Source organism: Mobula birostris, chromosome 6, assembly GCF_030028105.1.
Source record: "Mobula birostris isolate sMobBir1 chromosome 6, sMobBir1.hap1, whole genome shotgun sequence".
Taxonomy (NCBI): domain Eukaryota; kingdom Metazoa; phylum Chordata; class Chondrichthyes; order Myliobatiformes; family Myliobatidae; genus Mobula; species Mobula birostris.
Genome location: NC_092375.1, coordinates 175,759,103 through 175,903,281, shown reverse-complemented (window position 1 = coordinate 175,903,281; position 144,179 = coordinate 175,759,103).

The window sequence follows — 144,179 nt, the reverse complement described above, 5'->3', positions numbered from 1 at the left end:
TACATTTTATGTATCTGAAGAAACCTTTGGTATTCTCTTTAATATTATTGGCTAGTTTACTTTTGTATTCCATCTTTACTTTCTTAATGACTTTTCTGGTAGCCTTCTGTTGGATTTTAAAAACTTCCCAATCCTCTAGCTTCCCACTAATCTTTGCTCTACTATATGCCTTCTCTTTGGCTTTTATGTTGGCTTTGACTTCTTTTGTTAGCCGTGGTTGTGTCATCTTTCCTTTAGAATAATTCTTCCTTTTTGGGATGACTATATCCTGTGCCTTCTAAATTGCTTCCAGAAATTCCAGCCACTGCTGCTCTGTTGTCCTCCCTGTCAGTGTTCCTTTCCTATTAATTTTGGCCAACTCTTCTCTCATGCTTCTGTAATCCCCTCTACTCCACTCTAATGGTGGTACATCTGACTTTAGCTTCTTCTTCTCAAATTTCAGGGAGAATTTGATCATATTATGATCACTAGTCCCTAAAGGTGCTTTTACCTTAAGCTCGCTAATCAACTCTGGTTCATTGCACAACACACAATACAGAATAGCCAATCCTCTAGTAGGGTCAACCATGAGCTGCTCTAAAAAGCTATCTCATAGGCACTTTAGAAATTCCCCCTCCTATAATCCAGCACCAGCTTGATTTTCCCAATGTACTTGAATATTGAAGTCCCCCATGACTATTGTAACTTTGCCCTTTTGCCATGCATTTTCTATCTCCCGTTGTAAAAGGAGGAGAAGATCGCGGCGCCACGGCAGCACACGCGGCCTCTCCGGTGAATGATATCTGTAATCTGTAAAGTAGGGGACCGTGCACAATTCTGATTTGATGGAGGCAGACGTGAGAGTTGGGAGGAACATTTGGAAAACTTCTGAAATGCCCGCTTCCTGCCGCTGCTACTGTGTGGTAACCGGAATCTCCGGAGCAGAAGGCCCCGAATCCTCGGCTTTGATTGTTTCAGCGGCCAGGGCTAGGTCGAAGGCCCTCGGGAGCCTGTATCGGAGGGGCTGGTTGGAGGCTCGAAGTTTTTGGACGGATGGACTCAGTGTCGGCTGTGGTCGGCTGCTTCCAAGGCATCGGCAAGTTGACGGTGCCTGGAGGTTTATGGCAGGGAGTTCCTCCCTTTTGCCGCCGCTATCGGGGACCTGAGAGTTGATCGGCTCAGGGACTTTGAGACTTCTTTTTACCGTGCCCATGGTTTGTTCTTCATCAAATTATGGTATTGCTTTGCACTGCTATAACTATATGTTATAATTATGTGGTTCTGTCAGTGTTAGTCTTTGGTTTGTCCTGTTTTCTATGATATCACTCCGGAAAAACATTGTATCATTTCTTAATGCATGTATGCATTTCTAAATGACAATAAAAGAGGATTGAGTATTCTCATAATCCAAAAAAATTGTAGGCAACATCCTTGGTGGTCTGTATAGAACTCTCATCTGGGTCTTTTTACCCTTCCAGTTCCTTAGCTCTATCCACAACTTCCAACCCTGTCAACTCTTTCTGATGATTTGATTTCAAGTTTTCCCAACAGAGCAACACCACCTCCCCTGCCTTCCTGCCTATCCTTTCGATAAAATATGTATCCTTGGACCTTAAGCTCCCAGCTATAATCTTTCAGCCATGATCCCGTGATGACTACAATATCAAACCTGCCAATCTGCAACTGTGCTGCAAGTTCATCTACCTTACTCTCTACACCGTGCTCATTCAGATACAACACCTTCAGTCCTGTATTCACCCTTTTTGATTTTGTCACACCATGCTCAACCTTTTGTTTCCTAACTTTGAGGTCTTACCAACATCTGCCTCCACAACCTCTCCACTAAATGTTCTGGCACTCTGGTTCCCATCCACCCTGCAAATTTAGTTTAAACCCCACTGTGCAGCATTAACAAACCCCTGTTAGACAGAGAGTAGATATTTAGGGAATTCGGGATGTGGAGCTTGTGCAGGAACGTAGTGCTTGAATAGCAAAATAGGCCAAATTTTCCTAATTACCACCTCATCAGGTTAATGTCAATCATTTGCAAAAATTTATAAAGTATTTTTGATATTGTAACCAAGAGGATGTTATTTATAAATAACCACCCGAAAATCCCATAAACAACAGGAATTCTGCAGATGCTGGAAATTCAAATGACACACATCAAAGTTTCTGGTAAACTCAGCAGGCCAGGCAGCATCTCTAGGAAGAGGTACAGTTGACGTTTCGGGCCGAGACCCTTTGTCAGGACTATGAGGGGTCATCTTTACAGTAGAGGAGGCCGTGGATAGACATGTCAGAATGGGAATGGGATGTGGAATTAAAATGTGTGGCCACTGGAAGATCCTGCTTTCTCTGGCGGACAGAGTGTAGGTGTTCAGCAAAGCGGTCTCCCAGTCTGCGTAGGGTCTCGCCAATATATAGAAGGCCACATCAGGAGCACCGGACGCAGTATATCTCCCCCTCCCCCTCCCACTTTCAAATCTCTTACTAACTCTTCCTTCAGTTAGTCCTGAAACACTAAGCTTCCCATGGCATTGACACTGGTACCGTCAGGATTATCAAATCATAAAACTCAAGGAATAACTTCAGGAATTCCTTTGGCTGTCTGTTAAGGAAAAAAACATTTGAGGCTGAACACCTGTACTTTGAGGAAAATCATTTTAAATTATCCACATATAAGCTAATTCATCAGATTTTTCCCAATACGTGCCTAGTGCTTGGTCTAGTTTTATTAGAGCTAATTTGTTTATCACCGATGAAGACATTGCCTGAATACTTAAACTATTCTTTAATACAGAATAAGACAATCGAAGTATATTAATTCAGAGAGGACTGCTATCAATCTAACGTTAGGCAAAATGAACAGGACAACAAAAGGACTAAGCGATTATCTGCCTTTCACATTGGATGTAATGATATCTCATTGAGTGAATTTTGAGTCGGTCTCTCAGTTTGGACTTAGTACCATTCAAAACCATGATCCCACCAAGATCTCCCTCTAAACAGACCAGCAAAGAACCTTATTTCCTTTTAAAATTAATGCAATGCCAGTTATCACACCCAGGGGAAACAGAAAGAAAACCGAAGAAATAGGCCGTAGGACTGTTATGCACCTTATTTTCAAAGAGGTTTTCCACAAGTGGCTCAAAGCTATTCAAACAGTAACAAGTAATCTTAATGAACACTTATTTGCTTTTCCTATGCTAATTTTCAGTTTTCAACAAAGTGTTAACTCATGGAAGAATATTACACAAAATAGTATGTTGTTTTGAATATTATATTTTGGAAAAAAGATGCAAGTAGGCATTTGGAGATAATATACAATATTGCCTTTGTACTCCTGTGAAACAGAAATAGATTTAAGACTTTTTGTTGTATAACGATAAGGCCCCATGTTTCCATGCAACCACTTTGCAAGTTTGAACAATCCTACAGCCTTACCAACTGCTGAGCAGATGATCCGCCACAGTCCCGCACAGCTAGGTTGCTATGGCAATCGCTCTTAATGAGCACTGTGAGCAGCCACCTGGCCAGAATGCTGTATGTGTAAATACATGGCTTTCCAGATCACTCTTGTCGCTCCAAAGCTTCTTTTAAGGAGCAGCACAACATGATTTTTTTCAAAAACACTCTTAGGGATTTTATTTATAAACCATCCGAAAGGTTACTGCACTTCTTAGTGCTCAAGTGATTATTTTTTTCTTGGTGGTCTTTATTCTTTCATCATTAATCTTTACCATACATAAGACGCAGGAGCAGAATTAGGCCATTCAGCCCATCAAGTCTGCTCTGCCATTCCACAATGGCTGATACATTATCCCTCTCAACCCCATTCTCCTGCCTTCTACCCGTAACCTTGATGCCCTTACAAGCTAAGAACTATCAACCTCTGCTTTAAATATACCTAATGACTTGGCCATACAGGGCAATGAATTACACAGATTCATCACCCTCTGGCTAAGAAAAATCCTCCTCGACTTTTTGCTGAATAGCTGTCCCTTTATTCTGAGGCTCTCTCCTCTGGTCTTAGACTCACCCACCACAGGAAACATCCTCTCCGATTCCACTCAATCTGGGCCTTTCAGTATTTGATAGGTTTCAATGAGATGCCCCCTCATTCTTCTAAACAAGCCCAAAGCCATCAAATGCGCCTCGTATATTAACCCTTTCATTGCCAGAATAATTCTTGTGAGCCTTCTCCGTACCTTCTCCAAAGCCAGCACATCTTTTCTTAGACAATGAGCCCCAAACTGCTCTCAGTACTCCCAATGCAGTCTGACCAATGCTTTTTAAAGCCTCAGCATTACATGAATCATTTAAATCCTAGTACTCTCACATTGCATTTGCCTTTCTTAACACCAAATCAACCTGCAAGTTAAACTTCAGGTAATCCTGCACAAGTACTTCCAATTCCTTTTACACCTCTGATATCCAATCTTTGTCTCCATTTAGAAAATAGTTTACTCCTTTATTCCTTCTACCAAGGGACATAACCACACACTTCTCTACACTATATTCCAACTGCCACTTTTCTTTGCCCATTCTGCTAATCTGTTTAAGTCCTTCTGCAGGTCCCCTGCTTCCTCAGCACTACCTGCCCCTCCACCTATCTCCATATTATCTGCAAACATGGCCACAAACCCTCCAATTCCATCATTCAAATCATTGACATATAATGTGAAAAGAAGTGGTTCCAAAACTGACCCTTGTGGACCCCCATTAGTCACTGACATCGTACCAGAAATGGCCCCACACTTGCCTCCTGCCAGTCAGCTAATCTTGCATCCATACTATTATTTTTCCTGTGATACCATGGGTTCCTATTTTCTAGACTCTGGAAGTAAAGGTAGGGTGTGTGTGTATGTCTCAGGGCAGGGAAGACATACCTGAATGACAAGATCATAACTAATTACATGCAAGAGAGGTGTAGGCTCTATTTTCACACATAAAGTATGTGTTTTTCCATGAACTTATACAATTTCATATTACTTGAGATTTTAGTGCTTTGTTGAGTTGTAATATTTTTCTGCTCATCAATGAAAATTCCAGAGTTACTACCCCATTTATGACAATATAGTATGCAATTGGTTGAGCTATGCCTACTGGAATGGTACCTTCTCAACTCAGGCAAAAGTTAACTTTTATAGTGAACATATGAAAAGATTTAATAATATTGTCATGAAGATTAGATGTGAATATATCCCCAGATAAGACATGAATAGGGTAAGATATGACATTCCCTTAATCATGCTGATTATATTTACATAATGACCTAGTTTAAGATGGTATATGGGGCGGGGGGCCATGATCATCGCATATTTATATCTCCTTTGAGAATAATCAATCACAGGCACAATATCAATATTACTATTGCTGAAATGTTTAATAAAGAGGGTGCATGCTTGTTCTGGATCTGTGCAAATGCTGAGCGTTGGTGAATATTTTGAAGTGTGCAGTATATATTGACGTACTCAACAGCTTGAGTCATTAATAACATCAGTAAATGCACGTGATCCTTGCAAGTATACATTATGGGACATCTTAACTGGCACATTATGAGATGGAAACCTTGGCAAAAGTACAGCAACAACTAATAACAGAATAAACTTCACAATGTCCTGTAATTGACGACTTGCTTAAAGTCTTCTGGCTAGTTAGTGATTTGCTCACTGTGGCCCAGCAATATAGGCACTGGGTCAAGCGGCTACTAGCATGTTAACCAAAATGCTTGTCATTCTCGTCCGATTACATTTTAGCTCGCTTGCAGTGGTTGGTGTGTATCCATTTAATTTTACCTTCTACTTCCACTGCTGAGTTGGTAATTAACAGCACTTGATAGGGATCTTCCTGCTGAGCCCCCAATGCAGCCTTTTGCAGTTTCTCATTCAATAGCCACTCACTACAAATCAGGGTGTGTCCTCCTTCTGTTGGATCACTCCAAGCGGCAGAAACCTGTTGAGAAACAGACTGCACAGCTTCAGTTAATTTCACATAACAGTTAACTGAACTGTCTACCATAATGTGTACGTCATCCTCTCTGAGATCAAGAGCTCCCACAGTGAAATAGGATGTCCTGTTACCACCTCGAAAGAACTTCATTTAGTTTTATTGTTTGGGTTGGCTATGATGCTACATAAGACCATAGGAAGAGCTGTAAGCCATGGTATACCTTCCTCGTGATCATTGTTACTTGACAGTTCATTCATTTGTTCGACTTGTTCTCATGACTCTGGGTGATGAGGACAATGAAAAGAGCATTCAATGTTCATCAGTTGACCTAATTCCTGACAAACACTACTAGTGAAATGTTTTCCTTGGTCAGAGTTGATGTGGCGTTGCAATCCCCAATGGGAATATATTCTTTGATCAGAGTTTTTGCTGTGAGAGTGGCTGTGGCTTTCCTTGCTGGAATGGTCTCACCCATCTTGAAATAGTGTCCACTATTATCAGTATATCAAAGCATCTTTGACACTTTGGAAAAGTGATGTAGTCCACTCATAATTGTTGACATGGACTAGGTAGGGCAGAAGCATTTAATTGTCATACCTCTTCTGTTGCTCCAGAAACACTTAGTTGTTCTTCATTAAGAGTCACAGATCACTTACTGACTTTCATCAGATCGTTGAATGGTTGAGCAATGATTGATGGATATGCCCCTAACTTGTGAACATATTGATTAAAATGGTTTTATTTTCAACCCTGTGCATCTTCACTTCTTTATTCTTTATTGGAGCAAACTGTGACATAACTGTCAATCTCATGGTTTCATCAATGACATCATAACTTGAGTTGCTAGGAACCCTGTAGGGACCATGTCATATCCATCCTGCAGTTCAGATGGTGGTGCTGTATCAGGAGACTATTCAATGTAGCCAGTAATTCCTTGGACTTCAGATGGTGTTGCTATCTTTAGAGTCTGTTTGACGTGGATTGTGTTTCCCAGGGTGGAATGCCAGCAGTAGAATCTCTAAAGCATTATTTGATCACCCACTCAAAGTTGTGGATATACTTTTTGATTTTGTTTCATTTTACTTTCCACCCCTGTACAATATACCAATTTTAGGTTTTCTTTTGCTCACTCAGTTAATGCAAAGATTTGCTCTCTAGACTTTTTACTGTCTCTATCCTGCAGTTTTTGTAGTTTATTGCAAGTTTCACATTTCATTCGACCAGTAAAAGTTTTTGCTCATCTTTGTAACTATTTCTATTGCTCACACATTTGATCAACCTGACCATGTGGTCTTATCTCTAAATCAGTACCAGTCATTTCGTTTCCCTCAGGCATTTTCTGGATCTTAATAAACTTAAGATTGTTGGTATATTTCACATGGACTTTTTCAATAATTCTATTAAAATGAGATGTTTTATTCAGGTAAGAGCTCTCAGTAGGTTCACAACTTTGGCCATTGTTTTGAACTGATCTTAATTCATACTTACTTGTTTTTCTTTGATCGCAATCGTGAAGTATTAATAGATTGCAACTGAAATTTTAAGTTTTCTCTATATTCCACATGTGCATATATTGTGCCACAATTTGTACGTATTTACCTAATTCAGCACTCTGCTAGCTTGCATGTATTTAACTTTTCTGATGCACTTTACAGGCTTCATAAATTTAATTTTTTTTTTATCCACACTCCTCAGCTTGCACTCACTTAATTTTGTTTTGGTAGTCTACTGGCTTGCATACGTAATCCGCAGTCTACTGGCTAGTGGGTTGTTCTACTGGCTTGGCTCTTTTCACAGATCTTTTTTTCCCCCCAAAAAGCAACATAATAGTTCCTCACTCTTAACTCCCATCTGATGATGAAGCCAGAATTAACGTTTCAAACAGAATAGAAATGTAATAGAGGAAAAGCTTGAATAAGAAGACTTACTCTGTATATCCAAAGACAGTTAATTTTCAGATAACAGAAATTAGTGGATTAAATTTTAAGCACATTTCTGATGAAACATGAATTATGATGTTATGAGTACAAAACATTATTTTATTCTATTCAAGATCTTTCACATTAATTTGAAATGAGAAAGACTTGCATATAATTTCCTTTTCTGATATTTTGGTCTTGTTTCTGAAAAGAAACCAATAAAATAGCAAGAATAAGTTGTTTCATTTTTTTTTCTCTGCCAATAATGATCTGTTATGGTCAGGAGACTTAAAAATTAAAATTGTTCTGCAGGCAATGAAATGGAAAAATAAATTCTTGCATGATGTATTGTCCTTTAACCAATTCATCCATTAAAGTGAGGTTCAGTTTTCTTCAGACATTCAATGAATACTCTTATAATTATTGGGATCATAAGGATATTCCTTATTAAATGTTGCTTACTGATCAGCACCAAGATACCGACAGAATGAGTGTGGGACTGCTGGAATATCTATGAAGCACCAGGAAAGTGAACTCTGCACATACTGTACATACGGAATAACAATTCCTGTTGGGTTCTCCCCATAGACTGTTTGTTGATCTGCTCAGGCAGAATGTTGCACAATGTATCAGTTATTAGGATTCTGACATTTATGCATTAACTTTAAGAGTAAGGATTTAAATTCTTAAGGTAATGAAGCACATCTAATAGTTGAAGGAAATGCTTCAATGGATAAATAAGTTCTGAGTGGAGAGGCAAGGTGGACAGTATAAAGAGGGGAATGGGAATGGTGAGAAAGGATTCTGAGACAAGAGGTGGCCTGAAAAGAGATGTAAGATGACAGATAGGTAGCGCCTGGTATGGGAGTGGAGCAGAGATGGAATTAGAAAACTGTGACGGGTAAAGGATAGATGGAAGCAGATAATGAGAGGGGGAAAGGATGGTGATTTTTACATTAGCATTGTCTCCCCTTGTCAGTCACGGTTGTACTATTTTGCCATTTGAGTATTTTTTTTTTGGTATACATCTATCCTGCACCTTCCTGGTTCGTCCCAGAAACTCGCACTCTGTTGACATCCCTGCCAGCATCTCCTTCCAATTTACTTTGGCCAACTCCTCTGTCATAGCACTGTAATTTCCTCTAATCCACTGAACTACAGCTACATAAATGCATGCTTTGAAGATTATAATGCATTTTCTGAGTTTTGTTTTCTCATCTCACTGCTGTCATCAAAAAGAAAGGACAGGAGCTTCAGGACTCACACCACCAGGTTCTGGAACGTTACTACGCCTCAACCAGCAGGTTCATGAACAAAAGGGATAACTTCACTCAACACTTACTTGCCCTGCCATTGAAACATTCCCACAACCTGTGGACTCACTTTCAAGGACTGTTCATCTCATGTTCTCAGTATTTATTGCTTAATTATTACTATAATTACTTTTTTTTGTACTTGCGCAGAGTATCGAACATAGTACGCTACAGCACAGGAACTGGCCTTCTGGCCCACAATGTTATACCAAACCAGCTTAAAAGCATCTCAAATACATCCAAACACTAATCCCTCTGACACACACCATGTCCATATCCAAATGTCTCTTAAAAGTCTCTAATATATTTGCCTCTGCCACCATACCAGGCAGCACATTTCAGGCGTCCACGACTCTGAGTAAAACAGGTACCCTTCACATACCCCTAAAGCCTACTCTGGGAAACAGATTCTCTCTGTCCACTCTGTCCATGCCTCTCATAATCTTTTAGACCTCTATCAGATCTCCCCTCACCTTCCGACACTCCAGAGAAAACCACCTAAGTTTATCCAGCCTCTGATGAGAGTACTTTCCCTGTAAACCAAGGAGCATCCTGGTAATCCTCTTCTGCACACTCTCCAAAGCCTCGACATCCTTCCTATAGTGGGGCAACCAGAATTGTACACAATACTCCAGACGTAGCCTAACCAGAATTTTATAAAGCTGCAATATAAACTCACCACTTTTGAACTCAATTCTTGACAAATAAAAGCAAGCATTCCATAAACCTTCTTACCCATTTTATCGACCTGTGCAGCCACTTCCAAGGAGCTATGAATTTGGATCACAAGATCTCTCTGCTCAGCAACACTCAAGGACCTTACCCTTAACAGTGTACAGTGCCGTCTCTTGCATTCGCTTTTCCAAGGTGCAAAACCTCACATTGATCTGGGTTAAACTCCATCTGCCATTTCTCAACCCGTATCTACAACTGACCTATATTGTACTACATTCTTTGCCAGCCTTCTACACTATCCATAACTCCACTAATCTTGGTATTATCTACAAATTTACTAACCTACCCATCTGAGTAACAGTTTCTTCCCCCAAGCCATTAGACTCCTCAATTCCCAGAGTCTAGTCTGACACCAACCTACACACACACACACACACACACACACACACACACACCTGCACCACTCCACTCCCTTTGCAATTTTTGTTCATTTCTTTCTCAATTCCTGCTAAAACATTGATTACATTGTTTACATTTACATCATTTATTATTATATTGTAATTTGTCCTTTACTGTGCCTATTGTCCTATTAATTATTGTACTGTCTTGCACTGTTCTGGACACATTATGTAGTCCCGTGTAGGCCTGAAGTCTAGTGTAGTTTTGTGTTGTTTCATGTAGCACCGTGATCCTGGAGGATCGTTGTTTCGTTCTTACTGTGTACTGTACCAGCAGTTATGATTGAAATGACAATAAAAGCGAATTGACTTGACTTGACTTGACTACATTTTTATCCAGGTCATTTATAGACATCACAAAGAGCAGAAGTCCAACCATGGATCCCTGTGGAACTCCACTAATTACAGAATAAGTTCCTTCAACCACTACCCTCCATCTTCTATGTGCATGCCAGTTCTGAATTCAAAGAACCAATTTGCCACTGCACAATGCATCTTAATCTTCTTCATTAGCTTTCCATGAGGGACTTTGTCAAATGCCTTATTAAAATCCATGTAGACAGCATCCACTGCCATAGCCTCATCGACTGTCTCGTCATCTTGTTAAAAAACTCAAGCAAGCCGGTAAGGCATGACCTACTATGCATAAAGGCATGCTGGCTCTCTCTAATTAAGCCATGAGTTTCCAAATACTCATATATCTTATCTGTAATAATTTTTCTTTTTTGTCTTTTGCACACGAGTTAAATGCCCAAGTTGGTGCAGTCTTTCATTGTTTTTATTATGGTTGTTATTCTATAATTTATTGAGTATGCCTGCAGGAAAATGAATCTCGGGGTTGTATGTAGTGATATATATGCACTTTGATAATACATTTACTTTGAATTTTATGAAAGGAAGAAATCTTTTGAAATGTTTAACACCTCCAATCACATGTAAGCTGAATATAGCTCCCAATACGAATGGTGAGAATGACCTTTGTATTAGTGAGCAACTATGTCAGGAAATAATCCATTTTCATCGTCATAGATGCCCATTATAATGGCACAGCTTACTATACAGTATGTGAAACATGCTATTTATTTTGGCTAGTTCAGAAAGCCCTTCAACATCATTACTTGATGGATAACATTTGAAAGCTCTAAACAATACTTACAATATAGTGGAATAAATGAATTAAACAATGCAAAAAGCTATATGTTTCTCCTTGGGCCAAATTGTCATAAAATCGGTCGTAGATGCCAGCTCTTCATGGTAATCAGCAGTACTAGTTTCTTTCCAGAAACTATTCTTGTGACTAAGTCATTGGCGGCATGGAAGAAGGGAGGAACAGGAAGCCTTAGTGCAAATGCAGCAAAAATCATCTTGGTGCTTATTTTCCTAATAAATAGAAATTATTTTTCTATTAATTGCTACTAACACCTAATTTCTTCAATATGAGATGCTTAGTTCCAATGTATTGGAAAAACTGCTGCGGCCTTTTTGCATGTCATTCAAATATTACCAGAAGTTTCATTTGCTGAGATGGTTATCAGTTTTTTTTTAATATTAAGAAGCTGGCACTGTTCTGTGTGTTATTTGATTTAACCTCCATTATCTGTCACATATGACTGCCTTTAACAGACTTGGATTTACTGTTGTGTTAATTTTTAATACTCTCTGAACTCCCTGTAGAATATCTGCATTTAATAATGGTTTTACTGTTCAACGCTTTCCTAGTGAGTGAATTACATTATTGTTGGATCCGCTATAAAATGGTGTTGATTGCATACTGATCTGTCGGTCAGGTAATTGTTAGCTTGTGCCTCCTCTCCCCACCCCACCCCCGCCGCTAGGATTTGAGTACATAATCTACCACTGAAAAAAATTTTATATCGTATGAGATGTCATCTTTGGGTAACAGAATAAACAAACACTTTGCTTGTCTGTTCAACCTACTCTTTCAATTCTATGTGCTTTATGCTCAGAGAAATATTGGGCTGGTCAAGATTGATCTGACCCATTCCCACACTATTCCCTAGGACACACCTGCTGAGTGGGAGCTGCTGGAGCTACCACCCCATGATTCTACTATTCCAAATTTCTCTCCACCATAAACATTTTAAAGCAGCTGAATGGATTACAATATGTTAAAAAGTGATTAATTACTGTTAAATTAAAAAGAAATTAGAAAGAAGATTTGGATAAAATTACATTTTCAGGGAAGGCTGTTAAGGGCTCATAAAACTAATGAGTTAGATACAAAGTACATTTAAGTGAAACAGATGATCAGATATACTAGCATCTGACCTTTACCTCAACTTGTACTGTTGTGTGCAGTACAGAATATGAAGCAAGCCCTTTGTCCCAGTGTGTCGTGCACACAGTGATGCCGGTCTAAACCAGTCTTCTCTGCTGCATATGGTCCATATCCCTCTACTCTCTGCCTGTTCAAGTGTTTGTATAAATGCCTCTTGAGTTTTGCTTTCTTATTTACTTTCACCAGCAGTGTGTTCCAGACACCCGTCAATGAGCAAGAGTCTGATGGACAATGTTGAACACCCACTCGCCTCCCACACTCTCCTCACTCATCTTCCCCAGTGCTTTAGTCGGCGGGTAGTGAAGTCGATCATGGGCTTCTTGGTCTCAAGACTGCGCCTTTCGCTTGAAGCCTCGTGGAACATTCTCGGAAACAGCAAAGCATCAGATCACTCAATCCTTAAAGCAAATTTGCTTGGTAAACATCTTCCACACCCTCTTCAAAGCCTCTACATTCTTGCTATCATGTGGAAACCAGAACTGCAACACAATATTCCAAATCCAGCCTAACTATAGTTTTAGCCAGCTGAAACATGAATTTCTAACTTATACACTCAATGCCCAGCAGAAGTGAAAGATAAGCTGAACAGTGGAAATGGGTGGTCAGCTGTTCCTTATAGAGCTATTGCTCATAGTACAGCTGGCATCACAGCTAAAATCCTCCAATTATTTGGGGAGGCATGGTGGTGTAGTGGCTATCTCTATGATTTACAGTACCAGCAACCTGGGTTCAATTGCCACCACTGCATGTAAGGAGATTATACATTCTTCCCATTACTGCATGGGTTTCCTCTATGCACCCTGGTTTCCTTCCACAGTCCAACGGCGCACCGGTTGGTCCCATGATTAGGCTAGGATTAAAACCAGGGGATTGTTGGGTGATGTGGCTTGAAGGGCTGAAGTGGTCCAGTTCTGGGCTGTATCTCAATAAGATCCATAAGAATGAGCAAAATTAGGCCATTTGGCCCATTGACTTTGCTCCACCATTTCATCATGGCTGATACGATTTTCCTTTCAGTCCCAATCTCCTGCCTTCTCCCCATATCCCTTTATACCCTGACCAATCAAGAATCTATCAGCCTCTGCCTTAAATATACATAAAGACCTGACCTCTACAGCTGCCTGTGGCAAATAATTCCACAGATTCACCACTCTTTGGCTAAAGAAATTCCTCCTCTTCTCCATTCTAGAAGGACACCCCTCTATTCTGAGGTTATGTCCTCTGGTCTTAGATTCTCCCACCATAGGGAACATCTTCTCCACATTCACTCTATCAAGGACTTTCACCATTCAATAGGTTTCGGTGAGGTCACCTTCATTCTTTTGAATTCTAGTGAATTCTCAAAGCCCAGAGTTATCAAATGCTCTTCATAAGATGAACCATTCAATCATGGAAACATTTTCATGAATCTTCTTTGAACCTTCTCCAGTTTCAGTACATTCTTTCAAAGATAAGGGGCGCAAAACTGCTCACAATATGTCAGGTGAGGTCTTACCACACCAGTGCTTTATAAAGTTTCAACATTCCATCCCTGCTTTCGTATTTTGGTTGCCTTGAAATGAATGATAGCCTTCCTCACCACAGATTCAACCTGCAACTTAACCTTTAGGCAATCCTGCACAAGGACTTGCAAGTCCCTTTCCACCTCAGTTTTTTTGTATTTTTTCACCGCTTAGAAAATAGTCAATACTTTCATTTCTTCTACCAAATTGGATGACCATACACGTTCCGACATTGTAGTCTATCTGCCATTTAAATTAATTAATTAATCAATCAATCAATTAATTAATTAATTAACACCAAATCGATTTACCTTTTTGATAAATTTGCTATTTGTTGACTTATTTGAATTCTGTTTTTAAATTGGATGGTAACTGTAGCCATACCTCAAGCCTACTTTATTGGAGGGAATGAATTTTGGAACATCCTGAGATCTTGACATTGTGCTATCACATATTCCTTGTAGTGTTCACTTGAGATAGATGTTTTCACTTTTGCATCTAAAGTGGAAATGGTGTGAACTTGGTAATGAAAAATAAAATCAGATTATTCTCCTAAATTGGCTTTACAAAAGTCTAAAACAATATAATCCTCAGTCAAATATTCTAGAAGCATTTTTTGTTAGATTGTTCAAAATCCATTAACTTAACCTTTGTTGTTCAATCCTTTACTTTGACTGCTTTCAGACCTTCAATTAATTCACCTTTTAAAAGGGGCACTTTTCTGTTGGCCTTCAGAGATCATTGTATCTGCATTTCAATATATTACCTTGGTTAGAAAAGCTTTCAATGTGTTTGTCCCTGTTGCTATGGTTTCCATGAAACTGTGCAAAGTGACTCTGTGTTCTCATGCATTTTCAGGTTTTGTGGTTCAAAAATATTTCTGTCGTATGCAAGTGCTGCAACATTAGTTAGATGTATTCTCTTGCAACACAGGACTGAAGGTGCTGTATATTGATTGCACATTTTTTTGAACATTCAACCATTTTAAAAAGTTCCTTCCTTTTAATTGAATGTTATCTCATATTGTTTTAAAGATTGGAAATTTAGAAAAAGGAACATCAAATTTATTGCTTTCCCCAGTATTACACCACCATTATTTTCAGAAATGTATTGATTTGATGTCTGCATGATATTTGAAACAGTCTGCAAACGTCTTGTACTGGCACACTATTCCAACACTTTTATATAGACAATAAAAATGCAGATTATGAACTGTAATTTGTATATATAAGAATTTTTAAAATATTTAAATTAATAAGATCCTTCATTTTTGTCGCATTTATCAATGGGGATTCAGTTAACTATTGGCATAACATATGTTCATCCAAGAGTTCTTGCAACCAAGTTTTCCACTGATATCTAACTTTTCAGTTATCCACCAGCCTCACATTCATGCATCTGAGCAAGACACTGAGAAATAGTTAAATATGATTTATCATTAAATTTAGATTACTTGGAAGGATAAATATCTGAGCATAATTTATGAATAATCAAAATCACAGAACTCTAATCAACTTTTGCATCCTTATAGCTTAATCTATCAAAATCATTTAAGTTATATTAGATTTGCTGTATGCAGTACTAAAAAAAAGCTCTTTACATGCCAATACCATTCATTGAGCAGATCTGCATTTACAGATAATTGTGGAATAAGATACTTTTCCTTCAGATCCATCTCAATGATACAGTTGGGCTTGGGAATGAGAGGCATCGAATGGACCTCTCTCTACTCATCACTGTTTGCTAAATATTTTGACACTACAACCAGATATTCTTTCAAGAACAAACCCATCTTTATAAGCCAGAAAAGGACAAGAATCCAGGAAATTTTGTTTTAAAACTTCTTGCTGACTATTTCTCTTGGTTTTAAATCTGCTTATAAGCTTTAGCTCATATCCCGCTCAGTTTACACATGCCACTCAAACTTTAGGGGAAAAGATGTGGAAACCTTTAAGATAATTTGAATCAGGCTTAACTTCCACTTCTGATAATTTGATGAGGACTGGTGTGTGTTTCCTTGATTTCCCCTTCCTGAAGTTCGGGTCAGTTCCTTGGCTGTTCGGACATTGAGTGCAAGGTTGCAACACAACTTAACCAGCTGATCTATCTCACTCCTGTACGCCTTCTTTTCACCATCAGAAATTCGGCCAACAATAATTATGTCATCAGCAAAGTTATGGATGGTGTTTGGTCTGTGCTTAACCACATTGTCATATGTAGAGAGGGAGCAGAGTAATGGGCTAAGTATGCATCCTTGGGTGCACCAGAGTCGATTGCCAGTGAGGATGAGGTGTTATTTCTGATATGCACAAACCGTGAACTCCCAGTGAGGAAGTCAAGGATCCAGTTGCAGAGGGAGATACAGAGACCCAGATGCTGGAGGCTATTGATTAGAACTGAGGGTAAGATGATGTTAAATGCTGAGCTGTAATTAATTAACAGCAGCTTGATGAAGGTATTAATATTGTCCAGGTGATCCGAGGACAAGTAGAGAGCACCCGCTGTGGACCTATTGTGATAATAGGCAAATGCAGAGGGTATTGAGGGTACTGTTCCTTCAAGGATTCCCATGACCTCCCTCCGCGCCCCCCCCCCCCGCATTGCCAAAACTCTTACAGCTGATCAGGAGAATCTCATAAAATTCACCCTTGTAAGATCAAATCATTTCCAAAGCTGAGGGAAAAAAATTAATATCATATAAAATAATGCAGGTGTTGTTAAAATGAAGGAACTGGAGAACATGATTAATGAAATTGTACTGCACAAAATCCAAATTATATTTAGGAAGTAGACACTTACAGGAATTCATTTTCAGTTCTATGATCCTTTCTAGTTATTGCATATCATTCTCATAATTCACCTTCACAAGAAAAGTGCTGATTCATAACAGGAGATGAGCACATTCTGAAAGTGCGGAAGACACACTTAGCACTTGTGAATGTGAAGAACAAACTTTGTCGACTGCAGGTGTTTTTCTTTGCTCTTTCTTCAGTTCTTTGAATTTTAAGGATTCTTTCAGATTAAATTATTCTTCATTCAATTCACTTTCAGAGGTGAATATAGGCCAATAAATAGGAAGCTGGCTTGATGGCTTAAGGTTGATCTTTACATTGTGTTATTTTCCAAGAAAAATTTATCCTTCTTCAGATTAGAAGTAAAAAACAAGATAAGGTTGAAACTTGGATACTAAGTCTGGTCCATATATTAAACAGCTTATCTAACTTACTTCAAAAAAAAGACGCAAAATATTATCTTGTAGAAATTGCCCAGAATTGTTACTTTGTTCAGGAGAGAGCACTAAGCTTCTGCTAGATACATTGAATCATCTGCCTAAAGGACCTTCACGTCTCCTTGTGGGCTACTATAGAAGTTGAACTACAGAAACTCATTAGCACGGTTCAAGAAAAGCAAAAAAAAAGATAAAGGAAAAGAACCAGAGCTACTCTGCTGGTGGAAAATAAGCCCTTTTGGATAAGTCATTATTAAAAATGTGGTTCTAGGTGCACAGTGATGATAAAGTAGCCATTGGATTCTCCAGTGCTCTTTGTTTACACTTCATAAGATCCACAAATCTAACTGCCCCAGGATGGCCATTGTTTCTGACTGCTCCTACTCCACCGAACTCCTGTCTGCAGACCTCAATTCCATTTTGTCCCGCTTGATTCAATCCTTCCCACCTACGTTCATCACACTTCACATGCCCTCCATCACTTTGACAACTTACAGTTCACTGGCCCTAACTCCCTTACTTTCACTATGGACAACCAGTCCCTATACACATCCATCCCCCGTGAGTAACATCTTAAGGCTTCCCAGTTCTTTCTGGGCAACAGACCTAGCTAGATCCTCCCTACCACAACCCTCCTCTATCTGGCAGAGCTGTTCTTACCCTTAACAATTTCTCTTTTGGCTCCTTCCACTTTCTCTAAACCAAAGACATAGCCATAGGCATTCGCATAGGCCCCAACTATGTCTGCATTTTCATCCATTATGTGGATCAATCCTTGTACATAGGCAATGCTCTTTAACTCGTTCTTCACTCATTGGTGTTGCCTCCTGCATCTATACTGAGTTCATTAATTTCATAAACTTTGCCTTCAGCTTCTACCCTGTCCTCAAATTTACTTGGTTCCTCTCTGATAACTCTTTCTCCTTTTTTGATTTCTCTGTCTCCATCTCCAGAGGCAGATTATCTATGGACATCTTTTGCAAACCATATGGCTCTCACAGTTATCTTGACTATACCTGTCTCCACCCTGTCCTCTCTATGTGACTCTCTTGTCCACTTGTCCTTCCTTTCAGATATCTTTCCTGGATCTTATCCCAGCAATCCTGACAAGGGCTACTCATGCCCTAAACTACCTGATGCAGTGTTTCACCTGTGAGTCTGCTGGGGTCGTTTATTATATCCCGTGCTCCTGGTGCAGCCTCTTCTACATCGTTGAGATCCAATGTAGATTGGGGGACTACTTCAATGAACAGCTTCGCTTTGTCCACCACAAAAGGTAGGATCTCCTGGTGGCCAACCCCATTCTAACTCAACTTTCCATTCCCACACTGTCATGTCTGTCCATGGCCTCTCTGGATAGTCTCCAACCTAATAGTATGAACATCGATCATACATACTTTTGGTAACCACTCCCCTCTTTTGTCCCACCTCTTTTATTCCTATTCTGGTCATCATCTCATCTCTTCTCTTCTCCTCACCCACCCTCAAGCCCTGCTAATCTCTTCCCTCCAGTCCCACATTTTTCCCTTTACTCCACTGTCCTCTCCTGTTGGAGTTCTTCTGCATTAGCCCCTTACCTCTTCCACCTATCACCTCCCAGCTTCTCATTTTCTCCCATACACCACCCTCCCATTGCCCCCACACCTGGTTTCACCTGTCACCTGCCAGCATGTGCTCCTACCCCTCCCATCACCATCTTATTCAGGCTTCTGACCCATTATTTTCCAGTCCTGATGAACGGTATTGGCCCAAAGCATTGACCGTTAATCCCACTCATCGATGCTGCCTGGCATGCTGAGTTCCTGCAGAATTGTTGTAATTAGAATCTCTTTTTAAATATTAACTTGGAAATAACTTTTGACTTAAGTCAGCCAGAAATCGGACTTTGTCATGCTGTTTCCTTCTGGACGAGTAGTGCTTCCTTATTTCTGCTTTGACTGTAAGACTTGAATAAACATTTTTTGTACAACTTGGGCCACTTGGCCAATTGAGTAACTTATGTTTTACATCTATGCAGAGAAGGCAGCGCATGACATATGCAACATTATTTAACACAGGGGTTCCAAACCTGGGGTCCACAGACCCCTTGTTTATGGTATTGGTCCATGGCATAAAAAAAAAGGTTGGGAACCAGGATTTAACACTGTCCATGCTAATCTGACCTATGTTGATCTGACAATTGCCACGAGTCTGCTACACATGCAAACCTTGGCGGAAAGAATCTTTATTCGTATTTCTAATTCGAACTAAAGTTTGTTGCTCAGGAAATTAGAAGTTGATGACTCTGTTGAGGAGAATGTTAGAATAGGTAAAGCACACTTGCCTGAATGTGATGCCTGCTGTGCTGAAAATCTCCTTTGCTTGGATAAAGGGGAAAGAAATGATTGTCCTGCTGATATTGAGCCTCTAGGGAGGAGTGTAGAGGAAAAGATATACCCCAGTCTACTGAGGGAGGAGATTACTGAGCATCTGGCAATCTTTGCATCATCAACGAAGACGGAGAGGTTCCGGAGGATTGGAGGGTTGCGGATGTTGTTCCCTTATTCAAGAAGAGGAGTAGAGTTAGCCCAGGAAATTATTGACCAGTGGCTCTTACTTCAGTCGTTGGTAAGTTGATGAAGAAGATCCTGAGAGGCAGGATTTATGAACATTTGGAGAGGCATAATATGATTAGGAATAGTCAGCATGACTTTGTCAAAGGCAGGTTGTGCCTTACAAGCCTGATTGAATTTTTTTGAGGATCTGACTAAACACATTGATGAAGGTAGAGCCGTAGATGTAGTGTATATAGATTTCAGCAAGGCATTTGAGAAGGTACCCCATGCAAGACTTATTGAGAAAGTAAGGAGGTATGGGATCCAAGGGCACATTGCTTTGTAGATCCAGAATTGGCTTGCCCACAAAAGTCAAAGAGTGGTTGTAGATGGGTCATATTCCTGCATGGAGGTTGGTGACCAGTGGTGTGCCTCAGGGACCTGTTCTGAGACCTCTACTCTTCGTGACTTTTATAAATGACCCAGATGAGGAAGTGGAGGGATGGGTTAGTAAATTTGCTGGTGACACAAAAGTTGGGGGTTTTGTGGGTAGTGTGGAGGGCTGTCAGAGGTTATAGCGGGTTATCAATAAGATGCAAAACTGGGCTGAGAAGTGGCATATGGAGTTCAACCCAGATAAGTGTGAGGTGATTCATTTTGGTAGGTCAAATATGATAGCAGAATATAGTGTTAATGGTAAGACTCTTGGCAGTGTGGAGGATCAGAAGGATTTTTGGGTCCGAGTCCATAGGACACTCAAAGCTGCTGCACAGGTTGACTCTGTGGTTAAGAAGGCGTACGGTGCATTGGCCTTCATCAACCATGGGATTGAGTTCAGGAGCTGAGAGGTAATGTTGCAGCTATATAGGACCCTGGTCAGACCCCACTTGGAGTACTGTGCTCATTTCTGGTCACCTCACTACAGGAAGGATAGAGAAACTATAGAATGGGTGCAGAGGAGATTTACAAGGATGTTCCCTCAACTGGGGAGCATGCCTTATGAGAATAGGTTGAGTGAACATGGCCTTTTCTCCTTGGAGCAACGGAGGATGAGAAGTGACCTGATAGAGGCGTATAAGTTGATGAGAGGCATCGATTGTGTGTTTAGTCAGAGGCTTTTTCCCAGGGCTGAAATGGCTAACATGAGAGGGTACAGTTTTAAGGTGCTTGGTAGTAGGTACAGAGGGGATGTCAAGCGTAAGTTCTTTTCTGCAGAGAGTGGTGAGTGTGTGGAATGGGCTGCCGGTGATGGTGGTGGAGGCAGATACAACAGGGTCTTTTTATGAGACTCCTGGATAGGTACATGGATCTTAGTAAAATAGAGGGCTATGGGTAACCCTAGGTAATTTCTAAACTAAGTACATGTTCAGCACAGCATTGTGGCCAAAGGGCCTGTATTGTACTGTAGGTTTTCTATGTTTCTATGTTTCTAAAAGGAGAGGTTGTAAAGTAAAGCTAAAACTGTTGGAGAGACATGGTAGGGGGAAAATGTCAGACAAGAAAGTCCATTTTTCCACATTATTACAAGTCATTTGCCCAGTTTCTGAGAAACAATGCCTGTGGGGGGGGGGGGGGGTAAGGGTAAATCTCTTATCCCTGGGCAAAGATGTAGAGAAATGCCTGAACTCTCTGCATCTCATCTGTACCAGTGATCCTGAATTTATGGCACCCATTTCTTGCCAGGCAATTTTCAGTACCATTTCCAAACTTCCAGCATGAGGAAACGAAGAGAAGCTCTCCAGTCAATTCACTTCCTGCTTGACTGTGTCGCAAGTGGGATTTGCACATGCGACCAGCTTCCACATACTGCAGTTGGTGTTAGGTTGCACACATGTAACATTAAGTGAACCATTAAATAATCAGTTGACTGCTACCACCTGGTTAGTACTACACACACTGTCACTAGTCCACTGAGGTTGCAGTATACTGCAAAACTCATAGTAGGAGGATAGCACGTTTTCTTCATTGGCACCTTGGAACCCCCACACCCCCATGTTACTCTCTTTACTCTTTCAGACTGAAACCACCTACAAGTTTGTCTCAAAGTGTAATCACAGAGCTATGGATTGTGGTGAACCCAAGCACAGAGTAAGGTCTCAGATTAACTCAGAATAAACAACACCACACAACAAAATCGAAAATCAAAATCAGCCACTAGCACGAGAAATGGAACTCTGACAACTGAACACTGAGCCTTCCACGTGAGGCCTTTAGGTATAGTTTTCCAAGAAGGAATGTGGCAGGCAATAATTGGCAGCCTGAGTTGTAAAGGGACACTGGCAACTAATCATGCTCCGGCGAACTAGATTACATAAAATTGGATGCCTGCCACTGTTCAGTTGGGATCATGACACAGAGTGCAGCAAAGTGCTGACCTGGAGATTCATCTGTGGTTCTCTTTATTGCTTGTTTAACAATCTTAGAAGTTCCAGCCTAATATACCTCTGGGAATATATTATTAGCTGTGAACATAGCAGTGGAGCAAGAATGTGTCTTCCTGTGACATCCACTCAAATGGAATTAGGGATAATTAATAAATTCTGGCCTGCACATTGTGACCACATTCAAGAAAAATTGTTGCAACAACTCAACTTCTGTGTAACAAACAAGATGCTGGAGGAAATTAGTGGGCCAAGCATCTGTAGCGGGAAATAGACAACTAATGTTGCTGGTCAAGACCCTTCATTTGGACTTCTAATTTCTGTGAAACCTTTCTTTTCTTGCTGAGCATCTTAAACCCAATATATCTTTGCAGATGCTGGAAATCTGGAGCAACACACACAAAATGCAGGAGGTAGCAGATCAGGCAGCATCTGTGGAGGAGAATAAACCGTCAACATTGCAAACAGAGACATTTCATCATGTCTCGGCCAAAAACATGAACTATTTATTTCCCTCAATTGATGCTGCCGGGCTTGCTGAGATCCTCAAGCATTTTGTGTATGTTACCAAATAATTTACTGCCTACATGACCACAATATCTGACAAAAATAAACTAAATCATCATCTAAAGCATATTTACTGACCCAGGCATAGACAAAATAATCCTTGATTAATCATTGTTGTGTTTATTATAAGTGTTTGTTTCCCATGCTTCTGTGCAGTGGTAGACCCCCAATAGTTGCTGCCAAGCTAATGGAAAACTTTTCTTCAGAGGAGACTGGTGATGTAGATGGCCTAGAATAATTCTGCGACAAGGCAACTTGAATTTAAACTGCACCCACTGACCCCTAATGTCAACAAGTGGTACTGGATGAGTGAAAAGCAGATTTATAAATTATTGGATGTGGCTGAGGTAAAGAACCTCCAGATTATGGAAGAAAAGTCATCCAGTGTAATCATCTGTAAAGGACTTTAGTTTACAAAATATCTGCTTGACACCCAGTATTGTATTTGGTTGCCAGAGCATAATACATTAATTGGTGAGAAGGTAGGAGTCTGGGTTTGAGAGGGATAATAAATCAGCCATGATTGAAAGCACAGCAGACTTGATGGGAAGGGGACACTAGCAAGGATGACAGCAGAACAACAGTAGATGGAGTTCCCGGGGGAAATTCAGAAGGTGAAAGATAGATACATCCCAAAGATGAAGAAGTACTCTGGCAGGGTGCCAGAGGACTGGAAAATTGCAAATGTTACTCCACTCTTTAAGAAAGAAGGAAGGCAGCATAAAGAAAGTTATAGACCAGTTAGCCTGATTTCAGTGGGGGAAGATGTTAGAGTCAATTAGAAACATAGAAACATAGAAAACCTACAGCACAATACAGGCCCTTCGGTCCACAAAGCTGTGCCGAACATGTCCTTACCTTAGAAATTACCTAGGGTTACCCATAGCCCTCTATTTTTGTAAGCTCCATGTACCTATCCAGGAGTCTCTTAAAAGACCTTATCATATCTGCCTCCACCACCAGCGCCTGCAGCCCATTCCATGCATTCACTGTGCTCTGCGTAAAAATCTTACCCCTGTCATCTCCTCTGTACCTACTTCCAAGCACCTTAAAACTGTACCCTCTCATGCCCGCCATTTCAGCCCTGGGAAAAAGCTTCTGACTATCCACACGATCAATGCCTCTCATGATCTTATACACCTCTATTAGGTCACCTCTCGTCCTCCGTCACTCCAAGGAGAACAGGCTGAGTTCACTCAACCTATTCTCATAAGGCATGCCTATCAATCCAGGGAACATCCTTGCACATCTCCTCTGCACCCTTTCTATGGTTTCGACATCCTTCCTATAGTAAGACGACCAGAACTGAAGGACAAGTTGATGGAGTACATGATGACACAGTACAAGATAGTACAGAGTCAGGATGGTTTCCTTCAGGGAAAATCCTGCCTGACGAACCCGTTGCAATTCTTTGAGGAGATTAGATAAAGGGGATGCAGTGGATGTTGTATATTTGGAACTTCAGAAGGTCTTTGACAAGGTGCCACACATGAGGCTGCTTACCAAGTTAAGAGCCCAGGGTATTACAGGAAAGTTACTAACGTGGTTAGAGCATTGGCTGATTGGTAGGAGGCAGTGAGTGGGAATAAAAGGATCCTTTTCTGGTTGGCTGCCAGTGACCAGTGGTGTCCCGCTGGGTTCAGTGTTGGGACCACTTCTTTTATGCTGTATATTAATGATTTAGGTGATGGAATAGATGGCTTTGTTGCCAAGTATGCAGATGATACAAAGATTGGTGGAGGTGCAGGTAGTGTTGAGAAAACAGGTAGGATGCAGAAGGACTTAGACAGATTAGGAGAATGGGTCAGATAGTGACAAATGAAATACAATGTTGGAAAATGTATGGTTATGCACTTTGATAGTAGAAATAAATGTTCCAATTATTTTCTAAATGAGGAGAAAATCCAGGAATCAGACATACAGAGGGACTTGGGAGTCCTTGTGCAGAATTCCATGAAGGTTTACTTGCAGGTTGAGCCGATGGTGAGGAAGACAAATGCCATGTTAGCATTCATTTCAAGAGGTCTAGGTTAAAGAGCAAGGATGTGATGCTGAGGCTTTATAAGGCACTGGTGAGGCCTCACCTTGAGTATTGTGAACAGTTTTGGGCCCCTCATCTTAGAAAGGATCTGCTGGCTTTGGAGAGTGTCCAGATGAGGTTTACAAGGTTGATTCAAGGAATGAAAGGGTTATCATACGAGGAATGCTTGATAGCTCTGGGTCTGTACTCACTGGAATTCAGAAGGATGGGGGGGAATCTCATGGAAGGCTTTCGAATGTTGAAAGGCCTAGACAGAGTAGATGTGGAAAGGATGTTTCCCATGGTGGGAGAATCTAGAACAAGAGAGCACAGCCTCAGGATAGAGGGGCACCCTTTCAAAACAGAGATGCAGAGACATTTCTTCAGCTAAAGGGTGGTGATTTGTGGAATTTGTTGCCACATGCAGCTGTGGAGGCCAGGTGGATGGTGTATTTAAGGCATAGATTGATAGGTTCTTGATTGGACATGACATCAAACGTTACGGGGAGAAGACTGGGAACTTAGATTGAGGAGGAGATTAAAAAAAAAGATCAGCCATGATTGAATGGCGGATCAGTCTCAATGGGCCAGATGGCCTAATTCTGCCCCTATGTCTTATGGTCTTATGGTCTAAGTATTCTAAAGGAAGGATGAGGAAGCTGTGACTGACAAGGGAAGTCAGTGACAGCATGAAAGCAAAAGAGAGGGAATATAATATAACAAACATTAGGGGTATGTTAGAGGATTTGGAAGCTTTTAAAAACCAAGGCAAATAAAACGCATTATGGAGAGAAAAGATGAAACATGAAGGGAAGCTACCCAATAATATGAAAGTGGATACCAAAAGTACTTCCATGTATAAACATAAAGGAGGGATATACAAAGAAAGTCAAAAGTGGGTATCAGATTGTCTGTCACATTAGCTTGATGGATTTTTTTTTGCATTCATAATTATCACTTACATGTAATATTAATTGTCTTTTCTAACTAAGGAATGCTAAGTCCAAAACATTGGTGGACTGATGAATAAGGAGTGAAAATTGAAGTGTCTAATTGATTTATAAGGGTATGCTGAACAGTGTGTTAATGAACACAATGTTGGAATGAAAGAAACCAGGCTGAGTTAATGGCATGAGAACAAAAGCTCAAAGAGTTTGTCTGTCTCTGTCTCACTATGCTTGTGGAACATGTATTTATTGGGATACCTTTCCCTGGATTCTTTGGACTTCATCTAGACCGGAAATCGTGATCGATGCCTGGAACTCAGGGGTGGTTTCATGAGTGAGTGGGAATTCAAAGTTCCCTCAACAACAGCGACAATCAGGTGGTGAATAAGAATAGTGAGCCCTGAAATTTTTGTGACTGACCATGCAGTATTTTGTGTGGTTTATTTCTGCTTTTTATTTTATGATAATAAATTAGGCTTAAGTAACATTGTTGCGCTAGTGCGCTCATTACCTCATTTCCTGGACACCCGAATTGCTTGGGTCAGATCAATCCAGCCTATTACAAGACTCAAAGGACCAAATGGATTAATTCTGTTCCTGTCTTTTGGGCTTATTGTCTTATTAAACTCAGAAGATATAGCACAGGATTTGAAGACCAGAAAAGCAATAAGCAGAGATGTTTAAGGGAATATGTTATAATGGTGTTCAAAATTATGTGACCTTTTGACAGAATAATTAAGGAGACTCTCTTCATTGGTAGGAAGTTTTTCCACAGCTGCAGTCATCCAGGAATACCAATAAAAGATCAGAAAGATGAATAATTTCACAAGGATGATGATCAGGTTAATAGAATGACTAACCATCCTCTTTAGGGTGGAAAATTTTAGGGAGATAAACTAGCAAATTCTGTTTTAATAAATATTCACCAATAAATATAGTTTACCAGAATTTTTGGTTCTCATATTTGAAAAAAGAGCCAGTGAATCTCAAGATAAAAGGCTTTTTGTCAGTACTTTCAGTTGCACTCTGTCTTTTTGTCTTTCCCCCTAGTTGTCAGTCTGTGGATTTGTATTGCCATGTGCCCCTGTCCCTGTCCCTGTCCCTGTCCCTGTCCCTGTCCCTGCTCTACTCCGGCCCCTGTATTGCTGAGTACTCTGTCTCCAATCTGTTTCTCATTATTACCTGTATTGCTGCCACCTGTGTCTCACTGTGCTCCACCTATCATCTGCCTCTTCGTATCTTGCTCAGTGTATTTCAGTCCTGTGTTTTCACCTGTTTATTACCTGATTGTGTCAGTGAATTTTCTTGTGCCTTTCCAGCATTAGTATCTGTACTCTGTCCATCTGAATATTGACTCTGTCTGTTGCTTGATTCTGGTTTTTGGATTTCTCTGGATGTTTTGATCTCTGCCTGAACTTTGATGCCGACTTTGTTTGCACCTCAGGATTTGTTACTCAATAATATCACTATGTGCACAGTACTGGGTCTGTGATTGGATCCCTGCTCCAGCGTCCTGACAGTAAAATCTGGCCAGAATGGATCCAGCAGACCCTGATCATCTGAGAGGCGCCCTGGAACAACAGGGAGTGATGCTGGGGAGACACCAGAGCCAGCTGGACTCTGTGTTCAGGGCAGTGGAGTCGCTTTCTGCCAATGTTGCCAATCTTGTGGCCCAGACTCAGTCACTCCAGCTGTTCCAGAGCACCCATTAACATTCTGCGACTGCATCGTCCACCCTGCCCTCTGTGCTCTCACTCACTCTGCCCGTCCAAGAGTCCCGTCTGCCTCCTCCAGAAAGGTACTCAGGTGAGCCTGGTATCTGCTGCTTTTTTCTTTCCTTGTGCACCCTCATTTTTGAATTACAACCAACAACATTTCTGACTGATCGAGCCAAGGTAGCCTACGTCATCACCCAACTGTCCGGTTGGGTGAGAGAATGGGGAACAGCCGTCTGGGAGGCAGGCTCCCCTTTCCGCAGTAGTTTTCAGTTATTTTTCTGAGGAGATGAGAAAAGTGTTTGATCGCTCCAAACATGGGAGAGAGGCTGCCTGTGAAATGCTGCACATGCACCAGGGGTGCAGATCTGTGTCAGATTATGCTATAGAGTTCCGGACCCTAGCCACCTCCGGCAGCTGGAACTCGGAGGCACAGTACGACACCTTCCTGAACGGCCTCTCTGAAGACATCAAAGATGAGCTGATCACCCAGGACCTTCCTGCCATCTTTGAAGCCCTGGTGGATTTGGCCATCAGTATTGATGTTCGCCTTCAGCAGTGCCACAGAGGGAGGAGTTCCAGAGGGTCCCTTGGGGAACTGGGTAAGTTCCAAGCTCCCCATCAGTCTATATTGCCCTGTAGTTTGCCCCTATCTACAATTCCCATTCCAGAGCCCGAGGCTATGCATGTTGACCGTACCTGCCTGACACCGACTGAAAGACAATGAGCACCCGCTCCTGTCTGTTCTGTGGCCAACCAGGCCATTTCATCTCCACCTGCCCAGTAAAAGTCGGTGCTCACCAGTAGGATGAGGAGAACTAGTGAGCATGACCACTGTCCTACCCTTCTTGATACCACTCATTTTCATACCTGCTTCTCTGGAGTGGGGCGTCCAACGGCAAGCGGTCTCTGTCTTGGTCGTTTCTGATGTGGAGGAGTGTTTTATCGATTCCAGCTTGGCTGCCCAGTGGGGATTACCCACGTCTGCTCTCCAGTCATCACTGATGGCCAACACCTTGAACGGTCAGAGATTGGCTAACATCACCCATGTCACGGCCCCAGTGAGTCTCAGTTTATCCGGGAACCATCATGAACAGTTAACTCTTTATGTTATTGACTCTCCTCGAGCTCCCATTGTCCTAGGCCATCCCTGGTTAGTCAGACACAACCCCCACATTGGCTGGCTCAGTCGCAAGATTGTAGGCTGGAGCCCATTCTGTCACTCCCACTGCCCCCGCCATGCTCAGATCCCCTTGTCTCCAAGCTCAGATCCCCCAGAGGAATTTCTAGACTTTAGTGCCATCTGACCTGAATACATGGACCTCAAGGCTGTGTTCAGCAAGTCCCGGGCCACTTCCCTGCCACCTCATCGTACATGTGATTGCGCCATTGACCTCTTGCCTGGCACATCTCCCCAGGGGGCTGCCTGTATTCCCTGTCCATACCTGAAACAGAAGCCATGAATAAGTACATTCAAGAGTCTCTGGCTGCAGGCATCACCTGGCCATCTTCCTCCCTTGCTGGTGCTGGTTTTTCCTTTGTTGAAAAGAAGGGTGGCTCCTTGCATCCATGCATTGAATACCAGGGACTGAATGAAGTCACTGTTAAGAACCGTTACCCTCTTCTGCTCATGAACTCGGCATTTGAACTACTACAAGGAGCCTCAGTTTTCACCAAGCTTGATCTCCGTAATGCCTACCATCTTGTCCGCATCCGGAAGGAGACGAGTGGAAGACGGCCTTCAACAACACCTCAGGCCATTACGAGTATCTGGTCATGCCATTTGGTCTCACCAATGCCCCCTCTGTCTTCAAAGCCCTGGTAAATGATGCTCTCAGGGATATGCTGAACCATTTTGTTTTTGTGTATCTCGATGACATTTTGATTTTTTTTTTCTAAGTCCCTTGCTGAACACACAGGTCACGTCCACAGAATTCTCCAGCGCCTTCTGGAGAACTAGCTCTTTGAGAAGGCTAAGAAATGTGAGTTTCATCACAATATAGTCTCCTACCTGGGGTATGTAATTTCAGCCAGTTCCATTCAGATGGACCAAAAGAAGGTCAAGGCGGTGGTCGAATGGCCCCAACCCTCATCTCATTGGGAGTTGCAACCCTTCTTGGGCTTCGCTAACTTCTATTGCCACTTCATCAGAAATTACAGTACATTGGCTGCACCACTCACTGCTGTTACCTCATCGGTTGTCAAATTCTCCAGGTCCCCTGCTGCTGAAAAAGCATTCTGACCCGGAGCAACATTTCACCTCTGCCCCCATCCTGATTCAACCCAACACCAACTGGCAGTTCATTGTGGAAGTCAATACGTCTGACTCTGGTGTAGAAGCTGTTCTCTCTCAGCGCTCGGCCAAGGATAAGAAGGTACACCCCTGCGCCGCCTTCTCTCACCGCCTCACTCCCACGGAGCGGAATTACGATGTCAGAAACTGAGAGCTGCTGGCTGTGAAGCTAGCTCTGGAGGAGGGGAGGCATTGGCTGGAGGGAGCAAAGGTGCCATTCTTAGTCTGGACTGATCACAAGAATCTGGAATATATCCGTACGGCCAAGCGTCTCAACTCCCGACAAGCTTGTTGGTCCCTGTTTTTCTCAAGATTCAGTTTTACTCTGTCCTTCCAACCTGGTTCCAAGAATGGAAAACTTGATGGTGTCTCCTGAAGATTTCCTTTCTCTGAGGCCCCTGAGGTACCCGATGTCATCCTCCCTGCTCATTGTCTTGTGGGTGCAGCACAATGGGATATTGAAGCAATGGTGCAAGCTGCTCAACAGAGCGAGACAGCCGCAGTCAATGCCCCACTAATTGTGTTTATATTCCCAGCTCTCTTCACTCACAGGTATTGCAGTGGGGTCATTCTTCCTGGTTATCCTGTCACCTTGGGACCAGGCCTTCAACAGTTGGCTGGTCTGGTGGTCCTCCATGGGAGATGACATCCACAACTCTGTCTCAGCCTGTTCAGTCTGTGCTCAAGGCAAGAACTCTAACCAGTCATCTGCTGGTCTGTTACAACCCTCGTCTATCCCCAAGAGACCCTGGTCCCACGTTTCCCTGGATTTTGTCACCGGTCTTCCCCCATCAAGCGGTAACACCGCCGTTCTCACAGTAGTTGATCGTTTCTGCAAGTCGTACCTTCATTCCTTTACCCAATTGAGGGTAATAACTGTTCCAGAATCTGGCGGTGTGAGTCCTCAGGCTCCTGACAGCATCAAGATGAGAAAACAAAACTCAGAAAATGCATTATAATCTTCAAAGCATGCATTTATGTAGCAGTAGTTCAGTGGATTAGAGGAAATTACAGTGCTATGAGAGAGGACTTGGCCAAAGTAAATTGGAAGGAGATGCTGGCAGGGATGTCAACAGAGTGAGAGTTTCTGGGAAAAACCAGGAAGGTGCAGGAGAGGGGTATTCCAGAAACAAAGAAATACTCAAATGGCAAAATAGTACAACCGTGACTGACAAGGGAAGACAATGCTAATGTAAAAGTCACCTCTCATCCTGAAAAAAATCTCAACTATGATTTTTTCCCTCCTTTTCCCCTCTCTATTGTTGTCTGCTTCCATCTATCCTTTACCAGTCACAATCTTCTAATTCCATCCCTGCTCCACTTCCCTACCCGGCACTACCTAACTGTCATCTTACATCTCTTTTCAGGCCACCTCTTGTCTCAGAAAACTTTCTCACCATTCCCATTCCCTTCTTTATACTGTCCACCTTGCCTCTCCACTCAGTAGTTATTTATCCATTAAAGCATTTCCTTCAACTATTAGATGTGCTTCATTACCTTAAGAATTTAAATCCTTACTCTTAAAGTTAATGCATAAATGTCAGAATCCTAATAACTGATACATTGTGCAACATTCTGCCTGAGCAGATCAACAAACAGTCTATGGGAGAACCCAACAGGAATTGTTATTCTGTATGTACGGTGTGTGCAGAGTTCACTTTCCTGGTGCTTCATAGATATTCCAGCAGTCCCACACTCATTCTGTCAGTATCTTGGTGCTGATCAGTAAGCAACATTTGGAAAGGAAATATCCTTATGATCCCAATAATTATAAGAGTATTCATTGAACGTCTGAAGAAAACTGAATCTCACCTTAATGGATGAATTGGTTAAAGAACAATACACCATGCAAGAATTTATTTTTCCATTTCATTGCCTGCCGAACAACTTTAATTTTTAAGTCTCCTGACCATATCAGATCATTAATGGCAGAGAAAAAAAATGAAACATCTTACTTTTGCTATTGGTTTCTTTTCAGAAATAAGACCACAATATCAGAAAAGGAAATTATATGCAAGTCTTTCTCACTTCAAATTAATGTGAAAGATCTTGAATAGAATAATGTTTTGTACTCATAATAACAACATCATTCATGTTTCATTAGAAATATGCTTAAAATTTAATCCACTAATTTCAGTTATCTGAAAATTAACTGTCTTTGGATATACAGAGTAAGTCTTCTTATTCAAGCTTTTCCTCTATTATATTTCTATTCTGTTTGAAACGCAAGTTTTTTTTGGCTGTGGTTCCATGGACAGTCAGTAACTTCCATTCCTGAGGATGGTTCGTAATGAAGTGAACGTCTTTGAGAAGTACGAACACCGATTTTCCTTCACAAATTGAAGAGCACTGAGACTGGTAATGATAGCCCGTTTGCCTTTTCAGAACCTGGGACACTGGTATACTTGCTAACTTGGCTGATAGATTGGCCAAGAATGCAACTCATTAAAATTATTTAACAAATCAAAATCTTTGACTGGGCCATTAGTTATGTTTGTATTTCTGATTCCTTCTATCCAGTCTTTTAGATCTGAGTACAGTGTAATATTGACCTGATATATGATGTGCGATGTGGGTCAGCAACTTTAAATTCCTAGGTGTCATTATTTCAGAGGATCTGCCCTGGGCCTAGCACGTAAGTGCAATTAAGAAGAAAGCACACAGTGTCTCTACTTCCTTGGGAGTTTGTGGAGATTTGTCATGACAGCTAAAACCTTAACAAACTTCTATAAATGTGTTGTGTAGAGAATTGATCGGCTGCAAGACAGTTCAAGGGCATCTAAATACCAATGACTTTGAACAGAAAATCCCACAACAATTAGAAGCCCAGTCCATCAAGGGTAAAGTCCTCCCCACCACTGAACGCATCTACACAAAGTGCTGTCATAGGAAAGCAGCATCCATCCACTGCGACCCCACCACCCAGGACGTACTCTCTTCTCGTTGCTGCCATCAGGAAGAAAGTACAGGAGCCTCATAACTCACACCACCAGGTTTAGGAATAACTATTACCTCTCAACCATCAGGCTCTTGAACCAAAGGGGATAACTGCACTCAACTTCACTTATCCCGTCTTTGAAATGTTCCCACAACCAATGGACTCACTTTCAAGGACTCTTCATCTCATGTTCTCAATATTTATTGCTTATTTATTTATTATTATTTATTTCTTTTTGTATTATCTTTTGCACCCTGGTTGAACGCCCGCGTTGGTGCAGTATTTCATTGATTCTATTATGCTTATTATTCTATTATGGATTTATTGAGAATGCAAGAAGGTGAATCTCAGTGTTGAGATATATATATACTTCGATAATACATTTATTTTGAACTTTGATACTTCTCCACCTGGAATAACACTGTCTTCTCTGTCTCCTCGTAGTACAAGTGTATAAAAATATCCAATCATTATATCTCCCCTACTCTTCAAAATAATGTCTATGAATCTTTTATATTCACAAGAGGGAAGACAGGTCTTTGTTAAAATATTCCATCCAAAATATTATTATCATTCCTTAATACTGTGCAATAAAGAATCTGTTGGAGGAACTCAGTGAATTGATGGCTTGTTGTCTCAGATCCCAAATCCCAACATGTCCAATCTATGCTGTTTTCACTCTTCAATATTGCACTTGAACAATACTGCACTTGAACCTTACTTGTAAGGTTTTGTGCACAATTCTCTGGATTGGATTTTTAACCTAAGAACCTTTGATCCAAGTACACAAGTATGACTGAGACACAGCTGATTGGCACCATAACAATACAATCAAGCAGTAACTTTCATATCTGTCAACTTTGTTGGAAGAAACCAGAAAGAAAATATACAAGAGGCTTCTGTAAGAACAAGGTCATGCCTTGTTACCATATCTACTATCAGGAAGGAGGTACAGTAGCCAGAAGGCACACACTCAACAATTCAGGAACAGCTTCTTCTCCTCTACCATCTGATTTCTAAATGGACATTAAACCCCTGGACACTCCCTCACTACTTTTTTATTTCTATTTATGCACTACCTATTTAACTCAACTATTTAAAATATACACTTACGGTAATTCACAATTGCTTCTATTATTATGTATTGCATTGTACTGCTTCTACAACAACACATGACATATGCCAGTGATATTAAGCCAGATTCTGATTGTGAAATAAAGTATGAAAGATATGCAATGGAACAGTTTTGGATAATTCCTTAAGCTGTTTCAGATGTCAGGCTTATAATTATTACAATATTTTCATTTGAATTTCTTTTTAGTTCTCACTTTATGGAATGATGTGTGAATAACGATCACAGATTATAAATTATAAATTGCGCAAATCTATATGTTAGACTTTAAGTGGTGATGGTGTAAGAAGTTTCTTCTTTTATGTTACTGCGTATGTTCATCAAAATGGATTCTTTGTTATGTTAATCTTTTATGTTACTGCGTATGTTCATTAAAATGGCTTCTTTGTTATGTTAAATGCTAAGTCTCTAGCTAGCAGTTTGCTTGGGTTATATTATTGGTAATAGAGCAAATGAACCAATGGGTTTCCATGTTATTCTGTTTTGGGGTGATATGCTGTCTTGTATGACTAGGAAACAGGGGTTTTGGCAGGGGGTTGGAGGAGAGACCAGGTGGACGACAGGTGCGCTGGGAGGGCTCTGCTTGATCACTTCTGGTGGTCCCGAGCTGCGAGTCGAAGAGGTCAAAGTGGATCGCAGGGGGAAGAAAGAAGGTCCCGAGCTCCAGCTGTGTGTTCGAAGAAATTGAACTTTGATAAGTCTGGTGCTTTTTTTTCATGCCCTTTTGTATTCTACCCCTATTAATCTCATAGTCCTAGTAAGATTTATAAAGTGTAATTTGTAAAACGTACATTGTGTGCTGGCTGATGATTGATGTTTGAAGCCGAATCAGGTGGTATTTGAACAGCAACTGACGTAAGCGGGAGACGAGGTTGAGCTGCGGACGGGGTTTCCCCTAGATAAATACGAGCCAATACAGCTCAGCGTTACAATGAATTACCAGACTCATACAGAGGAGGTATTAATGAGGGCCAGTGTATCAGTGATGAGAAAGTGGTAAATGCCATTAAGATCTTGGTTCACTGAAGGAAGGTCCCAAAGTCATTCATGTCTGATGCAATGGGTGTTCTGTGCTGAAGTACTATATCAACAGCCAGCATCATTCGAGACACCTCAAACTGTAAGCAAAATTGCCCAAATGCCCACTTGAGAGAGTTAATAGTAAACCAAAGCTGATGTGGTAGCTGCAGGTTTGAAGGAGAGAGGCTCCTCATAAAAATTAAATACGGTAGCCACTTCAGTAGTGGGAGGTTCAAGACTCAAGATTGTTTAATGTAGCTTCCTGTAAGGAAGATGAAAAATTGTTACTCCAGATCCAATACAGTGCAAACAAAAAACCTCAAAAGGTAATGAATAAAACAATAATATTAATAAACTCAAAATAAATATAACTACATAAGATAGTTAATATATAGATAGACTATAGTTCAGATGTAGGATCAGGATCATAGATATCATTGGATAGAAGACTTGAGAGGACAATAATCAATTTTTAAACTGGATTAAAGGGATTATAAACAATCTTTGAGAACTTGAGAACTTGGTCCTCATAGCACTGAGAAAGCTGGAGTATACTAATCTCATAGGTATGCTTAGTCCAGCAAGTATGATTATGGTGGCAACCAGTCCTTCACTAAGTCAAGCAAACAATGGGAGTCTTTGACATCACATATGAACACACTTCTCCCCTTCTTAAATGTGCTTCCAGCTCAGTCTCCTTAAAACAGTAGCAACCTGAATAACAATCAAAGGAGAGAAATAGAAGACAATGTTGATGACTGGAGACTTCAACACTGGCTTGGACCTAATCATCTGCTTGGGAGAAGTTGGTCTGGAGCTTTATCTCCCATCAGATTTTGGAAGGGCTCAAAAGCAACATAAATATCAAAAAAAGCTCTAAATCTTTTTCCACCAGTCCAATCTGGGATGTAGAATTGTAGATATTTTGTCTCTTCAATTTGGCATTCGTGTATCCACTAGTGGGTACAGTGCACCAAGATTGGATCAGCTTTACATATCTTCTGGGTCATATTATTATATGCTCCAGGGACCGAAAATTGCTGCATTTTTGTATCTTTTTGAATTATTAACCCTAGTAAGTTTTTCAGAACTTGGTTCTGAAAACTCTTTGCAGAACGCCTTCCATGTTAAAATCTACTTTTGCTTTTTTTTCCCCCTAGCAAGATCAGCTTATAATATGTAAGTTCCTCTGAGGCAACAGGCAAATTTTCTTATTTCAGCATTAAATCATTTACACAAAATCCTGGAAATTAACACCAATGATGTTATTGCCAAAAAGATGCTTAAGGTATTCATATCAGACTGTGCTTACCTCTAAATGAAGTTGTTAGTCTTACCTCTGTCGTGACATAACACTTTTAGCTAGCTGAGAACGTAACTTGGGCTGACACAGAAGCACTGTTGGATCTCCCATTTTGTGGGTGAGAGGTAAAAATAGGCACCATCTTCCCCTCAGATTGACATCAAAAAAGTGCTGTGATATAATATGTATGAAAGGAGAAACTTTACAGTGCCCTTGCCCAGATATATCAATGCTACTAACATAACTTGTAAAGTATCTCATTTTTGCTACCTGCTGGAGCTTGCTGCATACACACTGGCTGCTGCGTTCGTCTACATCACATTACTAAAAATCTTCATTAGCCACAAATCCTGAGGACGTGACATGTACTGCATAAATGCAAGTTTTTTTTTTAATTTCTGGTAACACTTGCATCTCCATTAAATTAGAAAGGAAAAAAAGAAGATTCTAACCAACCAAACATTTGTACAGTAACACTCAAATCATTTCAGGCAATGATTTGGCCTATGATCACAAACTAGAGCTCTTCATAATACCATAAGATATTGGAGTAGAATTAGTCCACTTTGCCCATCAAGTCTGCTCCAACATTTCATCATGGCAATCCATTTCTCTATCAGCCCAGTCTCCTGTCTTTTCCCCATAACCCCTCATATAACCATTTAATAATTACAGCACGGAAACAGGCCATCTTGGCCCTTCTAGTCCATACCGAATGCTTACTGTCACCTACTCCCATCTACCTGCACTCAGTCCATAACCCTCCATTCCTTTCCTGTCCATACACCTATCTAATTTTTTTTTTTAATGACAAAATTGAACCTGCCTCTGCCACTTCTGCTGGAAACTCATTCCACACAACTACCACTCTCTGAGTAAAGAAGTTCCTCCTCGTGTTATCCCTAAACTTTTGCCCCTTAACTCTCAACTCATGTCCTCTTGTTTGAATCTCCCCTACTCTCAATGGAAAAAGCCTACACACGTCAACTCTATCTATCTCCCTCATAATTTTAAATACCTTTATCCAGTCCCCCCTTAACCTTCTACGCTCCAAAGAATAAAGGCCCAACTTGTTCAACCTTTCTCTGTAACTTAGGTGATGAAACCCAGGTAACATTCTAGTAAATCTCCTCTGTACTCTCTCTATTTTGTTGACATCTTTCCTATAATTCGGTGACCAGAACTGTACACAATACTCCAAATTTGGCCTCGCCAATGCCTTGTACAATTTTAACATTACATCCCAACTCCTATACTCAATGCTCTGATTTGTAAAGACCAGCATACCAAAAGCTTTCTTCACCACCCTGTCCACATGAGATTCCACCTTCAGGGAACTATGCACCATTATTCCTAGATCCCTCTGTTCTACTGCATTCCTCAATGCCCTACCATTTACCATGTATGTCCTATTTTGATTAGTCCTACCAAAATGTAACACCTCATACTTATCAGCATTAAATTCCATCTGCCATCTTTCAGCTCACTCTCCTAACTGGCCCAAATCTGTCTGCAAGCTCATGCCCTGACTAACCAAGAATCTATCTACCACTACCTTAACGACACCAAATTGTAAAATGGTTGTCAGTGCTAACCATTTTACAGAGCTAGTAAGTTTTCTTTTAAAGTAAGTTAGACATCTAAAATTGTTAGAAAATTCTGGTCATGAGCAAAAATGTCTTTGCCTTAACGCACTTGCACTGGCAATCGAGTATATATTAAAGTAATAAATACTTCCTGAAAATATGGTCAAGCTTACATTTGGAAGAAAGATTCAACTTCTGTCTGTGATTTTTATTCATTTTGGTTTATAGTAATGTTTCTATGAAGGTTTGCAGTGTTGTGTATAGTGTAGAAGTTTGTCGTAGGTCAAAATGGGACATAGACAGGATGCAGAGCTGGGCTAGGAAGGTGCAGATGAATTCAGTCTGGAAATGTGTGACATGATCCAGGTCCAGGTTCATAGATCCCTCAAAGTTCATGTGTAAGCTGATAGGCTTGTTAAGAAAGTGTATGGTATGTTGGCCATCATTAATCTGGAGACTTGAGTTCAAAAGCCACGAGGTAATGTTGCAGCTTTATAAAACTCTGGTTAGACCTTTGTGTTCTGTTCTGGTTTCTTCGTTAGAGGAAGGATGTGGATTTAGAAAGGGTGCAGTGGAGATTTACAAAGATACTGCCTGGATTAGAGAGCATCTCTTCTGAGAATATGTTGAGCGAGCTAAGGATTTTCCCTTTGGGAGTAAAGGAGGATGACAGGTGACTTGATCAAGGTAAAGTATTATAAAATAATATAAAATCCGAATATCCGGTCCTGCCTCTCAGTTTTTTTGCACTACCTTACTTCCCATTTTTCTATTTTCTATTTATGATTTATAATTTAAATTTTTAATATTTACTAATTATAACTATTTTTAATATCTTTAATATTTAATATTTGTAATCCAGGGAGTGTGAAGCGCAGAATCAAATATCGCTGTGATGATTGTGCATTCTAGTACCAATTGTTTGGTGACAATAAAGTATGAAGTATAAAACATAGAGTGGATAGCCCGTGTCTTTTTCCCAAGGCGACAATGGCTAATAGCAGAAAACATGTTTTTATGATGAGTGAAGAAATGTTTAAGGGAAGACATCAGATGTAGGTTTTTTACATGGAGTGTTAAGTGCCTGGAACACACTGCAGGGGATGGTGATAGAGGCAGATATGTTAGGGACATTTAAAAGACTCCTAGATAGGCACATGATGTAAGGGTTACGGGCAATGTAGGAGGGAAGAGTTAGATTGATCTTGGAGTAGGTTAAAAAGTCAGCACAATATCACAGGTTGAAGGGTCTGTATTCACAGTAGTGCTTTATTGTCTATGTTTACCAAATATTCTGTAGTCATGTAAATTCAGTACACACAATATCCAAATTCACTGTGATCACTGGATATAGCAAAGGACACGAGAGCGGACAGCACTGCAACTGAAGAAGCAAAGACTTGCTCTCCAGCACCAGCCTCACCTTCAGCTAACACACACAAAATGCTGGTAGAACGCAGCAGGCCAGGCAGCATCCATAGGAAGAGGTACAGTCGACGTTTCAGGCCGAGACCCTTCGTCAGTAGAGCTACTAGGACTTGATGCTTCAATCCTTATGGTAAGTCGGCACTCTCGATGTTGGCAGTGGGCTTGGAGTGGTGACAAGGAGGGAGGGTAGGTTCGTCCTCGGGGTCATCAGGTGGGCACCCTCCTTCTTTGACGTTTCGTTTATAAGCCCACGATGTCTCCAGAGGGCTCAACGGTGCTACCTGGTGTCCCAGATACACCCCCCCCCTCAGTTCCATACCCTCCTATCTTCATCTTGCAGCCCAGTTGTTGTCTTTCCTTTTAAGGACTAACTGAAAGAAGAGATAGTAAGAGATTTGAAAGTGGGAGGGGGAGGGGGAGATCCGAAATGATAGGAGAAGACAGGAGGGGGAGAGATGAAGCTAAGAGCTGGCAGTACTTCTTCCTATAGATGCTGCCTGGCCTGCTGCATTCCACCAGCATTTTGTGTGTGTTGTTTGAATTTCTAGCATCTGCATCGTGCTCACCTTCAGCTGCTGTTTCAGCAGAGTTACATGACAATGTGGGACGTTACAAAGCTATGTTGTGAACAAAAAGCAGGAGAAATCCAATTCAGCTAGTTAATTCCCTGGATGCTCTCAAGCATCAGAAAATCGATAGAAGATTTGGTATCAATGCTATCAATATTCAGTGCATGAATAACATTTTGGGTTTCTCAGGAATACATGGATTCAGATCTTTTTATAGCCTTGGTCCCATCATGGACGGAGGGATGAATTCTGATTCTGAAGTGAGCGTGATGGCTCTGCTAATACCAAAGGGTCTTTTAAATCTGAAGTCAGTGAACATCAAGGGGAATTATGAAAATGGTTGGAGTTCTGCCTCATACAAAAGATTGTTAGTTGCATTTCATGGACGTCATAGCAGAAATATGATTTTTTTTTACCATGCCCATGGTCTGTTCTCTATCAAATTACGGCATTGCTTGCACTGTTGTAACTATATGTTATGATTATGTGGTTTTTGCCAGTTTTTCAGTCTTAGTCTGTCTTGGGTTTCTGTGATATCACACTGGAGGAACATTGTATCAGTTCCTAATGCATGCATTACTAAATGACAATAAAAGAGGACTGCGTGTCCTCATAATCTAAAAAAAAACTTACTCAGAGCAGTATCCTAGGCTCAGCCATCCTCACAATACTTCCCTAACTCATGATAGTAGTCTTGTTGAGGATGATTGTTTAGGTCTTGCTACACATACCTGTGGCCTTGTTGAGGAATCATCCTCAACAAGGCCACAGCCACGCGCAGCAAGTCCTAGACAATGTCCAGGTATGGGTTGAGAACTGCCATGCGGTGCCATGCAATGGCATTCTCCATTAAGTATGAAATTGTGTTGAATGTCAATACTGTTGTCAAGTCCCCACCATAGACAGAGCTTGTCATTGACCAGAAGCTAAGTTAGTCAGCCACATCAATACTTTGGCTGTGAAAGTAGGTCAGAGGCGGTTACCTTACCACTTAACTGGTTGGTGCTGCTTCAATAACGCTCATGAATCTTCTCAGCATCTAAAATAAAACAGTCAATTGATTTCACCACTCTTAATATTCTTTCCCCTACACCATGACTGCAGTAAATCAATAACGTGCCCTGCAGTTACTGGCTTACATTAATCTAACAATATCTAATAAACCTATGTTTTCTACTTGATGTTGTTTCTCTCCGCAGCCTTGCCGTTCCTTTCAGCCTTTGCCTGTTTTTTCTGAGGCCGAGTCCCTAGCTCAATGCTCAACCCAGCACAGATGGAAACGTGCTGGCGGCCGGCCAGATTTGAACTTCCTCAAAGTCCATTGTGGATGCTACTACACCACTGGCCGACCGTATATGATTTCTACTACCAGGAGATAAAAGGGATTCGAGTGCAAGGTAATATCAGCACGTGCACTTTCCTCTCCACTATCCCAACTGAGAAATGCATCACTGTTCCTTCATCATCAGACCCTGCATCATGAAAATTCCTTATCCTATAGCAAATGAATTCTTTCAGCAGAAGGTGTGGTATGACTCAGGAAGATAACTCACCACCAGTTGCTCAAAGAATTACGGATAGGAAATAAGTAACTTGTCAGTGAATTCCATGTTCTGTAAATTAATTTTTAAAATGTGCACATTTCATCAGCTGTGATGAGCTATTTGACAATTGCACTACTCTTTTCGTACTATTAAAAATGTAAGGGATGACTAGTAAGAAATAGACTGAGAGACTATTAGTGAGCAAAAGAATAATTACTATGATTTATTTTCACCTTCTGTTTTATTAAGGCATAGAACTGCAATATCTGAGTAAAACTGTATCCTCCCCCTGGAGAAGGTGTGAAATCCACTCCAACAATGACATAAGGCAAAGACCAGTGACAAGTAGTTTTTAGAGTCAAAAACTGTGACCATCTGTTTGGAGGAAATGGTCTGCCATCTGGTTGATTTGGAGCTGCAATGAGTAGACACAAAATAGAGATGTCTGACTTTACATAAATTCCTTTTGGTTACATAAGGTGAAAGCTATGTCTCAGTGGTGGAATCTGTGCCTCTGAGGCAGTTAGCTGACGGTTCACTTCCCATTCCACATATACAAGCACAAATTCTTGGTTGACACCCCAGTAAAACACAGAGGGAATGCTGCAATGTTGAAAATGCAATTTTTGGAATAAATATTACACCAGTATACTTAAGGGTGTCCTTAAAAAGTTCTTTTTTGCCATTTTGAAGAACAGAAGAGTTGTCTGCATGACAAAATTTAATCTTCAACCAATTTCATTTACAAAATATTCTCAAGATTATTGGATTGCAGATTTGGGAATTTGTTTGTCATATTTTCTTAGAAGGAGGCCATTCAAACCATATGCTAACCTCCATATAATCACATCAATTTAATTCTTTGACTTATTTCTCTCTAACCTAATTATTGTTTTTAATTATTTATTTATTGAGTGATATAGAGTGGGCCCTTCTGGCCCTTTGAGCCATGCCATCCCAGCAACGTCCAACAAACTCAATTAAGCCCCACAGGCTCTGGGACAGCTTTTTCCACCAGGCCACCAGACTGATTAATTCACACTGACACAATTGTGTTTCTAAGCTATATTGTTTGCTTTGTTGTATTTCTATAATATGTTGTATTACTATAATTTGCATATTGCATATTCGGATGGAAGCATAACTCCTCATGTATGTGACGGATGTAAGAAATGAAATCATTTCAATTCAAATCACAGGACCATTTACATTGATCAATTATCTTACCCGCTCGTCTTTGCACAGTGGGAGGAACTGGAGCACCTAGGGAAGATCCAAGCATTCCCTAGGGAGGACATACAGAGACAGTAAGAACGGAACCAGAACTGAATTCCAACTCTATAACACCTCGGGGTGTAATACCATTGTGCTAATTGCTACACTACCATGGCTATTAATTCCCAGAATTTACGTCACCATCTATACTAGGGTCATTGGCTAATAAACACACCAGGTTATTCCTGACACACAATGCACTCACAAGACATAGAGCTGAGAACATAGACCAATACAGCACATGAACTGGCCCTTCAGCCACAAGGTTGCACCAAACCAAATAACTTAGTAATCAAATGGCCAACTAAACTACTCCCTTATGCCCACACAATGTCCACATCCTTCCATTTTCCTCACGCTCATGTGCCTATCTAAACATCTCCAAAAGAACCCTAATGTATCTGCCTCTACCACCACACCAGGCAGCACATTCCAGGCAACCACCACTCTCTGTGTAAGAAAATTTGCCCCTCACATCTCTTCTGAATTACCCCCTCATCTTAAATGCACGTATGAGACAGTTGAACCCTGGGAAAAAGATACTGTCTGTCTACTCTGTCTTGTTGTTGAGTGCCGTCAGGTTGTCGACTCATGACGACCCTATGGATTGTGTAGTTGTCTGTAGGGTTTTCGTGGCAACATATGGAAGTAGATTGCCAGACCTTTCTTCCACACAGATACTGTTGCTGCCCAGGTTGAGACCAGGCCCTACTCTATCTGTGTGTCTCATAATCTTATAAACCTCTATCAGATCTCCCAACAGCCTCCGCTGCTCCAGAGAAAACAACCCGGTTGTCCAATCTCTTGGTATAGCGCAACCTCTCTAAACCAGGTTACATCCTAGTAAACCTCTTATGCACACTTTCCAAATCCTCACTATCCTTCCTATATTGGGGAAACTAGAAATGTATGCAGTACTCCAAGTGCAGCTTATCTAGAGTTTCATAAAGCAGCATCATAACTTCCAGACTTCTGAACTCAATGCCTTGACTAATAAAGCCAAGCAAGCAAATGCTTTCTTAACCCACCTTATCAACCTGTGTAGCCACTTCCATGGATCTATGAACTTGGACCCCAAGAACTCTTTGCTTATTATCACTTTTTGTCTTGCTCTTAAAACAGTGTAATGTCTCTTTACATTTGAGCTATTAAGGTGAAACACTTCATATTTGGCCATGTTAAACTCCATCTGCCATTTCTCCACCCTTATGTACAACTGATCTATATTCCACTGTGCTCTTTGCCAGTCATCTATGCTAGCCATAACAGCACCAATCTCTGTATCATGAGCTAGCTTACTAACCCACCCATCTATATTTTCATCCATGTCATTTATATACATCGCAAACAGCAGGGGATCCAGTACAGATACCTGAAGAACCCCACCAATCACAGATTCCAGTTAGAATCAGTCCTATCGACCACCACCCTCTGTCTCCTATGGGCAAGCCAGTTATGAATCCAAATGGCAAATTCACCATTTAATCTTAATCCTTTGGATGATCCCCCCATGAGAGAAATTGTCAATGCCTTACTAAAATCCATGTAGACAACATCGACAGCTCTACCTTCATCAATCCCCTGCATCACCTCATCAAAACACTCAATCAAGTTAGTAAAACATGACTTGCCCCACACAAAACTATGCTGGTTCTCCTTAATTAGGCCATGGTTTTCCAAATGCTCATAAATCCTATCCCTAAAGATTCTCTCCAGTAACTGACGTGAAACTTGTCGGCCTATAAATTTCAGGAAAATCCATGATTCCTTCTTGAAATAACGGAACAACATTAGCTACTCGCCAGTCCTCTGGGACCTCACCTGTGGCTGGGGAGGACACACAGATATTGGTCAAGGCCCCAAAATCTCTTCAGTTACCTTTTTCAGTAACCTGGGGTATATCCCTGGAGACCTATCCACCTATTCCTAAATGTTCTTTAGGAAACCCAGTACTATCTCCTCCTTTACTTCAAAATGCCCTAGCACAATGGTCCCCAACCACCGGGCCACGGATCTGTACTGGGCCACAAAGCATGTGCTACCGGGTTGCGAGGAAACGATATGATCTGGCGATATAGAACGATATGAGTCAGCTGCACCTTTTCTCATTCCCTATCACGCCCACTGTTGAACTTTAATGCCCGTGAGGTCATCAGTGACCCAAGATGTGAAAAGGAATGGGTCCCTGACCCATTTGTGAATGTTTCTGGTGAATCTTCCATGTCAGCGCTGGAAGAAGATCAACTCCTTGAGCTTACAAATGATGGTGGGCTGAAAAGTATATTTGACATAACATCTCTGCCAGCATTCTGGATCAAAGTCTAGGCTGAATATCCTGAGATAGCCACGAAAGCACTGAAAATGTTGCTTCCATTTCCAATATCATATCGCTGCAAAGCAGAGTTTTCTGCAATGAATGTAACGAAAACTAAATTGCGGAATAGACTGGTCATAAGGAGCCCCCTTTGAGTATCGCTGTCTCCCATCACCCCTCGATGGGACCGTCTCGTGCAGGAAAACAAGCCCAGGGCTCCCACTGGTTCAGCGATATTGGTGTGTTGCAATGATTTTATATGTTCATACGAGGAAAATATGCGCTTTGTGTTTAATATCCAAACGTTACTTAAAATATTATGATGCTATTGACTTATAAGTGACTTATAATTCAGTGGTCCCCAACCTCTGGGCTATGAAAAATGCAGCAGTATAGCAGTAGCCAGAAGGCACCCAGCACATCTTTAAGAAAAAAGCCATTGTGCCTCTGATCTGGGCCGACATTTATGTGCTGGGCAGCACCTAATCAATGAGCTTGTTTATTTCTTCTTTTTTCTTAAAGGTGTGCTGGGTGAGTTCCGGCCACCGCTGAACTGCTGCATTCGTCACAGCAATGTATCAGTCCGTCGCCCGGAGGTTGGGGACCACTGTAATAATTGACTTATCACCATATTCATGCGAGGAAAATATGTGCTGTGTAATTAATATTAAACTTGTTAGATAAATCCTTTTAGAAATGAATTTGAGTATATTAGCCACTTATAAATGACCTACAGTTGATTTATCACCTATATTCCGGTCGCGATCAACACCCTCCCACCCCCCCGCCCCCCCGGTCGGCCGGTCCGCTGTGCAAAAAAGGTTGGAGACTCCGGCCCTAGCATATTAATTCTCTTGGCACTGATCTCCCTAAACATCCTTCTCCTTCGTAAATACTGATGTAAAGTACTTATTAAGGGCCTCACCCATATTCTCCGCATCCAAGCGAATGTTTCCTCCTTTATCCTTGAGTAGTCCTACCCTCTCTCTACTTATCTTCTTGCTCTTGATGTATGTATGGAACGTCTCTGGATTCTCTTTAATCCTACTTGCCAAGGACTATTCATGGCCCCTCCTGGCTTTCCTAGTTCCTTTCTTGAGTTTTTTTCTGGCTTCTGTATAATCTTCAAGGTCCCCGTTTGATTCTAGCTTCCTAAGCTTTGCATACTTCTTCTTTCTCTTCTTGACTAAATTCATCTCCCTCGATATCCGTCACTCCTTTACTTTGCCATCCTTGTCCTTCCATCTCACTGTAACATACCTGTCCCTGACTCTGTGCAGTTGTTCCTTTAACACCCTCCGCATGTTAAATCTGGTATTGCTCAAAAACAGCTGTTTGCAATGAACTCTCCCTAGTTCCTACCTAATGTTCTTGTAATTTACCCTACTCCTATTTAATATTCTTCCACAAGGCTCATACTTGACTATAGCTAACTTAAAACTTAAGGAGTTGTGGTCACTATTCCTGAACTGCTCACCCACTGAAAGGTCAATCACGTGGCCAGGCTCATTATACCCAACACCAGATTCAGGATAACCCTTCTTCTTGTTGGACAATCTACCTAGTCTATCTAGGAAGAGCGTGTAAATGAGATTAGGGCCAAATCCAGGTTATTAAAGCTAAATGATACTAATTGCAACATCAGTAGGTGAAAAATTAACTGTAGCTTTTCCTACATTGTTGGAATGACTTCCAAATACATTTCTTTCACTGACATTTTTGAAAAGGTGGTCTGTAAATGCAAATTCTTCCTTTGTGATATAAATATTTTCTGGGTTGTGTATGATGATGATATTCTGAGCTTTATTTTTTTCTCTTGTTACAGTTATAAACATTTCCGTCTCCTTATTAGGCCTGCAAAAAACACCCATTGTTACTCGGATGACATTTCCTTTAGAGCACCTATTGTGAAATATGTTTGGTTTTGGTTTGAAGGAAAAAAGGAAAAATCCTGTAATACCTCTTCTCACTTTATCTTCTGTAAGAACTCTTCCCACTCTGTCTCTTGTAATATCTCTTCCCACTTGGTCTTCTGTAAGACCTTTTCCCACTCTTTCTCCTGTAAGACCCCTTCCCACTCTATCCTCTGTAAGACCTCTTCCCACCCTGTCTCTGTAAAAATGCTATTCCCTTTTCTCAGTTCCCAAGATGCGGCCTTCCTCTCTAAGACATCAGAGACATCCTCTTTCTTCAAAGAACAGGGGTTCTGTTCCTTCATTTTTGATGCTGCCCTCTCCCACATCTCCTCCATGTTCCGAATATCCATGCTCATACCACCTTCCCTTAACAATGATAAAGTTCCTCTTGTCCTTACCTACCACCCCATGAGCCTCTGCATCCAATGCATCATTCACTACAAATTTCACCTCTGAACATATCTTTAACTACCACCTTTCTGCTTTCCTCAAGGATCGCTCTTTCCATGATTCCTTTGTCCATTCATCCCTTCCAGAACCTATCATTGCAAGCAGGCTAAATGCTACCCCTGCCCATTCACCTTGCACATCAATGTCTCCTTCCGGTATGAAAACGTTTCCCTCCCCCTCCCTTCTTCTTCTAATTGCCACTCTGGTCTCTTACTTCTTCTCCCTAGCCTATCACATTCCCCCAGGTCCCCTCCTCCTTCCCTTTCTCCTGTGGTCCACTCTCCTTCATCTCCAGCCCTTTATCTTTCCAACCCACCTCTCTTCACCTATCTTCACCTATCACCTTCTAGCTACCCTCCTCCCCCCTGCCACCTACTTACTCTGGTGTCTTCTCCTTTCCTCTCCAGTCCTGAAGAAGGGTCTCAGCATGAAACATTAACTGTTTATTCACTTCCACAAATGCTGCCTGACCTGCTGAGTTCCTCCAGCATTTTGTGTGTGTTGCAAAGGAGAAACTGATTTGCAGGTTGCTGATGCTGTAAAGGATTACACTAACCACTATGCTACTGTGCTAGCCAAAGTGAGCAATTTCCTTTCAAGAGGAGTAATTACTATCCAACATATTGAAAGGAATACTCGAGGAAGCCAAAAAGCATAAATTAAAATCGCCAACATGACAGTGTTTCAGATTATCATAAAGCACACAACCAATTGCTAACTTCACTTCAGTATCATGTGCAATGAGGTTAGATGAGAGAGAACTCCACCAACATGCAGGCAGAGCTCTGTCTTATTTGATCTCCCGGATTGTCTCTTCCGCAGGTGTAAGGAGAGAGCTGTGCCTTCCACTTCTCAGTCATGTCCTGCTGTTTGTGCTCTCTCTTCACCCACAAGGAGAGAATGTCCTCAATAGAAGGTTGGAGAAGATATGTTGAAAAAGTTGAAATGGTTGAAAAAGGCTCAACAATGGAGATGTGAGGAGGTGCAAAGGAAAAAGGAATAGCCATATCTTCAGGATAAGATGATGTGAAGAGTAATGGGCTATGTGGAATGAGGTGACACAGTCAAATGAACATCAGGATGACAGTGAACATGCGAATGTGTTCATTAAGTTGCATGTGGCACAGAATCCAAGAGTAGGGGCCCACACTCCTACTGCTCACCAGAAACACTATCTTATATAATGGTGGTGAGCATCTCCCACTTAGCAGCAGGGACGGTTGCTATGTGTCCTGACAACTGCCAGAGTGGCTCATAGAAATAAGCCACCATACCAAAGAGCAGCCTTTATCAACTGTACTTCCACACATTTTCTGAACGACGAAGCTCCAATGAACTTATTGACATCATTTTTGCCTTTGCTCAACCTAACGGGTTGTTGCTGTATGAATAATGGATTCATGAACTGGTTTTGAATTGCTGCAGAAAATTTTTAAGTTTGCAACATAAATCCCTGACCCTCTTCAACCTGCTCCCATAACATCAGAAGGTTAAAATTCAGCCTGGGGATAGGGAAGTTACAAGGAGTTCAGACAAATGTTTAGCCATGATTTTACTGAATACAGAGCAGGATCCATGGTCTATGACCTGCTTTAGCTCCAAGTGTTCGAATAGGTTGTCCTGTTTATGCAGATGATAAATTACCATTCATCCATTAATTTTAGTAGCTGTATTAAACTAGTCACTGGAGCCTTGGCCTATCAAGAAGACACTTGGCTCCACTTCTCATTAATGCAGCTAATTGCCACAGGTCACCCAGCCAGTGCGATTCTGGTTGAAATCTTGCATGCTGCTTCCCTGAAACCTTCTGGCAGAATTATTTATAAACCAGCCATTTCTGCCATTGAGAGGTTACAGCTTCTTTTGCATAGGGTTGCGAAACAAGAGTACTAATTCGTTAATTTATAGACACTCTCACAGTTACTTATTTCCTTTCCGTGTGCAATGCTCCTGTGCTACATGGCCTCTACAACATAACTTTTATTCTTATAACATTGCTATTCTCAGTATGAACACGAGTTTCTTCCAGAACAGGGTATTGTACATGGGGAGAATAGAACATGGATAGGTGAGTAACAGAAAATAACATAGATAAATCGGTCAACATTGGATTTACACTCAGAAACTAATGGGGCGCCTCATGGTGGTGTTGAAGCCTCAATATATATCACAAACTTGAGAAAATCTACAGATGCTGGAAATCCAAAGCAACACATTAAAAGTGATGGAGGAACTCAGCAGGTCAGGCAACAGCAATGGAAAAGAGTAAACAGTTCACGTTAACAGTTCATGTTTCGGGCCGTGACCCTTCATCAGGACCTGAGTTCATCCAGCATTTTGTGTGTGTTTCTCAATATTTATAAATTGATATGAATGAAGGGGCTGAATTTACGGCATCATATTTGCTGATAATTCAAAAATAATTGGGTTAGCAGTTTCAAGATCAAGTTTGAGTTTAATTATCATTCAAACATATATGAATATAGTCAAGCGAATCAGCGTTCCTCTTGGTCCAAGGTGCAAAACACATTAAGACCATAAGACCTTAAGATGTAGGAGCAGAATTAGGCCATTTGCCTCATCGAGTCTACTCCTCCATTCAATCATGGCTGATACTTTTTCCTCTCCTCAGTCCCACTCCCCAGCCTTCTCCGCATAACCTTTAATGCCGTGTCCAAACAAGAACAGATCAAGCTCTACCTTAAATATGCCCAATGACCTGGCCTCCACAGCTGCCTGTGGTAATAAATTCCACAAATTCATCACCTTCTGGCTAAAGAAATTTCTCTGCATCTCTGTTATAAATGGATGGCCCTCTATTCTGAGGCTGTACCCTTTTGTCCTAGACTTCCCCACCATGGGAAACATCCTTTCCACATCTACTATGTCTAGGCCATTCAAAATTTGAAAGGTTTCAATGAGATCCCTCCTCATTCTTCTAAAGTCCAGCAAGTACAGACCCAGAGCTATCAAACATTCCTCGTATGATAACCCTTTCATTCCTGGAATCATCCTTGTGAACCTCCTGAAACCTCTCCAATGACAGCACACCTTCTTTTAAATGAGGAGCCCAAAACTGTTCACAATACTCAAGGTGAATCCTTACCAGTCTCTTATAAAGCTTCAGCATCACATCTTTGCTCTTGTATTCGAGGTCTCTTGAAATGAATACAACAGGAATTCTGCAGATGCTGGAAATTCAAGCAACACACATAAAAGTTGCTGGTGAACGCAGCAGGCCAGGCAGCATCTCTAGGAAGAGGTGCAGTCAACGTTTCAGGCCGAGACCCTTCGTCAGGACTAACTGAAGGAAGAATGAGTAAGGGATTTGAAAGTTGGAGGGGGAGGGGGAGATCCAAAATGATAGGAGAAGACAGGAGGGGGAGGGATGGAGCCAAGAGCTGGACAGGTGATAGGCAAAAGGGATACGAGAGGATCATGGGACAGGAGGTCCGGGAAGAAAGACAAGGAGGGGTGGGGGAGACCCAGAGGATGGGCAAGGGGTATATTCAGAGTTACTCTGTAACTTCCGCCACCTCTAACGGGATCCCACCACTAAGGACATCTTTCCCTCCCCGCCTCTCTCTGCATTCCGCAGCAATCGCTCCCTACGCGACTCCCTTGTCCATTCGTCCCCCCCCATCCCTCCCCACTGATCTCCCTCCTGGCACTTACCCATGTAAGCAGAACAAGTGCTACACATGCCCTTACACTTCCTCCCTTACCACCATTCAGGGCCCCAAACAGTCCTTCCAGGTGAGGCAACACTTCACCTGTGAGTCGGCTGGGGTGATATACTGCGTCCGGTGCTCCCGATGTGGCCTTTTATATATTCGCGAGACCCGACGCAGACTGGGAGACCGCTTTGCTGAACATCTATGCTCTGTCCTCCAGAGAAAGCAGGATCTCCCAGTGGCCACACATTTTAATTCCACATCCCATTCCCATTCTGACATGTCTATCCACGGCCTCCTCTACTGTAAAGATGAAGCCACACTCAGGTTGGAGGAACAACACCTTATATTCCATCTGGGTAGCCTCCAACCTGATGGCATGAACATCGACTTCTCTAACTTCCACTAATGCCCCACCTCCCCCTCGTACCCCATCTGTTACTTATTTTTATACACACATTCTTTCTCTCACTCTCCTTTTTCTCCCTCTGTCCCTCTGAATATACCCCTTGCCCATCCTCTGGGTCCGTCCCCCCCCTCCTTGTCTTTCTTCCCGGACCTCCTGTCCCATGATCCTCTCCTATCCCTTTTGCCAATCACCTGTCCAGCTCTTGGCTCTATCCCTCCCCCTCCTGTCTTCTCCTATCATTTTGGATCTCCCCCTCCCCCTCCAACTTTCAAATCCCTTACTCACTCTTCCTTCAGTTAGTCCTGACAAAGGGTCTGAAACGTCGACTGCACCTCTTCCTAGAGATGCTGCCTGGCCTGCTGCGTTCACCAGCAACTTTTACGTGTGTCTCTTGAAATGAATGTTAGCATTCATTTGAATTCAGAAGAATGAGAGGAGATCTTACGGAAGCATATAAAATTATAAAAGGGATAGATAAGATAGAGGCAAGAAAGTTGTTTCCACTGGTAGGTGAGACTAGAATTAGGGGACATAACCTCAAGATTCCGACAAGTAGATTTAGGATGGAGATGAGGAGGAACTGCTTTTCGCAGAGAGTAGTCAACCTGTGGTATTCTCTGCCCAATGAAGCAATGGAGGCTATCTCAGTAAATATATTTAAGACAGGGGTTTGGATAGATTTTTGCACAGTAGGGGAATTAAAGGTTTTGGAGAAAAGGTAGTAAGTGGAGATGAGTCCATGGCCAGATCAGCTATGGTCTTATTGAATGGTAGAGCAGACTCAATGGGCCAGATGGCCTACTGCTGTTCCTATTTTGTATGTTCTTATATTCATTGCATTTGCCATCCTCACCACCAACTCTACCTGCAAGTTAACCTTTAAGGTGTTCTGTACAAGGACTCCCAATTCCCTTTGTATCTCAGATTTTTGGATTTTCTCTCTGTTTAGAAAATAGTCTGCAAATTTATTTCTATTACCAAAGTGCATGACCCTGCATTTTGCAACTTTGTATTTCATTTGCCACTCTCTTGCCCATTCTCCTAATCTGTCTAAGTTCTTCTGCAGCCTACCTGTTTCCTCAACACTATCTGCCCCTCCACCAACCTCAGGTGCAAACTTGGTAACAAAGCTATCTATTCCATCATTCCAGCATAAAGAGAAGTGGTCCCAATACTAACCCCTGTGGAACACCACTAGTGACTAGCAGTCAATCAGAAAAGGATCCTTTTATTCCCACTCACTGCTTCTTACCAATCAGTCAATGCTCTAACCGTGCCAGTAACTTCCCTATAATACCATGGGCTTTTAACTTGGTAAGCAGCCTTATGTGTGGCACCTTGTCAAAGGCCTTCTTAAACTCCAAATATACAGCATCCACTGCATCCCCTTTATCAATCCGACTTGTAATCTCCTCAAAGAATTCCAACAGATTCATCAGGCAAGATTTTCCTTTAAGAGGACCGTGCTGACTTTGTCTTATATTGTCTTGTGTCACCAAGTATTCCATAACCTCAGTAATTGGTTGCAACATCTAGGGTGCAGTTTATCTGGCCCGGATGACTTATGTACCCTTAGGTCTTTCAGCTTTTTGAACACCTTCTTCCTTGTAATAGTAACTGCACTCACTTCTCTTCCCTCACGCCCTTCAACATTTGGCACACTGCTAGTGTCTTCCACAATGAAGACTGATGCAAAATACTCATTTAGTCCATCTGCTGTCTCCTAGGCCCCATTATTTTTTCTAAGGTATCATTTTCTAGTAGTCATGTAACCATTCTCATCGCTCTTATATTTTTTACATACTTGAAAAATCTTTTACTATCCACTTTGATATTGCCTGCTTGCTTGCTTTCATATTTCCTCTTTTCCCTCTTAATGATTATTTTAGTTGCTCTCTGTAGGGTTTTAAAAGCTTTCCAATCTTCTGTCTTCCCACTTTTACACGGATGTTGCCTGGATTGGGGAGCATGCCTTATGAGAACAGGTTGAGTGAACTCGGCCTTTTCTCCTTGGAGCGACGGAAGATGAGAGGTGACCTGATAGTGGTGTACAAGATAATGAGAGGCATTGATCATGTGGATAGTCAGAGACTTTTTCCCAGGGCTGAAATGGCTAGCATGAGAGGGCATAATTTTAAGGTGCTTGGGAGTAGGTACAGAGGAAATGTCAGGGGTAAGTTTTTTACGCAGAGAGTGGTGAGTGTGTGGAATGGGCTGCTGGCGGCAGTGGTGGAGGCAGAAACGATAGGGTCTTTTAAGGGACTCCTGGATGGATACATGGAGCTTGGAAAAATAGAGGGCTATGGGTAAGCCTAGGTAGTTCTAAGGTAAGGACAAGTTTGGCACAGCTTTCTGGGCTGAAAGGCCTATATTGTTCTGTAGGTTTTCTATGTTTCTATGTTTCTTCTATGTTTCTAATTTTTGCTTTACCATATGCCCTTTTTTTTTTGGCTTTTACGTTAGCTTTGAGCACCAACAGCGCAGATCATACTGCACATGACAGATTGCACAAATAGTACATAAGGTTATGTTTTCAGAAAAGCCTACAGTCAAAGATATATATATATAGCCCTGGTCCCTAAGTGTGACATGATTCTAGACTGATGGTAAGTTGCCCTGGTTATTCCACTGAATGAACTCAAGAGGGCAGCACCATGCGAACACTGGAGAGCAGCATCGAGCAAACACTGGAGAGCAGCACTAAGTAAACACTGTAGAGCAGCATTAAAAAGTTATGAGGGTGGCAGAAATCTATGAGGAAATTACAAAGATTCATCACAGGGATAAAGATAAGTCACTGTGCACGAACTTGGCAAAAGTAGGAAATGTGAGGCTCTTCGTTTTGAAAGTAAGAATGGGAAGTCAAACTGCCATTTAAAGGGAATAAAACCAGAAAATATCAACATGCAGTTACAGCAAGTAATTAATGAGTTAATGAATTGGGTGGCTATTCCTGCAAGGGATAGTTAATATTAAAGTAAGAAAGTTTTGGTACATCTTTACAGGGTTCATTTAAGGCCATGTGAACAATTTTAGTAAAAGATCCAGTTGCACTGGTGACAGTGCAGAGTAAGTTTGTTACATTAGTTTCTGGGATAAATGATTTGCAAAGGTTATGCAGGTAGGCCCTTTAAATGAGAGTTCAGAAGAATAGAAGTTAATCTAATTGAAATATTTTTAGGGGGATTGACTGGGCAAAAGATTTGGGGAAATTACCCTTATTTGAGTATTTTTCTAACCCAGTGAACATAGTTTCAGAGTAAATGGTTGTCCATTATGGATAAAAATTAAATAAGAATTTCATCTCTTAAAGTGTTGAGATTCTTTGGTATTCTCCTGCAGCAGAGGCAGAATTATTGCAAGTATTTGGTATTCACAGAAATTTAAGCAAGTGAAAGAAGGGTATTGTGAAGACAGGAAAATGGAATTAAGACCAATATTGGATCAGCTATGATACTGAATGGCAGAGATTGGTGGAGAGACTGATATACCTACTCCTATTCCTGCTTCATGTCTGTCTTTCTTTTGGTTTAGGATGGGAAGACACATATGAGCCGCCAGAGTTTAAAACCTGCTACTGCTGAACAATCTTCAGAGGCTGATTGGTCCAGCATTGTCCAATGTGCAACCTGAATTCAGAAAGTGAAAGTTCTTAGAGGCAGATTTTACTTAATTGATCACCCAATATTACAGTTGTTCACTTTAAATAATAAAAACACAGAAGAGGCAGAGGAACAAACAATTTGACAATGTTTTAGAGAAAAATATAATAGATTGAATTGACTTTATTTCTTACATCCTTCACATAGATGAGGATTAAAAATCTTTACATTATGTCACAGTCTAAATGCACAATGTACAATTTATAGTCATTTGCAATAAAGAGTATTACAGCAGTACAGTCAATATAGCATAGAAACATAATTGTATCAGCGTGAATTAATCAGTCTGATGGCCTGGTGGAAGAAGCTGTCCGGAGCCTGTTGGTCCTGGCTTTTATGCTGCGGTACCGTTCCTGGGTGGTAGAAGCTGGAACGGTTTGTTGTTGGGGTGACTCGGATCCCCAAGGATTATTTGGGCTGTTTTTATGCACCTGTCACTGTAGATGTCCTGAATAGTGGGAAGTTCACACCTACAGATGCACTGGTCTGTTCACACCACTCTCTGCAGAGTCCTGCGATTGAGGGAAGTACAGTTCCCATACCAGGCAGTGATGCAGCCAGTCAGGATGCTCTCAATTGCGCCCCGGTAGAAATTCCTTAGGGTTTTGGGACTTATGCCAAACTTCCTCAACTGTCTGAGGTGAAAGAGCCGCTGTTGTGCTTTTTTCACCACACATCTGGTGTGTACAGACCACGTGAGATCCTCGATGATGTTTATGCTGAGGAACCTAAAGCTGTTCACCCTCCCAGCCCCAGATCCATTGATGCCAACAGGGGTTAGCCTGCCTCCATTCCTCCTGTAGTCCACAACCAGCTCCTTTGTTTTTGCAACATTGAGGGAGAGGTTGTTCTCTTGACACCACAGTGTCAGGGTGATGACTTCCTCTCTGTGGGCTGCCTTGCTATTATTTGAGATGAGGCCAATCAATGTAGTATTGTCAGCAAATTTAATTTAGCAGGTTGGAGCTGTGGGTGGTGATACACACTAGGGAGTATACAGGGAGTAAAGGAAGAGGCTTAGGACACAGCCCTGAGGGGCTGCTGTGTTGAGAGTCGGAGGAGCAAAGGTGAGAGAGCCCACTGATACCACCGGCCGGCGATCTGACAGGAAGTCCAGGATCCAGCTGCACAAGGCAGTGTGAAGGCCGATGTCTCTGAGCTTTTTGTCAAGTCTGGATGGAATTATAGTGTTGAATGCTGTACTGTCAAGGATAGCTACTAAAAGGTAAAAAAATCCTTAAGTTCTGGTATTTTCTTGGTGTTTCTGTGTACTATTTTGTCATTACTTTGCAGTTAAATGCTCTAATCTTTGTCTTCAATAAAAGAAATACCTAGATTGTTTCCATAGCTGATTAGTCATATTGTTGTTGATAAATTAGAACTCATGATTCAGTATTAGAAAAGACTCCAGTTTATAGTAATGAGTCAGTGCCACAACATGAGTGATAAACCTGATCGTTACAATCATTTTTCACATTCGAGATCAACAGAAATGGATCAAGGACCATAATCAATAATTTAAAAATCCAAACAAAATGCTAACTGGATAAATGATGTTAAAAGTAAGGACAACTACAGATGTGTCTTTTTCCCGAGAGTGTTGATGGTTTGACAGTTTGCTTGAATCAAAAATGCCAGTTAATAAAGGTGAAAGGGAAAAACTGATTTTATCCAGAAATCCCCTCAGAAATGCTTCTGTCAATTAATTGATCATTTTGACAGAGAAACCATTTAACTGCATGAAACTGCACTAAATTCTAGATGGAACAGGCCCATAGGTCCTCACAACCAAAACACCATTCAGCAAAAATAAGAAATAATTGCTGAATCTGCTTGCTTTCAGCATATCTTTTACAAGGTGAAAACTTATAGAAGTTGATTGGTTTTATATTTCCAAATCAGATAGATTAATTGAAAGATTTAATTGTGTTGCTCCATTGCCTGATTTATATGTAGCTGGTTAATCGTGCTATTTTTTTTCTGTATTACATCATTGAAAAGCGTTTTCACATGAATACTGAAATAGAAAAATGGTGTTCAAAAAGGATGTCAGCGACTTTGCTGCTCCAGTTACCAAGCTGATTTGTACAAGTTATAATTATGAATTAAATCAAGAGCAGATAAAGATCTCAAATGCAGACATCTTTCACAATAGTTATGGCTTAGACCTGATGCAGATCTCCTGCAGGCTCCAGGGCTCTCAATTAAAAAACACAGAGGGAAACCTTTGCACTTTTCACCTTGTCTCACAGTGCCTAACATCAGCAGATTTAAATTCATAAGTCTGAACTGGCCATCTGTGTTCATAGGGAAATTAAACTAGTACCATTGAGCCAATATTCCCTATGAACTAAAATTAATGGCCTAAAGCATATGTGATCACTCCCTATACCCTGCCAAATTTTGAGTCATTTTTCTATCTCGGCTGGTGCATATTGGACGAAATTTTGCTGGTAAATGTCAACAGTTACTGGCCTAACTGCCAATTAAGTGTGGAACCTTATCATATGTGCATCCTAAAGCAGGAAATCCTGAAAATACTGATAAATTCCAGGCTGCGGATCTGTCAGTGTGTTGTGCTGTCTAGTGCCAGACCACAAGCTTGTTAGACATTCCAGAATTGTGGGGAATCATCTCTCAGGTTAGTCCTAGCATTGGAATCTTATCCATTAATTTCAATAAGGATTTTTACGTCCGTGAGGGGTAAAGGTAAGAATGCTGCCTGTAAGGAATTTGTAAGTTCTCCCCGTGACCACATGAGTTTCTTCCAGGTGCTCTAGTTTCCTTCCACAGCCCAAAAACTTACTGCTTCATAAGTTAATTGGTCATTGTAAATTATCCCATGATTAGCTTAGGATTCGATAGGTGGGTTGCTAGGCGCCGTGGCTCAAGGGGATTGAAGCGACTATTCTGCACAGTATCTCAATAAATAAATAAAGATTAATGATACTTTTTAACTTTTTTTGTGTTTTCAGTAAGGATGTTAATTATTTAAATATGTTTTGGGTGACATTTTCCAAACTTAATAGTTTTTTGAATACTGCTGACAGACCACAAAGCTGGTGGGTGTGACTGTGTTATCAGTCAGCAAATTTGTGGGCAGGACCTGGTCTGGTCCAGTCACATGACCTAATATATCATGTGACACTGCAGACTAAAGGGCCCAGCAGATAAATACATCTGGCTCCAAATCAAGTCAGTACAGTTTGGAAATTCAGGTGGTCAGTTTTATTCTGTAAATTTGGGTCAATTTCAGCGACTACTATTCTGAAGGTGAAAGCTGTCAAGGGTGATAGTGACTAGTGAAATAATAAGGCATAATTCACACACAACCAGTAACAGCAGACTGCCTTATGCTTGTATTATCTGTTCAGCCATATTGCATAGGAGGCCCAAAATTGCTACCTTCTAACACTACGTGGAATGGGCCTACCATTCTGGGAACTGAGCTGTTTGTGACAATCAGAAGGAATGATATCAAAGTTCAAAGTAAATTTTATTATCAAAGTACATGTATGTCACCATGTACAGCTCTGAGATTCATTTACTCAATAAATCTATGGAATAAAAACCATAACAGAATCTATTAAAGACCGCCCAACTAGGATATTCAACCAGAGTGCAGAAGATAATAAACTGTGCAAATACCAAAAGAAGAAATAATATTAATAAATAAATAAGCAATAAATATCAAGAACATGAGACGAAGAGTCCTTGAAAATGAGTCCATTGGTAGAGGGCACATTTCTGTGATGGGGCAAGAGAAATTGAGAAGTTAAACCCTTTGGTTCAAGTGACTGATGGTTGGGTGTTAGTAACTGCTCCTGAACCTGGTGGTGTGAGTCCTGAGGTTCTTGCACGTTCTTCCTGATGGCAGCAGCAAGAAGAGAGCATACCCTGGATGGTGGGGGTCCCTAATGACAGATGTTTTTTTCCTGCGACAGTAGATGTGCTCGATGGTTAGGAGGCTATACGTGATGGACTGGGCTGCATCCACTACTTTTCCCTATTCAAGGGGATTGATGTTTCCACACCAGGCTGTGATGCAATCAGTCAACATGCTCTCCATTACTCATTTATAGAAGTTAGCCAAAGTTTTAGCTGTCGTGCTGAATCTCCGCAAACTCCTTAGGAAGTAGAGGTGCTGCCATAATTGCAGTTATGTCCTGGGCCCAGGAAAGATCCTTCGAAATAATAACACCAAGAAATGTAAAGTTACTAACACTCTCCAGTTCTGATCTTCCATTGAGGACTGGCTCATGGACCTCTTGTTTCCTTCTCCTGAAGTCTATAATAATGTCACTACACAAATGAGCTGAGGATTATCTGGTTCTACCCTCTACTGTAGCTAGGTGATTTAAAATTAATTACTTAAATTCTATTATCGCAAAATGATGATGATGTCCATGGAATAATCAATGTTGTGAAAACACATCCAACTTTGTTATCCATACCAGTGAATAATATCTGCTGTCCTTGCCTACATTTGAATCCACATCTTTAATAACGTCCTTTGAAATAGCTAGCACTGGGTCTACAGACATTTTAGAAGATGACTTGCCATAAACTAGCTAATGGCTGCTAGGGATGGGCCTTAAATTCTGAAGCCACATCCCGTGGATGAATGAAACAAAGATTTTTGGTCCCTGCATTGGAAGACATGGCTGAAAAGCTTGAAAAAAGGGAGACACCACAAACACAAATTCAAAATTTTAGCATGTGTTATGTGTAAATGAATGATGCATGGACGCATGTTCAACTCTATAACTGTATTATCTAATCCAGTAGCACATGCACGAGCAACTCTATGTTTCGTCATGGTTCCTCACATTCCTTGCATTGCCATGATTAGATGAAGGAAAACATATAAACACCTATGCCTTACAAGCAGAAACTTTAATGATTTCTCAAAATTAGGAGCTTTGAATAATTTATCAAGTGCATTCAAGATCTGTGAATGGATTTCCAAATTTGTTATTTGAGCAAATGCGCCTGCAACTGCACCAAGCAGCTAGCAAACTGTAAAGTAGCTATTGGGTGAGAGGACTGTCCATTGATATTGTCATTCATTACTCTTGTTATATTATGATCTTCAATTACCTTGGGACTGAGCAAATGAATGCCATTGGGTCTGGAATCCTGTATGCATTTTTGAGCACTCAGTTTCAAAGTAAAATTTTGGAACCCAAAGGATTCACCAGAAGTACAAATTCACTAGAATGCTATCAGGACCCCAATAGTTCAAAGAAAAGTTACTTGGATCATGAAGATGATTTTGGGATCTTGGAAGAATTGATAGAGTAGCTGACCAGTAGGAAAGATTTAGACCCAGATATAGCTTTAAAACCAGTACTTAGCCATTCAGGAGATAAAGGAGGAAATGCAATCTCAAATTAATAATGATAACAGCGTAGAACTTGCTCTCATAAGATTCAGCATTTTAAATCAGAGATTAATGGCTAAAAGTATAAGGAAATATGGTGCCAAAGAATTATTATTGGATCAGCCATAGCCTCATTAAATGATGGAAGGGGTTAAATTTCTTTTCTCCTTTCCTCGCATCCTATCTTCCATCAGGTAACTTGTTGCTTCAATGGCTTATTTCCAAAATTGGTTCTGTGAGTAAATATTGAGATGAAATAGAGTGCAAAATTGGTTGATCCCATTTTCAGTGCAAGAAAAAAATGATGTTCAAGATTTTGTTAGTTTTCTGAAATGAAGTTGTACTTCAAGTTTCCATTTAAACCTATTTTTGTAACAACACACACAAACGGCTGGTGGAACTCAGCAGGCCAGGCAGCATCTACGGAAACGCACACGGTCGACGTTTCGCACCAAAACCCTTCGGCAGGACTGAAGCAAAACAGCTTAGGGGTAGATTTAAAAGGTGAGGGGGGGAAGGGAGAAAGAAACACAAAGTGATAGGTGAAACCAGAAGGGGGGGGTGGGATGAAATAGAGAGCTCGGAAGTTGATTGGTGGAATGGACAGAAGACCATGGTAGTATAAAATAGGAGGGGGAGGGACACCAGAAGGAGGTGATGGGCGGACAAAGAGATATAATTATAATGTCATCCATGGACCATTGAAATCCAGCTGCAGTTTAGAACATTCTTTTACATTAAAATTATTCCTTTGTATAATTAGGAGTTACAGACCTTTGCAGCTAGAAGTGTACATACAGTAGCACAACTTCTGTACTGAAAAAGTTTATGGGCCCATATTTACCGACAGTATAATGCAAAATCTATGCCTCCAGATAATTTCTTTTAATATACAATCCACTCACTGAAGTGACAAAATGCTGGTAAAAAGATATTTTTCAACCCATGATAAAACATTGCATTCTTAAGGCAAAATAATCAAATGCACAAATATTCCACTCAGGAGCTTTGCAAATCAAAATGCTTTCAATACAGCATCTATCACATTGTAATTAAATTTTATTAAGTTCTCAAATGGTGCCTGTTTATCATCTCATATGTGGTAAAAATACATTTTGCCATCATCATTGTCATCATCACGTGCCGTGTTGTATGACATGGACCATGATTGCTCTTGGCAAATGTTTCTACAGAAGTGGTTTGCCATTTCCTTCTTCTGGGCAGTGTCTTTACAATATGGGTGACCCCAGTCATTATCAATACTATTTACAGATTATTGGCCTGGCTTCAGTGGTCACATAACCAGGACTTGTTATCTGCACCAGCTGCTCATACAATTATCCACTACCTGCTTCTATAGCTTCACGTCACCCTGACTAAGCAGGTGCCAAACCTTGCCCAAGGGTGACCTGCAGGCTAGTGGAGGGAAGGAGTACCTTACACCTCCTTTGGTAGAGACATATCTCCATCCCGCCATCCATACATTTTGTCACTAAATGCGCCCATGGAGATCACCTGCCAGTCACTCCTCTCGTTATGGTCTTGTTAACTCAATAGGGGTAAATGTGTCATAATCCTTTCAGCAGTACTACTCTCATGCATGTGTTTAACACCAATGACCAAAGGACATCTTTTTTTTCCTTTTCAAGTTAAATCCATGTCTTCAACTTGACCGAGAAGAATTTTAGGGAAGTCTTGAAAGCCAAAGGTAAGTCACGGCTCCTTCCACAGATTTTTTTTTTCAGTTTATTCCTTGAATTGCTCCTCACTCATTTATTTCTAGAAGAAATCATTGACTTTTCCTGACTGGGGAGAGGGCTTTACCTGTGACAATGTTTCATGTAGATGTGCTGACTGGGGAAGAAGGCTTTACCTGTGACAATGTTTCATGTAGATGTGCTGACTGGGGGAGAGGTCTTTCAGTGACAATGTTTCATGTAGATGTGCTGACTGGGGGAGAGGGCTTTCAGTGACAATGTTTCATGTAGATGTGCTGACTGGGGAAGAAGGCTTTACCTGTGACAATGTTTCATGTAGATGTGCTGACTGGGGGAAGAGGTCTTTCAGTGACAATGTTTCATGTAGATGTGCTGACTGGGGGAGAGGGCTTTCAGTGACAATGTTTCATGTAGATGTGCTGATCGGAGGAGAGGGCTTGTGCTTTCCTCCCAGGCATGTGCATTCCTCCCAGACATTTGAATATCATAAAATCAATGACATCAATTATTTCAAACTGTTCAAAGTCTTTTAAACATACATTTTAAGACACTTTGCTGATTTCTTAAATATGTAAGCCAATATTGTTGGCACCCTCACAGGTTGGGTTGTGAGCAACCAGAGCAACAGACCATAGTGGTTGCTCAAAATTCCAAGAGAATAACTTTTAAAAGGGTTCCTACTGAGTAGGTGAAACAGTTTACAATTGATTAACAAAAATGATAATATGATGTATGTCACAAAAATAACATGTTGTATGACTATCAACATTCAAATTTCGCTTGAGATTATTCTAATCTTGCGCTTGCTTTTCATCAACTTGCCTGGAAAAACCTATTGAATGGTATAAAATTGACAACTGATCTAATAAAGCCACCAGGACAGTTCAGATACAAACTGCACCCATTAACAACATTCAAACACAGTCCTACATTTCATGTGATATATTATCATGGAGCGGTGGGTAGTGTTGAGGAAGGAAGGAGGCTGCAGAAGGTTTTAGACAGATTAGGAGAATGGGAAAAGAAGCTGCATATGGAATACAGTGTTACAAAGTGTATGGCCAGGCACTTTGTTAGAAGAAACAAAAGCATAGGTTATTTTCTGAATGGGGAGAAAATTCAGAAATCAGAGGAGCAAAGGAACCTGGGAGTCCTCAGGCAGGTTTCCCTACAGGTTAACGCCCAGGCTGAGTTGGTAGTAAGGAAGGAAAATACAAAGTTAGCATTCATTATGAGAGGACTATAGCTCAGCATTTAATACCATCATTCCCACAATCCTGATTGAGAAGTTGCAGAACCTGGGCCTCTGTACCTCCCTCTGTAATTGGATCCTCGACTTCTAACTGGAAGACCACAGTCTGTGAGGATTGGTGATAACATCTCCTCCTCGCTGACGATCAACACTGACACACCGCAGGGTGTGTGCTTAGCCCACTGCTCTACTCTCTTTATACACCCATGACTGTGTGACTAGGCATAGCTCAAATACTATCTATAAATTTGCTGATGATACAAACGTTATTGGTAGAATCTCAGATGGTGACTAGAGGGGGTACAGGAGTGAGATATGCCAAATACTGGAATGGTGTCGTAGAAGCAACCTGGCACTCAACGTCAGTAAGATGAAAGAGCTGATTGTGGACTTTAGGAAGGGTAAGATGAAGGAACACATACTAATCCTCATGGAGGGATCAGAAGTGGAGAGAGTGATCAGTTTCAAGTTCCTGGGTGTCAAGATTTCTGAGGACCTAACGTATTGATGCAGTTATAAAGAAGGCCAGACAGCAACTATACTTCATCAGGAGTTTGAAGAGATTTGGTATGTCAGCAAAAACACTCAAAAATTTCAATAGATGTACTCCTGGAGAGTATTCTGACAGGCTGTACCACTGTCTGGTATGGGGGGGGGGCTACTGCACAAGACCAAAAGAAGCTGCAGAGGGTTGTAAATTTACATTCACAACATGCTGGAGGAACTCAGGAGATCAGGCAGCATTCGTGGAAACGACCAATCAACATTTCGGGCCGAGACCCTTCATCAGGACTGAAGAGGGAGGGGGCAGGGGCCCTATAAAGAAGGTGGGGGGGAGGGTGGGAAGAAGAAGGCTGGTCCAGGTGAAAAACCAGTGAGGGGAAAGATGAAGGGGTGGGGGAGGGGAGGCAGGGAGGGGATAGGCAGGAAAGGTGAAGATGAAATAGGGGAAAGTACAATGGGTAGTAGAAGGAGGCGGAATCATGAGGGAGGTGATAGGCAGCTGGAGGAGGAGGCAGAGTGAAACTGGGATGGAGGAAGGGAGGGGGAGGGAATTACCAGAAGTTGGAGAATTCTATGTTCATACCAAGGGGCTGGAGACTATGCAGATGGTATATGAGGTGTCGCTCCTCCAACCTGAGTTTGGCCTCATCATGGCAGTAGAGGAGGCCATGTATGGACATATCCATAGCGTCCCAGTCAACCCCGATGCTTTTCAATTTGCCTACCGGAACAACAGGTCAACGGCAGATGCCATCTCTCTGGCCCTACATTCCTCTTTCGAACACCTGGAGAATAAAGACACATATGTAACGCTCCTTTTCATTGACTACAGCTCTGCCTTTAATACCATCATCCGAAATAAACTGACTCCTAAGCTCCAGAACCTGGGCCTTAGCAGTCATATCTGCAGCTGGATCTTCAACTTCCTCACAGACAGAACCCAGGCTGTAAAAATAGGGGACAAGCTCTCCTCTACAATCACTCTGAGCACTGGTGCCCCACAAGGCTGTGTACTCAGCCCCCTGCTATACTCACTGTACACCCATGATTGTGTAACCAAGTTTCCATCGAACTCAATATATAAGTTTGCTGATGACACAACAATTGTAGGCCGTATCTCGGGTAATGATGAGTTTGAGTACAAAGAGGAAATTGAGAACCTGGTGGCATGGTGCAAAGACAATAACCTATCCCTCAACATCAGCAAGACGAAGGAATTAGTTTGTGGAACAGGTCAAAAGCTTTAAGTTCCTCGGGGTCAATATCACAAATGACCTGACTTGGTCCAACCAAGCAGAGTCCACTGCCAAGAAGGCCCAATAGCGCCTTTACTTCCTGAGAAAGCTAAAGAAATTTGGCCTGTCCCCTAAAACCCACACTAATTTTTATAGATGCACCGTAGAAAGCATTCTTCTGGGGTGCATCACAACCTGGTATGGAAGTTGTCCTGTCCAAGACCGGAAGACGCTGCAAAAGATCGTGAACACAGCCCAGCACATCACACAAACCAATCTTCCGTCCTTGGACTCACTTTTCACCGCACGCTGTCGGAGCAGTGCTGCCAGGATAATCAAGGACACGACCCACCCAGCCAACATACTTTTTGTCCCTCTTCCCTCCAGGAGAAGGTTCAGGAGCTTGGAGACTTGTATGGCCAGATTTGGGAACAGCTTCTTTCCAACTGTGATAAGACTGCTGAACGGATCCTGACCCGGATCTGGGCCATACCCTCCAAATATCTGGACCTGCCTCTCGATTTTTTGCATTACCTTACTTTCCCTTTTCTATTTTCTATTTATGATTTATAATTTAAATTTTTAATATTTACTATCGATTTGTACTCCAGGGAGCGCGAAGCGCAGAATTAAATATCGCTGTGATGATTGTATGCTCTAGTATCAATTGTTTGGCGACAATAAAGTATAAAGTATATCCGAATGGGAATGTGAAGCAGAGCTGAAGTGGGTGGCAGGTTGTAAATCTAGTCGGCTCCATCTTGACTACTGACCTACAAAGTACCCAGGACATCTTCAAGGAGCAGTGTCTCAGAAAGGCAGCGTTCATTATTAAGGACCTCCAGCACACTGAGCATGTCCTTTTTTCACTGTTACCATCAGGTAGGAGGTACAGAAGCCTGAAGGCACACACTCAGTGAATCAGGAACAGTTTCTTCCCCTCTGCCATCCGATTCCTAAATGGACATTGAACCCTTGAACACTACCTCACTTTTTTAATGTATATTATTTGTGTTTTTGCTTGATTTTTAATCTATTCAATATACATATTCTGTAATTGATTTACTTATTTATTACTATTATTATTATTTTTCTTCTATATTATGTATTGCATTGAACTGCTGCTGTTGTTAACAAATTTCATGACACATGCCAGTAATAATAAACGTGATTCTGATTCTGATTGTGATAGGTTCTTGATTCTGTCCACCCCTGCTGAAATATACCCATGGGGTGGGGGGAGGTGGGGGATGTCACTGACCTTTGTGACACCTGCCTGCACAGAACACTGGAGAAGCACCTGTATTTGTCCTTGTTAGTCTGCAAACTAGTCGCTGGCCATTGAATGCAGAGTGGAGATTGAAACTCTGGCCTGTCATCTAATTCCCCCACATCCCTGTCCCTAAACCAATAACATAAATTGGGAAAAAATTGAAATAATATCCAAATAACAATATGACATTAATAAATTGAAAAGTGTGTTATGCATCAACATTAATTAAAATCAGGACTCAGATTATAGCCTTCAAAATTTAATAATGATGTAACTTATGTGAATAAAAAGTAATTAAAATGTTGTGTTTCAAAAAGAAATAATGAAGGAATAATTAGGTTTTCAAGAATGCCTACCATGTCCTCAAGGCATCTGAAAGTACTTACCAGGCAAACTAATTTGGAGAGTAGTCACTTCATAATGTCACATTGTGGTGAACAGTGATGTTCAGTATCTGCATCCAGATTCCATCAAAAAGGAGAAGCTTGCTTTTTTTTCAGAGTGGATATGAGGGGCCATAATTTTAAGGTGATTGGAAGAAAGTATAGGGGGTGTCAGAGGTAGGTTTTTACATAGAGAGTGTTGGGTGTGAGAAATGCCCTGTCAGGGGTGGTGGTAGAAACAGATACATTAGGGGCATTTAAAAGAAAAACAAGCACATCTTATTGTTATACAATTTGACTACTGGTAGTGACTGTCACTTCTTTTTCATGATATTATGATGGATGATGGAAAAGTGGAGAGCTATGTTGGAGGGAAGGGTTAAAATTGATCTTAGAGTAGGTTATAAGATCGGCACAACATCATGAGTCATAGGGCCTGTACTGTGCTATAGTGTTCGATGTTGTTAAGATTTAATATTGAGTATATTATTCAGTAGAATAGAGGAATCTAGGAATAATGGTGTATTGTGTACAGTTTTAGTCACCAAATTATAGGAAAGATGTCAACAAAATAGAAAGAGTACAGAGAAGATTTACTAGAATATCCCTTACTCACTCTTCCTTCAGTTAGTCCTGATGAAGGGTCTCAGCCTGAAACGTCGACTGCACCTCTTCTTAGAGATGCTGCCTGGCCTGCTGCGTTCACCAGCAACTTTTATGTGTGTTACTAGAATATTACTTGGGTTTCATCACCTAAGTTACAGAGAAAGGTTGAACAAGTTAGGTCTTTATTCTTTGGAACGTAGAAGGTTGAGGGGGGACTTGATAGAGGTATTTAAAATTATAAGGGGGATAGATAGAGTTGACGTGGATAGGCTTTTTCCATTGAGAGTAGGGGAGATTCAAACAAAAGGACATGAGTTGAGATTTAAAGGGCAAAAGTTTAGGGGTAACATGAGGGGGACCTTCTTTACTCAGAGAGTGGTAGCTGTGTGGAACGAGCTTCCAGCAGAAGTGGTTGAGGCAGGTTCGATGTTGTCATTTAAAGTTAAATTGGACAGCTATATAGACAGGAAAGGAATGGAGGGTTATGAGCTGAGTGCAGGTCTATGGGACTAGATGAGAGTAAGAGTTCAGCACGGACTAGAAGGGCCGAGATAGCCTGTTTTCATGCTGTAATTGTTATATGGTTAATAAGAAAAAGGTTACTTAGAATCCAGCAAAGGGTGTGCAAAGTGAAAATTAAAGCAGAAATGCTGCAAATGTTCATCTGTCCAGGCTGCATCTGTAGGAAATACATAGAGCCAATGTTTCAGGTTGGGGACCCTTCATCAGAGCTAGTATACAGAGCAGAATAAGTGTGAAACATTTATTGTGACAATGACCAACAGGAGCATTGTTGCACAAGACAGCAGGATGGGAGGGTGTGGATTACGGAATTTAGTTTGGGCAAATTAGCAGCGGCACAGGTAGAAGAATATAACAGGTGTGTAACAGGCTCATGGGGTGGAAGCGGAGGCAGCAACAGACACATCGCCATGTACATATTACCAAATGGTAAAGGATCTAATGCACTATCTTTGTGCATTTGTCAAAGAATATAAAACAAGAAGAGGACCAGAACTACTGAAGACTGCATTATGTTCCATTAGTGTTCGAGTTTGTGGAAGAGATCCAAACTTCAGCCAGCCTTGCATTCAAAAGTGCTTTTTTTTTAGATTAGATTATGAGGACATACAGTCCTCTTTTATTGTCATTTAGTAATGTATGTATTAAGAAATGATACAATGTTCCTCCAGTATGATATCACAGAAACATAAGACAGACCAAGACTGGAAAACTGACAAAAACCACATAATTGTAACATATAGTTACAACAGTGCGAGCAATACCATAATTTGATGAAGAACAGACCATGGGCACGGTAAAAAAAAGTCTCAAATTCTCTCGAAAGTCCCATCATCTCACATAGATGGTAGAAGGAAGAAAACTCTCCCTGCCATGAGCTTTCAGCGCCGCAAACTTGCCCATGCAGCATCCTGGAAGCACCCGACCACAGTCCGACTTTGAGCCTCCGACCAGCCCTCTGACACTGAACACCATCTCTGCCGAACGCTTCGACCCCAGCCCCAGCCGCCAGCAACAGGCAAAACCGATGATTTGTGGCCTTCCCCTCCGGAGATTCTCGATCGCACAGTAGCAGCGGTAGCAAACCGGGCATTTCAGAAGTTTCTCCAGATGTTCCTCCATGCTTCTCACGTCTGTCTCCAACAAATCAGAATTGTGCATGACATCCTACTTACAAGTACAATATAATTCACCAGAGAGGCCGTGCGTGCTGCGTCGCGCCGCCATCTTCTCCTCCCTCACATTAACTATGCTATTGGAGGGTCTAATTTCAAAACAATACCCATTAGTCATTGACTACTCAAATCCTGAAATTACTTTTAACCTATTTAGCCTATTAGTTCTTTCTATATTGTACTTTTCTACAATCTCACCTCTCAGCATTTTAAGTTCAAAAGGACAGCATGGGAGGCAGATTTTGGAAAGGTGCAAAAATAACAGGGTTGTTATCATGGGTGGCTTTAACTTCCCTAATATTGATTGGCACCTGATTAGTTCCAAGGGATTAGATAGGGCAGAGTTTGTTAAGTTGTGTTCCGGATGGATTCCTGTCACAGTATGTGGACAGGCTGACTGGGGGAAGACTAGATCTAGTACCAGGTAATGAACGGGGTCAGGTCACAGATCTCTCAGTGGGTGAGCATCTGGGGGACAGTGACCACCACTCCCTGGCTTTTAGCATTATCATGATGTTACGTACCCCGTGACTGGGTTGCCAAACCAGCAGAAATGGATCACTCAGTTGGAGTCTGGATTACTAGAACTAAGAAAGTTTTATTAAAGAAACAAGCAACACAGTACTCTAATCAAACGGATAATAAATGCAACAGTTCAGCAATGATAAACACACGTGTACACAGAATTAGGATAACAAGATCAATCAAGCTCTATCGTTGTCTAGGAGTAAATGACCAGTTTCAAAGTGACGCAAAGTTCAGTTCAATTGAATTCGTTCAGTTCGCAGTAATCACTGCCGTGGAAGATGGACAGTGTGGGGAGAAGGAGAGAGAGAGCAAAACGAATGAATATTCAAATGGCTTCCACACAGACCTTCGATATTCTTCGCAGTCAGCTTTCAGGCAAGCCCTTTGTGATGTCATTTGAGGTCACCGACCGTGACCCCTCCGTTTCCAGATACGATCGTTTCTCTGCGGTGAACCTGGCACCCAGGCAAGGGCGGACACACACCAGGTTCCCGCCGATCGTGCCTTTCCACCCTGTGCGTCTATGGCTTGGTCCCGCGACCAGCCATCCAAAACTTCCCACCGACTTGAGGGAGACGCACCGCTTCCAGGGTCTCGTTACCTCGGGGTGTCGTGTGTCTTGCCTTAGCGAACCTGTCCCTTTTTATCCCCCTGCTGGAGTATTGCCTGTCCATCACTTCAAACAGTTCAGGGTTCAAAGGGGGAGCCGATCTTGACAGCTCTCCTTCCGTTAAACTCTCCTGTCCCTTCATTAACATCTCCAAATGCTGCTCCATTGTTTTCCTTATCTCTCTTTCTCCTGAAGACAGCTGGCAGACCAACTGCTGATCCCACTGGTGCCAGCACAGGCCAGCTAACATCTTAATCTATGTGTATTCTCGTCACAATGGGAAAGGATAGAATCAGAGAAAACAGGAAAATTTTTCATTGGGGAAGGGCAAATTATGAGGTTATGAGGCTATAAGGCTAGAACTTGCAGGTGTGAATTGGGATGATGTTTTTGCAGGGAAGTGTACTATGGACGTGTGGTCGATGTTTAGAGATCTCTTGCAGAATGCAAGAAACCTGGATGTCGGGGTAGAAGGGTGGGTTGGCAAGTTTGCAGATGACACAAAGGTTGGTAGTGTTGTCGATAGTGTAGAGGATTGTCAAAGATTGTCAAAGATCATAGAAATATTTCGAGTGTTGAAAGGCATGGACAGAGTGGATGTGGCAAAGTTGTTTCCCATGATGGGGGAGTCCAGTACGAGAGGGCAGGACTTAAGGATTGAAGGGCGCCCAATCAGAACAGAAATGCGAAGAAATTTTTTTAGTCAGAGGGTGGTGAATCTATGGAATTTGTTGCCATGGGCAGCAGTGGAGGCCAAGTCATTGGGTGTATTTAAGGCAAAGATTGATAGGTATCTGAGTAGCCAGGGCATTAAAGGTTATGGTGAGAAGGCAGGGGAGGGGGACTAAATGGGAGAATGGATCAGCTCATGATAAAATGGCGGAGCAGACTCGATGGGCCGAATGGCCGACTTCTGCTCCTTTGTCTTGTGGTCTTGTGGATAAATTTGTCCCAGTGAGGAAGAAAAAGAATGGTAGAGTGAAGGAACCATGAGTGACAAGTGAGGTGGAAAATCTAGTCAGGTGGAAGAAGACAGCATACATGAGGTTTAGGAAGCAAGGATCAGATGGGTCTATTGAGGAATATAGGGAAGCAAGAAAGGAGCTTAAGAAGGTGCTGAGAAGAGCAAGAAGGGGGCATGAGAAGGCCTTGGCGAGTAGGGTAAAGGAAAACCCCAAGGCATTCTTCAATTATGTGAAGAAAAAAAGGATAACAGGAGTGAAGGTTGGACCGATTAGAGATAAAGGTGGGAAGATGTGCCTGGAGGCTGTGGAAGTGAGCAAGGTCCTCAATGAATACCTCTCTTCGGTATTCACCAATGAGAGCGAACTTGATGATGGTGAGGACAATATGAGTGAGGTTGATGTTCTGGAGCATGTTGATATTAAGGGAGAGGAGGTGTTGGAGTTGTTAAAATACATTAGGACAGATAAGTCCCCGAGGCCTGATGGAATGTTCCCCAGGCTGCTCCACGAGGCGAGGGAAGAGATTGCTGAGCCTCTGGCTAGGATCTTTATGTCCTCGTTGTCCACGGGAATGGTACCGGAGGACTGGAGGGAGGCAAATGTTGTTCCCTTGTTCAAAAAAGGTGGTAGGGATAGTCCGGGTAATTATAGACCAATGATCCTTACGTGTGTGGTGGGAAAGCTGTTGGAAAAGATTCTTAGAGATAGGATCTATGGGCATTTAGAGAATCATGGTCTGATCAGGGACAGTCAGCATGGCTTTGTGAAGGGCAGATCATGTCTAACAAGCCTGATAGAGTTCTTTGAGGAGGTGACCAGGCATATAGATGAGTGTAGTGCAGGGGATGTGATCTAAATGGATTTTAGTAAGGCATTTGACAAGGTTCCACATGGTAGGCTTATTCAGAAAGTCAGAAGGCATGGGATCCAGGGAAGTTTGGCCAGGTGGGTTCAGAACTGGCTTGCCTGCAGAAGACAGAGGGTTGTGGTGGAGGGAGTACATTCAGATTGGAGGATTGTGACTAGTGGTGTCCCACAAGGATCTGTTCTGGGACCTCTACTTTTCGTGATTTTTATTAACAACCTGGATGTGGGGGTAGAAGGGTGGGTTGGCAAGTTTGCAGACGACACAAAGGTTGGTGGTGTTGTAGATAGTGTAGAGGATTGTCAAAGATTGCAGAGAGACATTGATAGGATGCAGAAGTGGGCTGAGAAGTGGCAGATGGAGTTCAACCCGGAGAAGTGTGAGGTGGTACACTTTGGAAGGACAAACTCCAAGGCAGAGTACAAAGTAAATGGCAGGATACTTGGTAGTGTGGAGGAGCAGAGGGATCTCGGGGTACATGTCCACAGATCCCTGAAAGTTGCCCCACAGGTGGATAGGGTAGTTAAGAAAGCTTATGGGTTGTTAGCTTTCATAAGTCGAGGGATAGAGTTTAAGAGTCGCGAGGTAATGATGCAGCTCTATAAAACTCTGGTTAGGCCACGGAGTACTGTGTCCATTTCTGGTTGCCTCACTATAGGAAGGATGTGGAAGTATTGGAAAGGGTACAGAGGAGATTTACCAGGATGCTGCCTGGTTTAGAGAGTATGCATTATGATCGGAGATTAAGGGAGCTAGTGCTTTACTCTTTGGAGAGAAGGAGGATGACAGGAGACATGATATAGGTGTACAAGATAATAAGAGGACTAGATAGAGTGGATAGCCAGCGCCCCTTCCCCAGGGCACCACTGCTCAATACATGGCTTTAAGGTAAGGGGTGGGAAGTTCAAGGGGGATATTAGAGGAAGGTTTTTTACTCAGAGTGGTTGGTGCGTGGAATGCACTGCCTGAGTCAGTGGTGGAGGCAGATACACTCGTGAAATTTAAGGGACTACTAGACAGGACTATAGAGGAATTTAAGGTGGGGGCTTACATGGGAGGCAGGGTTTGAGGGTCGGCACAACATTGTGGGCTAAAGGGCCTGTACTGTGCTGTACTATTCTATGTTCTATGTTTATAACTTATACCTTTCAATTTGAGTAATTTTTTTGTAAATCTGTGTTGTGAATATAATTAAGTATCTGCCACTGTTCATTTACAGATAGCACCATTGGGTTCAGCAACCACCCCGTATCTGTCAAAGGAGCTGGTTTCTCCTTCAAGCACTTGCTGCAATACTATTCCAAGCAGTCTATCATTCACTGGAAGATAGCTGTATCCCCTTATGTCTAGATTCCCAACTCTGTTCAGTTCTTTCTATGGATTGGACCTTTAATACCCTACCTGAGATTTATTAAGTGGGTTCACACTGTGTCCATGCCTTGGACACATGATCAATCTCACACGTTAGCTAATTGTTAGCTATCTACATTAAAATACCACCAGTCCAATAACAATTCTTCCCAAGTCTGCCACCAGATATTTTTCTACATTTGTGCTGTGAACATACTTATTATTTTTTATATTAATTAAAATACAATGTGGAAAAGGCCCTTCCGGCCCTTCATGCCATGCTGCCTAGCAACCCCCTGATCTTAACCCTAGCCTAATCACGGAACAGTTTACAATGACCGATTAACCAACCAGCAGGTACGTCTTTGGACCGTGGAAGGAAACCAGAGCACCCAGGGGAAACCCACACGGGGACAAGGTACAAACTCCATACAGGCAGCAGCGGGAATTGAACCCGGGCTACTGGTACTGTAAAGTGTTGTGCTAACCACTACTCTACTGTGCTGTCCTACCTCAGAATTATTTTAAATGCTGAACTGCTCTGTGATACTTGAGGCTTTGAGAATAACCTGAAGGAACTCAACAAGTCAGGTAGCACTATGGAGTGGAATAAATAGTCACTGTTTCTGGCCAAGATTCTTCAACAGGACTGAACAGGAAGAGGTCAGAAGCCAGAATAAGGAAGTGGGAGCACAAGGTGGTAGATGATAGTTGGGGCCAGGTGAGGGGGAAGGTAACTGGGTGGGGGCAGGTCATCATTGCCCTCTGGTCCCCCTCCTCCTTCCCTTTCTTCCAAGTCCTCTAATATTAGATTCCTCCTCCTTCATCCCTTTAACTCCTTTACCTATCCCCTCCCAGCTTCTTATGTCATTCCCCTCCCTCACCCACCCACCGTCCACCTCTTCTGGTCTCATCTATCACCTGCCATCTTGTACTTCTCTTCCCCCCACCTTCTTATTTTGGCTTTTGCTCACTTTATTTTTCAGACCTGATGAAGTGTCTGGGTTGTTTATTCACCTTCATGGAAGTTGCCTGATTTGCTGAGTTCCTCCAGCATTATGTGTGAGTTGCTCAAGATTCCCAGCATCTAGAGAACATCCAGTATCATCCGTTATCTGAACTAATACTTTATACTTTAATAATCCTTTATACTTTATTGTCGCCAAACAATTAGTACTAGAACATACAATCATCACAGCGATATTTGAATCTGCGCTTCACACCCCCTGGATTACAAATATTAAATATTAAAAATAGTTAAAATTAGTAAATATTAAAAATTTAAATTATAAATCATAAATAGAAAATAGAAAAATGGGAAGTAAGGTAGTGCAAAAAAACCGAGAGGCAGGTCCGGATATTTGGAGGGTATGGCCCAGATCCAGGTCAGGATCCGTTCAGCAGTCTTACCACAGTTGGAAAGAAGCTGTTCCCAAATCTGGCTGTATTAATCTTCAAGCTCCTGAACCTTCACCTGGAGGGAAGAGGGACAGAAAGTATGTTGGCAGGGTGGGTCGTGTCCTTACTTATCCTGGCAGCACCTCTCCGACAGCGTGCAGTGTAAAGTGAGTCCACGGACGGAAGATTGGTTTCTGTGATGTGCTGCGCTGTGTTCACGATCTTCTGCAGCTTCTTTAGGTCTTGGACAGGACAACTTCCATACCAGGTTGTGATGCACCCTAGAAGAATGCTTCCTACGGCGCCTCTATAAAAATTAGTGAGGGTTTTAGGGGACAGGCCAAATTTCTTTAGTTTTCTCAGGAAGTAAAGGTGCTGGTAGGCCTTCTTGGCAGTGGATTCTGCTTGGTTGGACCAAGTCAGGTCATTTGTGATATTGACCCCGAGGAACTTAAAGCTTTTGACCTGTTCCACGCGCACCACTGATGTAAATTGGGTCGTGCGGTCCGCTACTCCTTCTGAAGTCAACAACCAATTCCTTCGTCTTCCTGACATTGAGGGATAGGTTATTGTCTTAGCACCATGCCACCAGGTTCTTAATTTCCTCTCTGTACTCAAACTCATCATTACCCAAGATACAGCCTACAATTGTTGTGTCATCAGCAAACTTATATATTGAGTTTGATGGAAACTTGGCTACACAATCATGGGTGTACAGTGAGCACAGCAGGGGGCTGAGGACACAGCCTTGTGGGGCACCGGTGCTCAGAGTGATTATAGAGGAGAGCTTGTCCCCTATTTTTACAGCCTGGGTCCAGTCTGTGAGGAAGTTGAAGATCCAGCTGCAGATCTGAGTGCTAAGGCCCAGGTTCCGGAGCTTAGGAATCAGTTTATTTGGAATGATAGTATTAAAGGCAGAGCTGTAGTCAATGAAAAGGAGCCTTACGTATGCGTCTTTATTCTCCAGGTGTTCTAAAGAGGAATGTAGGGCCAGAGAGATGGCATCTGCCGTTGAGCTGTTGCTCCAGTAGGCGAATTGCAAAGCGTCGAGGTTGACCGGTAGGCTGTGGTTGATGTGTGCCATAACCAATCACTCGAAGCGCTTCATAGCAATTGATGTCAGAGCCACAGGTCGATAGTCATTCAAGCATGCCACCTTGCTCTTCTTCAGCACTGGGATTATCGTTGCCTTCTTAAAACACGAGGGGATCTTAGACTGAAGCAAGGAACAGTTGAAGATGTCAGCAACCACTCCAGCTAGCTCGCTTGCACAGGCCCAGAGAACCCGTCCCGGGTTGCCATCTGGGCCAGTCGCTTTCCTTGGATTTATCTTCAGGAGGGCCCTTCTAACGTCCTCCTCGGTGACGATGAATCTCGATGCCACTAGGTCCGGTTCATCCGGAGGGAGCGAGACGCTCCTCTTCTGTTCGAATCTTGCATAGAATACGTTAAGTTCATCAGGAAGAGAAGCGCCACAGTTATTGATATTCCCAGCCTTTTCTTTGCGCCCAGTGATCTCATTTAGACCCTGCGATAGTCTACTGGCATCCCTTTGGTTAGCCTGTGCTTCCAACTAACGTTCAAAGTAAAATTTATTATTGAAGTATGTATATGTTATCATAAACTACATTGAAATTAATTTTCTTGCAGGCATTTAGAGAAAAATAAATACAATAGAATTTATGAAAAACTATACATAAACATAAATGAGACTGAAAAACAAACAATATTCAGAAAATAATACTGAGTTGTAAAGAGTTCTTGAAAGTGAATCTCTAGGTTGTAGATTCTGTTCAGAGTTATGGTGAGTGAAGTTATCCATGCTGGTTCAGGAGCCTGATGGTTGTAGGGTAATAACTGTTCCAGACTTGGTGATATGGGACCTAAGGCTTCTGAAGCTCCTGCCCAATGGTAGTAGGGAGAAGAGAGCATGGCCTGGATGGTGGTGGTCCCTGATGATGGATGCTGGTTTCCTGAGATAGAGCTCCATGTAAATATGCTCAATGATGGGGAGGTCTTTGCCTGTGATGTAGTAGGCTGTATCCACCTCCTTCTGCAGTCTTTTCCATTTCTGGGCATCACTGTTTCCATACCAGGCTGCGATGCAACTAGTTAGGGTACTCTCCATTGTGCATCTATAGAAGTTCATCAGAGCTTTTGGTGACATGCCAAATCTATGCAAATTCTAGAAAAGTAGAGACACTGCCATGCCTTCTTTGTGATGCCACTTACGTTCTAGATCCAGGACCAATTCTCTGACATGATAATGCCAAGGAAGTTAAAGCAAATCACGCTCTTCACCTAATGAGGACTGGCTCACGGGCTTCTTTCTCCTGTGGTCGACAGTCAGCTCTCTGGTTTTGCTGACATTGAGTGGGAGGTTGTGGTGCCGCTGAACGGATCTTCAGTCTTCTGAATCAGACAGTTAGTTGGCACAAGGGTGGCACAGTAGCGTAGCAGTTTGCACAACATTTTGCAGTACCAGCCACCGGGGTTCAATTCCCAAAGCTTTCTGTAAGGAGTTTGCATGCTCTTCCTGTGACAGCGTGGGTTTCCTCCGGGTGCTCCAGTTTCCTCCCACAGACTAATGACCATACCAGCTGGTAGGTAAATTGTTTTTATTTAAATTGTCCAGTGATTAGGCTAAGGTCAAATTGTGGGTTGCTGGGTATCGCAATTCGAAGGGCTGAAAGAGCCTATTCTGAGCTAAATCTCTATAAATAATAAGCAGCAAGTCAGGACTAACTGAAAGAAGAAACAGTAAGAGAGTTGAAGGTGGGAGGGGGAGGGGGAGATCCGAACTGATAGGAGAAGACAGAACACCTACGCTCTGTCTGCCAGAGGAAGCAGGATCTCCCAGTGGCCACACATTTTAATTCCACATCCCATTCCTATTCTGATATGTCTGTCCACGTTAGTCTTGACGAAAGGTCTCGGCCCGAAACGTTGACTGTACCTCTTCCTAGAGATGCTGCCTGGCCTGCTGCGTTCACCAGCAACTTTGATGCGTGTTGCTTGAATTTCCAGCATCTGCAGAATTCCTCGTGTTTGCATTTTTAAAAACATAAATAAATTTGATTATGCCAGCAGATGCCATGCTAGGATTATTAACTGAGCTGAATAATTATCTTCCATTTTTATGACTTTAGATGTTGATAAGCTATTAGCAAGTGTTTGTTTTCATTAATATTTATGCAAATAGAAAACATATTGCCATTTGTTGTGTTTTTATATGTATGTCAGGAATTCTGTTGTTACGCAACAATAATTTGTATTAATATTATGATTAATATCATCAACCTTCAGCCATTCACCTCCTAAACCAACGTGATAACTTCATTCACCTCAACACTGAACTGCTTCCACAATTTCTGCACTCACTTTCTCTCTACAACTCATATTCTCAGTATTATTTATTAACTGATATGTTTATGATTATTATTATTTGTTTTATTTGCACTTGCAGTTTGTCTCCTTTTGCACATTGGTTGTTTGGCAGTCTGTGTGTAGTTTTTTATTGATTCTATTGTTCTACTGTGAATGTCTAAAAAAAATGAATCAGTAGGTAGTACATGGTATACATGGTGACATTCATACATTGGTAATACATTTACTTTGGATTTTGATACATAAAAGAAGAGAACAAAATGCTAATACAGTAGATTCTGGTTAATTGAGCCATTGGTTAATCAGGCCAGCTGCATATTTGGGACAATCCTTAAAGAACAAAAGGAAATTGAGAAAATAGCTGGGATTCCCTTCATTTATTTGGGACACTTTTCTGCTGTTTAATTGGGCCAGGAGATGGTCAGTCATGTGCACTTGTATGGCAATTAGACACTATACCATGCTAAAAGCAAACAATTGTGTCACTTGCATGTACTTGTGTTATGTTATCCATTTGCGCCAATGGATGCTGATGCAAAAAGCAACGATTTTCGATAGTTCTTTTATTTTGATTTTTAAAATTAAGACCCTTGCCAAGATGTCAGGGAAAGATTTGACACTAATCAAAGAAATTACCCAACTGGACCAAATCGTCAGCTGGCAGAGGTAACTGAAGTGCCAAAATCTACAATATAATGCTTGATGCATCAGCAAGATAAACTGTGAGAAGAACATGCACGTGAGGGACAACAAGGAACATCCCAAAAATGATGGAAGTATGAAAGGAAGGATCCAGATGTTGAAGAGGACCTCAATCAATGGTTTTCCTTTGTTACTGGATGAGGTATGTGAATCAAGTGTGAGTGACTTCAGAAATTTTTAAGAAATGGCTGATGAGTTGGGATATGAAACCACAGCAGAAATAATGCAAAATTCTTCTGCTTGTTGACAATTGTGCAGTATACCCTAATGTAGAATGTTTGAGAAAAATCCAGTTGGAATTTCTGCCTGCTTAAACATCCTTGGTGCAGCCAATGGATATGGAAATCATAAAAAAAATTTAAAGACGTTGTATCGCAGAAAGTTGGTGAAACACATTCATGAAGTAATTGCATAAAATCTACTTACATCTTCTACAGCCAAGGAAGTGAGTGCAACCCATGTACAAGCAGTACAGTTTGTCAGTGATGTGGGTGGAAAATAAGCAGCAAGATAATTCAGAATTGTTTTGCTCACTGCAGTTTCAAGCATTCAGGCTTGAAGATGCTGGAAATGGTAGGGAGTGAATACGAAACTATTTCACTACATCAACAAGTTAAGGACTATGCAGCAATGGAAGGCATAGGCAATGATCTTGAATGTTACAATGAAGATGAGGATTTGGAGGATGCAATCATCGAAAGCATTGTATGAATACAGCCAGGTGGGGAATATGAAGACGAGGAAAATAACGAGGGTAGCACAACTGAAACTGAGTTAGTGACTATGCAGGATGCCGGAAAATCTATTGTTGGATTAAGACATTATTTCACGCAGGACAGCAATGAAGGCAATCCATTATCTGCACCCTGGTGTCTGCACTGATTTTGTTTATTTACAGTCAATCAAAAAAACATACTACCATACACTCATTACATTCCTCTATTTGTAACCATTACAAACTAATGCGGAGTTTTATAGCAGTGTGGCGATATTAGTAGTGTTCTAATTTGTTCTGTATTTTATTTAAATACATAATTTGTTTCTCTGTTTAATAGTAGTCCTTTTATGCCTTTTTAACGATTTACATGAAACTTTGGTTAATTGGGACGGCCACCTAATTGGGACAAAATGTACCTGTCCTGATATGACCCAATCAACCAGAATCCACTATTGTTGGGAAAACAGAGAATTCTGAAAGACTTTTAGATAGAATAAAGGAAGGTTTAGAGAAGTGATACAGTGCAGAAGTTCGATGAAAGCTTATGCCTCATTAGTGGAATGGAATCTGGCCAGAAAACTAAGTGTGCAGCTGGAGATCACAGGACCACTGTGGAGTACCACTTTAAAGTAAGAGAAGGTGAAAACTTTGAATTTATACACTATGCAAATTGGTGATAATACTGATCTATAGGGATTCTAGAGCAGTTCTGGATACTGGCAGCTATATTGCAAACAATTGCAGCAAACGTAGGGGCAAAAAGGGCACTGGAGTGATTGTGAATTTAAGGACCCAAAGGAATGGGTAAGGGTTTTAGTATTGGGGCTGCTGGAGTGAGCAGTTTTACTAGAGTTGATAATTAAGTAGAAGAGTTTAAGTATCACCCCGAGTTTTCACAAAGTGCAAAGAGGTTTTATACTGTCATTATGATCTCAAATGAGAGACAGGCATATAATCTAAAAAATTGTGACCAGTACAATGTAGGAGATTGCAAATCACCTATGACTCAAAGCTAGGCAAGATTGTCTAACACGTGGGCAGGCCAACATTAAACAAAGTGACCACCAACCACATATCTGTGGGACATGTTTTAGAATTAAAGGTGACTCTTCAAAAGTAAGTAATCACCCAATTAAAGTGATCTTTTATTTCTGATTTAATCTCTTCCTCAAACAAAGATGGGAGCAGAGTGTTTGAATATTTTTAAAATAGAGGTGAACAAACAAGGGATTAAAAGTTAGTGGGTAGACCAGAACAAAGAGTTGAAGTTAAAGTCTGATCAGCCATGTTCATATTGAACGGCAGGGTGGGATTAAGGAACTGAGTGGTGTGGTACTTCATGTTCATATTTGCTGGGATCACTACATTACTTCAAGATAAAGGAGGCAGAATATGAATTAAAGGAAGCCAAAGATATATCCGAAGTTTATTTTATAGGGTGGAGTAGTGAGATCACTGTGACATATTGACTTTGTATGAATACGGATGAATAGAACTATGGAAATTAATGATCAGCAGAAGAGGGAGAAGGGCTGACTTACCTGAGAGAAGGTTATGAATTTACTGTCAATCCAGACACCTTTCTGGAAAATTCAGACAAACATTCCAGTGCAAAATGGTTACAAAGTATTGTCTTTCAGTTAAGGCATTAAATCAAGGCCCTGTCAGTCTTCTTTGTAGAATACAGCTCTTCTATTCCTATCATGTCTAAGGTCATTGTCAATATTTTTCCATTCATCAACAATACTTAGCTATCATCACATTATATAATCTTGGTAATGATGAGACCTGATCACAGTCAATTAGGCTGTTGCATTTCCTTCATTGCAATACCCTTTAAAAGTATTAAATTCCTTGTTGTAAATCCCTTTCAGATATATTAAAGTCAACATATAGACTCAATATTTTCTTTCTTCAGTGGGGGTAAACGACTTCAGTGTTGTGATTGCTGGGATACTAATAGAGAATTTTGGAAAAGAGGAACATTCTGGTAAATAGCAGCATTTAAAGTAACAAGATGAGAAAAGAAGGAATTGCATGTGTATTTGAAGATGTAGAATAACAACTGTGGTCTTGAAGTAAAGATATATGGTATGTGAGGAAATGGTTAGAGTTACTTGGGTGATCAGCTATGAGGTTGCATGGATAGGGCAATGAAATTAAACTAGTAGGGGAAGGGTACGATAATAAGCTACTGGATGGGACAGGTGAAGATAGAAAGGAAGATGTAACATGAATAATATCATTTGACATGAGAAATTCAGCAGATGCTGGAAATCCAAAGCAACACACACACAAAGTGCAAGAGGAACTCAGCAGGTCAGACAGCATCTATGAAAAGAGTTAACAGTCGACATTTCAGGCCGAGACCTTTCATCAGTCAAGTTGCTGATATCATGTGGTTCAATTTCAATATGGTTTCAGGATTGAAGCCGGTGGGATCAGAAAATTAAGGTTTGAAAAGATGGTCATAGAGGAGTAGAATCATCCAGAATGATTTTGGAATGATTAGTATTTAAGTAGAAGGAAGTAAGCAGTGAGCCAGAAATGTAACATAAAGAATATGCTGACATAAGTGTCAGAATTGGAGATAAGAGAGTGTTTAGTAGATCAACCAAATATCATGGTAGATGGAGAACCTAAAATAGATGAGTTTCAAGGAGCTAGAGAAAAGTGTCTTGCATAGATAAAGATAATCAGAATGACTTACAGATTGAGAAAAGTGAATGGTGAGGAAGGCAAAAAATGGTGACAGAAAACAATGTTTTCCCACATTGTTCTCCCATAGCTTCCAATGATCCTGTGCTTTCAGTCTCTGAGGCTGATGTGTGAGCATCCTTCAGGAAGATAAACCCATGTAAAGCATCCGGCCCAGCTGGGGTATCTGGCCTAGTACCGTGCTGATCAACTGGGTGGAGTGTTCACTGAGATCTTTAACCTCTCGCTTCAGCAATTTAATTATATTGGTGCCTGAGAAGAACATGGTAACCTGCCTCAAAGACTGTCATCAAGTAACAATTACATCCACAGTGATCAAGTCAAATCAAATCAAATCAGATTGAGACAGCATTCCCTGAAAGGTTTTGAGATGTTGGTGATGAAACATATCAACTCCTGACTGAGGAGTGACTTGGATCCACTCCAATTTGCCTACCAACACAAGAGATCCACAGCAGATGACACCTCATTGGCTCTTCACTCATCCTGGAAAATCAGGATGCTCTTATCGGCTATGGCTCGGCATTGAACACTATCAGCCCCTCAAAACTAATCAACAAACTTCAAGACCTTGGCCTCAATACCCCCTTGTGTAATTGGATCCTCAATTCCTTACTTGTAGTTCCCCAGTCAGTTCGGATTGGCAACAACATCTCCTCCACAACCTCCATCGAAGGTTGTGTGCTTAGCCCCCTGGTCTGCTCGTTTTACGCTAATGACTGTGTGGCTAAGCACAGCTCCAACATCATATTCATGTTTGCTGATGACTCCACTGTTGCAGGCCAAATCAAAGGTGGTGATGAATCAACATATAGGAGGGAGATTGAAAACCTGGATGAGTGGTGACACAACAACAACAACCGCTTAATCAATGTCAGCAAGACCAAGGAGTCGATTTTATACTTCAGGAGGAGGAAACCAGAGGTACATGAGCCAGTTCTCATTGGGGAATCAGAGGTGGAGAGGGTCAGCAACTTTAAATTGCTTGGTGGTGTCATTTCAGAGGACCTGTCCTGGGCCCTGCACCTAAGTGCAGTTACAACAAAAGCACAACGGTGGCTCTCCACCATTGAGCACATCCATACAGAGCATTGTCACAGGAAAGCAGCATCCGGTATCAGGGACCCACACCACCCAGGTCACGCTCTCTTCCCACTGCTGCCATCAGGAAGAAGGTATAGGATACTCTGGGCTCACACAACAAAGTCCAGGAACAGCTATTACCCCTCAACCAACAGGCTCTTGAACCAAAGGGAGTAACTTCAATCTACTTCACTTGCCCATCACTAAAGTGTTTGCACAAACTATGGGCTCACTTTTAAGAACTCTTCATCTCATGCTCTTAACGTTAATTGCTTATTTAATGATATTTTTATTTTTTCTCAGCTCAAGCTAGTAAAACCTGAGGTATAGACATAGCCAAGCAAACTCACTTCTCATTTGCAAGGAACTTTTGGGCTATTCTAATGGTGTTTAGTATTGTCTGGCATTCCTGAGATTTGCAAAAATATTGCAATGTAGGCCTACTTGTTTAATGCTATTGTGGAGTGACTTGGGGATGATACCAGTAATAGTATCAGGACAATAGTGTTACTATTGGGACAATGTATATCCTGTTCATGTTTCATAATCTTTCAATTTCCTCTTTTAATTCAGTATATTTCTGGTGTTCATCATTTATTGATTTCTGTATGTTATGCGTGTTTGGAATGTCTATATCTATTAAGTAAGTTGTTCTTGCTTGTTTATCCTGTATTATTATATCTGGAAGGTTATTTTGGATTGTTGTATCTTTAATAATGGATTAGTTGTAATATAATTTGTGGGACTTCGACTCTAATACTGGATTAAGCATGTATTTATAGTAAAGTATGGTTTATTTTATGAGCAATTATTATTATTATTATTTGCCAGTTTGTAACCTATTGCACACTGGTTGTATCCCAGTTGGTGCAGTGTTTCATTGATTCTCCTATGGTTATTGGATTTTTAAAAAATGCACCCAAGAAACTGAATCTCAGCGTTGTATATATGTCCTTTGATAATAAAATTTTCTTTGCGTTTTGATGTCATTGATCAGAACCTGAAAACTACTTAAGGACAGAATTAGAACTAGAATTAGAATTTATTTTATTTCCTACATCCACCTCACAACATGAGGAGGTAAAAATCTTTATGTTGTGTCTCTGTCGCGAACTACAGGCAATAAGGAATAGAAATGGGGGAGGATATTGCCCAAACACTAAGATTGTGTACATCGCAGACACCAGGAAATCTGCAGATGCTGGAAATTCAAGCAACACACACCAAAAATGTTGGTGAACGCAGCAGGCCAGGCAGCATCTATAGGAAGCGGTACAGTCGACGTTTCAGGCCAAGACCCTTCGTCAGGACTAACTGAAAGAAGAGGTAGTAAGAGATTTGAAAGTGGGAGGGAGAGGGGGAGATCCAAAATGATAGGAGAAGACAGCAGGGAGGGGAGGGGTGGATCTAAGAGCTGGAGAAGGGAGAGGATCATGGGACGGGAAGCCTGGGGAGAAAGAGAAGCGGGGAGGGGAGCCCGGAGGGTGGAGAGCAGGCAAGGAGTTATAGTGAGAGGGACAGAGGGAGAAAAAAGAGAGACAGAAAAAAGGGGGGGAAATAAAAAATATATAAATAATATATTAAATAAATAATAAGGGATGAGGTGTGAGGTGTGAAGAGAAGGAGGGACATTAACGGGAGGGCATTGGACTATTCCTCTTCTCACCCTGTTTCTTGCAAAAATGCTATCCCCTTCTCGCAATTCCTCTGTCTCCACCGCATTTGCTCTCAGGATGAGGATTTTCATTCCAGGATGAAGGAGATGTCTTCCTTTTTTAAAGAAAGAGGCTTCTCTTCCTCCACCATCAACTCTGCTCTCAAACGCATCTCTCCCATTTCACGCACATCTGCTCTCACTCCATCCTCCCGCCACCCCACTAGAAATAGGGTTCCCCTGGTCCTCACCTACCACCCTACCAGCCTTCGGGTCCAACATATTATTCTCCGTAACTTCCGCCAACTCCAACAGGATCCCACCACCAAGCACATCTTTCTCTCCCGCCACCTTTCTGCTTTCCGCAGGCATCACTCCCTATGTGACACCCTTGTCCATTCATCCCCCCCATTCCTTTCCCCCGATCTCCTTCCCGGCACTTATCCTTGTAAGCGGAACAAGTGCTACACATGTCCTTACACTTCCTCCCTCACCACCACTCAGGGCCCCAGACAGTCCTTCCAGCTGAGGCGACACTTCACCTGTGAGTTGGCTGGGGTGATATACTGCGTCCGGTGTTCCCGATGCAGGCTGGGAGACCGTTTCTCTAAACACCTAAGCAAGATCTCCCAGTGGCCACACATTTTAATTCCACGTCCCATTCCCATTCTGATATGTCTATCCACGGCCTCCTCTACTGTCAAGATGAAGCCACACTCAGGTTGGAGGAACAACACCTTATATTCCGTCTGGGTAGCTTCCAACCTGATGGCATGAATATTGACTTCTCTAACTTCCGTTAATGCCCCACCTCCCCTTCGTACCCCATCCCTTATTTATTTATTTAATATATTTTTTATTTTTTTCCACTCTTTTTTTCTGTCTCTCTTTTTCCTCTCTCTGTCCCTCTCACTATAACTCCTTGCCTGCTCTTCACCCTCCGAGCTCCCCTCCCACCTTCTCTTTCTCCCCAAGCTTCCCATCCCATGATCCTCTCCCTTCTCCAGCTCTTAGATCCACCCCTCCCCCTCCTGTCTTCTCCTATCATTTGGGATCTCCCCCTCCCCCTCCCCCTCCAACTTTCAATCTCTTACTATCTCTTCTTTCAGTTAGTCCTGACGAAGGGTCCCGGCCCAAAACATCGACTGTACCTCTTCCTATAGATGCTGCCTGGCCTGCTGCGTTCACCAGCATTTTTTGTGTGTGAAGATTGTATACATAATTGTTTTGTATACATGCATGTACAGTCAGATACAGTGTACAGTACAGAAGACATGTTCAGGAAATTTGCCCCTATTCATGCTCAGGTGATAAACGAGTTCCCATGTCTTCAACATTCCCTCTAACTTGTAATGACCAGCGTGTGCAAAAATCTTGTGCACAGTGACAACAATATGTGCACACTGAGTAATTTCTTTATTAAGCCAGTTCTAAAATCCGCAGACATATCAGCGCAAACTGCACGTTGTCAGCACCACCCGCATCAGAAAGTGGAAAAGGAAATGTGATTGTGTACGATCATGAAATGTACATAACATGCCAACGAGGTAGAGGGTGACAAACTTTTGTGCACAGTTTAAATTCCTTTGTGCACTAGTAGCAAAAGATGTGTGTGCACACACACGCACACATCTTAGAGTAAACATTGCATGCCATCGTAAAATTATTTTAAAAATAATGCCCACAATGCTTGTTCATCATTCTATGCTCTAAAATCAGATCCAAATTTAAACCATTTTGCATAGAGGAGTCAGATATGCTTATATGACCAAGCATTTGTTAAAGCTAGGAAAGGATTAGAGTTAAGTTTCCCTTTTTTCTTATGATTTCTCTTTAGATCGTCTCAGTTATTGTTATGCATTGTCTGCTAGGGCAGCTTTCACCCAAAACAGTCAAGCAGATTATTAATTAATGAACAGATTTGTTGTTAATCAATAACCTTTTTTTCAGATATGTACCGGAGTTCGCCTTTTTCCACATAGAAATACTTATTTATTTATTCTTGAAGTTTAAAATCAAAGGAAGTTTCTAATTGCTCACTTGATTTGTCTGTCTAATGGGGGTGTGCTTGACTTTAAGATGAAATATTTTGGATGAAGTGAAATGCTGAACATAGGAAATAATTGTTATGGTGGAGAGTACCCACATAACAGTTAACATTGTTTCATAATTATGTTGTAACCCAGAGAAGTGTGAGGTGGTGCACTTTGGAAAGACAAACTCCAAGGCAGAGTACAAAGTAAGTGGCAGGATACTTGGTAGTGTGGAGGAGCAGAGGGATCTCGGGGTACATGTCCACAGATCCCTGAAAGTTGCCCCACAGGTGGATAGGGTAGTTAAGAAAGCTTATGGGTTGTTAGCTTTCATAAGTCGAGGGATAGAGTTTAAGAGTCGCGAGGTAATGATGCAGCTCTATAAAACTCTGGTTAGGCCACACTTGGAGTACTGTGTCCAGTTCTGGTCGCCTCACTATACAAAGGATGTGGAAGCATTGGAAAGGGTACAGAGGAGATTTACCAGGATGCTGCCTGGTTTAGAGAGTATGCATTATGATCAGAGATTAAGGGAGCTAGGGCTTTACTCTTTGGAGAGAAGGAGGATGAGAGGAGACATGATAGAGGTGTACAAGATATTAAGAGGAATAGATAGAGTGGATAGCCAGCACCTCTTCCCCAGGGCACTACTGCTCAATACAAGAGGACATGGCTTTAAGGTAAGGGGTGGGAAGTTCAAGGGGGATATTAGAGGAAGGTTTTTTACTCAGAGAGTGGTTGGTGCGTGGAGTGCACTGCCTGAGTCAGTGGTGGAGACAGATACACTAGTGAAATTTAAGAGACTACTAGACAGGTATATGGAGGAATTTAAGGTGGGGAGTTATATGGGAGGCAGGGCTTGAGAGCCGGCATGACTATGTGGGCCGAAGGGCCTGTAATGTGCTGTACTATTCTATGTTCTATGTAATTGCCTATGCATTTTGGCTAAAGTCAGTAATCCGGTAGACAACATGCCTTTAGGCCATTCATGAACATGTTGCACATCAAAGATACAAGACTATGACCCACAATCCTTTCCTTTGGGATTAAAATTTTATTTAACTTTAATTTTAACTACCATGTGTATAGACCTCAAGCTCCCTTTCAAAATGTATTTTTAATATCCCTGGTATTGGAACTGAAGGGCCTTCCCAAGCCAATTTTAATAATTATACCATACGTCTCAGCTGTTTTGAAAACTTTGAAAGAGATTATCATCCTGCCTCTCCAAGTTAGGTATCTGACATTTGCTGAGATTAAAAGAGGATGATTTATTTCACCATGTTACTTAAGTTTTTTAAGTACTGATAATTGGTATTTTGATGACTGTGCAAATAAATCCAATTTTACCTGTTACTGTATACTCACCTGTACCCTTATCTTGATTATGATTATGATTATGAGGACATGCAGTCCCCTTTTATGGTCATTTAGTAATGCATGCATTAAGAAATGATAAAATGTTTTTCCAGAATGATATCACAGGAACACATGACAAACCGACTTAAAAACTAACATACCTGTATTAATTTGTTTGGTTGGGAAACTCAAATTAGCAAGAAAATTAATTGAGCATAATAAACTGAATACCTTCCTCAATTATATTTTATAATTACAGCAATCTTCAGAACTCTCCTATATTTATTCCACTTTCAAAATAAATTACAATTTGCTTCAATGTGCTCCTTGTACCTGAAATGACCGTGTGTTTCATGCTAATGTTCCAGAGCATGTTGCATTTAGAGTTCCATGAAAAATAATTTATTTTAATTACGTACTTGCAACCTTAACAGAATGTCAATTAAGCACAATGTAAATTATCAATTTCACAGTTTATTTTCATCATTCCAGGCACCAATTTACATACAGTTCAATTGCACGTTAATTCGGAGAATATTAATACAAGCTTCTGTTACTTTATTGTAATGATCCCTGTTTCCTTTATGTCCTTCAAATGGATGCCAAAATCAACTCCATGCATTTATTCCAATAGTTCCTATGACTGCCCTGTCTTTCAGATCATTTTATTTTCTTCTCCTATTGCATTTGAGTAATCTTCTCCAAATATAAGACCATATAATCATAAAATATAGGAACAGAATTAGGCCATTCCATCATGGCTGATCCCAGATCCCACTCAACTCCATACACCTGCCTTCTTGCCAAATCCTTTGATGCCCTGACTGATGAGAAAACTATCAATGTCCACCATAAATATACCAATGGACTTGGCCTCCACCACAGTTAGTGGCAGAGCATTCCACAGATTCACTACAATCTGGCTTAAAAAATCCTCCTTACCTCTGTTCCAGAAGGTCCCACCTCAGTTTTGAGGCTGTGCCCTCGAGTTCCGAATGCTCCCAACATAGGAAACATCCTCTCCAAATCCACCCTATCTAGCCCTTTCAACGTTTGGTAGGTTTCAATGCATCTCCCCCACACCGCATTCCTCTAAATTTCAGTGTCTAAGTTCTGCTGCAATCGCATTGCATCCTCAGCACTGCGTACCCCTCCACCTATCTTTGTATCATCCACAAACTTTGCCACAAAGTCATCAATTAATTCCATGATCCTTATCATTGACAAGCAATGTGAAAAGTAGTGGTCCCAGTACTGGCCCCTGAAGAGCATCACTAGTCACCAGCAGCCAACCATAAAGGCCCCCTTTATTCCCACTCGCTGCCTCTTGCCTGTCAGCCATTCCTCTATCCATGCCAGTATCTTTCCCGTAATGCCATAGGATTTTATCCAGTTAAGCAGCTTCATGTGTGGCACTTAATCAAATGTCTTCTGAAAATCCAAATAAATGACATTCACTACCTCTGCGTTGTCCACTCTGCTTGTTACTTCTTCAAACAACTCTAACCGATTTGTCAGGCAAGATTTCCCTTCACAGAAACCATGCTGACTTTGACTTCTTTTATCGCTGGTCTCCAAGTACGCTGAAACTTCATCCTTCATAATAGATTCCAACACTTTCCCAACCTCTGAAGTTAGGTTAACTGGCCTATAAGTTCCTTTCTTTTGCCTTCCTCCATTCTTAAAGAATGAAGTGACATTTGCAGTTTTCCAGTCCTCCGGAACCATGCCATAATCAAGTGATTCTTGAAAGATCATGACCAATCCATCCATGCATTATCTCTTCAGCAACCTCTTCCAGCACTCTGGGATGTAGTCCATCTGGTTCAGGTGACCTATCTATCTTAAGACCTTTCAGTTTGCCTAGCACTTTTTTTCTTTGTAATAACAATGGCACTAACAGACCTCTGGCATGCTGCTAGTGTCTTCCACAGTGAAGACTGATGCAAAGAACCCATTAAGTTCATCCGCAATTCTTTGACCCTCACTACTACCTCACCAGCATCATTTTCCAGTGGTCCAGTATCAATTCTCACCTCCCTTATACTCTTTATATAACTGAAAAAAACTTTTAGTATTCTGCTTTATATTATTGGCTAGTTTGCCCTCATATATAATCTTTTCCCTTCTTGTAGTTTTTTTAGTCGTCTTTTGTTGGATTTTAAAATCTTCCCAATCATACAACTTCCCACTAACTTTTGCTACATTATATGCCCTTTCCTTGGCTTTTATGCAGTCCTTAACTTCCCTTGACAGCCATCATTGCCTGCCCCTGTCATTTGAGAGCTTCTTCTTCTGTGGGACATATCTGTCCTACACCTTGTAAACTATTCCTAGAAACTTCAGTCATCTCTGCTCTGCCATTATCCCCGCCAGTATCCTCCTCCAATCCAGCTGGGCAAGCTCCTCTCCCATGCCTCCGTAATTCCTTTTATTCCATTGTAATACTAATATATGTGACTTACACTTCTCCCTCCCAAATTGCAGTATGAATTCAATTGTATTATGATCACTGCCTCCTAAGGGTTCTCTTATGTTAAGCTCCCTAATAAGATCTGGGTTTTTACGCAAAATCCAATATAAGATAGCCTTTGCCCGAGTAAGCTGAAGCACAAGCTGCTCTAAAAAGGTATCTTGTAGGCATTCAACAAATCCCCTCTCTTGCAATTTGACACAAACTTGTTTTTCCCAATGCCCTTGCAAATTGAAGTCACCCATTACAATTATGTCATTACCCTTATTACATGTCTTTTCCACCTCCCTTTGCAAACTCAACCCCACATATTGGCTACTATTTGGAGGCATATATATCATTCCCATAATAGTTTTTTAACCCTTGCAGTTTCTTAACTTCACTGACAAAGATTTGACATTCTCTGACCCTATATCATCTCCTTCTAAAGATGTAATTCCATCTCTTCCTAACAGAGCCACACCACTGCCTATGCCTTCCTGCCTGTCCTTTCGATACAAGGTATATCCTTTGATGTTACGCTCCCAACTATGGCCTTCTTTCAGCCATGACTCTGTGATGCCCACAACGTCATGCCAACTAATCACTAATTGCGCCATGAGTTTGTCCACCTTATTCTGAATGCTATGCACCTTCAGTACTGCATTCTTCACCCTTTTGAAATTTGCCTCTGTGCTACAATTTAACTCTGTCTGCATTTCTGTCTGCATTTATATTCAATCATTGGCTTGTCCTCCCTTGTATTCATGTTACATCCATCGTCTACTTGTAGAACTGCTTGTTCATCCTCAGCTCTATCATACTGGTTCCCATCCCCCAGCCATATTAGTTCAAACCACTCCCAACAGCTCTAGTAAACTTGCCCACAAAAATATTGGTCCCTCTCAGATTCAAGTGCAACCTCTGCCTTCTGTACAGGTCATACTTGCCCGGGAAGAGGTCCCAATCTTCCAGAAATCTGAACCCCTGCCCCAGCTCCAATTCCTCAGCCATGCATTTATCTGCCACCTCATTCTATTTTTTTCCTCACTGTCTGCAGCACAGGCAGCTATCCTGTCTTACTACCCTTGAGGTCCTGGTTCTCGGCTTCCTTCCTATCTCCCTGTATTCTTTTTTCTGGACCTCCTTCCTTTTTCTACCTATGATGTAAGTCTAATTTACAGCTTATTTTAATAATAACTGTGACAAACGTTTCAGTGGCAATTCACCTGTTTTCTGGAGTTATAAGACCATAAGGGCAAAATTAGGCCATTTGGTCTATTGCGTCTGCTGTCCCATTTCATCAAGGCTGATCCATTTTCCGTCTCAGCCCCAACTTACTGCCTTTTCCCTATATCTCTTCATGCCCTGATTATCAACATCTGCCTTCAATATACCCAATAACTTGGCCTCCATAGCTACTGGTGGCAACAAATTCCACAGATTCACCATTCTGTGGCTAAGGAACTTCCTCCTCATCTCCATTCTAAAAAGACACCCCTCTATTCTGAGGTTGTGTCCTCTGGTCCTAGACTCTCCCACCATAGCAAACATTCTCTCCTCATCAACTCTGTCGAGGCCTTTCAACATTCAATAGCTTTCAATAAGGTCACCCCTTATTCTTCTGAATTCCATTGAAACCAGACCCAGAGCTATTAAATGCTCTTCATATGACAAGCCTATCAATTCGAGAATCATTTTTATGAACCTCCTTTGAACCCTCTACAATGTCAACACATCCTTTCTAAGATAAGGGGTCCAAACCTGCTCACAACACTCCAAGTGAGGCCTCGCAAGCGCTTTATAAAGCCTCAACATTACATCCTTGCTTTTATATTCTAGTCTTCTTGAAATGAATGCTAACATTGCATTTACCTTCCCAACCCCACATTCAACCTGCAAATTAACCTTTAGGGAATTCTGCTCAAGGACTCCCAAGTCCCTTTGCACCTCAGCATTTTGAATGTTCTCTCCATATAGAAAATATTCAACCCTTTTATTTCTTCTACTAAAGTGTATGACCAAACACTTCCAGACATTATATTCCATCTGCTACTTCTTTCCCCTTCTCATAATCTGGCCAAGTCCTCTCATAGACTTTCTTCTTCTTAATATTACCAGTAACACACACAAAAAAATGCTGGTGAACGCCGCAGGCCAGGCAGCAAGAGGTACAGTCGACGTTTCGGGTCAAGACCCTTCGTCAGAACTAACTGAAAGAAGAGATAGTAGGAGGGGGAGGGGGAGATTTTTGGTGTGGAGAGAAGAACACCAAGGAGGACAACAGGAGGATCCCAACCAAAGGGAAGACTTGAATGCAAGGAATGCTTCATGAGGCAGAGGATTCCAAGAAGGGAAGTTCGACCTGTGGTTGGTGATAAGAATTCAGCACCATGTGTAAAATAATACACCCAGCTAACACAGGAATCAGCTCCAAAATTCATGTGCACATTTAGCTTGGTTTAACTGTAATTGGCCCTTTTATTTTTTTTCTCTGTTAGCTGTTTGATAAAGTTGAAAATTGGTAAATATACTTCCTTTATAATTTTATGCTGGTGTATGATCTGTCATTTCTGGGCTACCGATAATTGTGCGTGAGCCGTATTTACACAGCATTCACTCAAGTTGGCGGTTTCTTTAATTGGAACATCATTACGCTCTTGTTTGGTTTAACCCCAAATCATACCAACCCTAGACATGTATTGCTTGTGAAAGGCGACCTTCTCCGTGCTGAGTCACATGGTTGTTAGCAGAATTAGCTAACGAGCCAAGTTGGTGTACGAACCCGGTGAGAAGGTTGCAATTGTAACATTGCCCTTTTGGCATGTATTTTTTATCTCCCATTGTAATTTGTAGACCACACCCTTGCTACAGTTTGGGGATCTGTATATAACTCCCCATCAAGGTTTTTTTTCACCCTTGCCATTCCTTAGCTCTACCCACAATGCTTCAACACCTCCTGACCCTATGTTACCTCTTTCTAATGATTTGATTTCAGTTTTTTACCAACAGAGTCACACCACCCCCTCTGCCTGTCTGCCTGCCTTTTCGATAGAATGCGAATTTTTGGACATTACGCTCCCAGCTATTATCTTCTTTCAGCTGTGGATCAGTGATGCCCACAACATCACACGTGCCAATCTGGAACTGTGTTACAAGTTCATCTACCTTATTCCAGATACTGCGTGCATTCAAACATAACATCTTCAGTCCTGTATTCACCATTCTCAATTTTGACCACCTTTTACATTGCAACTCATCCTGTTGACTGCAATTTTTACCTTTCTGTCCCTGTGCAAAGTTTTCAACCTTTGTATCGATTAGCTATTCGGCTCCTGCTTAGCATCATTAGTCCATCTGTTGAAAGTCAATTGCTAATTGCAAATTGATCAGCCAGGAGGATAATCTCTCATCATCTGACTGTTCATGCACAGCAGTTCACGTCCCAGGTAAGGATCAATGTTCATGATCACAAGTCAAACTGCTGATGGAACTCAGAGGGTCTGTGAGCCACAGGATAATCAACATCTTTGATCTTGATCCAAAATATTAACTAGACCTCCATATAATAAGAACACAAGAGATAGGAGCAGTAGTCGGCCATCTGGCCCTTTGAGAATGCTCCGCCATTCAGTAAGATCATGGCTGATCTGGCCATGGACTCATCTCCACCTACCTGCCTTTTCCCCATAACCCTTAATTCCCCTACTATGCAAAAGTCCAACATCTACTGATATTACTTTACCTGCTGAGTTCCTCAAGCAGTTTGTTTTTTAATGCTTCAGATTCCAGCATCTAAAGTTCAAAGTAAATTTATTATTGTAGTATATAAATGTCACCATATCCAACCCTGAGATCCAACTTTTTGAGGGCAAACTCCATAAATCCATAGTAGAGTAATAACCATAACAGAATCAATGAAAGACTGCAACAGCTTGGGCGTTTAACCAGTGTGCAAAAAGTCAACAAATTTTGCAAATATAAAAAGAAAAAAAAATAATAAATTAATAAGAAGTAAATATCAAGAACATGAAATGAAGAGTCCTTGGAAATGAGTTCATAGATTGTCAGAACATTTTAATGATGGGGCAAGTGAAGTTGAGTGAATTTATTTGTTTTGGTTCAGGGGTAATAACCGCACCTGAACCAGGTGGCGTGACTCCTGAGGCTCCTGTACCTTCTTCCTGATGACAGCAGTGAGCAGAGAACATGTCCTGGGTGGTGGGCGTCCCTGATGATGGATGCTGCTTTCCTGTAATAATGCTTTGTGTAGCATTACAAATGGAAGGTTTGCAGCCTCCACCAACACTTCAATTGTCTGGGAACGTAGCTGAGAACTGGAGAAAATTTAAGCAGCTTTTTGAACTGTATTTATTGGCAATTGAAGCTGATAGAAAACCGGAAAAAAATGAAAGCTGTGCTTCTACTCCACATAATAGGTGACGATGCAATTGAGGTACATAATCATGCTATTTTTGAGAATGAAGATAATTTGAAGTTGGAATTAATGATGAACAAATTTGAAGCATTTTGTACACTGAAACGTAATGTGACATACGAAAGGCATAAATTTTTTACATGTGTGCAGAGATCTCGTGAGACAATTGATCAATATGTTACAGAGTTGAAACATCCGAGTAAAACATACGAGTTTGCAGAACTGACAGACTCTCTTATTAAAGACAGAATTGTTTGTGGCATTCAGGATAATAGTCTGAGAGAAAGGCTGTTAAGAGAACAAGACTTAGATTTTAAAAAAGCTGTGATGCTCTGCAAAGCTTCAGAAACCATGACGTTGCAGGCTAAAGACCTTTTCATGGAAAGCTACAATGTAGACGCTGTAAAAAAGAGCAAACATATTAGAAAAAATAATAAAATGACAACAAAACCGACACAGAGCAAGATGTCATCTGAGAGAAAAAAACTATGTGATCGCTGTGGGTGGTAGCATCAGCCAAAACAGTGTCCAGCGTATGGGAAAATGTGCAATGACTGCGGTAAGAGTGATCATTTTTCACGCTCTTGCAGAAGTAGAAAGAAATAAAACAAGTAAATGTAGTGCTTGAAAATGAACTTGAGGAGTTTTATATAGATGTGCTTTGTGAAAACAAACAAAGTAAGAATGATTGGACTATTCCATTGCAAATGAACCAAAACAATATTCTGTTTAAACTTGATACTGGAGCACAAGTAAATGTTCTTGCAGAATCTGAGTTTAATGCATTAAAGTCAAGACCAAAGTTACATAAGACAAATATAAAAGTGACTGGGTATTCAGGTGCAGACATTCCAGTTAAAGGAACATGTGTGGCAAAAGTATCACACAAAAATATTGTGCACACACTTTCATTTGTGGTGGTGCCAAAAAATGTACAGTCAATGCTGGGTTTATCTGCCTGTGAGAGACTGAATTTGCTGAAAAGAGTTTTAGTCATGGACAGTGATATAGTATCAGAATACAGTGACTTGATGAAGGAGCATGAAAACTTGTTCAAAGGGCTTGGTTGTCTTCCAGGAGAGCACATGACAAAAATTGACAAGACCGTGCAACCCATAGTACAGTTATATAGAAAAATACCTTTTGCATTATATCATCAACTGAAAACAGAGCTTGACAGAGTGGAACAGCTAGGAGTCATAAAAAAAATTGATGAACCAGCTGAATCGGTCAATTGGCTTGTCATTGTTGATAAGAAAAATGGAAAACTGAGGATTTGCTTAGATCCAAGAGACTTGAATCAAGCCATTAAAAGAGAGCATTTCAAATTGCCTACTCATGAAGAAATTATGTCACAGTTTGCTAATGCAAACTACTTTAGTAAATTAGATGCATCCTCTGGATTCTGGCAATTTAAACTAGATGAACCGAGTTCAAAGTTGTGTACCTTTAACACTCCTTTTGCCGGATACTGTTTTCTTTGGCTTCCGTTTGGAATTTCATCAGCTCCTGAAGTGTACTTTAAAACCATTCACATGCTATATGAGCACATTGAGGGTGTGGATACATCCATGGACGATATTTTTGTTTGGGGATCATCTAAACAAGAGCATGACGCCAGACTCAGACAAGTCTTTGAGGTAACAAGGAAGGCAAACCTAAAGTTGAATAAAGACAAATGTCAGCCAAGAGTGACTGAACTTACCTTTGTGGGTGATATCATCAGCAATGAGGGTGTGAGTCCTGATCCCATAGTCATAGTCATAGTCATAGTCATAGTCATACTTTATTGATCCCAAGGCAAATTCGGTTTCGTTACAGTTGCACCAACTTTCTGCTATCGAGAACACACCAAGACCACAATGTAAAAAGGATGTTCAAAAGTTTATGGGAATGGTTAACTACATGGGAAAATTCATACCCAATCTTTCGGAACAGCTTGCTCCATTGAGGCAGCTAACAGAAAAGGAAAAACAGATGGAGCTGCAATCATGAACAGGAGAAGGCATGGCAAAATCTCAAGAAAGTGCTCACTAAAGAACCTGTGTTGAAATTCTGTGATGCTGAGAAACCCATCAAAATTTCATGTGATGCATCTCAAGCAGGCTTAGGGGCAGTATTACTCCAGAAACATGATCAGGAATGGCTACCAGTGGCATATGCATCTTGTTCATGATCTGATCCAGAAACAAGGTATGCCCAAATTGAAAAACAATTGCTCAGCATTATGTTTGCTTGTGGGAGATTTCATCAGTTTGTGTCAGGACAATCTATTGATGTTCAGACTGATCATAAGCCTCTGATTGCATTGTTTCGCAAGTCTTTAAATGACTGTCCTTTGCAAACTCAGTGAATGATGATCAAATTGCAAAGGTATGCACTGAACGTGTCATACACACCTGGAAAATTCATGTACACGGCTGACACACTTTCCAGAGCTGTGGATCCAACAACAAAAGACATTCACAGGGATGCTGTTGATGTTCAGGCATTTGTTGATATAATCATAGAGGCTGCACCTGTTCCTGCTGAAAAGTTGAAACTGCTGCGTCTTGAGACAGAGAGGGACAAAATTCTCAGTCAGGTAATACAAGTGGTGATGGATGGATGGCCAGATAATAAGCATGACTGTACCTCAGAAGTACAAGAATATTGGAACCACAGATCAGATCTTTCTGTTGTGGATGGGATTATAATTCCTAAAAGTCTCTGAAAAGAAATGCTTGGGAGAATTCATGAAGGACACCCAGGTATTGCAAAATGTAAGAGAAGGGTGCAGGAAGTGTGTTTTGGCCCAAAATGAATCAAAAAATTGCAGAATTGGTGTCCTCTTGTCAAATATGCCTTAAATACCAACCTAGCAACCCTAAGGAGCCACTGCATCCACACCTTAGTCCTCAGAGACCTTATCAGAAGGTAGGCGTTGATCTTTTTGTAACTGACAACAAAGGTTATCTATTAATAACAGATTACTACTCATTGTATCCTGAAGTGTGTAGTCTGAGCAGAACAACTGCAGAGAATGTAATTACATGCATGAAATCAGTTTTTTCCAGACATGGTGTACCTGATGAAGTTTTCACAGACAATTGTCCACAATTGAATGGTGACTGCATGAGACATTTTGCTCATGAATGGGGTTTTCTTCATATAACATCTAGTCCATTTTTCCCTCAGTCCAATGGATGAGTTGAGAAGTCAGTAGGAATTATCAAGAAATTGATGCAGAAAGCAAAAGATAGCGGAGGTGATTTTTATAAAGCTTTGTTAGCCTATCGCAGTACTCCACTTGAATGTGGATTTTCACCTGCTCAGCTCTTGATGGGATGCCGTTTGAGATCCAATCTACCAATAGTTGAGAGCCTTCTGAGAACAGAGGAAGGTGAACAAGTGAAAAGATGGAAAGATGAACACAAAGCAAAGCAGAAAACACACTTTGACAGATGTTCTCGTCCATTACCTGAACTGCACCAAGGAGATGAAGTGAGGATACAAGACAAAATGAACACATGGACACAGAAAGCTACAGTACTTGAAGAAGTACAACCCAGATTATACATGGTCCAAACAGAAGAAGGAGCAGTGTTAAGAAGAAATCGTAAAGACCTTAAGAAAGAGCCAACTTCAGAGTTTCAGTTAACTGATGCAGACCAGACAAAACATGGAAATAACAACGGAACACAAGAACTGTGTGAACCACTTAGAAGGTCTGTTCGTGTTCATAAACCCCCAGAGAGACTGATAGAGACACGCTAAATTATGTATTCGCTCTGGTCAATGTTGCTAATTGTTTTTCTTTTTAAGGAAAGGAAGATGTGGTGATATGACATGTCAGAACGTGATTGGAGAGAGTTCTGAGCATGCGCAGAAGTGATAGAATGATTGAAAATGTAACTATAAAAATGTGGTTTGGTTGTTGCTGTAAATAAAAGTTCTATGTCTTCCAGAATATGATTCTTTATTAGTAACCCACGGTAAGTATAAATATAAAGAACAAGACAACTGTCACCTGGCTTCCATGGGGATTTTGCCTTTAAGGAATGTTGCCTTGTCGGATTGCCATGTAGCAAATTGGCAAAAACTGCAGTCGGTTGGAGCTATCTCCACAGGGACCTAACGGGTCACGATTGAATACACCTTTCCATTTGGAAGACTCTGAAGTAGAATAAGAGATATATGGTTGGGAATGAATAGTAAATTGGATTATAATCTAGTTAGATGGTCTGAAATGAATTGAAGGACAATGCTTTAGAATGTTTGAAGAGAATCCCACAAAATCCTATTCTATATGCTTAGACTTGTGTATAATTAAAGATAGCGATGGTTGGACTAGGAGTAAGTACAAGCCTGAGGCTTACATAGGAGGTGGTATCATTAATTACATAGAGTTATTAAAATGATCGGGAATATGACAGGAGAAATTCAATTCCGTGTCTGTTTCAGTGCCTTTGTGGGTCTAAGTTATCCATATTGCGAGGGCTTCATACCACTTATTTGATAATCGTGTACTGATGAATACTTAACTGAAAAAGTAACCTGGGAGCATTAACCTAATAAATTGGCTGCAATCAAATCAACAAAGTCAGGTCGAAACTGTTACTGTGAAGCATAACCACTAGAAATTACTGTGAAGTCACATAATGCTGAGGGCTATTCCTGCTTGTTTATGTAGGAAGCAAGCTTTATTGAACTGGAGCATGATGCGTCAACTTCATTTGTGCCACTTTTTAGCTTCCCCAAAATGATTGACTTAGCCTCAATGACTTATCAAGCAATCACATTGTGATTCCATTTCCACTCTGTTGTTCTTAATGGTATTCTTGATTTGAAGAACCAGGACTGTTTAATCGTGAGCAATCTCTTACATCCAGGATTTCCACCGAAGCTTATTAGCCATTATCGTAATGCTTCTTTAATGATTGGTAAATGCAGTCAGTTGTTTTTTATTAAATATGAAGTGATCGAAAGAGCATTCGTGATGGGCTACAAATACCTCCGGGTTCACATCTTGTTGAGATGTACTGTTCTGATTTATGTTTGCAGGTTGTTAGTCAGGCTGCAAAAAAAATATTACTCTGCGGAGAAATAATCAATGATGAGAAAATCATTGCATTTTGCAGAATAATGGAGAAATTTTGACATGGATTCTATTTTTAGTTGTCTTGGGAAAGCCCCTGAGATTTTTTCACATTTCTTCACGTATCAGGCTCAAACCTAGTGTAGTCTTATATAAAACCAGGCTGCTGACATGCTGGGTTAAGCTGCCCACCCTGCACATGTCAGCTGCCATTTGCAGGGCCTCATTAGGAAGATTTCAACCAGCTTCAGCACACATCAGCATCACTTCCTGGGGCAAATTTATTTAAACCGTTCCTCATTTTCACACGGACCTCATTAAAACTTGCAGTGATCGCAACAGATTGACAGGTTGGAGACAGGTTTCCCTCTCTGCATCATTTTTCTTCCTTTATTAACTGAATTCAATCTTTTATAGAAATACCATGCACGCGGAAGGGAATGACTCTTTTAACCAAAGAACTCTTTCTACTACAATCACATTCTCACCATAATGATACTGGCAGTGTAATATGTCTATAACCGCAAAGGCAAAATGCAAATCCTGCAGTATGTATTAAACTAATTGTCTGTAATTTCATGCCGCTTAATTGTAAAACTACTTCATGTGATCAGCACAATTTGAAAATACACAGTCAAATCTCAGTTGCCCTCCTGTATTGGGTTAATGATTCTCAGGTAAAAATTAGGATAATCACTAAAATATTTTCATTCTTAGTGCCTAGCAACCATTCTGAACATCTGGCTGGGGCTATATTTGCTATGAACAATCAGTGGCCGTAATGGGTCAAAATGGGTGTTAGGATTGCTTATATCTACATGGGTTTCAGGATGAATCTTGTCATCTTTTTAAAATCAAGAATATATTGATACAAATTGATGAGTTTTCATCAGTAAGCAGGTGTAGAATGTGGATTCGCTGATATAGAAGCTGCTGTCGGGGGCAACCATCTTGCTGAATTTCCTCAGCCTTGACAACTGTCTTGCCTTCAGAAGGTGTGCTAAACAATGTTGATGAAGCAAGATCCTACTTTCTTGCAGCATACCCATAACAATACCTCACCATGCCCGCATTCAAAAACATTACGTGCACAGACAATTCCTTCACTCACTCTACCATTGTGATTACAGGTGGTTTAGAGGCAGGTGTGCACATGTCATGGGGACTGTGGTGCTGCATTACTGGAAGAGGAACTGGGGTACTAGGTGGCTATAAGGAGTGTTGGACCCTGGAGAGGGGCTCTGGATAAGATCAATGGCACAATCAAATTTGGGAAGCAAGGTCAGGGACATAATGAATAGCTAGTCTAAAGTGGATTCTGTATTCAGTTTGTAACATTCAGTTCATAAAGTGCGGGATCAAACAGTAAGTGAACATTTAAAGCAGAGCTACGTGCCAAATATTTATGCATCTGAATAAACTCTTTCAGACCAGGTAAGGCTAAACTACTTTTAGTATGGCAGAAGGAGGCCCCTACTTTCTTGTCAAGGTCTGCTTGTAAGTGAGTGACTTATCATGATCCACAGAATCACAAATGAATTTTGTGCAGGTAACTTCAAAATCATGGTATTAAAAGAACTTCAAGGATAAAGAATAAACTCTTCTTTGATTAGATCAGGGGTTCTCAACCTATAGAACCATAGAACACTACAGCACAGAAAACAGGCCATTCGGCCCTTCTAGTTTGTGCTGAAACTTTATTCCGCTAGTCCCATTGACCTGCACTCAGTCCATAACCCTCCAGACCTCTCTCATCCATGTATCTATCCAATTTATTCTTAAAACTTAAGAGTGAGCCCGCATTTACCACATCAGATGGCAGCTCGTTCCACACTCCCACCACTCTCTGAGTGAAGAAGTTCCCCCTAATATTCCCCCTAAACCCCTAAGTTCCCCCTAAGGGTCAAGGATGTCTCTGATCGCTTGCATGACATTCTGAAGTGGGAGGGGCATCAGCCAGATATAATGGTACACATCGGTACCAATGACATAGCAAGGAAGAGTGAGAAGGTCCTGGAGAGTGGGTATAGAGAGCTTGGTAGGTAGTTGAAAAGCAGGACCTCGAGGATGGTAATCTCAGGATTGCTACCTGTGCTACGTGCCAGTGAGGGTAAGAATAGGATGCTCTGGAGGATGAACAAGAGGCTGAGGAACTGGTGTAGGGGGCAGGGTTTCAGATTTCAGGATCATTGGGACCTCTTCTGGGGCAGGTGGGACCTGTACAAGAGAGACGGGTTACACTTGAACTACAAGGGGACAAATATCCTTTCAGTGAGGTTTGTTAGTGCTGTTGGGGAGGCTTTAAACTAGATTTGCAGGGGAATGGGAACCAGAGTGCCAGAGCTGACAGTGGGGCTGGGGTGAAAATAAAAGATGTTAAAAGTTCAAGCAAAGCCGCAAATAGAGAGGTTGTGAGTGGTGGTAAAAATCTTCTGAGGTGTATATATTTCAATGCTAGGAGTATTGCGGGGAAGGCGGATGAGTTGAGGGCGTGGATTGACATGTGGAATTATGAAGTTATAGCAATTAGTGAAACTTGGCTACAGGAGGGGCAGGACTGGCAGCTTAATATTCCAGCGTTCCGATGTTTCAGATGTGATAGAGGCAGAGGAATGAAAGGTGGGGGAGTAGCATTGTTTGTTAGGGAAAATATTACAGCAGTGCTCAGGCAGGACAGATTAGAGGGCTTATCTACTGAGTCCTTTATGGGTGGAGCTGAGAAACAGGAAAGGTATGGCCACATTACTGGGGTTGTATTATAGACCACCCAATAGTCAGCGAGAATTGGAGGAGCAAATCTGCAGAGAGGTTGCAGGAAACATAAAGTTGTGGTGGTAGGGGATTTTAATTTTCCACATATTGATTGGAACTCCCATACTGTTAGGGGTCTAGATGGGTTAGAGTTTGTAAAATGTGTTCAGGAAAGTTTTCTAAATCAATATATGGAGGTACCAACTAGAGGGGATGCAATATTAGATCTCCTGTTAGGAAACGAGTTAGGACAAGTGACGGAAGTGTGTGTAGGGGAACACTTTGGTTCCAGTGATCATAACACCATTAGTTCCAACTTGATCATGGATAAAGATAGATCCGGTCCTAGGGTTGAGGTTCTAAACTGGAAGAAGGCCAAATTTGAAGAAATGAGAAAGGATTTAAAAAGCGTGGATTGGGACAGGTTGTTCTCTGGCAAGGATGTGATCGGTAAGTGGGAAGCCTTCAAAGGAGAAATTTTGAAAGTGCAGAGCTTGTATATTCCTGTCAGGATTAAAGGCACAGTGAATAGGAATAAGGAACCTTGGTTCTCAAGTGATATTGCAACTCTGATAAAGAAGAAGAGAGTCGTATGACATGTATAGGAAACAGGGAGTAAATAAGGTGCTTGAGGAGTATAAAAAGTGCAAGAAAATACTTAAGAAAGAAACCAGGAGGGCTAAAAGAAGACATGAGGTTGCCTTGGCAGTCAAAGTGAAGGATAATCCAAAGAGCTTTTACAGGTATATTAAGAGTAAAAGGATTGTAAGGGATAAAATTGGTCCTCTTGAAGATCAGAGTGGTCGGCTATGTGCGGAACCAAAAGAAATGGGGGAGATCTTAAATGGGTTTTTTGCATCTGCATTTACTAAGGAAACTGGCATGAAGTCTATGGAATTAAGGGAAACAAGTAGTGAGATCATGGAAACTGTACAGATTGAAAAGGAGGAGGTGCTTGCTACCTTGAGGCAAGGTAAAGTGGATAAATCCCCAGGACCTGACAGGGTATTCCCTCAGATCTTGAAAGAGACTAGTGTTGAAATTGCAAGGGCCCTGGCAGATATATTTAAAATGTCGGTGTCTACGGGTGAGGTGCCAGAGGATTAGAGAATGGCTCATGTTGTTCCATTGTTTAAAAAAGGATCAAAAAGCAATCCGAGAAATTACAGCCTGATAAGTTTGACGTTGGTAGTGGGTAAGTTATTGGAGGGAGTACTAAGAGACAGAACCTACAAGCATTTGGATAGACAGGGACTTATTAGGGAGAGTCAACATGGCTTTGTGCGTGGTAGGTCATGTTTGACCAAGCTATTGGAGTTTTTCGAGGTTACCAGGAAAATGGATGAAGGGAAGGCATTTGATGTTGTCTACATGGATTTCAGTAAGGCCTTTGACAAGGTCCCGCATGGGAGGTTAGTTAGGAAAATTCAGTCGCTAGGTATAAATGGAGAGATGGTAAATTGGATTAGACATTGGCTCAATGGAAGAAGCCAAAGAGCGGTAGTAGAGGATTGCTTCTCAGAGTGGAGGCCTGTAACTAGTGGTGTGCCACAGGGATCAGTGCTGGGTCCATGGTTAACTGTCATCTATATCAATGATCTGGATGATAATGTGGTAAATTGGATCAGCAAATTTGCTGATGATACAAAGATTGGAGGTGTAGTGGACAGTGAGGAAGGTTTTCAAAGCTTGCAGAGGGATTTCGACCAGCTGAAAAAATGGACTGAAAAATGGCAGATGGAGTTTAATACAGACAAGTGTGATGTATTGCACTTTCGAAGGACAAACCAAGGTAGAACATACAGGGTAAATGGTAAGGCACTGAGGAGTGCAGTAGAACAGAGGGATCTGGGAATACAGATACAACATTCCCTAAAAGTGGCGTCACAGGTAGATAGGGTCGTAAAGAGATCTTTTGGTACATTGGCCTTTATTAATCAAAGTATTAAGTATAAGAGCTGGTATGTTATGATGAGATTGTATAAGGCATTGGTGAGCCGAATCTGGGGTGTTGTGTTCAGTTTTGGTCACCAAATGACAGGAAGGATATTAATAAGGTTGAAAGAGTGCAGCGAAGGTTTGCAAGGATGTCACCGGGACTTGAGAAACTTAGTTACAGAGAAAGGTTGAATAGGTTAGGACTTTATTCCCTGGAGCGTAGAAGAATGAGGGGAGATTTGATAGAGGTATATAAAATTATGATGGATATAGATAGACTGAATGCAAGCAGGCTTTTTCCACTGAGGCAAGGGGAGGAAAAAACCAGAGGACATGGGTTAAGGGTGAAGGGGGAAAAGTTTAAAAGGAACATTGGGGGGGCTTCTTCACACAGAGAGTGGTGGGAGAGTGGAATGAGCTGCCAGACGAGGTGGTAAATGTGAGCTCTTTTTTAACATTTAAGAATAAATTGGACAGATACATGGATTGGAGTTGTATGGAGGGATATGGTCCGTGTGCAGGTCAGAGAGACTAGGCAGAAAATGGTTTGGCACAGCCATGAAGAGCCAAAAGGCCTGTTTCTGCGCTGTAGTTTTTCTATGGTTTCTATGGTTTCTAAACCTTTCCCTTTTCATCCTAAAGCCATGTCCTCTCATATTTATCTCTCCTAATCTAAGTAGAAAGAGCCTACTTGCATTTACTCTGTCTATGCCCTTCATAATTTTGTAAACATCTATCAAAGACCCCCTCATTCTTCTACCCTCCAAGGAATAAAGTCCTAACATGTTCAATCTTTCCCTGTAACTCAACTCCTGAAGACCCAGCAACATCCTAGTAAATCTTTTCTGCACTCTTTCAATCTTACTGATATCCTTCCTTTCATTAGGTGACCAGAACTGCACACAATACTCCAAATTTGGCCTCACTAATGTCTTATACAACCTCACTATAACATCCCAACTCCTATACTCAATACTTTGATTTATGAATGCCAGGATGCCAAAAGCCTTCTTTACAACCTAGGGTCCACGAACCCCTCAATTAATGGTAGGGATCTATGGCATAAAAAAACATTGGGAACCCCTGGGTTAGACTAATTCTGACCCTAAGATATTGGTGCAAAATTAGGCCATTCAGCCCGCCAATTCTGCTCCAGCACTCAATCATGGCTATTTTTAAACTCCATTTTCTTGTTTTCTCCTCATAACCTTTAACCCCCTATACCAATCGAAACCTATCAGTTCCTGCCTTAAGTACTTAAAATGACCTGACCTCCACAGCCCTCCGTGGCAACAAATTCAATAGATTCACCACCCTCCAACTGAGGAGATTCCCTTTCAGCTCAGTTTTAAAGGAACATTCCAGAATTCTGAGAGAGTGCTTTTGGCTTTTGGACAACCCAACAAAATGGAAACATCCTCTCCACGTCTGACCTATTCAGATCATGTAATATTCAATAGTTTCAATGAGATCCCTTTCATCCTTCAGAAAATTTCTAGGTCTTCCAGGAAGCAAGAATGATCAGGACTGGGAGAGGCTCCAAGAAATAAAAGCCAAATAAAGTAAAATGAGACCATATAAGAAGGGATCTTGATCACCATGGATGAGTTAAACCAGGGGTTCCAAACCTGGGATCCATGGTCCCCCTTGTTTAATGATATTAGGCCATGGTGGTGAACCCCAGATCTGGAGCAAAAGGCCTGTTTCTGTGCTGTATTCATCTATGATGATATGCTTAAACCCTCTCTATACATGGACCATGAGCAGCAATGATAAGCGATGCTTTCTGACAGAAAACGTTCCATCTGACAGAAAACGCTCCATCTGACAGTCAGAAAAAGTGAGTTTTAGTCCGAGTGCCAATTTTTTTTTTTATTGTCATGGTGGCTGTTTAATCCACAGAGGAGGCCTAGAAAGTCACGCTCAGTGCCTTTCATAACAGTGGCATACAATGTTGGTAAATGCAAGGTCATCCACTTTGGAAGGAGAAATGAATGAGCATATTATTATTTAAATGGTAAAAGACTGCAGCATGCTGCAGTGCAGAGGGACTTGGGAGTGCTTGTGTGTGAATCACAGAAGGTTGGTTTGCGGGTGCAGCAGGCTTTCAAGAAGGCAAATGGAAGGTTGGCCTTCATTGCTAGAGAGATTGAATTTAAGAGCAGGGAGGTTATGCTAAAACTGTACAAGGTAATGGTGAGGCCGCACCTGGACTACTGTGTGTAGTTCTGGTCTCCTTACTTGAGGAAGGATATTCCGGCTTTGGAGGCGGTGTAGAGAAAGTTCACCATGTTGATTCCAGAGATGAGGAGAGATTGAGTCACCTGGGACTGTACTTGTTGGAATTCCGAAGAATGAAAGGAGATTTTAGAGAAACATATAAAATTATGAAAGGGATAGATAAGGTAGAGGTAGGAAAGTTCTTCCCACTGGTAGGTGAGACTAGAACTAGGGGACATAGCATCAAGATTCAGGGGAGTAGATTTAGGACAGAAATGAAGAGGAACTGCTTTTCCCAGAGAGTGGTGAATCTGTGAAATTCTCTGCCCAATGAAGAGAACAGTTTACTGAGGCTACCTCAGTAAATATATTTAGGACAAGGTTAGTTAGATCTTTACATAGTAGGGGAATTGAGGGTTATGGGGAAAAGGCAGGTAGGTGGAGCTGAGTCCATGGCCAGATCAGCTATGATTTTGTTCGATGGTAGAGCAGGCTCTACGGGCCAGATGTTTGACTCCTGCTCCTACTTCTTATGTTCTTATTATGTTCATTCCCGGCAGGTACAAAGCCCAAACTGAGCTAGCCATGGCCACTACTACAGACCACTCAGACTCTTGGTGGAATAGTCCAAATGAAAATTGATCCTAAAATGAATGTTTGTACTTGCTATTTGCGTATGCATTCTTTATTTTAATGATATCTCATTACACTGGCCAAGTGCTGTCGATGTATAACTCATTGCACATTGAGTATTAAGTTAAGATGTAGGTCAGTAACATAACAACCATTATCTGTTTACAGATGTGGCAAGGTTAACATTTATTGCTCCTTCCCAACTGGCCTCATATCATGGTGAGCCACCTTCTTGCACAGTTACAGTCTTTGCAGTGCTTCCACTCAGAGCCAGGATTTAGATTCAGCAGTGAAGACGGTAGGGTGAAGTATTTCTAAGTCAGAGTGATACATAATTTGGAGGACAAACAGCAGTCACTGTCCTTCTCTTTAACTACAACTTCTGTCCTTGTCTCTTTAGATGGTGATGTTCATAACTTTAATAGATGCAATCTGGGAAACACTGAGAAGTTGCTGTGGTCCATTTTGTACATGAACATATCGCGGCTTTGACGGATGTGCAGGGACTGATGAAGGCTCCTGGCCTGGAACATCAACAGTTCACTGTCTGGCCTGCTGTGTTTCTCCAGCATTTTGTGTGTGTGTGTGTGTGTGTGTGTGTGTGTGTGTGTGTGTGTGTGTGTGTGTGTGTGTGTGTGTGTGTGTGTGTGTGTGTGTGTGTGTGTGTGTGTGTGTGTGTGTGTGTGTGTCTTGGATTTCTAGCGTCTGCAGATTTTCTCATATTTGTACATTTAGTTCACTTCCAGTAACACAGCCATTTCAGTGATCCCTTCCATTGCATTTTTTGTGTTCATCAACAGATATAATTATTGGAGCATGAAATGATTTTCTCTCAGATCAGCGACAGTACATCTTGGATACCAAGTGTATGCACACTCTCTCTGTCTTTCTGGAGGAACTCAGCAGTTCAGGAGAGGAAGAAACAGTTGGCATTTCACACTGAGACTCTTCATTATTAGCCCTGATGAAGGGTCTCAGCCCAAAACGTTGACTGTTTATTCCCCTCCATCAAGCAGCGTAACCTGCTCAGTTCCTTCAGCATTTTGTTTGAATTATCCTGGATTTACAACATCTGCAGAATCTCTTGTGTTCATGATTTGCTCTCTCTCTTTCTATACACTCCCCTATATGCACACTCATATATGTCCAAGTAATTGATAAGGATACAGGAAGGTATGGAGTAGTGTTAAAAGAAGCAACACCATTGGCTAAATCAGAACAGATACATGGATCATAGGAACAGTGCGAGCATACAAGAAAGTAACAAATGTTTCCAGGTAGTCAGTCAGCACAGAAATACAGTTGGTTCACTAAACTGGTAATCTGTTAAATTGTATCCAGAGTCTACTTTGGGGTCTGGAAAGCTGTAATAATAATAATAATAATAATTACTTTATTGATACCAAGTGAGAAATTATTTCATTACAGCAGCAACATTTAAAAACACACTTAGCAGGGTGCAAACTTAACTAATAATAACATACAGAATAACAACATACGTGATAATAATTTACCAATGTGTAATAATAATGTATGAAATAATAAAACAGAGACTATTGTACTGTGATGTGTGTTCTCCTGTCGCCAGAGATGAGCTGTTGTATATCCTTGTTGCATTTGGTAGGAAAGATTTTCTGTAGCGATCCTTACAACAGTGGAGCTGAATAAGTCTGTTTGAAAAGTACTCTGTTGCTTATTCAGTAGGTCGTGGAGAGGGTGTGCCAGATTGTCCATAATGGATAACAGTTTGCTTAGTGACCTCCTCTCCACTACTAACTCAAAAGAGCCTGGATTGTAGCCAAGGACAGATCCAGCCTTTTTGATGAGTTTATTTAGACTTTTTGCTTCACCTTCGCCAATATCGCTCCCCCAACATAAAGCTGCAAAGAAGACTGCACTCGCTACAACAGACTGGTGAAATATCTCCAACATCCTGCTGCACACATTGAAGGATCTCAGCTTCCTTAGAAAATAGAGTCTGCTCATCCCCTTCTTGTAAACAGTCTTGGTGTTGGCCTTCCAGTCAAGTCTGTTGTCGAGGTGAATGCCCAAGTATTTGTACTCCTCCACCACCTTCTCTCAGAATGTATACAGGACTCGTCACAGTCCCCTTCCTCCTAAAAGTAATCACCATCTCCCTGGTTTTAGCCACATTCAGGAGCAGGTGATTCCTCCCGCACCACTCCACAAACTTGTCCACCAATCCTCTGTACTCTGACTCCTGCCCAAGTTTCCCAACATCCAAGAGTATTTTACATTTTGCTTTCCATTAAATGTTGTCCTGCCAGTTTCATTCAGACAGAAGACTTGAATGACATATTAGAATTGGAAGACTGCGCCATGAGTCTACAGCAATTGAAAATATACAGGATCAGGTGTGGGAATGGGAAATCTCCAAACCTTACAGGAGTCTAGCGATGACTGATGTACCCATTGGTGGTTGAGGTAGTACAATGATGGCCATAGCAAAGTACGAGGGGTGATTGATAAGTTTGTGGCCTAAGGTAGAAGGAGATGAGTTATTAACTTCAAACTTTCTGCATAGTCACTCAAAGAGGTGAACTGCATATGCATGTAACGAGAGCGGTATAAATTATCTCCTTCTACCTTAAGCCACAAACTTATCAATCACCCATGTTGTGGACACTTCCTGGAGGTCCAAAATCCGTATGCTCCACGACTACTGAACTAAGTGTGTAAGTGTAGGAGGGGACTATGTTGAAAAATAAATGTGCTAGGTTTTCTAAAATTGACTCCTTCTATCTTAGGCCACAAACGTATCAATCACCCCTCGTAATGATTGTTGGGGAGCACAACAGCGATTGAGGCTGGGAACTCTGGTGTCCAATGATGGTCGGGGAGCTGATGGCAAATAATCTTGCAGGGTCTTTAGGAACCTGATGCAGGTCCTGGCACAACAGAGGAATTAGATAGTATGTTCATGGCATGAATAGGAGATGAAGAGGTCCAACAGTGGCTGGAACATCCAAAGTTGGTCATGAGGAGAACATAATGGTAACACAGGAGCAGAAACATAGAAACATAGAAACATAGAAAATAGGTGCAGGAGTAGGCCATTCAGCCCTTCGAGCCTGCACCACCATTTACTATGATCATGGCTGATCATCCAACTCAGAACCCTGCCCCAGCCTTCCCTCCATACCCCCTGATCCCCGTAGCCACAAGGGCCATATCTAACTCCCTCTTAAATATAGCCAATGAACTGGCCTCAACTGTTTCCTGTGGCAGAGAGTTCCACAGATTCACCACTCTCTGTGTGAAGAAGTTTTTCCTAATCTCGGTCCTAAAAGTCTTCCCCTTTATCCTCAAACTGTGACCCCTTGTTCTGGACTTCCCCAACATCGGGAACAATCTTCCTGCATCTAGCCTGTCCAATCCCTTTAGGATTTTATACGTTTCAATCAAATTCCCCCTCAATCTTCTAAATTCCAACGAGTACAAGCCCAGTTCATCCAGTCTTTCTTCATATGAAAGTCCTGCCATCCCAGGAATCAATCTGGTGAACCTTCTCTGTACTCCCTCTATGGCAAGGATGTCTTTCCTCAGATTAGGGGACCAAAACTGCACACAATACTCCAGGTGTGGTCTCACCAAGGCCTTGTACAACTGCAGTAGTACCTCCCTGCTCCTGTACTCGAATCCTCTCGCTATAAGTGCCAGCATACCATTCGCCTTTTTCGCCGCCTGCTGTACCTGCATGCCCACTTTCAATGACTGCTGTATAATGACACCCAGGTCTCGTTGCACTTCCCCTTTTCCTAATCGGCCACCATTCAGATAATAATCTGTTTTCCTATTTTTGCTACCAAAGTGGATAACTTCACATTTATCCACATTAAATTGCATCTGCCATGAATTTGCCCACTCACCCAACCTATCCAAGTCACCCTGCATCCTCTTAGCATCCTCCTCACAGCTAACACTGCCACCCAGCTTCGTGTCATCCGCAAACTTGGAGATGCTGCATTTAATTCCCTCATCCAAGTCATTAATATATATTGTAAACAACTGGGGTCCCAGCACTGAGCCTTGCGGTACCCCACAAGTCACCGCCTGCCATTCTGAAAAGGTCCCGTTTATTCCCACTCTTTGCTTCCTGTCTGCTAACCAATTCTCCATCCACATCAATACCTTACCCCCAATACCGTGTGCTTTAAGTTTGCACACTAATCTCCTGCGTGGGACCTTGTCAAAAGCCTTTTGAAAATCCAAATATACCACATCCACTGGTTCTCCCCTATCTACTCTACTAGTTACATCCTCAAAAAATTCTATGAGACTCGTCAGACATGATTTTCCTTTCACAAATCCATGCTGACTTTGTCCGGTGATTTCACCGCTTTCCAAATGTGCTGTTATCACATCTTTGATAACTGACTCCAGTAGTTTCCCCACCACCGACGTTAGGCTAACTGGTCTATAATTCCCCGGTTTCTCTCTCCCTCCTTTTTTAAAAAGTGGGGTTACATTAGCCACCCTCCAATCCTCAGGAACTAGTCCAGAATCTAACGAGTTTTGAAAAATTATCACTAATGCATCCACTATTTCTTGGGCTACTTCCTTAAGCACTCTAGGATGCAGACCATCTGGCCCTGGGGATTTATCTGCCTTCAATCTCTTCAATTTACCTAACACCACTTCCCTACTAACATGTATTTCGCTCAGTTCCTCCATCTCACTGGACCCTCTGTCCCCTACTATTTCTGGAAGATTATTTATGTCCTCCTTAGTGAAGACAGAACCAAAGTAATTATTCAATTGGTTTGCCATGTCCTTGCTCCCCATAATCAATTCACCTGTTTCTGTCTGTAGGGGACCTACATTTGTCTTTACCAGTCTTTTCCTTTTTACATATCTATAAAAACTTTTACAGTCAGTTTTTATGTTCCCTGCCAGTTTTCTCTCATAATCTTTTTTCCCCTTCCTAATTAAGCCCTTTGTCCTCCTCTGCTGAACTCTGAATTTCTCCCAGTCCTCAGGTGAGCCACTTTCTCTGGCTAATTTGTATGCTTCTTCTCTGGAATTGATACTATCCCTAATTTCTCTTGTCAGCCACGGTTGCACTACCTTCCTTGATTTATTCTTTTGCCAAACTGGGATGAACAATTGTTGTAGTTCATCCATGCAACCTTTAAATGCTTACCATTGCATATCCACCGTCAATCCTTTAAGTGTCATTTGCCAGTCTATCTTAGCTAATTCATGTCTCGTACCTTCAAAGTTACCCCTCTTTAAGTTCAGAACCTTTGTTTCTGAATTAACTATGTCACTCTCCATCTTAATGAAGAATTCCACCATATTATGGTCACTCTTACCCAAGGGGCCTCTCACGACAAGATTGCTAATTAACCCTTCCTCATTGCTCAAAACCCAGTCCAGAATAGCCTGCTCTCTAGTTGGTTCCTCGACATATTGGTTCAAAAAACCATCCCGCATACATTCCAAGAAATCCTCTTCCTCAGCTCCTGGGTTGGATGCTTGGTGGCTAGGAAATAACTTAAGTTTAGGCCACTGTGTAAAGATTCAAACCTTCTCAGCAGGTTTTCCCAAGAGTGGAGGAATTCAGCCATTGTAACTTAGTTTTAAAATGAAGGTATGCAGTCAATTTTTATATTTTACTTCACCAACTCTTATTCATCAATTAATCCTTTGTCCCATCCGTATTAAGGTAGAAAGATGGTAGCTTATTTCCTAGTCCAAAGTTTTAAATTTTAATTTCTGATGTTACTCAGGGTGTTGCCATCACTATTGAGATTAAGCTTAAAATGGCTATCTCCTTCCTGTGCAGTCCCTATGGTAAAATACGGATTTGCATGCTTCCTCTCTTGTCGGCCTTCAAGAGATGACTTATGACTGTTCCATGTGAAATCCAATCCCTTCAACACATGTGCAGAATTTACTTGATAGGGCAGTTGAGTGGGTAGCTTCTGAGCTGGTGCGTTCCTTCCACCACTTCTGTATTCTTCCAGTCCATTTTCTGAAGCATTTCAGTATCAAATTGAATGAACCATTTTGAACCGTGATGGACTAAAGTTTTTCAAGCTTTAGTTGCAAGGTTACATTTCTTCAAGAAGGCTTAGAGCATACTGTTGAATCTTTTCTCTATCCACCTGGTAATCAATTCCCATGACAGTTCAAAACAGAGTGTACAGAGCGTGTTCCAGTTCTGATCATGAAAACCATCAAGAAAGTTACTTCAGACAGCAGTACAAAGCACACAGCTGGAATTTCATTGGATATTCTCCAGTTGCTGCTTTAAGTTCAGCTGTAGGTCACTCACACACTGAGCAGTTTTATGAGGACAACGCGCAAGTGAGGCAAGAAAAGGGCTCAGATGCCGGTCACTTTAGAAGTCTCCAAGCAGGCATTATGACAACACTTCTATATTTATTGTGCTATTAGAACAAAACAGGTCAACACACACAAAATGCTGGAAGAACTCAGCAGGTCAGGCAGCATCCATGGAAATGAACAAACAGTCAATGTTTTGGGCTGAGGTCAATGTTATGTCTGCCAGTGTCATAGTACTGTAGCGGCATAATGTTTTATTTAGCTTTTTCTTATTTTATCGAGTTGGTGCAAATATTGAAAGATAATAAAGTCCAGTTCATGCCTCAGATTCTAAATTTGATCTCATTTAGAAGGAGAAATTAAAAACAGACATGTATATTTTGCACAGTGGTATAGCTAGTAGAGATGCTTCCCTACAGCTCCAGTGATCTGGGTTCAATATTGACTCAGTGCATGTTACATTTGCCTGATCTGCCTGTGACCACACTGGTTTCCTTTGGGTACATGCATGGCTTCTTCAATGTCTATAACTTTGTCCTTTTTGTCCAAATTATTAATATATTGTATACTGGGTTACAGACAGCGGTCTCAAAACTTATTTCTACAGAACAACACTGGTGGCAGATCTCCATAGGACCCAGGTCAGACCCTAATTGGAGTACTGTGCTCAGTTCTGGTCGCCTCACTACAAGAAGGATGTGGAAGCCATAGAAAGGGTACAGAGGAGATTTACAAGGATGTCGCCTGGATTGGGGAGCATGCCTTATGAAAGCAGGTTGAGTGAACTCGGCCTTTTCTCCTTGGAGCGACGGAGGATGAGAGGTGACCTGATAGAGGTATATAAGATGATGAGAGGCATTGATCATGTGGATAGTCAGAGGCTTTTTCCCAGGGCTGAAATGGTTGCCACAAGAGGACACAGGTTTAAGCTGCTGGGGAGTAGGTACAGAGGAGACGTCAGGGGTAAGTTTTTTACTCAGAGAGTGGTTAATGAGTGGAATGGGCTGCTGGCAATGGCAGTGGAGGCTGATATGATAGAGTCTTTTAAAATACTTTTGGATAGGTATATGAAGCTTAGAAAAATAGAGGCTATAGGTAAGTCTAGTAATTTCTAAGGTAGAGACATGTTCGGCACAACTTTGTGAGCCGAAGGGCCTGTATTGTGCTGTAGGTTTTCTATATTCTATGTTCTATGTTCTAACAACCATTTACCAATATCCTTTGTCTAATATGACCAAGCCAATTTTGAATCCAATGCACCAAATCATTCTGGATCCCACATGACTTGATTTTCTAGACAAGATTACCAAGAGGGATTATGTCAGGTGCTTTACTAAAGTCCATGTAGGCAACATCCAATGTCCTAATTTCATTAATCACCTTTGTTACCTACACATAAAACTCAAGTTTGTGGCACATGACCTTCCCCACACAAAGCCATACTGAGTATGTTTAATAAAACTACACACCTTCCCACACACGAGTAAGTCTTGTCTCAAAGAACATTCTCCAATAATTTCCCTACCTCTAGCATAGGGCCAACCACCCTATAATTATCTTGATAATTCCAACTAAATTCCTCAAACATTGACTATTTGACAGATCTCCTGGGATCTCGCTTGTGGCTAAAGACAGGACCTGTATCTTCTGCCTTGCCTCCCTCAATTTACAGGATAAACACCATCAACTCCTAGGGACTTGTTCACATTAAAAAGACCAAACATTTCCACCTCCTCCTCCTCAATATGAACTTATAATATCATTCCTTAGAACAGCGGTCCCCAACCACCGGGCCGCGGACCGGTACCGGGCCGCAAAGCATGTGCTACCATGCCGCCAGGAAACGATATGATTTGGCGATAGGAGTCAGCTGGACCTTTCCTCATTCCCTGTCACAGCCACTGTTGGGCCATTACGCATGCGAGGTCATTACGCACACGTTATCCATGTCAGCGCGTGAAGGAGATCAACTCCTTGAGCTTGCAAATGATGGCGGGCTGAAAAGTATGTTTGACATAACATCTCTGCCGGCATTCTGGATCAAAGTCAAGGCTGAATATCCTGAGATAGCCACGAAAGCACTGAAAACATTGCTTCCATTTCCAACATTTTTCTGCGAAGCAGAGTTTTCTGCAATGAATGCAACGAAAACTAAATTGCGGAATAGACTGGACATAAGGAACCCCCTTTGACTATCACTGTCTCCCATCACCCCTCGATGGGACTGTGTTGTTGCAGAGAAACAAGCCCAGGGCTCCCACTGATTCAGCGATATTGGTGTGTTGCAATGATTTTATATGCTCATACGGGGAAAATATTCGCTGTGTGTTTAATATCCAAATGTTACTTAAAATGTTATGATGCTATTGACTTACTTATATAACCATATAACAATTACAGCATGAAAACAGGCCATCTCTGCCCTTCTAGTCCGTGCTGAACGCTACTCTTACCTAGTCCTGCCGACCTGCACTCAGCCCATAACCCTCCATTCCTTTCCTGTCCATATACCTATCCAATTTTTCTTTAAGTGATAATATCGAACCTGCTTCTGCCACTTCTACTGGAAGTTCATTCAACACTTACTTCAAGCTCCCCTGAAAATTGACATATCACTATATTCATGTAAGGAAAATATGCGCTGTGTCTTTAATATTAAATTCGTTAGATAAACCCTTTTAGAAATGAAATTGAGTGTATCAGCCACTTATCACCTATATTCCGGTCGTGATTAACACCCCCCCCACCCCCACCGAATAGAATCGCCAAAAAGGATTTGCAGAAAAAAATCGGCAGGTCACAACACGCATGCGCACTGGTGCCCGCGCAAGACTTCATGGTCATTGTAGTCTTTTTTGGGGTAAACACAACGTATTTGACTGCTACCCTTGTCCGTTGGCAACCCTCTCCCCCCCCACTCCCCGCCCCGGGTCGGTTGGTCCGCAAGAATCTTGTCAATATTAAACCAGTCCGCAGTGCAAAAAAGGTTGGGGACCCCTGCCTTAGAACATCAGTAGACCTCCCTGATCTCATTATCATCAACATCCTTTATATTGAGCAACAGTAACACAAAGTATTCATTTAGTGTCTTGACCACATCTTCTAGCTCCCAGCATAAATTCTGCCCTTTGTCCTGTGTGTTGTTGTTGTTGAGTGCCGTCGAGTAGTTGTTGACGAATGGCAACCCTATGGATAGTGTAGTTGTCCATAAGATTTTCATGTACAGATACAGTAGAAGATTGCCAGAAATTTCTTCCGTGCAAATTTTGCTGCTGCCCAGGTTGGGGCCCAGCCAGATTCGAACTCAGAACCATCCACCTCAAAGTCCAGGTGCTGATACCACTACACCACCGGCCAGCCCTTTCTCTAGATAGTCCTATATTTATAATATGTACAAACTGCATTGACATTTTCCTTGATTATACTTGTCAGCAACATTCCATACCCCTTTTAACCATCCTGTATCATTGATTAAGTTCTTCCCAAGTTCTTTCCTGCTTCCTTTATATTCATATGAGCCTTGTCTGATTTCTGTTTGCTAAGCATTGCATATGTGTCCTGATAAAAGGTCGCAGCCCAAAATGTCAGCTGTACTCTTTTCCACAGATGCTGACTGGTCTGCTGAGATCCTCCAGTGTTTTGTGTGTGTTGCCTGGATTTCCAGCATCTGCTGATTTTCTCTTATATGTGTCCTTTTTTTTCTTTTTGATGGAAGTTGTAACATCTTTTGTCATCCACGGTTCCCAAATCTTGCCATTCCTATCGCTCATCTGAATATGTTGGTCCTGCACTCTGACTAGTTGGTCTTTAAAAGATTCCACATGTCAGATGTGGGTCTACCCTATTAAAGCTCCTCCTAATCCCACTCTCCAGCTCCTGCATAATCACATTGCAGCTATTACTTCCCCTTGAAGTCCAGTTGTAACCCTGTCCATAACTATCATAAAACTTCTGTGGAGCTATGTTAATCTCTTCCTAAAACACTCTTCCACTAACAGTTCAATCATTTAGCCAGGCTTATTTCACAATTGTAGGTATCCTGTAGCTCATTCCCTGGTTGGACTACAAGCTGTCAAGAAATGCTCCTGGATGCATTTCAGAATCAAGTTTCATATCACTGGTATATCTCATCGAATATATGTTTTGTGGCAACAGTACATTGCAACACAGAAAAATAATAATAACAAAAACTATAAATTACTTAAGAAACATAAATTAAAAATTTCATTTAATAAGCAGTGCACAGAACAAGAAGATAAAAACAGTGAGGTACTGTTCATGTGTTCATTGTCCATTCAGAAATCTGATGGCAGAGGGGAAGAAGCCATTCCTGAAACACTGAGTTTTAACTTAGGCTCCTGTAACCTTTCCTTGATGGAAGAAATGAGAAAAGGGCATATTCCAGGTGATGGATGTCCTTAATGATGGATGCCGCCTTTTTAAGGCATCACGTTTTGAATGTGTCCTGGATGCTGGGGACGCTAATGTCTAGAGCCCATGATGGAGCTGGCTGAGTTTACGACCTTCTGCAGCTTATTACAATGCTGTGCGGTGGCCCCTCCATACCAGACACTGATGCAACCTGTTAGGATGCTCTCCACGGTACATCTGTAGAAATTTACGAATTTCATTGGTGACATATCAAATTTCCTCAAACTCCAAATGAAATATAGCCATTAGCATATTTTTTTTGTAATTGCATCATTATGTTGAGCCACAATACATCTTCAGAGATGCTGAACTTGAGACTGCTCACCCTCTTCACTGCTGATCCCTCGAGGAAGACTGTTGGGTGTTCCCTTGACCCTCTTCCTGAAGTTGACAATCAGTTCCTTGAGATTACTGATGCTGAGTTGCAAGATTGTTGTTGTGACACCACCCAAACAGCTGATCTATCTTGGTCCTGTATGCCTCCTCATCACCATCTGAAACTCTACCAATAGTAGTTGCGTCATGAGAAAATCTATAGATGCCTTTTGAATTGTACCTCGCCAGACAGTTATGGGTGTAGAGAGAATTGATCAGTGTGTTAAGCATGCATCGTTGAGACCCACCAATGTTGACAGATGTTATTTCTGCTCCACACACAAATTCTGCAGTTGGTAAATTCTGCAACATCTAAGCTGCTGCCACTAATCAAGTACCAATCAATATTAAAGAAATTAGTATCTCCCACTACCTCAATCCTGTTGTTATTGCATCTGTCCAGGCATGTCCGTTATCTGTCATGGTGGCTTTCGTGAAACCAGCCGTATCATGATGACTGACTTCTGCTCCTGAACTTGACCCATATGATTCCACTGGATGAGCCCTCCAAAAGTGTAATTGTGATATCAGTGGTGAAACATCCTCACTTCTTTCACATTCTTCTATCATGTCTGAAACATTGAAACCCTGGAATATTGAGCCGCCAGTGCCCCTTTCTTAAACAAATTTATGTGTTGATTTAGCGTGGCACAGTATTGTGATGGTTAGCATAATGCTTTACAGTACCCAGTGACCCGGGATCATTTCCTGCAGCTACCTGTACATTCTCCCCAGGACTTCGTAGGATTCCTCCGGGTGCTCCGGTTTTAACAAGGCATAGAACACATTAAAAGTCGAGGGTGTGGAGCCAGTAGTCAGAGTGGTTAGTAGGTTAATTAGTCATTGTAAATTGTCCTGTGATTAGGCTAGGGTTATATCGGGGTTGCTGGATGGCATGGCTCAGAGGGTAAAAGGGCCTACTCCACTCTGTATCTCTATAAATTAAAAATTTACTTGACCTCACCTCTACTCGCCCCTCCAATCCCTCAGTTTGCTTACCTACTGCTCTGGTTCCCAACCCCAACCTGCTGTGGAACAGAGCCTGGTGATCTATGTATCTAAAGTCTTCTTCTTTAACCACACCAATTCTTTTTAAATTCCATATTTCATGCCCTAAAATGGGAAAAGAAGTAACTTTGAGGTCACAACTCAGAGTTCCTGCTTTTTAACTTTCCACCTAATTCCCTAAATTCCCTTTGTAAGATCTTATGTCTCTGCCTGTGTCGCTAGTGCCAACATGGACCATGACCACTGGCTCCACACCCTTGACTTTTAATATGTTCTATGCCATGTTAAATGCATTTTTGATCTGGATGCATTATTATGGGCTCTTGCTTGTGGCCACAGAAGAGTCTCTCTGCGCTACTGACTAAAGCGTTCCCTATCTCACTCACTTGAACTTTGACCTTCCCTGCAGTTGTGATACTGCTAATCTGACTGCTGTTGTCAATTTTTTTTCCTGAAAGCACTCCCCCCAATAATATCCAAAACAGCATACAGGTGGTTCCTGCACTACTTTCCTGCCTCTCCTCATGATCACCTATTTAATGAATGACCACATTAATGAAGCTGCTGTCTGTAATGTTCTCTGCTTTCTCTGTGCTCCCATTCCAATTGATCCTTGCAGATTGAGAAGAGCTGCAGCTGGACACACTTCCTGCAGACATCGACATCAGAGATACTGGAACACTGCTTGATCTCCCATATCTCACAGGAGGAGCATATCACACCACTGACTGTCAATCCTGCCTTCTAATAACTATTGATTTGAAAGAAAAGCCTTCTGATCTTCCCAATTGGATGCTGCTCAAAGTCTTTATAAAAAGTTTAAAATGAGTTTATTAGAGTAATATTATCAAATGGGAAGAAATATAAACAGAGCTTGAAAGGGAAGATTTTCCAAGCAGGTGTTTGTGAATTGTACACTGTAAACATTCACCATCTGTTTGTCCACTGATCCTACCTCACAGAGTCAAGTCAAATCCATGTTGTCATTCTGATTACATGAAAGAGCTACCAGCATTTCTTGGATCTAGCAGAGGTTTACTGAAGTCCGAGTGGGACATTGTAAATAAGTGGTATTTAAAAACCAGCTAAGAGTAAATGGTATGGTGACCTAATGCTGATGGGTTACAGATTTGAAATGTTTACTCTCTTTGGCTTGTTACAGACATTGGGATTTACTTTATTGTCGCCGAACAAGTGATACTAGAGCGTACAATCATCACAGTGATATTTGATTCTATGCTTCGCACTCCCTGGAGTACAAATCGATAGTAAATAGTAAAAATTTAAATTATAAATCATAAATAGAAAATAGAAAAGGGAAAGTAAGGTAGTGCAAAAAAACCGAGAGGCAGGTCCAGATATTTGGAGGGTACGGCCCAGATCTGGGTCAGGATCCGATCAGCAGTCTTATCACAGTTGGAAAGAAGCTGTTCCCAAATCTGGCTGTACAAGTCTTCAAGCTCTTGAGCCTTCTCCCAGAGTGAAGAGGGATGAAAAGTGTGTTGGCTGGGTGGGTCGTGTCCTTTTCACCCAGAGAGTGGTGGATATATGGAATGCTCTGCCCCAGAAGGCTGTGGAGGCCAAGTCTCCGGATGCTTTCAAGAAAGAGATGGATAGAGCTCTTAAAGATAGCAGAATCAAAGGTTATGGGGATAAGGCAGGAACTGGATACTGATTGTGGATGATCAGCCATGATCACAGTGAATGGCGGAGCTGGCTTGAAGGGCCGAATGGCCTACTCCTGCACCTATTGTCTATTGTCTAGATTATCCTGGCAGCACTGCTCTGACAGCATGTGGTGTAAAATGAGTCCAAGGACAGAAGATTGGTTTGTGTGATGTGCTGGGCTGTGCTCACGATCTTCTGCAGCTTCTTCCGGTCTTGGACAGGACAACTTCCATACCAGGTTGTGATACACCCTAGAAGAATGCTTGCTACGGTACATCTATAAAAATTAGTGAGCTTTTTAGGGGACAAGCCAAATTTCTTTAGCTTTCTCAAGAAGTAAAGGCGCTGGTGGGCCTTCTTGGCAGTGGACTCTGCTTGGTTGGACCAAGTCAGGTCATTTGTGATATTTTCAGCATTTTTTGATTTCATTCCAGAGTTCCAACATGCAATTTTTTTTTTCTCTTTATAAAGTAGATGGTAATTATAAAGTGTGTGTCACTTCAAGTATTGATAGTTGGGGATAAAACATCCTGGGGTGTTAAAATGGCTTTTCTTTCAAATTAATAGCTATTAGAAGGCAGGATTGGCAGGCAGAGAGCAGTGTGATATTCTCCTCCTGTGAGGAGAGGTCGTGGAGACAGATGTTGGTAAGACCTCAGACAAAGTCAGGGATCAAAAGGTTGTGCACGGTGCAGCTAGTGTCCTGAGCTGTGAGTGCTTCAATGGTGGGAAAGGCAGGTGAGCACAGGGCATGAAACAACACCTGGAATTACGTACCTGAGATTCTGTTGCAAGAGGGGCAGGACTGGCAGCTCAGTATTCCAGGGTTCTGTTGTTTTAGAAACAACAGAGCGGGATGGATTAAAGGAGGAAGGGTGGCATTACTAGTCAGGGAAAATGTCATGGCAGAGTTCGGTCAGGACAGACTGAAGAACTTGTCTAGTGAGACGTTATAGGTGGAACTGAGAAATAAGAAAGGTATATCCATGTTAATGGAGCTATATTCCATACCACAAATTTGTACACAGATCGCAGACTGTTGCAAGAAATATAAAGTCGTTATAGTGTTCAGGACAGTTTCCCTAATCAGTACGTAGAAGTCCCAATGAGAGAGTGTGCAATACTTGGTCTGCTGTTGGAGAATGAGATAGGGCAGGTAATAATTGTTGGTGTAGGGGTCCAATCCCAAACAATTGAAAATCTGTAGATGCTGCAAGCAACACACACAAAATGCTGGAGAAACTCAGCAGGCCAGGTAGCATCTGTGGAAAAGAGAACAGTTGACGTTTCAGGCCGAGACCCTTCAGCAGGACCTGTAGATATTGCTAGGTCTGGAGGACCTGAGTTATAGGCAGAGATTGAGTAGATTAAGACTTTATTCCTTAGAATGTAGAAGATTGAGAAGAGATTTGATAGGGGTATGCAAAATTATGAGGGGTATAGATAGGGTAATTCCAGCGCCATCAAGCGTTCTTCATATAACAAGCCGTTCAATGGAGGAATTATTTTTGTGAATCTCTTTTGAACCTTCTCCAATGTCAACATGTCCTTTCCAAGATAAGCAGTCCAAAACTGCTCACAATACACCAATGGAAGCCTCACCAGTGCTTTATAAAGCCTCACATTATACCTTTGCTTTCATATTCTAGTCCTCTTGAAATGAATGCTAACATTGCATTTGCCTTCCTCACTACAGACTCAAGCTGCAAATTAACCTTGAGGGAATCCTCTACAAGGACTCCCAAGTCCCTTCACACCTCAGATTTTTGTATTTTCTCTTATAGCATTACACTAACCACTATGCCACAGTGTCCGAATGTTTAGAAGAATCCATCACATCAACATACCTAATTCAATTGATATGGTCCCATCCTTGTGCACACTGGTTACTTCTTGGCCAAAGCAAATCCGAATCTGAAATAGGCTAAAATAAATCAACAATATACAATGTATATTGGCCAATTCCATGTTATTTTTCTGATCAGCCAATTCCTCCACAGGAATAATAATGGAAAAAAATACAATCTCTGTTAACAATTTTGCTCTGTGTTTACTGAACTACATGCTGTATATCTCAAATATATATTTTTTGAATTGTCAAATTTCCCTGTTGTTTCACCCCTTCTAACGCCTGTAATCTTTTTTTATTACTTCCTGAGATGCCTGTTGTCAGCCAATATTGAATGTAAGCATACAGTCATACAGTTTCAGTCATGCTTACAGCTGGTGAAGCAATAAACACTGTAATTCCTTCTTAAATCTTTGTTTCCTTAACTGTTTTTCTAATCTACGCTCCATAAAACCTTTTGAACATGCTTTGGCCATCTGCCATTATACCTCCTTAAGAGTCTTGCTGTTGTGTTTTGTTTGATATGACTCCTTTAAAGTGCTTTGGATATGTTGCTATGTTGATAATCCTGCATGAAAGGAGCTTATTTTTATTGCCAGTAATCCAACATTTGGCAGCCGAGTATTTGTTTCATAGAATGAATAATGCACAACATAAGAAGTGCTCAAAGAATGAAAAGGTCGAAATGTTGTTCTAGTGGGAGATGCAGGATATGGGGGGCATGGTGGAGAAAGTTTGAACTGAAATCTGGTGGCACTCAGACCTGAGTGGGCGTAATAGTGGATTAATTGAGGGGGGGAAGATGGGAAGAGACCTCTTGGGATTCATCTTAGTAGCAGTAGAGCATAAATTGGTTTCATGTTATTTTCATGCATTCTCATGTAAATGCCTACAAAAATGTGGTGGATATAGCCCAGTCCACTATGAGTAAAGTCCTGTCACAAACAGGAGAAAATCTGCAGACGCTGGAAAACCAAGAAACACACACAAAATGCTGGAGGAACTCAGCAGGCCAGGCAGCATCTATGGAAAAGAGTAAACAGTTGACGTTTCAGGCCGAGACCCTTCAGCAGGACTAGAGAAAAAAAAATGAGGAGTAGAGTAGAGCAGAGGAATAGGCTGCCTGGCCTGCTGAGTTCCTCTAGCATTTTGTGAGTGTTACTTGGATTTCCAGCATCTGCAGATTTTCTCTTGTTTGTAGATTCTTGATTGGTCAGGGAATGAAGGGATACGGGAAGAAGACAGGAGATTTTTAGATTAGATTAGATTAGATTATAAGGACACTCAGTCCTCCTTTATTGTCATTTAGAAATGCATGCATGCATTAGGAAATGATACAATGTTCCTCCAGAGCGATATCACAAAATAAACAGGACAAACCAAAGACTAACACTGACAAGACCACATAATTATAACATATAGTTACAGCAATGCGAAGCAATACCATAATTTGATGAAGAACAGATCATGGGACTGGTAAAAAAAAATGTTTCAAAGTTCCGATCGACTCCTGATAATCCCTGATAGCAGGCGGCTGAAGGGAGAAACTCTCTCTGCCATAAACCTCCAGGCACCAACAACTGTAGATGCATTGGAAGCACCCGACCCCAGCCGACTCTGAGTCCGTCCGAAAACTTCGAGCCTCCGACCAGCCCTTCGACACCGAGCACCGAGCACCATCTCTGCCGAGCGATTCGACCCCGTCCCGGCCGCCGAGCAACAAGCAAAGCCAAGGATTTGGGGTCTTCCCCTCCAGAGATTCAGGATCACACAGTAACAGCAGCAGCAAAAAAGGCATTTCAAAAGTTTGTTCAGATGTTTCTCCGTTCTCTCTACTTCACAGATTACAGATATCATTCACCAGTTGCGACTGAGAGGAAAAATAGATCAGCCATGATGAAATGTTGGAGCAGACATTGTGGGCCAAATGACCTAATTCTGGTACTCTATCTTACGGTCTTTTTATAGCACGTGCGACCCAGGTTCAATTCCGCCAGCATCTGTAAGGAGTTTATACAGTCTTCCCGTGACCGTGTGGAGTTCCTCCGGGTGCTCTGGTTTCACCTCATACCTACACTATATACAGATGCAGAAGAGATGCAAGGGAGCTGCTGTTTTACACACCTCATTGTTAAAGCCTCTCATTTCAGCACAACCATAACAGCTGCTGCCTGCTCATGAATCTTCAAGGCTCAGTGATCTTTACAATCAAATTTACTTCTTATTGGATTAGCTTGATGTTATGTCATAGGAATAGATTATTTTCACCGTAGTCCATCGATTAAAATTATTCAAGTTAAGACCAGAAGCAGGCAACTCTGCCCCTTAAATCTGCTTTGGCATTTAATAAAATTATGATTGATCCCATTATAACAGCTTTGTAACAGATGATGATTTTCTAATTCCTGTTACAGAAGGCACAGTAAGTAGGAATGGGCCATTGGCCATTCAAGGTCTTTACTCCCCTTTTGTGATTTCAAAAACTGGTCTACATATATTTTGAAATCATCCTCTCAGTAGCAACCTCGCTTCAAGTGATCACAATTCTTTTTTTTCAGCAGCCAGATAGATGCACGAAGAAAAATCTATTTTTGGGCTAATGTTAAGGACCTTGCTCAATTTATTTAAAGCTTTCTCAAGGTCACCTCTCTACACTATGTTACAGCCCCAATACTACTCCATAAGAAACTATTTTCAAACAGTGACAAATATTACCAAAATATAGCAAGAGTTCAAAGTACAGTCATCCATAAGTAATTGGATAAAACACCAGGGTTGAATGAGTATCCAGTTTAGTAATACAGCAGACGTTTTCTTCAGTTCTCTCCCCTGGAAATAGAATTGCTTAATCAGTTTCACACAACATAAGCATACTTTAATGTAAAACCATTGATTTGTTAGGTAGTTGTCTGAGAACCTTAAATTGAGCCTGCACAAACATAATTCATTTTATACATTTTGTCAACAGTTTAATTCACATTAGGAAGCCTTGTACAGATACTATATTTCATTATTCAAAAACTTTGAACTTTATACAAGGTAATTAATCTAGCTGCACAGATATAGTTAATGGAAGTTTGCTGTGTGAATGGTAAGCGGTGACTTGTATCCTGTATGTTCTTGAGATCTATTACAACTTGTAAATCTATTTAAAAAACAAATACTTCAGTTATTAAAAGTATGAAATGAAAGCACCAAATGCTTAAAATAAAGTGGAGGAGAGTGGGAAGGGTATAAAAAGATTTTGTAAGTAGGTGTCTGAACAGGTTAATTTGCTAAAGGTGGAATGCTGCAAGTTACTTAGAGGAACTGATGGACATGTAAAGTAATAAAAGCAATACACAACATGCTGGAGGAACTCAGTGGGACAGGAAGCAAATAAGAAGGGAAATAGTCAAGACGCTTCATCAGAACTGGTAAGAAAAAGAGGAGATATCTAGTATATGAAGTTGGAGTAAAAGCTGGCAGGTGACAAATTCAGGTAAGGGTGTGATAGTCAGATCAGGGATGGGAGAGAGTGCGAATGATGTAAGAAACTGGAGTTGATAGGTGGAAGTGACCAACAGCTGAAAAAGATGGAGTCTGAAAGGAGAGGAGAGTGGACCATGAGTTCAAGGGAATGAAGTGAGGGAGAAACCAGATGGAGAAATGTGCATGTGATGTACAAATCAAGAAGGCGGAGGGAGAGGAAGGTATGGTGATGGGGTCAATGGGGTAAGGGGAAAAAATGTGAGCAGAAAGGAGTGCTTACTGGAAATAATCCCCCCTCTATCTTCACCTCCCCATCCTCCCTCTGACCTGCTGAGTATTTCCAACAAATCTATGCAATGCTGTCTGACAGTTCTTTTAGCCTGTGATTTGGTAAATTATTTAAACATATTTTTATATCACAACTCCCAATCTAAATAAGTATGTGATGAAGGCCAATCCCACTTCTTCTTTCAAAATATCCATTCTTATGAAAGATATAAGCAGAAAGCAATCTGAGACTAAACAGAATATTAATCCAGAACTAGTCTCAGTGCATCTCTTATTCCAATAACAAAAAAAAAGTAATGAAAAATACAGAATTTGTACCAGTGCAATATTTATTTATAGGTTTACCCTCTGGAAGGCCTGCGGTTACCATGGTAGCATACTTCACACTTCCTGAGAGAATTGTAATATTCATCTATTATGGCAACAAATTTGAAGGGAATACAAAATGTGAATTAACAAAACACTACTATAAATACTACTCAGTGGATAACTCCCTTAGTGGTGATGCATCAAAACTTTTTAACTATTACTGCTCACTAATGTGCTTAATGGCTAAGAACAAACATTGCAGCTTTTCCATGCTTTCTTATCCTCAATGACAGCAAGAATCACAATGAAAACTAGGAGAAGTTCTTTATTTCTAACAGGAGATCCTAAATGAGTGGTAAAAATATACCATTGATTGTCTTCCTGCTAACCCCCAAGCTGTGGGTGTAAAATAGACATTGGTATCTGAATAATCCCAAGTTTTTCCCTTGGCAGAATCGTTGCCATTTCAAGATGAAAATTCTATCCAGGGCTGCATGGAGATATGAGTTTTTCCATGCAGCTAGTGGAAACAAGATCAGGAGGAGCAATGTAACAACCTATCTACTATAAAACAATTCACATTCCCCAGAATATTACCATTTCACTGTCTTATCAAGTTAATAATAGCATCGAAACCATCTAAAACTCCAAAAACAGAACTAAAATGACACTACTTACCTGAAATCACTGATAAATCTCTTAATTTAGTTTACTTGCTAAACTTTATTCAATTCTAGGCATTGCCAATAATTTCTTGCAGTTTCTGAATCTGGATTGACTTTGTAAATCTGATTGTGGTCTCACAGAACTAATTTTGTGGTCTTACATAGCCTGGGGAAAATATAGCATCTTGCCAGATATATTTAGCTTAAGAAGCAAATACTGCTGATGCTGGAATGGTGAAATAAAACAGAAAATACTTGGGGTACTCAGTAATTCAGAGAGCACTACTGGAGAGAGAAAAGATATACATTTATTCTGGAAACATAAACTGTCAGGAGAAAAGCAGGGCCGTCCCGGATTAGGGCCTGTTTCTGTTAACTGAGGTCAAATATCACTAAGGTTAATCCATAGCAGCATTGTCTTAAACACATCGGGAGCTACACTGTCACCAATAGCAAATGTGGCTGCATGCATTCCATGGCAGGTGAACTGATGCTCTGGCAGGATCAAGTATGATCTGACCCAAGAGTTTTTTCTCTTCCCATAGATGTTGCTGAACTGAGTATTCCTTGCAATTTTTTGTGTGTTTTTTTCGGATATACTTAACCATGGCCAATAATGCTTTTGTGGAAAAATAGAGTTTAAGAACGTCGACTGTACCTCTTCCTAGAGATGCTGCCTGGCCTGCTGCGTTCACCAGCAACTTTGATGTGTGTTGCTTGAATTTCCAGCATCTGCAGAATTACTCGTGTTTGAGTTAGTGATATTCTAGCCCTGAAAATATCACTGCAATCTAGAAAGATTCTCACATACAAATAGCTATTTAAGAATATAGCTACCGGCTAATTCTAATTTGTATTTTATTATATTAATTTTAAATTTCTGAGATGCATTACATTTAACTTTTTTTTATTCCTCTCTGTTTCTTTAGCATTTTGTCTGCTTTTTAATGAGGTCAAGTTGCTAGCTTCAGCTCAATCTAGAACAGATGGAAGATGTGTGTAGAACCCTAGGAAAGGTTTCACTGCGAATGTAATAGTCTTTCTGTAGGAGCAGTGTTTGGGTAATGGTTAGAGATAATGGATGCTTTGGAATGTGAGACGTCCAATGAGGGAAGCGTGTTTCCGTGCTGTGTGCCTGACACCCAGGTTACCTGGGTCTTTGGTTCGGTGGAAGATGGAGAGGGAAGATGCCAGAAAGGAGAGGTTGTATATACCAGAAAGGAGTGGACTTGGAGTGGGGCTGGGAGTTGTCGAGGCCCGGGGAAATCAATGGAGGATTGGCGGGAGTGTGAACAACAGGAAACCCCTCGGAGAGTGAGCCCCCAGATACCTAAACAGAGAGAGTTATTGGGAAAACTTAAAAGAGACCCAGTGAGGGAATGGCCTGGTACATCGGGGGGGGGGGGGGAAACACATTCCCAACAATATATCAAGGTACACCCTAAAGCAAAAAAAACATATTCCTGAAGGCTTAGTGGAGCCAAGCTCCAGTGTATCACTACAGATAGAGGGTATTTATGCTAGAGCCATACCTGACACTTGCTGTACCATTCATTTTACAACCAGTATTTGATGCATTTTACAACCAGTATTTGATGCATTTACCATTGATGCCACACAGTGCACTAGAGATTTGGGGTCTTAGTGCGAGTGATTATCTGTATGATGGTTATTTGTCAGTGAAGCTGGAGTTTTCAGTGGCTAATGTGGAAGTGGCTGAGGCCCTTGATACATTAGTGCTAGTTTGTCCGGACACCTTTGAGAAGAACGTCGTATCAATTCTTGTGGGGACCAACACTCCTTTTGTGAGGAGGCTCATGGGAGCCTGCAAGGGGAAACCTGGAGAGAGCTTTCTGAAAACATTGTCCATTCACCCGGTGTTTCGAGCTGCTTTTGAGGAAGTGCGTGACTGCATTGAGGCAGGATAACTAGTTTAGACATGGGACTGTATGGTTCACCCAGTCGAATCCAAACATGCTACGGCCCGGAGAAGTAGCCAGAGTAATGGGAAACCTCTATGGTGCCAAGTTTAAGGTGAGGATGGACAATTTTTATCCTGACCTCGGCGACATTGGATGTCACAAGCCATCGGTGGTTGGGGTGGTTGGTGGCGTTGTCTGCCTATGATTTCTGCCTGAGGTACTGGCCAGGAAGTAGGAACATTGATGCTGATGCTTTGTCCCAATATGCGCTTGAAGGGCTGAGCAGGGACAAAGAGTGGGAGAGTGTTCCTGCCCCAGGAGCGAAAGCCATGTGCCATTTTGCCATCACGGAAGGAAGATTTTGGCAGACGGAAGGCAAGGGCAGGATAGAGCAGTAGATCAATTGTGAGCTTCTGATGATGCCGTTCCACAAGTTTACTGTAACCTGACTGCTCTGAAGACAAACCGGTTACCGGAATTGAGTCCTGGGGAAATGGCAGTAGCTCAGCGAGATGACTCGGGCATCAATACCATCTGGTCAGCGGTCGAAAAGGGAGACATGGCCCAAGTGGAGAAGACAAAACACACTGCAGTGCCTTCATTACTGAGAGAATGGCCCAGATTGGAGTTGAGGAACCAGATCCTATACCAGGTCACGTTGCCCCTGGTCCGGCCTCGGCATTCCCAGCTGGTTCTGCCTGAGAAGTACCGGGGGATTGTATTGAAGTCATTTCATGATGATTCTGGACATTTGGGGGTTGAAAAGACCTATCGATTAGTCAGGGATTGGTTTTACTGGCTCTGTTGAAGCTGGAGGTCGAAGAATACTGCAAGTCGTGCATACGGAAGAAGACGCTGCCTACGAGGGCCACTCCATTGTCCCACTTGCAGAGTGTGGGGCCCCTTGACCTGGTGTGTATGGATTTCCTGTCAATAGAGCCAGATGCCAGCAACATGACGAATGTCTTGGTCATCACAGATCACTACACCAGATATGCGCAGGCTTTCCCTACCAAGGATCGGAGGGCATCCAAAGTGTTGTGGGAGAAGTATTTCATTTATTACAGCCTCCCCAGGCAGGTACATAGTGATCAGGGACGGGATTTCGAGAGTAGGCTCATACATGAGTTACTGGGCATGCTCGTAGTCAAGAAGTCGAGGACCACTCCTTATCACCCACAGAGTGATCGCCAGCCAGAGAGGTTTAATCGGACCTTGCTAGACATGCTCGGAACCTTGGAAATCAGCAAGAAGAGCAGGTGGAGGTAATATATTGGGCATCTGGTCCACTGCTACAACTATACACGAAATGAAGCTGCCAGGTACTTGCCATATTATCTGATGTTTGGGTGCAAGGCGAGGTTGCCCATTGACCTTTGTTTTGGGACTGGCGAGGAAGACCTACCATGGAGGTTTATCTGAAGTATGTGTCTGATATGAGAAGGGAGCTGAAAAAGGCTTATGAATAAGCTGAGGTCACAGCTGCCAAGCAGAATCAAGGAAATAAGAGGAGGTATGATCAAAAGGTGAGGTTCTCCCAACTCCTGCCAGGAGACTGAGTTCTCATAAGGAATTTTGGGCTACCTGGGAAGCATAAGTTGGGTGACCACTGGGCAGCTACACACTATGTAGTGGAGAGACAGATACCAAACGTACCAATTTTCCAGGTGAAACCAGAGGATGGGAATGGGCCTGTGAAGATTCTCTATTGGAACCACCTTCTGCCTCTGGGACAAGAGGTGCGGGTTGACCCAGAGCCCGACCTGGAGCCTACACCTTGTAAGTGGACTCTGCGGTGACACAGGCCGACTGAGGGACCAACAGCAGGAGAGATTAGACCAGCCCCCCACCCCTGAGTGGGATACTGATTTGGATTCGGAGGATGAGGAAATGGGGGTGTGGTATATGCTGCCTTTTGATAACTCCCCACTGACTGAGGAAGAGATTCCCAACCCTTCTCACACTGAGTCAGGTGAAATGGGGGGGGGGGGGGGGGCGTGGTTCTGTCTGTGAACAGCCTGGGTTTCAGCGGGACCCTGCAAGAGATGAAGCGCGGCTCAGCCAAGGGACAGAGGGGTCAGATGTGTAGGAGGGCATGGGTGACAGAGCGGGGGAGGCCTCGCCAGGTAGACCCGAAGTATCCCATGGAGTGTCGGAACCTGAAGAACTAGATGAGAGGGTACAGAGGTCTCAGAGAATCAGGAGACCACCGGATAGGCTGGCCTATGTAGCACCTGGGGAACAGAGTGTGGTACCTATCGCCTTGGGGAGCTGTGTCACTGTCCTTTACACCTGGGTTGGACTTTGTGTTTTGCATGAAGGGTTGCCAAATTATCTCAATGTCATCACGACATGACTAAATATAGTGGAGGAAGAGTGTAACACACTGGGAAAGGTTTCACTGCTAATGTAATGGTCTTTCTGTTGAAGCAGTGTTTGGGTTACGGTTAGAGATAACGGGTGCTTTGGAATGTGAGTTGTCCAATGAGGGGAAAGCGTTTTCGTGCTGTCTGCCTGACACCAGGGTGATTTGAGTCTTTGGCTCGGCAGATGATGCCAGAAAGGAGAGGTTGTAGACACCAGAAAGGAGTGGACCTGGAGTAGGGCCGGGAGTTGACAAAGCCTGGGGGTATGGATGGAGGATTGGCAAAAGAAAAACCATGAGCTCCAACTTGTGCACATTCAACTGTTTCATTAAAATGGACCCTTTTCTTTTTGTTTTACTTTACTAACCCTTTAGTCAAATTAAAAATTATAAGGCTAAATCATTTAATTGCATGTGGAGTACCATCTGTTATTTCGTGGTACTGATTTGTAACAGGGTAACGAATCACACAGCATCCACACAAACAGGAGGTTTTGCACCTCAACCTTACACGTTTGGTGGAGCCAGAGATTGTCTTCCCTAGACTTACACAGCCGAAAGAAACTGAGGGTTACATGTGCAAGGAGCCGGACGGATTCGATTTCGGGATCGCTCGCCTCAGAGCCCAGTGCTGATGCCACTACACTAACCGCTGGCCAATTTAACTTTTACTTGAGGCAATTTAATGTTTGGAGGTACTCTGCATGCACCCAAATGCAGAGTTAAAACGAGTGCAGAGAAATCTTTTATCTGTTGCATAATGATTAGGTGGTTGTTTAGTTTCAATACAAGATGCAAATAAAATTATCTGTCCACTCAGTTATTATGAGGAAAGTAGGATTAGTCAAGACTGTGGCAAACAACTGTTTAATAAAAAAACTAATTCCACTGTGTTATGTTAATTACAATGTCTGACATGAGAAATTTCTGATTTTATTCTCTTTAGGAATTATAGATTAATTTAAAACAATTGGACCCTATAATTCTGGCATAATTATTGAGATATCTTTGCTGTTTACAAGATAGGAATTTCTTATCTGACTTCCTAACAACAGCTATGCACACCACAAAGGGGGCAAGCTGGGTGCTCTCTATACATAGTTGTAAAAACAGCAGACAGCAATGGCCTAGCTGGAACACTCTGGAAAGAGAGCACCAATACCTTTCCCCAAAGGGGTTAAAGGTGCCAAAATTGCCTTCTTTGTAAGGGGGGACTACAGATTAAACCAAGTTACACCAGGAGTTCTCCAGGAATTCTCTGTCAATCCTCTATTTCTTTGGAGCAGGGGGCATTGCTGAGCTATGAAATAAATACATTACGGGTGGCGGAGTGGAGATATGTCTCTACCAAAGGATGTATAAGAAACTTTTTCCCTCCATTAGCCTGCAGATCACCCTTAAGCAAGGTGTAGCACCTGTTTAGCCCTCCAATCAAGGTCATGTGAAGCCATGGGAGAAGGTGCTGAATGGTTGTTTGGGCAGCTGGTGCACATCACAAGTCCTGGTTATGTGACCACTGATAGGTAGGCAATCTCTGAAGAGTAGTGGGGTCACCGGTCTTGTGAAGACACTGCCCAGAAGAAGGCAAAGGCAAACCACTTCTGTAGAAAGATTTGCCAAGAATAATCATGGTCATGGAAAGACCATAATCACTTACATCATATAACATGGCAGACAATGAATCAATTATATTACCTCAGCTTTCACCAAAGAACATGTTGCTGGAGTCTCAGCCAAGAAAGATATGCTGAGATTCTGGATGGGCTAAAGAAGAATCACAGGAAAGGTCACCTTCATTTCAACTGGTACAGATGGGATGTATGCTTTGTTGCAAGAGGAAATAGCAAAGGCTGCACCAACCTGCAATCTTCTAAGTACATAGAAATAGGACTGGAAAATTGCACCACTGTTCAAAAAAGTGCTCAGGAATAAGATCATTACCTATAGTTCATCCCAATTGAATCCAGATAGTGAGGAAAGCACTGGAGAGAATAAGCAGGTATATCATTAGTGGTCACTTGGATAGATTTGGATTAGAGAAAGCTAACATGGCTGTCCTGAACATAAAGATACCATTTGAGGATGTGACTGAGCCCTGCCCTGGTCTTGGTACTGAGTCCAATGGTGAAGCAGAAGATCAAGTGCATCAGCTTTTCTTTGACTTCGCAAAACAATGTGCTTCTAATGCATGAGAAATATGCTGACTTGCAGATGAGATGCTACCAATGTTTTTCCCCTGGAATCACTTGCCCATCCAACTTGTACAGATCAGTTATGTAATATAATCTCAGTCTAATTTTTGAAATTTAGAGTTATCACAAAATTGACATGCATTCTCTTTCTACAGATGCTGTATTACCTGAGTATTTTCAGCTTTCTCTTACTTAACTTTTGGCTACCCAGTTTAAGAATTATACGGCCAAGTTAAAGTAAGAATCAGTGAGTAACTGTAGCAAGGTTAATGAAATGAATTAAACCCAACAGTAAGCTGTAATTGGTGACAAACAGGTAAAAATAATGGTTAGAAAATGCTTGAGGCATTGTAAGCCACTCGTGCTATTATGTACTTACTGAGTTTAATTACTCATGCTTTTTAAACCATTAAACAAAATTTGGGAAATAATATAACAAAATGTCTTTTCTTAGGAACAAAACCAAAAAAAATCTAATGTAATATTTCTACACAAGTACTGTATAAACAAGTGAGTTATGTATGAAAATCTTGCGCTAAAGATAGAATTGATACAAGAGTAACAAAACAATTTTTATTGAAAACTTTAGATTGTAGTAAGTAATAGAATTAAGGATGTAATAAAACTATGAAGAATTCACAAGAAAATTGATAGGAGAGGAGAAGATGGCGGCGAGACACAGCTTGTAGTGGCCTCTCCGGTGGTGATGTCTGTTATTTGTCAAGTAGGGTGCCGTGCACAATCCTGATTTGATGGAGACGGACGTGAGAGCATGGAGGAACATCTAGTGAAACGTGTGAAACGCCTGCTTCGCTGCTGCTGCTACTGTATGGTCTGAAATCTCCAGAGGGGAAGGCCCCGAGTCCTCGGCTTTGCTTGTTGCTTGGCTGCCGGAGCAGGGTCAAAGGCGCTCGGCAGAGGATGGTGCTCAGTGATCGGTGTCGAAGGGCTGGTCGGAGGCTCGAAGTTTTCGGGCGGAATCAGAGTTCGCTGAGGTCGGGTGCTTCCAATGGTGCTGCATCGGCAAGTTTGCGGCGCTTAGAGGTTCATGGCAGGGAGAGTTTCTCCCTTCTGCCGCCTGCGTGAGATGATGAGGCTATCGAGACTTTGAGACTTTTTTTTTACCGTGCCCATGGTCTGCTCTTTATCAAATTATGCTATTGCTTTGCACTGTTATAACTATATGTTATAATTATGTGGTTTTGTCAGTTTTAGTCTTGGTTTGTCCTGTGTTTCTTGTGATATCATTCCGGAGGAACATTGTATCATTTTTTTAATGTCTAAATGACAATAAACGAGGACTGAGTGTCCTCATAATCTATTCTAATCTAATCTATTCCTTTCAAAAGGAGTTATTTTTAGCTGATTAGTGGTGTTCTGGACAAATCTGTACTGGAAATTCAGCTGCTTGTGATGTATATAAGGATCTGGATAAAAATGTGGATTGGTGGGTTAGTAAGTTTGCAGATGATGTGAAGATTTGTGTTGTTGCGGATAGTGTAGTGGAATATAGATCAATTCCAGATATGGGCAGAGAAATGGCGGATGAAGTTTAACCTGGCCAATGTGAAGTGTTCGCATTTAGGACAAATGTAAAAAGATTGCACACTATTACAGGCAAGACCATAAAGGGTGGATGAGCCCGGTGATTTTGGGATCAAAGTTCATCGCTGTCTGAAAGTGGCTACACAGGTTGATAAGGTGGTTAAGAAGGCATATGGCATGGTTGTCTTTATTAGTCGAGGCATTGAGTTCAAAGTAAGGAAGTTATGTTGCAGCTTTATAAAACTTAGTCAGGCAGTATCTGGAGTATTGCATACTGTCCTGGTCACCCCATTCTAGGAAAGATGTCAAGGGTTTGGAGAAGGTATAGGAAAGGTTTACCAGGATACTGCTTGGATTAGAAGGTATGTGCTATTATGAGAGGTTAGACAAACCTGGAGCAGCAGAGGCTGAATAGAGATCGGATAGAGGTTTATAAGATTATGGGAGACAGGGATAGAATAAACAGACAGTATCTTTTCTTCCTTTGTTGAAATGTCTAATACCAGGGGGCATGCATTTAAGGTGAGGAGGGTAATTTCAAAGGGAGATGTGAGGGGCAAGTTTTTACACAGAGACTGGTAAGTGGACAGAATGTGCTGTCTGGTGTGGAGGTAGAGGCAGATGCATTAGGGACTTTTAACAGACATTTAGATAGACACATGACTGTGAGGAAAATGGAATGATGCAGACATTTTGTAAGCAGAAGGTATTATTTCAGTTGGCCTGTTGATTACTAATTGATTTGACAGAACATTGAGGACCCAAGGGACTATTCTTGTGCTGTGCCTTTCTATGTACTATGTTCTATTAAGTACAGCTGCAACAGTGCATGCTCAGCTTAGCAATTTACTGTTCAAAAGTATTTTTAATAAAACTGTCAGAGAAAGATGTTAGATACCTTCTAGTTACAGTTAAAATGAATATTATTTAGTGGTAAGTAGCTTATGAAGCACGCAGGTGCAGTTTTTGATACAACTATCACTAAATAATCTCAAACAACAGGAATTCTGCAGATGCTGGAAATTCAAGCAACACACATCAAAGTTGCTGGTGAACGCAGCAGGCCAGACAGCATCTCTAGGAAGAGGTGCAGTCGACGTTTCAGGCCGAGACCCTTCCTCAGGACTAAATAATCTCAATGTGTTCAGTTTTGGGACAGTGATTTGCCTTCCCAGCCAATTGATTTCAAATTAAATGGAAAAATACATAGGCTGTGAATTCATATACAGAACATTATCTTAGACATATATTCAATGAGTCCTTTTAGAATTAAATTCTTTTTCTTTACTTGAGAGCTATTTCCAAGTATTAAAATTGAACAGGTATTTTCAGCTTTTTAACATACACAGAGATCTGATGTCCTTGGGCAAAATGAATGCAAATCAAATTCTGTAGCCTCGGGCATTTAAAACAGATTGCTTTTGAAAAGATAATTGCTGTTTGCCTTTATATATATATATAAAATGCACGCACACACACACACACACACACACACACATATATATATATATATATATATGCTATTTCAAGGACGAGTTTCTGAGAAAAATAAGTTTTAGGATACATAAGGTTTTCAGATGTCTTCGTGTAGTTCAGGGTGTTGGAGATTAGGGCAAGGTTGATTTCCCAGCAATGCCTGGACTAACTGTCTAAGAGATCAGAACAGAGTTGATGTCAACATCACTGCCAGCTGTATTATATCCAGCACCCAGCTTAATATAAAACATGCTTTAATAATTTTGACTTTATGAAAGGGAAGCGCCGTTTTCTCCATGGTAGCGGCAGGTACAATTGGATAGATTAAAAGACATTTGAACAGGTGCATTGATTAGTAAAGTTTAGAGGGATATGGGCCAAATGCAGGCAAATGGGCCCAACTCAGGAAAACAGTTTGTTTGGCATGGATCTGATGGGCTGAAGGGCCCATTTCTGTAGCGAATGACTTCATAACTCCCAGCAACACTTTACCCACCCCATTCAGTCATAAAGTGTTGTCCCTCCCCACTCAATTATAATTTCCATTACTTCTTTACATCCTTCAGCAAACAAAGGAAAGCCATTCTAACTTCTCTCTCACTCCTAAACCACATATCTTTTTCTTTGCTGAATCTTCATCTATTCCTGACAGCACTCATTTACCATATCTTTTAACTCACTGCCACCTCTTCCAAGTTTTCCTTCACCCTATTCAACAAACACAGATATACATACATCCTCTCCATTATTCTGCAACTATGCCTTTGCCCATATATAACATGTGTGAATCTCTTCAAGTTCTCTATTGGCTGGATGACTGCAGCTTTGCAGTCCTCCCATTCACTATTCATTGACTCTAGAATCACTATGGTAGCAAAGAATACCATCGATAAAATCCATTCTAGTTATTTGTCAAGGCTTTTTTGACAGAACTTCTAAAAATGAGCAATTGCCTGTATCTAGAAAGAGAAGCACAGGCTGGACCACCAGCATCAGTAAGTTCCTTCCTTGCTTTCTTGGCTTGGATACATATTGTTTCTGACACAAAGCCCTGAAAGTTGAAAGTTCAAAGCAAATTTATTATCAAAGTATACATATGTCACCATATACAATCCTGAGATTCTTTTACCGATGGCCACACTCAATAAAACCATAATAGAATAATGACCATGAAAGAATCATTGAAAGACCTCGCCAACTTGGGTGATCAGTCAATGTGCAAAAGACAACAAACTTGCAAATACAAAAAGAAAGAAAAAATAGTAATAAATAAATAAACAATAAGTATTGAGAACGTGAGATGAGGAGTCCTTGAAAGTGAGTCCATATGTTGTGGGAACATTTCAGTGATGGGGCAAGGGAAGCTGAGTGAAGTTATCCCCTTTGGTTCAAATGCCTGATGGTTGAGGGGTAGTACTGTTCCTGAACTTGATGATGTGAGTCCTGAAGCTCTTGCATCTTCTGCCTGATGGCAGCAGTGAGAAGACAGCATGACCTAGGTAGTGGGTGTCCCTGGTAATGGATGATCCTTTCTTGCAACAACGCTCATGTAGATGGTGGGAAGGTCTTTACCCATGATAGACTGAGCTGTATCCATTACTTTTTGTGAGATTTTCCGTTCATGTTCATTGGTGTTTCCATACCTGGCTGTGATGCAGCCAGTCAATATACTCTCCACCACACATCTGCAGAGGTTTGTCAAAAGTTTAGATGTCATGCTGAATCTTTGCAAACTCCTCAAGGAGTAAAGGCACTGCTATGCTTTCTTTGTAATTGCACTTACACGCTAGGCCCAGAGCAGGTCCTCTGAAATGATAACACTCAGCAATTTAAATTTGCTGACCCTCTCTACCTCTGATCCCTCGATGAGGACTTGCTCATGGACCTCTGGTTTCCTCCTCCTGTAGTCAATAATCAGCTCCTTGGTCTTGTTGACTTTGAGTGAAATGTTATTGCTGTGGCACCACTCAGCCAGATTTTCAATCTCCCTCCTATGTGCTGATTCTGCACAACCTTTGATTCCCAGCCTAAGACAGTGGTATCAGCAGCAAACTTGAATGCGGCATTGGAGCTGTGTTTGGTCACACGGTTATAAATGTAAAGTGAATAGAGAAGTAGGCTAAGTGATAAGCCTTGTGGTGCACCAGTGCTGATGGTGATTGTGGAGGAGATGTTGTTGCTAATCCAAACTGACTGGAGGAAATCAAGGATCCAGTTGCACAAGGAGCTATTGAGGCCAAAGTATTGAAGCTTATTGATTAGTTTGATGGGATGATGGTATTGAATGTTGATCTGTAGTCAATAAAGAGCATCCTGATGTATGCATCTTTGCTGTCCACGTGTTCCAGATTTGAGTGAAGAGCCAATGAGAAGGCATCTGCTGGACCTGTTGCTCCAGTAGGCAAATTGGAGTGGATCATGTCACCTCTCTGGCAGGAGTCAATATGTTTGAGCACCAACCTCTCAAACACTTCATCACCATCATCACAGATGTAAGTGCTATTCCATGATAGTCATTGAGGTATTTCTTAGGCACAGGTATAATTGAAGTTGCTGAAGCAAGAGGTTAAAGATCTCAGTGGACACTCCAGCCAGTTGATCAGCACAGCTCTTTAATACTTGGCCAGGTATCTCATCTGGGCCAGATGCTTTTCATGGGTTTACCTTCCTGAAAGACAATCTCACATAGGCTTCCAAGACTGAAATCACGGGATCACTGAGCTCTGCGGGAGTTGTGATGGTTCCTCCATGTTTTGATGGTCAAAGCAAGTATAGGAGGCACTGAGCTCATCAAGAAGCAAAGCCCTGTTCTCGCCTACGCTTCTTGATTTAACTTTATAAGAGATTATAGTGTTCAAGCCATGCCATAACTGTCAAGCATCCTTCGTTGATTCAAGTTTAGTCTGGAATTCCCACCTCACCTGTGACATGGTTTTCCGAAGCTCATACTTGGATCTCTTGTAACTTTCTTGGTCACCAAACTTGAATGTCTCTGAACTGGCCCTCAGCAGATTGCAGATCTTATGGTTCATCCAGGGCTTCCAGTTGGGTAAAACTCCTGAAGTTCCCTCTCCAAAAGCAACACACATAGATATTCCTAAAAGGACTTAAGCTTTATGAAGCTCACTTACTGACGCATTTCAATGGCATTTAAGGATAAATATTAAATGCTGGTCTTCTCAGCTCCCCACAACACAAAAAAAATAATGTTATCTAGTTATGGCTAAGATCCTGAGTTTGGTGAGTAGAGCAGCTACCTCTCAGCATCAGTGATCCAGGTTCATTCCTGACCTCAGGTGCTATATGTTCGTAATTTACATAGCCTCTTTGTCATGCATGGGTTTCCCCTGGCCTCTGCAGTTCTCTCTCCTGTCCCAAAGATGCGTAGATTAGTAAGATAAATAGCCACTGTAAATTGACCTTAGCGGAAAGAAAGTGGCAGAATTTGGGGGGCAGGCAATAAAAATGTGGATAAAATTTAAAAGAAATAGGATTAATGTAGGTTTGGAGTAAATGGGAGGGATTGATATTTGGGATTGACTTGATAGACCAAAGGGCCTTTTACAGTGCTGTTATTCTCTGATTTAGTACTGTCAATCATCCATTTACACTTTATGCTGAAGCATGAATTTAACAACACCATCTCTTGCAATGGCAGGAATTAGATTCACAGAGTCATAGGAAAATACAGCACAGAAGCAGGTCGTTCAGTCCAAGCTAAAACCATTTAAACTGCCTTCTCACATCGATCTGCACTGGGACCATAGCCCTCCATGGCCCAACTGTTCATGTACCTATCCAAACTTCGCTTAACATTGAAATCGAGCTCACATGCACACTTCCCTCATGACCCTCATTCCACTCCCTCATGACCCTCTGAGTGAAGAGGTTTCCCCTCATGTTCCCCTGCAATGCTTCACCTTTCACCCTTAACTCATGAACTCCGGTTGTTGTCCCACACAACCTCAGTGGAAAAAGCCGGTTTGAATTTACCCTATCTACACCCTCATAATGTTGTGTTCGTCCATTGTCAACGTTGATGAGGACCTCAACACCATTATAATGGTGTCGAGACTAGCGCATGATTTGGACTTAAGTGAGGGAGGGTTGCAAAGCATCAGCCTCTCTCTCTCTTCCCAATTCGCATCTGGATCCAGTGTTAAGACAGAGTCGAGACGGCTGGAGATGGGACTAGGTGCAGTGGATGACCAGGACGTCTTCTGTGTCTTGTCCTGCTCTGTACATTCCACAATGCTTGCAGTGGTCGCCTTCTTGACTGTTGGATCTTCCAATGGTCTCATCCGCTCAATCCACTGGAGTCTGTCTTCACATGCTGGGATAGACAACTCTCTATCTCACTGAGGGTTTAAGACCCGTCGGCTACCCTCACCTGGTTTAGCCAGCTTGTCAAAGCTGTTGCCTGGGGTGTGGCCGCTGTCGCATGCAGACAGCTATGGGGAGCCACAGGTGAGAGCTGAGAGCCAGGTGGGGACCAAAGGTGGTCTAACTGCCTTGAAAAGGATGCGACATGTTCCCCCACCAGAGGTGCTACCCCTCCCTGACACTCCATACACTTTTTGTTGTATACTTCTATCAAATCTCTTCTCAGTCTTCTGCATTCTAAGGAATAAAGTCCTAACCTATTCTTACAGACTGGGGGAATGGGAACCAAAGTGCCAGAACAGTTAGTGGAGAGGTTGTAGAGACAGATGTTGTTAAGGCCTCAAACAAAGTCTAGAATCAAAAAGTTGAGCATGGTGCGACTTGTGTCCTGGACTGCGTGGAGGCAAGGTGGATGAGCTGAGGGCATGGATCAACACCTGCAATTAGGATTTTGTACCCATTAGTGAGAAAGGGTTGCAGGAGGGGCAGGACCAGCAGCTCAATATTCCGGGGTTCTGTTGTTTTAGATGTGATGGGGGATTGAAGATGAAGGGGTGGCATTAATACTGAGGAAAAATGTCACATCAGTGCTACATCAATACAGACTGGAGAATTCATCTAGTGAGGTGTTATAGGTGGAACTGAGGAATAAAAAAGGTATTATCATGTTAATGCAGCTATTTTACAGACCACTCGACAATCGACAGGATTTGGAGGAATAAATTTGTAGAAAAATCAAAGATTGTTGCAAGAAACATAATGTTGTTCTAGCTTTCCACATATTGACTGGGAATCCCATACTGTAAAAGGACTAGATGGGATAGAGTTTGTTAAATGTGTTCGTTCAGGAAAGTTTCTTTCATCAGTACGTAGAAGTCCCAATGAAAGACCATGCGATACTGGATCTGCTATTAAGGAATGAGACAGGCTGTGTTCTGGCAAGCATGTACTTGGTAAGTGGGAGGCCTTCAAAAGTGAAATTTTGAGAGTACAAAGCTGGTATGTGCCTGCCAGAATAAAAGGTAAAGATAACAAGTGTAGAGAATCTTGGTTTTCAAGCGATATTGAGGCCCTGGTTAAGAGAAAGAGGGAGACGCATAGCACATATTGGCAGTAAGAACAAATGGCGTGCTCATGGAGTATATGAAATGCAAAAAACAAGGAGGGCTAAAGGAAGGCATGAAGTTGCTCCAGCAGATGAGATGAAGCAGAATGCTAAGAGATTCTACAGATATGGGGATTGCAAGGGACAAAATTGATCCTCTGGAAGATCAGAATTGTAATCCATGTGTGGAGCCAAAACAGTTGGGGGAAATCTTAAATAATTTTTTTGCATCTTTATTTACTCGGAAGACAGACAGAGTCTGTAGAAGTGAGGCAAAGTAGCATCAACTTCTTGGACCCTATGCAGATTACAGAGAAGGTGGTGCTGCCCTGTGGCAAATCAGGGTGGATAAATCCCCAGAGCCCTCGGACCCTACGGGAGGCAAGTGCAGAAATTGCCAGGGCTTTAGCAGAGATATTGAAATCATCCTTATTGACAGGGGAAGTACTAGAGGACTGAAGGATAGACAATGTTGTTCCGCAGTTTAAAAGAGACTCTAATCAGAAACCAGGAAATTATAGGTAGGTGAGTCTGACATTAGCTGTGGAAAGTAATCGGAAGGTATTCTAAAGGACTGAATATGTAAGTACATGGATAGATATAAACTGATTATGGATAGTCAGCGTGGCTTCATGCATGGTAGGTCATTCTAACCAATCTTTCAGAATTTTTCAAAAAAGTTACCGGAAAATGGGTGAAGGCAAGGTAGTGGAAGTAGTTTACATGGCGGCATGGGAGGTTGGTTAAGATGGTTTAGTCACTTGGCATTCAAGTTGAGGTGGTAAACTGGATTAGACATTGGCTTTGCGGGAGGGACGAGAGAGTCATAGTAGATGGTTGCCCTGTGACTAGAGGTGTGCCACAGGGATCAGTGCTGAA